Source organism: Callithrix jacchus, chromosome 4, assembly GCF_049354715.1.
Source record: "Callithrix jacchus isolate 240 chromosome 4, calJac240_pri, whole genome shotgun sequence".
In the NCBI taxonomy this organism is placed as follows: Eukaryota; Metazoa; Chordata; class Mammalia; order Primates; family Cebidae; genus Callithrix; species Callithrix jacchus.
The window spans coordinates 152,639,054-152,753,374 of record NC_133505.1 but is presented as its reverse complement, the minus strand read 5'-3'; the positions used below and the strand labels follow the sequence as shown (position 1 = coordinate 152,753,374).

Here is a 114,321-nt window from a genome sequence, read left to right as displayed (position 1 = left end):
ATTGGTATTTTGATACTTGCTACAAATGACTTAATATGCCAGGTTTTAAAAGAAAACCGAAATAGAAAAATAACACATAAAATAGAGGTAACAGCAATGAAAGTTTTCCTTGATTTTATGTAGTTATACTTATCTCTAATTAGAAAATAAAGCATATGGTGCAAGAATCTAAAAGCAATGTTTATTTACATCTACAAATATGGAGTTTTTCCCATCACTCATTTCAATATCTTACATTTTCTAATGACTCTATATAGCCAGCAGTCACTTTAGAAATATCCTATTAGATCTCCTCAAAGTGTGTACCATCAAAAGGTTGAGGATAATGAGACACTTAATAACTAAAACTAGTCCTTTAAGGCAGAGAAATTTTAACCAATCTGAAATGTTTTATAAATGCATATCTGTATTCAAAATACCTGAAAGCACACTTTCATAAATATTCTGTACTACATAAGATGATATTTCTTTTGTAATCAGTGTAATAATCACTGATGATTTGGGTTTATTTTAAATAGTTGATTAAATATTTCATTTCTGCCAATATATAAATATTTCATTTCTGCCAATATATCCATTATGAATTATCCCCCTTAAGGAAACAAATCTATGCTTTTTGAGTTGATTTTAATGTATCACATCCAACTGGAAAGAAATTGAACAAATATTCTGCATGGGAGAAAATGCGCATTAAAGCAACAGGAACTTCTTCACTGGTCACTGGTAAGACAGGGAAAGTGTTATCTCCCACCCCCTTGTAAATCAAAATTCAAAACCTCTCTATTAAAAATGTTTTGGGCAAGTAAAAAATTTTGGTCATTCTCATATCATTTGGGTAAAAAGCTCTCCTACATAAATAAATTACTTTGAAAGGATTGAAATGTAATGAAATATTGATTTTATTACAATTAAATCATTTTGATAAGGGTCATTCAAACTGTTAAAATTCCTCAATTATTACTTTAAAGTTATGAACTTCTTGTTTTTTTCTAGCTGTTAGGAACCCAAAGAAATAAGTTTACTTGAGCTTTGGAAGAGGATAATGTCAAAAAACTGGGTAATTCTCTGTTCTAAATTCTAATTCTCTGGAATCTAAATTCTGAAGGTCCCAGGCCTGATGCCATGTCCTTTTTGTTTCCTTACCCACATTCTCTTTTTAGGTAATCTCATCCACTTACATTAATGTAGTTGTTCTCAAAGTGTGGCCCCAGGACCAGCAGCATCAGCATCACCTGGGAACTTGTTAGAAAAGCACGTTTTTCCAGAGCTCCCACCTCAGAGCTTCTGAATTGGAAACTCTAAGGGTGGCACCCAGCAACTGATGTTTTAACAAACCCTCCAGGTGATTAGACCCACTGGGGTAATGATTCCTTCTACCTACATACAATTATCTACTCCCTGAGATACCCTTGTGGATATATTAATAGTCATTTTATACTTAATATATCCAACAAGAAGCTAAAGCTTTCTCTTCCAAATCTTCTCCATTTCAGCAAATGGCACTACCATTAACTCAACTTGCTCAAGTTCAAAACTATGTCATCCTTGACTCCTCTTTTTCTCATCACCCTCCATCCATTCTATTACAAAATTCTGTCAATTTTGTCTCCAAAATATATTTTAAATCCACCTACTTCTCTCTACCTGCTCCTTCTACACTCTTCCAATCTGCTTTCTAACTGGTCCCTCTCTTCCTCTTTTATGCCCCTCTGACCCATTATCTATATGACAGACAAAATGATTTTTAAATTCAAATCACATCACTTCCCAGCTTAAAAATTTTAGATTGCCTATAGAATAAAATTCAAATGCCTTACTATGACCTGCAAAGTCTCATAGGATCTGGCTTATGCCTTACTTATTCCTTATCACATGATATTACCTCAAGTATCCACTGTGCCAAAAACAGATTCTTTCTGTTCTTTGTATATGCCAAGAACTTCTTCCACCTGGAACCCTTACTTTTACAACTGCCTTTGCCTAAAAATGCCTATAGTAACTGGCTCATTTTCATTCTTTAGTACTCAGCTAAAACGATAATTCCTCAGAAAAACCTTTTCTAACCATCCCTTTTAACATAGTCCCACTCCAGCCTATTATATGGCTTCTTTATAAAATTCTTCAGAGTAAATATCACTTAATCATTTTCCTTCTGTGTTGATTTGATTGTTGTTATCTGCCTATACCAACTCAAATCTAAGTTTCTCAAGGAGAAAAAATTTGTCTGTTTGCCATTTTATTCCCAGTTCCTAGCATGGTGCCTCATATTCAATATATGCTCCAAAGTAATTTTTAAATAAATAAGGCAGCACTGCTTCTTGCTGAGTTCCTCAAAGGTAGCATAATTAGTCATTTACCTTGAAACTACAGTATAAAGAAGGCATATCTTCTTGATCACAAATTTTGCCCAAAGACTTCATGTAAAAAGTAGTAATTTTTAAACATAAAGTTGTAATTTAGAAAACAAATAAATTATTGATTTGAACATAATATGTATATGCTTTTCATTATTTTTTAATAGAGATGGGGATTCACCATGTTGCCCAGGCTGGTCTCAAACTCCTGGGATCAAGCAATCTGCCTGCCTCAGCCTCCCAAAGCACTAGGATTATAGGCATGAGCCGCTGTGCCCGGCCTACTTATATGATTTTTAAAAGGTAAAACCCATTTCACAAGTGTGTTAGATGGCTTCACAGGCCACATCTTCAGGCTCCTATGGCATAGCAGACCTTTCTCTGACCATAGGGAAATTTTGGTAGAAAAGTTTAAGAATCAAAAAAGAGAGGGTGGGGAGTTGGGGAGAGATAGCATGGGGAGAAATGCCAGACATAGGTGATGGGGAGGAAGGCAGCAAACCACACTCTCATGTGTGTACCTATGCAACAGTCTTGCATGTTCTTCACATGTGCCCCAAAACCTAAAATGCAATAAAAAAATCAAAAAAGAGATTTCTCCTTAGAAACCTAGTAAAAACATGGCCTCTTCCTCCAATCCCTATTTTTAGGTACCACTTTCTGTTTCCACCATGGGCCAGATACTGTCCTAAGTACATTTAATCTTGTCAAGAACTCTGCAAAGTAGAGATTATTAATTTCTGGAAACTGAAGTTCAGCGAAGCTAAGGAACTTGAGCAAAGCCACACAGCTATTAAGTCGATGGTCCCAAAGACTATTCTATATAGTAGATGGACGTTTCTCAATATATATTTTGTCAACAAGATGTTACAAGTATTTTAGAAAAAAAAAGAGTTCTGAGGTCAAATAGCTTAGAAAAGCTCTAGAATCTTTGATCTCAAGTATTGGCAACTCTATGGGGACACAGGTATTCTCACACACTGATGGCTGGAGAATAATTGGTATAGCAACTTTGAAAGACAACAATGACAGTTGTCTAGGTTGGGAGCAGTGGCTCTTGCCTGTAATCCCAGCACTTTGAGAGGCTGAGGAGGGTGGATTTCTTGAGGTCAGGAGTTCGAGACCAGCCTGGTCAACATGGTGAAACCCCATGTCTACTAAAAATACAAAAATTAGCCATGCATGGTGGCTTGTGCCTGTAATACCAGCTACTCGTGAGGCTGACGCAGGGGAATCACTTCAACCCAGGAGGCAGAAGTTGCAGTGAGCTGACATCATAACACTGTACTCCAATTTTGGTGACAGAGCAAGACTTCATCTAAAAACAGAAAGCCTATAATAATATTGATAGTTGGTTAGTCTCCATTTCTTCTCAATCTCAAGAGACATTTTTTGTCTTTCTCTGCCCTAAACAGTTCCCTGAGAGACTGATTCCTATAAGCTCATCACCTGAGCTGCATCACAGCTGGCTTTCCATTATATTCAGCCATCAGGAGATACCATCAGAAGACAGGAAGACAGGTCAGACCATTTCTCACCTTTTCCCTCCCTGCTTGATATGCCATTTCTGATCACAGCTGAATCTGATCCCGTTCCCTTTGGACAGCCAGCTCTCACTGTAAGTAATTCTAAGTGCATATGTGTATTTGTAAATCTTTTCCAATACAGCAACAAAATTTGGGGTGTTACACATTTTGGGTAGAAAATGGGATTAGGCATCTAGGAGAGATTTCATAATATTTTAGTTTTTTAAGTGAATACATTCATGGACTACTTGCATAATTTTAAATATACATATATTTTTAAAATTATCACAAATCAAATAGGAAAAAACACCTGCTCCACCTCCACCTATTTAACCTATTATTAGTCAGATATATTTAGTCACTTAGCTTTTTTCCTTGGGACTCTTTTTGGCATCTCATACAGTCTAGAAAGTGCTACATCAGGCCATCCGGCCCTTAGTGAAACATGATTAAGAGAACTTTCTCTGTTTGGATTTTGCCTCTCAAGAAATATCAGATTTGTGATGCCATTACTATTTCCTCACTCTTCTTATTATTCAACTCTGTGACCCCCTGTTCATTAGTTATCTCCTTCATTAAGGGGCCGACATCTTAGTTCAGCATCAAGGATTCTGAAGGAAAACCCTGGAAATGTTTGCAGTCTTATTCTAAGTTAACACGTTCTACTTAAGCTTCTAAAGCTACACTGTCCAAGATAGTAACTACTGGCCATATGTGGCTTTTAAGTGCTGGAAAATGGATAGTCCAAATTGAGATGTGCTATAGGAATAAAATATAAATCATATTTCAAAGATCAAGTACAAAAACCAAGAATATAAAATATCCCATTAAGAACTTTTATTTTGATTGCATGTTGCAATAAAAATGGAATTATAAAAATTATATTATATTTTGAGTATAATGGGTGAAATAAAATTTATTATTTAAATTAATTATTAATAAAACTAATTTCACCTCTTCCTTTTTACTTTTTAAATCTGGCTACTAGAAAATTTAAAATACATATACAGCTTACGTTATATTTTTATTGAAAAGTACTATCTTAGAGATGCCCACATTTTTTTATTTTAAGATAAATAATTTCCTTCCACAGAGCAGTCAGCTAGACTGACAATATAATTTTGACAGATGCAAACAGGTTAGTCCCTCCAACAGGCAGTTCTCTCACACATAGGATATAAGGTCACTCAATATAATCAGAATCATTTTTACCATCCTTGACATTAACCTCCAGAATCCAGAAAATCAAGGTGAACATATCATGTTCACAATAAATATGTCCTCTGATGCTAACCTGGAACTGAAGAAAAAGAAGAGTTTAAATTTATTGACTGAGTTGGTTCTCTGTTAATGAGGATTCAGTGATAAATAGAACATATCACTTGCCCTCAAGGAGCCTACAATCTACTAAAAATGAGACAAATGAGTAAATAGCCAATTATAGTACAGTGCCTAAAATGTCATGAGAGGCACCTCCACAGTGTACTCCAGGAAAACGAAAAAGGAGATGATTTTATTTTACTTTATTTTATTTATTTGAGACAGAGTCTCACTTGGTCACCTAGGCTAGAGTGCAGTGGCACAATCTCAGCTCACTGCAACCTCCACCTCCCAAGTTCAAGTGATTCTCCTGCCTCAGTCTCCAGAGTAACTGGGACTACAGGCATGTGCCACCACATTCTGCTAACTTTTTGTATTTTTCGTAGAGACGGGGTTTCACCATGTTAGCCAGGATGGTCTCAATCTCCTGACCTCATGATCCACCTCGGCCTCCCAAAGTGCTGGGATTACAGGCATGAGCCACCATGCCTGACAATGGATGGGATTATTATAAACAAAAATAGAAGTATGTATACATACCTGGAGAGGAGATAGTGTTAGAGGAGTTTCAAGTAACCCAGTATGATTTTAGTACAAATTCAAGAACATAATGAGGGATAAATAAGGGCAGATAGGTAAAAGCCAGGTCAGAAAATGCATTATTCATCATGCGAATTTAGACTTTGTCTTGAAGAAAATGTGGAGCCATTGAATAGTAGTACGTAGAAGAAATAATTCAGTCAGATATAGATATGTTTTAAAAAATAATGCTGACATGTGGAAAGAAGTGGAGTAGAGAGGCACATGACTTGAGGCGGGGTGACCATTTAAGCTGTTGCAGTACTCCAGTGGGAATATGGACTAAGTCAATATGAACTAGGATAATGGGAGTAATGATGGAAGTTCACAGTCAGAACTTGGTCATCAAGCAGACATCGGGCTGGGAAGAGTCAAGAACAGGGAGGGAGTAAAACAATGAAATTTACTCTGTGCCTCCTACTTGCCAGGAGCTCTACTCTTCCCTTAGTTAAACCCCCCAAAATAAACTATTAGCAACCTTCCAAGATAGAATCAAGCAAAAATAAAAATCTTAAGAGAGTTACTTCTAAAGAGAGTAGCTTTAGACACTTTTCCATATTCCACCAAATTTACTGCTTACAGAAGAAGTTAGGTTAATATTATCTATTGATAGATAATACTAATCAGTATTAATTATCTTTATAGATATTAATTACTTATAAATATTAAATATCTATTGATACATTCACAATATTCCAGCTTTAGTAATTTATAACACAATTTTTTCAATGTGTTCTTTTAGAATTCAGGATAACACAATATATTTACGGTTCCCAATGTAAATGTAAATTTTCCATATTGTTCCAAAGATTTTTCAATCCTGAGTAAATCATCATACCTTTTTCTCTGTCCACATGAAAATTAGTTTAATCAAAAATACCAATTAATTTAGTAATCTAAGATTTTTTTAAAAGATACCAGCTTTAAAAAACTTTATATTGATACAATAATTATAGTAACTTACGAAAATAAAATATTTAAATGAGGTCATGTCATACATGCGAAATTGCATCAAAGTCAGATGCACTGTGTGGATTATTACTGACATTGGCTGAGGTCTAGAAAATGAATCATCACAGTATCTATCATATAACTTAGTGAGTAAATATGAAAGATTAAGAAATATACAAGAAAGGGCCGGGTGCAGTGGCTCACGCCTGTAATCCCAGCACTTTGGGAGGCCGAGGCAGGTGGATCACAAGATCAAGAGATCGAGACCATCCTGGTCAACATGGTGAAACCCAGTCTCTATTAAAAATACAAAAAAATTAGCTGGGCGTGGTGGCGCGTGCCTGTAATCCCAGCTACTCAGGAGGCTGAGGCAGGAGAATTGCCTGAACCCAGGAGGCGGAGGTTGCGATGAGACGAGATCGCGCCATTGCACTCCAGCCTGGGTAACAAGAGCGAAACTCCGTCTCAAAAAAAAAAAAAAAAAAAGAAATATACAAGAAAAGCATATGAAAAGAGTAAATAGCTCAGTTCACTTATCAAGATCTGTTTAGAAAAGGTAAGTATAACTTAGGTAAATTTTACTTAAAAAAAAAAGGGTGCACATGATGCCGAAGTGTCTGAATATTCCAACTATGAAAATTTCAAAGTCTGTGTCACTGGTGTTTACCTGCCAACAAAACCCAGTTGTGAACACTTACATTAACACAAACATTTATTAAACACCTATTGTCTGCAAGGTAATCTGATAGGTACTGAGGATTCTAAGTGACAAGTATCTAGCTCAGTGATTCTCAACCAGAGGCTATTTTATACCCCAGAGGATGCTTGGCAATGTTTGGGGACATTTTTTGATGGTCACATCTGTGGTGGGGGTTTGCTACTGGCATTTAGTGGGTTGAGACTAGGTATGCTCCTAAATATCCTAGGATGCACAGAAGATCCTATCATAACAAATTATCTGAACCGAAATGTCAGTAACACTGAGGTTGAAAAACCCTGACCATGAGACTTTTTTTTTTCCTGAGCTTCAGCTCTGAAAATTGCGAAAAAAAATTTCCACCTGATGTCACAAGCAAATGTGTGTACGTACATAACACACTTAAAGTAGGTGTTTATATTCCCATTATACTTTTAAAATTGTGAATCAAAAAGAGAAATGAGTTGCCCAAAGACATGCAGCTAGTAAGTGTTGGGTCAAAGATTTTAACCTGTCTGCGAAGTCTGATTCATTCTTTGGGAAATGAATGAGAAATCTGAGAAATGTGCCCTTGGCTAAGAAATACTCAACCGATATTGCAGGTCTCTGTCTCTGTCTCTGATATGGTTTCACTGGAATTACCTCGGATGGTTGAATGGTATGGTTAATTTTTAAAAAATGAACTCCCAGGAGCTCATAGTCAACATGGGGATGTTATAGCATAAGAACGTAATTAGGCTGGATGTGGAGGCTCACGCCTATAAACCCAGCACTTTGGACTCTGGGAGGCTGAGGCAGGCAGATCACTGGAGGTTGGGAGTTTGAGACCAGCTTGACCAACACGGTGAAAATCCGTCTCTGCTAAAAAATATAAAAATTAGCTGGGCGTGGTAGCACACACCTGTAAGGCCAGCTAGCTATTTCATGAGGCTGAAGCAGGAGAATCGCTTGAACCAGGGAGGTGAGGTGGAGGGAGAGATTGCAGTGAGCCAAGATTGAGCCACTGCTCTCCAGCCTGGGAGACAGAGGGAGACTCTGTCCCAAAAAACAAACAAACAAACATAATTAGTCATTACATACTACTATTGTGTGGTATTTAAGAGTTTATTTAAAGGCATAATGAGGAGTTATGAAATTCAACAGGGCTTAAAGGAAATGGAATCCAGATCTAATTTTGTCATTGCCCCAAGGTGACCTAAACACACAAATGCTGAAGTCTGAGCATGGTGCTGCCCTCCCAGTGGACGGAAGCTTTGGAAAGGCTCTTCATTTCCTGGCAAGCTTCATTTTATGTTAACACTATTATGAATAAGATTTCTTGAGGTCTTAGATTCATTTTGAAAGTGCTATCCACTATTTTTGTACTTCAAAATGGCACAAGATAGTGATCCTTGAAATACTCAAAGAATATTTTACTTGTAAATTTTAAAACTGCATAAATATTACTCAGAGTCATAAGCATTAACAGTCATCTACAATATTCCTATTCCTTAATGCCCAAGACCATACTGACAAGATTAATAGAAAAAAAAAAAACAAACATGACTTAGGGGAAAAAGTAACAGTTGGCTATGGAGGGGGGGAAGGAATTAGGATGGTAGGAAAGAGGGCCTATGATACAGATCATATTATCTTCATTGATAAACATTGAATATAATCTCCCATCTTTCCTTACCAGCAGATTCTCCTTCAACCTTCTTGCTTTTACCTAATTTAAATCGTTGCTTTATTCACACCTAAAACAGACACAGTCATAGGTTCATGTTCAATGCAGCCTTTTGTGTACAGACTACAAATTTTGCTTTACAAATTATGGGAGGCAGAAGAAACACAGCTTTAACTTTTAGTTTGCAAGTTGAGCTTACAGCAAGGGAGACAGAACAAACTTTGGACTTTGAAACCAAACCAACTTGTAAATCATCAAGGAAAAATGAAATTGAAAATTAAAAATTAAATCTATCCAGGTCTAGCCTAGGGAAAAGCTGTAAAGTTCTAAAAATGAGGATTTGTGTTCAGTTTGCATACCTCCTATCCCCAATATTCTCCTGTCCTGCTCATTCTCCTGGAAAGCACGTCCAACCCTTAGTAACATTTTTTTGTTTAGTTGATTCGATATCACTCCCCTCAGCATAGCTGATCACCCCTGGTAACACGAATTTTCCAAGACCATGTTTCTTCTTCCCACTCTTGTTTTTTTTTACTACTACACACATTTTAACAGTGGTTTTGGACATAATTCATTCCAGAATAGTGATTTTGATCCTAATATTTTCATTTTGTCAGAAGAAGGGAAAGCAATCCCAAGACAGGTTGGTAGTAGAAACTGGCAACAAGGAAGTCATCTTTGGGAATCCCCAATCATACTGGGTGGCCACCTACTTTGTTTCCAGAGAGCAGGCAAAGTTAAGCAGAATATGGAATACATAAATACATTTCTCTAGCTATTTTGTTAATGATTTATTTGGAGAACACAGTGTTGATACTGAATGATCCTTATTGTTGATATACAAGCCTTGTGTCAATAAGTAATGACACACCTCTTGACTTCAGTTTGCCCATAGTTACTTAGTAAGGTTGATGACTAAGCTGTTCATTTTTATTTGACAGACAACACAATTTAGTAATAAGAGGCAATAGCCTAGATAGAAGAGTCAAGAGTGTTAGGTATTCTTGTTCTCTTACAGCTAAATTGTGACAAATTACCAAACTTCTGAGTCTCAGATTGCTCTCCTGTAAAATGGAAATTTAAAAAGCCTATTACTAGTCTAGGACTCAAATGGAAAAATAAACATAAAAGGGCTTTAGCAAAATATAAAGTTCTTCACTGATAAATCATCATTTATCCTGTTTCTGTCCCCAAAGGGAGTTAAATTTGCATTAACTCCTCTACTCCCTCTTAACTAGTTCTCCTCCATGAGAACAACTTAGAATATTCATTTGTAAAATAGATGCCCCAGTTAGGGGGTATGGCTAGAATAAAGCCACTGTCCCCAAAAGAAAATGAATCTATAGTGAGATCACATAAGGAAGAAAGTGGTCTGACTGCTCTCATATCGTAGTTTCAAGAAGGAGCAGATAAACTGAGTTGCATGAACACTGAGTTGTTCACTGGCAAGATGCACAATGTCCAATCAGTCCATTCTGATTTGCAGAATGTCATTAGATCACTAGCATCTAATAGGTGGATGAACTCAGTGTACTCAGGAGTGAACAGGTGTCTCACAGCTGGGAGCTGCCAGAAGGCCAAGGAGCAATCATGAACCATGTTTTCTGAAATTAGCTCTGATGATTCTAATATTGAAAATATTATTCCATAGAGAAATTTTTCAAAGAATATGCAGAGCATTTGGTAAATACAAAATTGAACATTGGAAAATTTAAAAGAATTTTGTTTCATTATAATCACTGAATGGTAGTGTACAGAATTCCAACTCTATGGTTGGAAGTTGCATCTCTATACGACAGACAACTGGATCTGAAGTTTAATTTCTTGCATGGACATTACCATGATTATGTATAGAAATTACTCCAATCAAGGTGAACAAACGTGAAATGATGCTGTGCTTTTTTTGTTTGTTTGTTTGTTTTTGAGACAGAGTCTTGCTCTGTTGCCCAGGTTGGAGTGCAGTGGTGCAATCTTGGCTCACCGCAACCTCTGCCTCCCAGGTTCAAGCAATTCTCTTGCCTCAGCCTCCCAAGTAGCTGGGACTACAGGTGCATGCTGCCAGGCTTGGCTAATTTTTTTGAATTTTTTTAGTAGAGGCAGGGTTTCACAATGTTGCCCAGGCTGGTTGGTTTCAAACTCCTGAGCTCAGGCAATTTGCCCACCTTGGCCTCCCAGAGTGCTGGGATTACAGGGGTGAGTCACTGTGCCCGGCCTGCTGTGCTTATTTTTAAAAATTTCTGTCTAGCATTAGTTGGATAGACTCGGCCAAACTTTGAGCCCAATTTTCTTCTCCAATGATGAGAGGTGACATAAAACTATCAACGATAACCTTAAGAAGCACAATATATGACTAAAAACAAGTTGAAAATTACACTTCCAGAAGCAACATTACATCATCCTGTATTTGATAAAATGATCGGTTTGCCAAGGAAGGAGGACCCTACTCACCAATGTTCCAGCATTAGCACTACTTTTCTTAGCTTGCCTCATAAATCCTGTAGTAAAGTAACTGATTTCCATCTATAGGGATACCTTGGAAATATCACAGGTTTTGTTCCAGACTACCACAGTAAAACAAATATTGCAATAAAGCAAGTCACAGGATATTTTTTGGTTTCCCAGTGTATATAAAACCCACACTGACACTACACTATAGTGTATTAAGTGTGCAATAACATTGTCCAAAAAAGTATATACCTTAAGTATTTTATTGCTAAAAAATTCTAACATTTTTGTTTGAGTCTGAATCTACTGAGTTATCTAAGTCTGAGTCTTAATCTTCTTCCTGGTGAAGGCCTCCACAGCAGAAATGCTGCTATTAGGTACTAATCTGAGTGCCCAATGTTTCCTTGGGGGTATTTTACAGGCTCCTGACCCTGAAGCCTCTCAGAGTTATTCCAATGTTAAGCTCACTTCTGTGAGAAAGAGGTGAGGGGAAAAGACCAATAGTGGAAGGCCAGCTCCAACGCAACAAATATATTTAATAGTTTCTCTCATCTTAGAATATTTATTCACATTTTCCTTTAAAGACTTTTTAAGGGAGAGCAGCTTTATTCGTACCTACTTAGTGGCTGCTTTCTAGCAGTAAAATAGATGCTTTTGCAGAATTCTTTTCTTTTTTTTTATTTTTTATTTTGTTTATTTACTTATTTATTTTTTTTTTTTTTGAGGCGGAGTTTCGCTCTTGTTACCCAGGCTGGAGTGCAATGGCGCGATCTCGGCTCACCGCAACCTCCGCCTCCTGGGTTCAGGCAATTCTCCTGCCTCAGCCTCCTGAGTAGCTGGGTCTACAGACGCGCACCACCAGGCCCGGCTAACTTTTATATTTTTACTAGAGATGGGGTTTCACTCTCTTGGCCAGGCTGGTCTGGAACTCCTGATCTCAGGCTATCAGGGCGCCTCGGCCTCCCAAAGTGCTGGGATTACAGGCGTCAGCCACCACGCAGGTCCCCTGCCTTTTTATTAAAGCTACAAAGCACACACAGCCTTCGCTTCAGGGGGAGTCCCTCCCCCCAGCCGGAATCCCCGCCCCCTACTTCGGGCATTCAGCCAATCCTGTATTTTCTAATGGCGTCGGGCAGAGCTATCGCGAGACTCCGCTGTATTCTTAGCAGGTTTTTAAACAGTGTGGACTTGCGCAGAAGAGACTCACGAAGCCAGTGCAGGAGAAAGAGGGCGGGGCTCTCCGACGCGCGCATTCGCCTGACCCCACGCTACTGCGCGCGCCCGGCAGCTAGGCGCTGTGGTTTCTGGGTCTCCCCGGAAATCGCTACACGATCTCACAGAAAGCTCTCCTGCCGATCTCAAGCGGATCTTCGGTGGGTGGCGAATGCGTGCCTGTGATCTGCGGAGTCTGTAGAGGAGCGCAGGCCTGGTGCAAAGAGACTCAAGAGGCTTAAAGAACCCGCTTGGGTAGGCGCTTGGGTGATGGAGGGTCAGGGGTCAGAGGTCGGGAGGGAGGCCGTCTCTGGCCTTCCGGACCGGGGAGAGAGGACTCAGGTTGTTCTGGAGCCCGGGAAGCTCAAGGACTGAGAGGGAGTCGCAGCGCGAGTCTTCCCTACCCCCTTCTCGATCCCGGACGAGCGAGCCCCGGACCACCACGGCCCTCCCGGGATAAAGTGGGGCAGTGGGAAACGAGTCTGTGCTTCTCCCCCTGTATCGGGGCCTGAGGTGTGTCTCGAGCGTCCACACTCTAGGATCCGGGGTCCGTTGTCGCGCTCTCCGGCCTCGCGGTCGCTTGTTTGCTCGGCCTGCTGGGAGGGATCCGGCGCTGACAGCCCCGCTCAGCCTCCGGGAGCCGCCTGTGGGTCTTTAGGAAGATAACTGAATGGGTATCACTGTGCGCAGCAGGTCTGCCCCCCAAGCTGGAACTGGGCCGCCGTCTCCCTTCTTTATGCGCTGCATTGTGTTAGTAAAAGCGGAGACGGAGGCTTCTCAGTCCGACTCGGAGTTCTCCGTTACCTTTGGAGCCAGGTTAATTACATTCGAATGGTTCAAATTCACAATCACATTGTACAATGTGACTGGCAGTTGCTAGGTTTAGGAACGAAAGTAGGATGTTACTTGATGATTGATTGTCACTGTATAATAAATACAGTATTATTAAATAATGACCAGGAAGCTTGTACCCTTTTCCCAAGTAGTTTGACATTAGCACGAGATAGAAATCAGAGATGTTGGATGCCTTCCAACTTTTACTTAAGGAACTTGGGGCTTTATCTGAACAAAATAAGATACTATTAAAGTCATTACTGTTATTTTAAATTATTCCAGTGGGCATTAGTAGGAATGATGAAACTCTCTTGAATAGAAACGATCCATAATATCTGTATTATCACCAAAAAAACTATTGGTTTATGATTAGTAAACATGCTAGAGACAGAGGTCCTGAGCAGTATTGTAATAATAATATCTGTGCTCGTTAACTTGCACGTTCTGGAGCTTTGAAGGACCAGTTAACCAGTAAGCTGGTAGTTGAGGATAAAGTAATTTACTTTTGAGAGATGCTCTTATATATCCTCTTTATACACCCAAAAGGAGCTGGACTTGTAGAATTATTAAAACAAAGCTTTTATTATTAAGAGTTTAGGCTAGTAAGATTTAGGGGAAACAGAATTTGCTGGTGAAAAAGCTTCTTATAAGGGTATTTTTCAAGTTTATGTAACTAACATATTTTAGCATTCAGTAGATGAAAATACTCTCACCTTGCTAGAATTTCTGCAGAAAAGGGAAAGATTGTGTTCATCCTGGGTCATTAAGAGCTTCCTAGTGCTTAGTAAGGAGTGGGCTTCGCTTCCATAAAACAACCCTTTGGACAGGAATATGGCAAGTATATAATCCCTTTTGCCCTTGATATCCTGAACCGAGGTCTACCATGGATTTGTTGTAATTCAGGATTCGTATATATCTTTTAAAGAGGAAATATTTTGGAGGGGAAAATGTGAATTTAAGGTTTGTTTTCATTTGTTGGATTGTCTTAGCAGTTTAACATTTTACATTTATTTTTCTAGGATTCCATCCTTGTTTTCTGTTAAAAGATACAGTTGAGTTAGGTTTCCCTGCCTCATTCTAGTATTTCATTAGATTTCATTTTTCTCAGAAGTAAGACTTTCATATTACCTATAGTCTTCTAGAATGTGGGTAAGAGATAATTCTCCAAAAATAAATATGAGTAAAGTACCATTAGGTTCTCAAAAGGAGGGAATATATCCATGGAGTTAGAGATCTTTGTTTCACCCTTTTAGTATGTCTTTATTTCCTAGCACTGACCTGCTAGGAAGGTCATTGGGAGTACAACACTAAATGTGAAACCACTCTTGCCCATCTTTCAGAGTGAACACCGTAGCAGTTGGATGGAGAAGAGAGAGGCCCTTAACTCAGCTTCTCTAGTCATGGAATGCTTTCCAGGGAAGACTGGGATTGAGACAGGCATAAAAGCAATTCAAGCAAAAGGCTTTTACATTTAAATAGAAGACAACAAAAATGTGGTCCATGTATAAAACTTCACAAAATCATGTTCTACCCAAACACTGCTAATTAAGGAGGAAGCAGTAGTTGTGATGGCGAAGGTATGAAGAAAGCTAGACGAATACGGGAATTTCTTCTAGTAGAGAGTTTCACCAGTACTTGACTTACTAGTAGCCAAATAGCATTTTAGTCTTAAGTATTTTGGACCAAATACTATTTTCTTTCATTCAAGAAGTTAACTCTGAATAGAGATTTTCTTAAGACCAAAACCAGGAGCTTTTTGTTTGTTTGGTGATTTTTTGATCATGAATGTTTACTCAGTTAAGAACTGGACAAAGGGAGAGCATTGCTAGAAAATCTGGTATTTACTTGTCTGCAATTTATCAGTATTATTGATAAGTACCTTGAGGCGCTAATGCTGGAATAATCAGGTTGAAAGAAAACATCTGAAGGAATGTGCAAATTAGAATGGTGTACATAATTTAAAAGATACTAGATAAATTTTACCAGAAAACAGAATAAATAGTTGAAGTAATGTTTTCTGGTTTGGTAATATGCCTGTTACAAAAATTATTCTAAGAAACATGGCACATATTACTTCTCACATTCCATTGGCTAGGACTGGTCACGGGACCACACTAAGCTGGGCAGCCATTTCTCAACTACTCTATACTTTGAAAGAAGTGGATTTTAGTAGGCAGCTGGTTATCCATAACAAGGTTTTTCAAACTTGTCTGCACAATGGAATTTTTTAGGGATTATAAAAAATAAAGGGGTAGTGCCTGAGTCCTTTCCCAGGGCATTCTGATTTAGTCAACTAGGCATCAGGATTTTTTTTAAGTTCCCCTGGTGATTCTAATGTGCAGTCAAGTTTGAGAAGCACTGATCTGTGGTCCCCCATTTTGCCACATTAAAGTTTGGTTATTGTAAAATGTAGTTTGAAGCAAGAGTCCCCAAACCCTGGGTGACTGGTGCCAGTCCATGGCCTGTTAGAACCAGGCTGCACTACAGGAGGTGAGCTGTGGGTGAGCGAGCATTACCACCTGAGCTCTGCCTCCTGCCAGATTAACAGTCAGTAGATTATCATAAGAGCATGAACACTCCTGTGAACTGCATATGCACAGGATGTAGGTTGCCCGCTTCTTACTAAAATCTATTGCCTGATGATCTAAGGTGGAACGATTTCATTCCTAAAACACCCCCTCCACATCCTACTTTTCTCCTCCAGTCCATGGAAAAATTATCTTCCATGAAACCCGTTTATGGTACCAAAAAGATTGGGAACTGCTGGTTTAGAGTATTCTCAGGATGATGGTATTTAGCAACTACCATTTGAATGGTACTGCAAAATGTCTGGTACTGCACAATCATACTTAAATTACTTCTAATTACAATCCTGCTATCATCCCCATTTTAGAGATGAGAAAACTGGCACAGAAGACTGGATAACTATTCCAGTGCCACACAGTTAGCAAATGCCAAAGCTGGAATTAGAATGAATTTAAGACTTCAGAGTGTTGCATTCTCATCTGTAAGCCACATTGCTTTGCAAATGTGAGACTGCTGGACAGTTGTTTTTGGGTTTTCAGAGTTCATGATTCCACAGTAACTAATATTATTACTATTCCACAATAATTAATATTATTATGGTTAGTGTGGTACGTTAAGGGCTTAACTCCCTTCCTCTACCACCTTTATGCCTCCATCCCCGATATCCATGTTCTTTGCTATGTGCAGTTTCACCCAGTAAAGAAGTGTAGTATCTCCACTACTTGACATTGGGTCCAATGGATTTGACTTGTTTTGGTCACTGTGGCACCTTTGTGGTTTTTAAGCACTTTGAAACTACTTGCATGATTGGATCTGTACTAATACACCTCAACCATTGCCATAAAGAACATTCCTAGGTTACTTTGCTGATCCAAGGAGTGGGGATAAGAACTACATTAAGCAGAGCCAAACTGCTCTTCCAGAAACCTAGCCTAGATCAGCCTCTTTCAGCTAATATGCAGATGTGTGAGAATAAATGATTATGATTGCATCTCAAGGCATTGAGCTTTGGAGTAGTGTGTTATACAGCATGTTGGTGGCAGTAGTTAACTGATAAGCTGGTACAGCCTAACTTTTTAAAGTTCTAGCAGAGTGACCCACTTTCAGTATTCCAGCTTGTGCTTTCAGGAGAACTGGACAAACATAAACACTTAGGAAATTAAGAACTTTCTATAATATTCCTCCAAGATAAGATAGGATAAAACACTTTAAAAGTAGGTAACCATAGTCAAGGATCGATTGTAATCCATTACCTGCACATTTATAAGTAAAGTACTGGCTAAGGGAATAGAATTCTCATGATGGACTTAAGCACTGTTTGATATATAGACTTTTTGGAATTATGTGCATGTTCTATATTTATACTGTCCAGTACAATAGCCACTAGTCGCATAAGGCTGTTGAGCATTTGAAGTGGGGCAAGTGAGACCAAAGAGCTGAGTTTATAATAACATTTAATTTTATTTATAGTCACATCACTTAATGATAAGGATATGTTATGTGGCAAGTTTGTTGTACGAACATCTTAGAGTATACTTACACAAACCCAGCTGGTACTGCCAGCCTACTACACACCTAGATTCTATGGTACAGCTTACTGCTACTAAGCTACAAACCTGTACAGTTTATTACTGTACTAGTTATTGTAGGCAGTTGTCACACAGTAGTATTCATATATTTAAACATATTGAAATATAGAAAAGGTACAGTAAAGGTATGGTATAAAAGACTTGTCATGAGTGCTGCTTATAACACTGAAAGTTGCTCTCAGTGAGACAGTGAGTGTGGAGGCCTAGGGCATTACTGTACACTTTTGTAGACTTTGTAAATACCACACAGTTAGGCTATGGCTAAATTTACTAAAAAGTAAAGTAATGAACTATGTTGTTTCAATGGCTGTGATGTTACTAGTCCATAGGAATTTTTCAGCTCCCTTATGAACCACTGTAATATTTGGTCCCTTATCAATCAAAATACTGTTATGCAATGCATAACTGTATTTAAAATTAAGTAGCCACATGCAGCTAATAACTACCTTATTGGACTTCCTTTGGCCAATAGTAGATAGAAACTACTTCCTCGGATCTGCCAAGGAAACCTTCCTTCGAATCACAGGGCTACCTTGTTCCTAAATAAAGGTTCAGTCATCAAGGAAGGAGGATAGATCTTAGGCAGGTAAATAATATTATTTTAGTTTCTTTTATGGTTGTTAGTCTATTCATGTTTTCTTTCTAGGGCCAGTTTTGTCCATTTGTATTTTGTTAACAAATTACTCATTTTAATCTAGATTTTTCAGGTTTATTAGAATAAAGTTATACTTAATATTAAAATTTATAAATCATGCATCTACTTTTTGTTTTTGCGCTTTAAATCAACTTTAAGATGTAATTCATATCTAAAAAAATTCAACAATTTAAAGTATGTAATTTGATGAGTTTTGACAGGTATATACTATACAAATTTCTGTTACCCCAAAGCCTTCCTTCCAGCTTCTTTGCTGTCAGTCACCTCTTTCTACTTCCTTGCCCCTGGTAACCACTAATCACTTTCTGCAATTAGTTTTTTGCCATTTCTAGAATTTCATGTAAATGAAATCATATAGTATATAGTCTTTCACATCTGGATTCCTTCAGTTTAGCGTAATGCTCTAACAGTTATGTCATTTTATAGAAGTCTGTTTCTTTTTTATCACAGAATAGTATTCCATTTGTGTGATGATGCTGCAATTTGTCCATTCACCAGTTGATGAACATTTGGATTTTCTTCCAGTTTGGGACTTTTAATAGTAAAGTTGTTAACATTTAAGTTTTAAGTTTTTGTGGATTTATGTTTTGATTTCTCTTGGATAAATACCTAAGAGAGGGATTACTAGGCTGCATAGTATGTTATATTTAATTTTATTAGAAACTCACAAGCTTTTCCAAAGTGACTATACTGTGTTCAAATGGTTCAGTTCTGCTTGAGCCATACTCTCTGTGTTTTAAATTTGTGACTATTCTAATATAGTGGGCATCTCATTGTGATTTTTTGTTTGAATTTGCATTGCCTTAATGACTGATGGTGGTGAAAATATTTTCATGTGCTTATTTTACACTTGTAGGTCATCTTTGGTGAAATGTCTGTTCAAAATTTTTGACCGTTTTTTAATTAAGTGTCTCTTAATGTTGATTCGTGACAGTTCTTTATATGTTCTGCAAACATATCCTTCATCAGATACTTGATTTGCTAATATTTTCTCCCGTCTATGACTTGTCTTATTTTGATGACAATATCTTTTGAAGAACCAAAATATTTAATTCTGATGAAACTTAATGTATCATTTTCTTACACAGTCTGTGGTTTTTGTTTCCTGTTTAAAATTTTTTGTGACTTTTTCTGGTCTAATCTAATGTCATTTAGATTTTCTCCTCTGTTTTCTCTGAGAAGTTTGGTAGTTTTAGCTTTTATAGTTTATTACCTATTTTTAGTTAATTCTTATATTTTATGAGGTAAAGCTTCATTTTATTGCATATTGATGTCCTTTTACTAAAAGAATGTCTTTCTCATTGACTGCCTCTGAACTTCTTTCAAAAATCAATTGACCATATGTGTGTGGGTCCACTATAGGACACTTTATTGTGTTCCATTAATCTGTATGTCTGTCTTTACACCATTACTATGCTGTTTTTATTTTGTTTGACATATGTCTTGGAATCAGTGTAAATCATTCAACTTTATTTTTCTTTTATAAAATTATATCGACTTTTCTGTATTGTAGGTGTTTTTGTATAAATTTTAACATCAGGTTGTCAGTTTCTACAAAAGAAACCTGTTGGAATTTTGAATGGGATTACTTTTCTATAGGTCAATACCAAGAAATTGACATCTGAACATTTTGAGTCTTCCAGTTCATAAACATAGAACATTGTATAGATCTGTGATTATACTATTTTCTATATTTTTGTATATACTTGAAAATTTTCACAATAAAAATATAGTCAGTTATCTTTTAGAGAAATTTAAAAGTCAAGGAAAGGTTTATTATATTTATACACATATTTTTCATTTTTGCTTTTTATTTCCTCGTGTGGATCCAGATTTCCATCTGATATCATATTTCTTCTACCCAAGAACTTCTTGTAACATTTCTTAGATTATAGGTATACAGGTGGTAAGTGCTTTTGGCCTTTGTCTTTTTTTCACCTTCATTTTTGAAAGATGTTTTGCTGAGTTTAGAACTGTAGGGTGGGAGAAGTGTCTAAACCAGAGAAAGATGGTAGATCTGAAAAGAAGCCTTCACTTTTCATTAATTTAATTACGGCATACCTTAGATTGTGATTGTCCTTGAGTTTGCCCTCATTGGGTTTCATTGAGCTTCTTGTTTTTCTGGGCTGATGGTTTTTATAGAATTTGGAAAATTTTCATGTATGATTTTTTCAAAAAGTATTTAGCATCCTTTCCCTTCTTTCCTGCTAAGATTCCAGTTTTATGCATGTTTGACTCCTTGACATTGTCCAGTAGGTTTCTGATGTTCTGTTTATTGTTTTTTCAGTCTTTGTTGCTCTCAACTTCCATTTTTGACAGTTTCTTTTGTTTCTGTTGTTTCCACCATTTAAGCTTATTCTGCTCCTTTTTTTGTGTGTGTGTGCCATTTCTAATCTGCTGGTAATCTTATACAGTGTGTTTTTTGTTTCAGTTGTTGCTTTTCCATCTGCATAAATTCTATCGGGGTCACTTGTATATTTATATCATTTATCTTTGTCCTGTTCATGTTTTCCTCTACCTTCTTGAACATTGAGAATATTTATGGTAGCTGTTTGATTGTTTGTTTCTGCTTATTGTATCATCTGTGTCATTTCTGGGGCTTTTTGATTTTTTCCTCTTTGTCATGGGTCTTATTTTTCTGTTTTCTTTTTGCATGCCTCCTAATTTTACATTTGATGCTGGACATTTGTGTTAGATTTTGTTTAACTCTTTTAAGTATTGTTAGGCTTTGTTCTGAGGGGCAGTTAAATTACTTGGGATTGAGAGATTTATGTTCCTTTTATATTGCTTATTAAATGTATTTCTACAGTTTATGCAACAAATTGCCTACTATATTTATCCATTAAAGACTAGTAAAACCATTAGAATTTATTCGATACATGAGATTATGGTTAATATGTTCATTCCTTAGTTATATTGACCTGGAAAAAAATTACTATTGCTTTTTCTTTATTTCACTGAAGATTTTATATTATGTGTATGGGCTATGAATTTAAGCTGAGTTTCTCATTGGGTTACCCTTAAATACTAAATAATCTCTTGGTATACCTCCTGTTGTTTCAGTTGTCTTCTAGAGTTCACAGTTACCAACGAAGAAAACTTGAAAATGAGCAGCCGACGGAAACGTGCTCCTCCAGTGAGGGTAGATGAGAAAAAGCAACAGCAGCTTCATTGGAATATGCATGAGGACAGAGGGAATGAAATTATCACCTTAAGTGATGATGATGAACAGCCCTACCCAGGTTCAGATACCTCTTCTGCTCATTGCATCATTCTGAGTGATAGTCTAAAGGAAGAAGTGGCTCACAGAGATAAGAAGAGGTGTTCAGAAGTGGTGAGCTTCTCAAAACCAATTGAAAAAGAGACTGTTGGTATTGTCTCACCTTTATCTGTAAAGTTGAATATTGTGATTTCTCCCTATCACTTCGATAATTCCTGGAAAGCATTTCTAGGAGAATTAACTCTTCAGCTTCTTCCTGAACAGAGTTTAATTGAAAATTTTTCTGAAAGGAGCTTTACATTGATGAGTTCAGAGTCAAGCAATCAGTTCCTGATCTGTGTTCATTCAAAAGGTGAAGATGTAGAGAAACAAAAAAAAGAACCAATGAGTATTTGTGACAAGGGTATTCTAGTGGAGTCATCCTTCAGTGGTGAAATGTTAGAAGATTTGGCATGGCTACAAAAGAAGAGAAGAATAAAACTTTATCAGAAACAAGAAGGAAATCACATTATCAAGGTACTCAATTTTTGTGGTGTCTTTTATGGCTCTTCTACATTGGCAATCCACTTTGAAATTGACTTATGGAGAGAAGTCTAAAAAAGCCAGCAATAAGCCCTTCATTGTTAAGTTTCAAAGTACACTTTATTTTAAGCTTTTAATAACTATAAAAAATATATGTTACAACTAACCATTTTTAGTCTACACTTTTTCAAGATCTTTCATCTCTACTTTCAGTGACTTGTTTTGGTTCTCATCATCTCTTCCTCTTAGTTCAGCAGTCATTTAACCATTTCTCTGTTTGCTATTTTGCCCATTCATAATCCTGGAAGGTAATGAATGCAAACGAAATTCTACTCTTTATTGCTTACAGAATTAAGTATAATCTTCCTAATCTGTTGCACAAGTTCCTCCCCTGACAAACCCTTGAGCCGTATTCTTTATTATTCTTCTTTTTATTTTGCCCCAGAAACTCCAAATTGATTTATTTCTTCCACACTGTCTTTCTGTGTCTTTGCTTTTGTTCTCACAGTTCCCTCTGCTTGAATTGTTCTCTTCCCCTTCCCTGGTAATTCCTGGTCATTCTTTAATATGTAGTTTAGCATTTAATACATTCAGGGAGATAGTTTTTTAAATCTATTAGTAGTATTACATGCTCTCGCCTCGGAATCTCTGAGACTTTTTTTTTGGCCTTGGCAGCTTGTCACGTACTTATATTTTAGATCTTTCCCCTTTGCTAGACTGTGAAGCCTTTCATGTTTACAATCTAGTGAAGTACCTGGTACCTACATTTTCAGTAGGTGAATTAATGAATTTGTAATTTATTTCAGTCTCTGCCAATTCACTGGCCAAGTAACTTTATGTGAATCATTTAAATGCTCTAATTTCAGTTTCTTAATGAAATGTAAATAATATCCATTCTTCTTACAGCATAGAATTGTGTTTAAAATCAGGTCAGATAAAGTAAGGAAGTACACGTTGTAAACTATGAAGCAAGTTAATATACTTTTATGCTAAATCTTGAAAAGAAATTTTAAAATGTTGATTTCATGTTGTTTAACTGAAAACTCTCATACATTTCTTACATTAATAAGAAACAACAATTTCATAATTGTCAGAAGGAAAGGAGAAAATTTAGAATTATTAGATTGAATTAATTTTTCCTTGTACAGTGAAAATATATGATGAAGCATTCACTGTGTTGTTACTAATTTTGCCAAAATTGTGCCTCAGTGGTAACCAGTATGTTAACAATTTATGACTTACATAGATATCTGTGTTCTATCTACATTCCTGCAAACCGAGTCTTTATCTATTCTGTTTTTCCTGATCCTGAACTTTACAAATATTTAAAGATTTATTGCTGCTGTAGTAAGACATCTTCAAGTGAGCCAAGACAAAATGAAAACAGTAATGAAATACATTCTTTTTCATTCATTCCTGTGTAAGCCTGGTGGATTCTGTTCTTTAGTGAAAAAATATGACATTCTCAGCAATTAGGGACTCAGGTCCAACAGAGTCACTGTGACGTAAAGGGGAGCTAGACTTCTCTCTGTTTTGTAAATGAGAACATTTGGGTCAAAATAAGTAGGTTATTTTTCTCAAATTTACTTAGCTTCTAAATATCAATGCCAGTGTTCAGAATCAAGTCTTTAAACTGTAAAACTTCATACTACATTGCTTCGCCTGGGTCAAAATATTAACATTAATCAAGGTTGATTTAGTGTTTGATTCAGTAATAAGGATGCCCAAACCTAACAGTGCAGAAGAGTCCTCACTTGTATATCATAATCTTCTAGTGAAATCTGTGTTTTTGGCAAACTTGACTGATTAATTCATCAGTTTTGGGAATCATTGCATTGGTAGATAGAACTAGGTGTTCTTATCACATTCTTCCAGGTTCAATTTCAGTTAGGGAAACACTTTCCAGCAACTCAAATTGTACATTGTAGGTACTTACGTTTGTAGAATGAATTTCTTATTGAAAATGAAATGTGCGGGAAATTTGGTTGGTATGTATTTATTATTTGTGGCACAAATGCTGTGAATACCTTTAAAAGTAGTATGCTATTTTTTTCTTTCTTATGTCCTCATAAAGAATGCTATATTTGAATTGAAACTACTTTTATTTTGATTAATTCTTTGTAGGTTGGAATTTATCTTTTGGAAGCTGGCCTAGCAAAACTAGACTTTCTGAGTGATGCAAATTCAAGAATGAAAAAGTTCAATCAGCTCATGAAGAAAGTAATGGAGAAGTTACACAATTATGTTATTCCAGGTAGTATTTGCAGTAAACGTAAAAATTGCTATTACTTAGGAGTGGTGAGTTTTTTTCTCTAACTCCTAGACATAACAACCAGAAAAACAGCTAATAAAGCCATAATAAAAATTAAATGATTTTATGGCAAATTATACTTATTTGAAATGTCCCCACTAATATAATTTGTTTCTTTGTTTAACTCTGTGCTTAGCTTATAGTAATATTAAAAAATATTTTCAGAGTCAGTATGCAAGTCAAAAGGCAGAGTCTAAAGGGATCTGACCTGGTTGGGATTTTTGCATTATTCCTGTGCTTTTATTTTGTCATGGCTGGAGACTCTTGGCTGGCATTTATTCCACCTCTCTTTTGCAGTCTGGCAAATAATTTCAAAAGCCTGGTTCCCATAAAGACCAGATAACTTTGCTCTATTTCTTGGCAAGATGTTGCATCTTTGGTCAGGACTGCAGATTCAGAGTTGCCTGCCATTGATCACCAAGGGAGAGTGTAGATGGCTTGGTGCAGCTCATCAACACTATCGGAAAAACAGCCCGAATTCTCCAAGTTCTGCTCATGTTGGGTCAGCGTTATTTCAGGTGCAAATTATAGAACATTGTCATACTGGAGTATTTGGAAAATCAGTTTTGAATTTCAATTGTTCTCTGGTACATTCTTTGCAATGCTTTATGATACCAGTAATAGTAAATTATTTTGCAAGTTAAATACTTTAAATGAGGAAATCTTTGGTTTTGAGATTAAAAGGAATGGATTTAAGTACATCTAGAATTTTTTAAGTTACAGCCTTTTACAAATATCACAATTTGTACATTTTAAAGCCTGATATCTAAGGAAAACTTCAAATTTAGCTATTAATCTTAGATTTTATAATTATAGTAAAATTCTAAAACAGCCAAGCATATAGCTATGCCTTAAGTATGAAGCTTTGGAAATTTTATGTTGCATATTTTTTACTGGAAAAAAGTCGTGCATTTTTTTTGGTGCGATTTTTAGTTTTAGAAGTTATGAGGTATGTCCTATAAAAGTGTATAGGCCTCTTTGAAAGCAATTCAGAAATAAATGGTATAGTTTTTCACCTTGAAAGAATTAGGTTTTAAATAAAGAACTGTTAGCTGAAAGGAGTTTGTAAATATGTTCTAAGTTTTTATTTTTTTATGTTATAGTAAACATAAATCTTCTACAGAACAGTTGTGTTCACCAAATGAAATTATTATTTTTACAAATTTGCATCAATAGCATAATCACTTGTCTTCCAGATGGTTGCTACTGCCAACAAATGCCTATCCTTTTTTAGCATAAGAAATAAAATGAGAACCCTTTACTTATTCGACATAGAACAGTTATGTCTGCATATGGACTTTGTATGTTAAAATTGTAAAAGTAAAATAAATTGTTCCTGTGTACACTTCAAACAGTATTCACATTGAGGTCCTCGTATATTTATAAAATGTCCACAATAGGCAAGACATGTGTCAGCTGCATATCAGATTCTCTAAGGAGCTACAAAAATTAATAACTTTGCCTTTGTCTCACTGGGAAGGGGACCAATGCACATAAATGATTGCAATACCAGATAGATTACAATGTAATCATATCATATCCAGAATATAAAAGTATTGCACAGCAAAAGAGGAGAACGTAATTCCAGCCTGGGGGAAAAAAAAGTAAAATGCCATGGAAAAAGTAGGCAGTTAAACTTTCTTGAAGAATGGATGAGTAGATTTTTGATTAATGAAGAATTAAAAGATAGGGCCTTAACAGTGACAGAACACACTAAGTAAGGCCCCAGAGTTGGGCAAGTTCATCATATGCTCTTAAAATAAGAATTGCTTATAATTAGAAAAGGCATAGCAGTTTTTGAGAACATTTGTTGCGTGATGTACAGATGTGTTGGAAGAGGATGAAGATGATCCAGAGAGTGAGCCAGAGGGACAGGACATTGACGAGCTATATCACTTTGTGAAACAAACACATCAGCAAGAAGCACAGTCCATCCAAGTGGATGTCCAGCATCCTGCATTGATCCCTGTATTGAGACCCTACCAAAGAGAGGCTGTCAATTGGATGCTACAACAAGAGTGTTTCAGAAGCACTCCTGCTACTGGTAAGAACAAGATGCTTAAAGAAAGGCAAATTGATTAGAGAGATTATATGAGAGACACTTAGGGTAGGGAGAAATTTATCATTAAAATAAATGTGCTGAAAATATAAGATAGAATGGGTGTTAATATAAACAAAATTATTTCCTAAGAAATTCTTCAAAATTGAAATCTAAAAAAAATAATTTGTGGGTTTCTTCATTCATAAAAGTTTGAACTGCTTTTTCCTGACAAAAGGAAATCAAAGGCTTCCTCAATTGGAATTTTTTAAAACCAAGAAATTTTTTTTTTACACTCCTTTCAAACAGAGTTGCTGTTTAAAATCTGGTCAAGTGGGAATCTTACTGATCATCTGCAAGAAACTTCTTACAATTTAATGGTGAATGTTAGTGACAGAAGGCAAATTTACCAAAGTGGGAGACTTAGGTGATTAATTTTCCTAGATTTTACATTTTTTCTTTATAATAAGTAATAAAATGTTATCTATTGAATATTTTATGAAAGTAGTCATTTTATAGGAGGGATTTATGCCACTTCTTTATTCTTGTCTTTTTTCAATAACTTTGTTGGGGTAAAAGTGGTGTTAGGTTACATGGATGAATTAGACAGTGATGAAGTCTGGGCTTTTAATGTACCCATCATCTAAATAGTGTGTATTGTACCCACTCGGTAATTTTTCATCATTCACGTCCCTTCTGAGTCTCCAGTATTCATTATACTATTCTGTATGCCCCTGTGTACTCATAGCTTAGCTAACACTTGTAAGTAAGAACATGTGGTATTTGTTTTCCTGTTCCAGTTTCTTCACTTTGGATTTAATGGTCTGCATTTTCATCTAAGTTGCTGCAAAAAACATTATTTTATTCTTTTTTATGGCTATGTAGTATTCCATGGTTTCCATGGTGTGTATACACACCTGCCCCCCTCATCACACATTTTCTTTATCCACTCATTGATTTATAGGCACTTAAATTGATTCCATATCTTTGCAATTGTGAATTTGTATTCCAATAAACATGCGAGCACAGGTGTCTTTTTGATATAATGACTTGTTTCCCTTTGGGTAGATACCCAGTAGTGTTACTGGAGAAAATGATAGATTTCCTTTTAGTTCTTGGAGAAATCAGCATACTATTTTCCATAGAGATTGTACTAATTTTCATTTCCATCAATAATGTAAAAGCATTCCCTTTTTATTGCATTCGTGCCAACATCTGTAGTTTTTTGAATTTTTAATGGTCATTTTATTCTATCAGATAAAAATATAAAATATCTGTTAATCTCTAAAGAAGGCGACTGAAAATTACTTGGTGTTTCATTGGTGGGAGAAACATGCTACTTATTTGGCAGTTGGTTTAAATAAATATTAAGGGGAAGGTTAGTGGAAGATTCTGATAGAAGCAAACTCAGCACTTCCGAGTTAACGGTTTTTACATATTTTTTTCTCAGTTAAACTTTCTTCCCACTCTCAGACCTGTAGAAGTGGTCAGGTCTGATTCAAGTAAATGCATTAGCCCACTAGCATATGTCTATTGAATTATTCATATAATTTATTGCAAGATTTATTAAAAATAGACTTATCAGGTAGTAACTGGTTATCTGTATTAGTTTTCCTGTTAATTCTCTGTAATTTGCTACACTTTGCTTTTCTGTCTTATTATTTGCTGATAGGGATTTGTGCCCCAAACAAAGGGAGCTAAAGAGTAATATCAGAAGAAAGAAAATTGAGTGACCTTTAGCTTTTTACTCCTGTGTTAAGTATGTGGCTTTTTCAAAATGAGACTACACAAGAATATGGGTATTACTATGTCAGAGTATTCTCACTGTTAACTTATTCTTGTTTTAATGTGATTATCTGACAGAGGGAAAACAACAATTTGTTATTACATTTTTCTCTAGAAAGTGTCCTGCACTACTTATGGCGAGAGATTGTCACATCTGAGGGTTTGAAACTCTACTATAATCCTTATACAGGCTGGTAAGGCAAAATTTTACTTATATGCTTTATTTAAAAAATAAATGTAATGAAAAACTGTCCGAGATTGTTAGCATAGCTGTAACTTTGGCTCTATCTCATGAAGGAGTCAAAGGTAAAGTCTTATTGATTAGACATCTTTATGGATAGGATAGATTTATAATTAATAGTACTTGTCATTTTTCAGTAAATATTGGAATAATAGACGTAAGGTGCTTAGTTATCAAGATTTCAAGAGATTATTATTCTAAGTAAAAATATTATCTTGTTTATTATGGTGCCAGTTTTTTCTTTTTTAGTAATCTTTAAACATCATGAATGAATCAGTAGTTACTGCCGTTAGTCATTTTTATTCATAGATTCATAAAGATCATAGAAAGAAGGCAGGCGTGTTCTCTTTCAACTACTACTCATTTCTGCAGACTGACTTGTCAGCTCAGGCAGTTTTTTGGGTTATCACAGTTCTTGTGTTCCTAATCTAGGGTTTGAATTGTTTCACCCTGAAATACAGTTTCAGTAAACTTAGACTTCATGCATTGCTTTTAGTTCTCTTTAGGAAAAGTAATTAGGAACAGTGTAATTTGTATTCAGATTCCTATGATGTGGTTTCTCTTGTTTTTTACTTAGCATCATTCGTGAGTACCCAAATTCTGGGCCTCAGTTACTTGGTGGAATCTTAGCAGATGAGATGGGTCTTGGAAAGACAGTGGAGGTTTTGGCTCTGATTCTGACACATACTCGACAAGATGTCAAACACGATGCTCTCACTCTTCCTGAGGTAGGAGGAGTACAGTAGTACTTGGAAAAGCGAGGGACATATGTTCTCAAAAAGCATCATATGTTGAACATTTGCTTGGCACTTAAGTCAACACTTTCTGTTCACTCTGTGGGTAATGATTTATATTAGTGGTAAGTTAACTTCAACTGGGCAGAGAGAATGGGGTGTTTGTGACCCAGAAGGTTTATTTATTAAATGATGTTGGCATACTAGGAAGAGAATTTGCAGTCACTTACTAAACTTCCTTCTAGTTGGCAGAGAAACTCCTTTACAGAAGTACTATTGATTCCTCAAATGTTTTGTCACTAATAGAAGTCTCCATATTTTTACTAAATATTTTTAAGATCTATTGAAAAATATTCTACAAATCTCAGACATAGACAGCTTAGAGCCAAATTATTAGAACTTCGTTAAAGAACAGGTAGCTTATTCAATAGATTGCTAAATGAAACAGACTTCAAGTCCCTGTCCCAAAATACATAATTGTGTTTAAAAATACAAATTTTAGAGTTTACAAAAATAGCATCCACTTAAGGCAAATATAGTGTGTAGTTCAGTTTTCCAGTGATGAAATCTGAAATCAGCTCATTAAAACTTTCTGAAATGAAGTCAGTAGTTAAAGGTATAACCAAAATTAATTATGTCTAGGACCCACCAGGCTCACAGCTTTAGCATTATGTTACCTTTCAGTAAGGTCAAGTTTGCAGAATTAGCCTTTCAGATTTGGGTAGGAAATAGAAAAAAAAATATATGGGTTTTTTTTGTAGAAAAAATGACTTGGAATATATTGACTTAACTACCAGTAACTTCTTTCTCAGATTTCCTGCTCATTACTATTTTAATTCCAAGTTACTTTCATATTACTGTAAATTTAGTGGGTTAAATTTTTATATTTAAATATACCTTTAAAAATTAATTTCAGAGGTTCCACACATAACATTTTGGTAATTTAAGATAAGTGATTTCTAGCTATAAGCTCAGAAATAAAAAAAGGTATGTATATATCTACAGCATATTTGGCCCTTTCTCTTGCAGTTTTTTTTATAACAACTGTTTTGCATTTCGATAAAGAAGGAAAGTTAATTTCAGTAAGCAATTAAGAACACTGAAAGCAAAACACTTTGTAACTACTGAATGTTGTTTATATCAGGGAAAAGTGGTGAATTATTTTATTCCATCACATTATTTTGGAGGAAAAGCGAAAGAGACAGAAACCCATAATATCGAATTTGAACCAAAAGAAAAAGTTCAGTGCCCTCGTAAGTATGAAATATCTTAAAGGAAATACCTTCTTAGAGTGATCTTTGCTAAAGTTCTTGCAATCCTTAGAGATATCTTGTAATTGTTATGAATAATTGTTTTTACAGTTATATATGCTTTCATAAATGAATTCAATTACATGTCATAATATCTTAACAAAAGTGAAGATACATTCTTTCATTTGACTTGGTCCAGGTAGTTCTTGCTCAGTCTGTTACATTTAAATTTCTTTAGGTTACAATTTAAACCAAGCTTTGTTTATCTTTTAGCAAATGAATGTTTCTCATACTAATAATTATGAGAGGATTCTTAAATAATGGTGAGGTTTTCTTTTATAATTTTGAATGATTGTTGTTTTGTAGTATTAACAATTGAATATGAGTAATTCTTCCTTCAATTATTTCTGGTACAGTAATTTGTTTCTTAATGTGCCAAGATACATTTTTATTATATATTTTTCAAAATGGCACTACACTGTAATAAATCTTTTATTTTTTTTCTTAACCCAGTTTTCATGCAGATTAAGATTAACCAAGTTTTACTTTCTTTTCATTTTAATTATTTTGACTGAGTTAGCATATCCTTTTATATTTAGCTACACGTGTGATGATCCTGACAGCTGTGAAAGAACTGAATGGAAAAAAAGGAGTGTCCATCCTTTCCATCTATAAGTATGTCAGTTCTATATACAGATACGATGTTCAGCGGAACAGGAGTCTTTTGAAACGGATGCTGAAATGTTTAATTTTCGAAGGTCTTGTGAAACAGATCAAAGGCCATGGTTTCTCTGGGACTTTTACATTGGGAAAGAATTACAAGGAAGAGGATATATGTGATAAAACAAAAAAGCAGGTAACAGAGTTTGAGTTAAGCTCAATATTAACTGCATGTATATGATAGCAAGTGTGTTGACAGATCCCACCTTGATACTGAAACTCTTACAATCTGAAGATAAAAAACAAAATTTTTAGGAAAAGTACTTGTATCTGTAACTCATATTTTCTTCTTTGTGGTTATAAACTTTATGAGAGTAACTTTATTTTGGTTATCATTAAACCTAGAGAATAGTGCTTGGCACATAAAAAATACTCAGATACTTTTGATTGAATTATAAAATTTGTTGGCTAAGCGTATCATAAGAGTCTAAAGCATCTTCTGTATTGTTTATTTTTATTATTTTTTTTTTTAGAGACAGGGCATCTGTCTATTGCCCTGGCTAGAATGCAGTGGTCATAGTGTAGCCAGGGGAGGGAGCCAGGGATTCCCAAATGCTTCCAGTTCCCTGATGTGCCCAGGTTCTTGGCCTCTCTTACCCCAAGAGCAGGGAAAGGGGCCCCGGAGGCGCGGTGAGCTTATTGTTCTAATAAATATCGTGGAGCCAAAGAGTTTTGCAGAGAGCAATTTACTAGGTAGAGAGAGAAAAAAAGAGAGGCCGTTCCCATGCTGCCATGGGTGGGGATACAAGGGAGGTATTTATACAGGTAAGGAGCATCGGGCTTGGTTAACCCTGAGTTATTCCCTCCCCGTTAATGTTCTTGTCCATTGAGAGGAGTTTTTTCAGACTTCCTCTGGAGTGATTCGTCTTTGACTCTGATACCAGATTGGCTACTTGGTCTACAACAGAACCGCCTCTTCCCAGAGTTTTCAGCAGGCTTTTTGAGCAAAGAAGGTCACCTGGATCTTCCACCCAGCCCTCGTGGGGGAAAGTTAGACAAAGAACTTTACCTTCCAGATTGGGGTGTGGATGGAGGCGTGGTGCTGGGAAGCTCCTGCCTTTGAAACCATGCCCCTCGTGGACTCGGGAAGAGAAGTTTTTTTCCTTAACACAGTCCCTCAATAGCTAACTGCAGCATTGAACTCCTGTGCTCAAGCTGTCATCTTGCCTTAGCCTCCCAAGTAGTTAGGACTACAGGCCACCATGCCTGGTGACTTTATCTTGTTTTTTGTAGAGATGGGGGTCTCACTGTTTTGCCCAGGCTGTTCTTCAACTGATGGCCTCGGTGTTCATCTTTCCTCAGCCTCCCAAAGCATCGATTAGAATTACAGGCATGAGCCACCACAAGCCTGGCCTTATGTATTCTTATGCTGCTGTCAGCAGTTAAAAAGTTTGTTCCACATTTCAAAAATAATACCTTAAATTTGCATTGCATGTTACATAATTTCAAATTTTTTATATAAATTAACATTTTCCTTATATTATTAACTTTAAAAAATTCCTGCATTTTGATAGAAAACTGCTTCTGTTGGGCCAGTAATTTCAATTTGCTTTTAGGAAATAGTTATAATATTTGCAGACATAAATAAAGACTTAACAACAAGTTAAAATGTGGAGCTACCAACTTGGCCATCATGAAAAGGACAAAAAATTCATTTCCTGGAGTAGGGAGTCTATGGTATTATCCTCAGGTAGCATAGAAGACAGCAATGAACTGTGCTTTTGGTAACCCTGCTGCCACCAAAACTAGAAAATTGCCCTCAGTTAATGCCATTGATTACATGTTGTATCTTAACTCCTCTATTCGACGTCAGTTCTGATATCTCTTGGAGGAAGCTGTCCCTATTACCTACCTGCCTATTATATTCCCTCTATGTTATATAACTGTTTATAATTGCAAGAGTGGACACAGGTAGAAAGGGGAAGGAAAAAAGGAATCTATTTGCTAATTGCAGTAACCATTGCATTATCTTTTACTTTCTTTGGATGCTATATTTTAGTACTTGGTATTTTTGTAATTGCCCTAATTTGTATATGTATGTACTCAAAAGTACTAGTCTTGTATTGATTGAGGCAGACTATAAATCATAGTAGATTAATAACAAAACATCAGTAGCTTCCTTTATCTTTCTAATCTTTCATCTCTCCAGATCTTGTGCACTTGTAGAGCCTTCCTTTTGTTTTGAGATCTGCAGACTAAAGTGAGGGTCCTTACAGAGGGCAGATTGAAAGCCACTTATCAGGAATGATTCTCCTCAGGGAAAAGGGTAGCAAAGAATGGCTGCCAGATTTTTATATAAAATGCTTACATAAATTCGGGAGTTTAATTTCAGAAATGCAACTATGTTGAAATTAATTCATTAATTATTTTTCTCATAGGCATTAGGGAGTCCAAGGAAAACTCAGAAAGAATCTAGAAAATCAGGGAACAAGGACACAGATTCTGAATACTTGCCGTCAAACACCTCTGATGATGATGATGATGATGATCCTTACTATTATTATTATAAGTCCCGGAGAAATCGTAGTAAATTGAGGAAAAAGCCTGTTCCATCCACAAAAAAAGGAAAAAGTCAATCTTTTACCAATCCCAATACACGAGGCCACTGTCCAGCTACTAGTGACTCTGGAATAACTGATGTTGCTATGTCTAAAAGTACATGTATATCTGAATTCAACCAAGAACTTGAAACAGAGGACTGTGCCCAATCTCTAAATCCTGCTGATAGCGATGTGCCACTTTCTAATATCATGAGTCCCTTTAACACCTCTGATTATCGCTTTGAGTGCATATGTGGTGAACTTGATCAGATAGATCGTAAACCTCGTGTTCAGTGCCTGAAGTGTCACCTATGGCAGCACGCAAAGTGTGTGAATTATGATGAGAAAAATCTGAAGATCAAGCCTTTTTACTGCCCCCACTGCCTTGTTGCAATGGAGCTGGTATCAACAAGAGCAACTCTGATCATATCCCCAAGTTCTATCTGTCACCAGTGGGTAGATGAGATCAACAGGCATGTGAGGTCATCGTCTCTTCGAGTCTTGGTAAGGCCACTGTGGACTAAAGAGGGAGAGGAAATATAAAGTGTTGTTTCTTCATGATAGTTTTCTCATCTTTGTTTCTTTGTTGTTTATCCTTAAAACTAACTGAATGATTTAATAGTAATGTCAAATCAAAGCTTAAAGAAAAAAATTGAGGCTAAGAAATAGTATGGTGTTATTTTCTAACATCAGAATTTCAGCCTTAAAGCATTTTGAACATAAAAATGTGAAAACTTTAAAAATTCTTGATTATGTAAATGAAAAAATCTTGGTATAAGCATTTATAATCTTCAGAGAGAAATGTAATCCAAAACAGCACTGTGTAACAGGAGCTACTTACTTGATCTGCCATCTCTTAGCTCCAGAATCATCCTCTGAAGCTTCAGTTACCTCAGCTGTAAAATAAGAATTTACTTATACAGCAAATCTTTATTGACTATCTGTTATGTGCCAGGAACTGTGTTGAGTTTTAAAAGTAGTATCCAGCAAGTATGACTTCCTAAATTACTGGGCACATAGTAATGTTACCGTTTCCTAATATTAATACTCTTCACTTTCATTCTTTCTTCTTTCCATGCAAATGTTACTGAAGGTTGTTATATTTCATCCACTCTACATAGGCATGGAGAATACAGTAATAAGTAAAACAATTTCTACTGTTAAGAAGCTCTGTTCTGTGTGGATAGGCAGACCTTTGAGTCTTAGTTCTGTCAGTTTTGAGCAAGTCACTTTATTTTTCTTATGTGTGGGATGGAAATATTAACACTAGCAACAGAATTATTCTTGAAGTTTGGAGATAGTGCTTAGCTCAGTATCTGAAACATAAAAGACATTTCATAAATAATAGCTCTTATTCTAGTTTTTCATACCATTGTGCTTTCACATATGCGATTGATTCCATCCTCCTACCTACATACAGCCCTTTTCTCTTTTTGCCACCTATGAGAACCTTTTTGAAACACCCCAAGTTTTAAGTCCTCTGTGATTTCACCTTCTCTGCTACGGAGTTGGTCTTTTCACAGTGATGCTGTCATGTTTATGTTTATTACAGTTTCTTGCACGTTGGTTATGTAATTCATCTTCCACACTAAAACGTATCTTTCTCTAAACAGGTATGGGACCTGTCTCATAGCATGAATGCTCCTCAGAAAATAGCGAGGACTGAGTAAGAGTATAAATGAGTGAATATTTTATTGTTTTTAGTGAGCCTTTTTGCAATAACTGCCTATATTGATTATTTCCTAGGTATATCAAGGAGTGAAGAAAGATGGCTTTTTACAACCTCATTTTTTGGCAGAACAGGATATAGTTATCATCACCTATGATGTACTTCGTTCAGAATTAAATTATGTCGATATTCCACATAGCAATAGTGAGGATGGACGTCGCCTACGGAACCAGAAGCGCTATATGGCCATCCCAAGCCCCCTAGTAGCTGTGGAGTGGTGGAGGATTTGCCTTGATGAAGCTCAGATGGTTGAATGTCCTGCAGTAAAAGTGAGAGTTTCTGCAAAATCTTTTGAGGGCTGGGGAAGAAGGGGGAAAAAGAATTAGGGGAACTTGAATAGTTTAATAGTTTAAGTATAGTTAACCTGTAGGACTGATATTGGTCAAAACTTTGTTGTTAAACACTACTCGTGCTTTTCTCTTGTGCTATGAACTACATAACCCTTTGAAATTAGTTTTGTACTCTGTGAATCATTGCTCTATATGAAATACATATTTTTCAGTAAGATGTCTCTTTATGTATGATGCAGATCAAGTAAACTGCATTTAGGAACTTTTATAAGTATTTCTGCTAACTGGGAGCTCATCATGTAACCTCTGATAGCTTTGCGCCAAAGTTGACTTTAACAGTTTTTTAAATCAGAGGCCAAATGGTAATAGAAAATCCTTCTTTAGAGGACAGAATTTTGATTGAGCCTTTGAGTGTCATATGACTTTATTCTGCAGTCTTGGGCCAGTCTAGAACCTGAACTGAATGTATGAATCATATCTATTAGCATATCTGGAGGATAGAGTGATGCAGGTCATGGATCAGTTTTTTTCAGGGGCTTTTTCATTCTATAGGTATTTGAACTACCCCTCTATTTTAGGGGACTGTGTGGCAGCCTCCCACTAATGAGAACCACTGTGATAGAAGATGGTCCATTGAATATGACATAATATTATTCAATATAATGTCATATTCAATGGACCATTGAATATATTGATTCATTGAATAATTGATATTATTCAATATCAATTATATTGAATAATAACATTGAATGTGATAACTCTTAAATAAAAGCAGGTACATCTCAGCAGAAGTAAAGCTTTCAGTGGGCTGTTATTTTCATGAGTATACCTGACTTCTGTGCTCTTTCTGTGGTTTTCTGGGTTTTGTTTTATTTCATTTTTCTCTCATCAGGCTGCAGAAATGGCCCAGCGTTTGAGTGGGATTAATCGGTGGTGTATCAGTGGCACTCCAGTACAGAGAGGATTAGAGGGTAATGTATGGTTTCCTCACATATTGCATGCTTTTGAAAAGCTTCATTTTTTGAGAAAAAGGTATTGTTATGCTTAATCTTTGCTGCAATCCTTACTGAAGTGATGAATCATGTCTTTATAGTTGACCTAATAGTTTCAAGCATATCATTTAAATGGATCTCAGGTGATTTTTCTGTTTTTGTATATCGGGACAGATACATAGTAAGAGGTCTCATTGCTTTAAGTTGAGCAATTATTGTACCTGCCTAAACAGCATAGATATAGTTTGAATTAGAGTTCCAAAGTCATAGGTTGAAAACAGAAAGAATCTAACCAGAAAGAAACAAAGGCTGGAGCGGGGAAGGAGGAGAGGCAGAATAAGGGAGAAAGGGAATTAATTTCAATTGACTGTGTCTATAAAAATGGAGACTGTAGTTTTTATTGCGTGAACCCATGAATACTAGGACCATAATTTTAGTAATTATAAAAGTTACTAGTGGCCTCATAATGTCACACTACATGTGTATACCATTATTCCTTGAACCATTCTCCTTCTTGGACATTTAGATTGTGTCTAGTTTTTCCCTCCTCTCCACACATACATTGAAATGATCCCTCTGTGTTAATGTTATTGTCGCTTTTTCCATAGAACAGACACTACGTTTCTAAAACCTGTATTCAAGTTGTGAATATCTAAAATGAAAAGTTTAACTAAATCTTGTTTTATATATTTCTCTAAAAGCTGTTATAAAAATGTAGTTAAATTACAAAATTTAAATATACTTGGAAGTTCCATAGTAAAGATTCATCTTTAAAACGTATCTTTCTGAAAATCCAAGTTTTTGTATGTTTGTTTTCAGCAGGATAACTTATTCCACTAAAAGCAAAAATATCAGCATCCATTACTTAGACCTCTAAAAGCAGTGTTTTCCAATGATTATTTTTAGGAGGGAAAGGTTTTCTAGTAATATTTTCTAGTATATATTTAAATATCTGCATAACTTAAATGCTACATTTAGGTACATATTTATAGAATAATATTAGGTTTAGTAAAGTACCACATTTACTGGTCTCCTTTCATGTTTTTTTAAACATGAAATATTTTAAAATATTTAGAATTTTGAAACTGTCAAAATTATAGATATTTAGGCCTTAATAAGATATAAGATCTTACCCAGCTCAAAAGTTAGCTGAGAGAGTATAGAAAAGAGTACATGACTATCAGAGTTACTTTTTCTAATTTTAATGTTGAAAGAATATGAGCAATAATTTCTTAGTTCCCTAGATAGATTTTTTGGAGATGTAAGATGTTGACAAGTGTTTTGAGCCCCTGTCACCATTCAGCAAATTCTTGAGTAATTTTTTGAAAACCAGCTTTATTAAGCTATTTAAACTTTATTGAGGTATAAATGACATATAATGTAACCATTTAAAATATCACCTTTGAAAATTTTTATATGCATGCATAGCCATGAATATATTTGCACTAGGTAAGTTTTCCTCATATTCCAAGTCAGCTCCAAAAGAGCTTTTCTAGACTTTCTAGAATTTTGTCTTTTCCCCTTGCTTCCATATCTCTGGTATCTTTATGATTCTTGCAATTAAATGGTTTATTTCTAGTTGTCACACTGGAAATGTTAGTCTGCTCATGACTTACTGTGTTTTATTTGGACATGGAAGTCTCATATGTTTACTTTTTATGTTAAACTAGGGTTTCTCAACATTGGCCCTATTGACATTTGGGGCCAGATAATTCTTTTTCTTTTTTTTTTTGAGACGGAGTTTCGCTCTTGTTACCCAGGCTGGATTGCAATGGCGAGTTCTCAGCTCACTGCAACCTCCGCCTCCTGGGTTCAGGCAGTTCTCCTGCCTCAGCCTCCCAAGTAGCTGGGATTACAGGCATGCGCCACCATGCCCAGCTAACTGATAATTCTTTTTCTTTGGGAACTGTCCCATATGTTTTAGGGTGTTAGCTTCTACCCACTAGATGGCTGGTAGCACTCCTACAATTCTGACACCCAGAAATGTCTCTAGAAATTGCCAGACTGAAATAATGTCCTCTACTTGGAATGTCAAATATGGAAGAACACCTCTACTCCTTCTACCCCCCCAACCCTTTGTCTATATAACGTATTTATTTGTATAATACAGAAAGCATTGGCTTTGGGGAATATATAAACCTGGGTTATATTATATCCTGACTTATTAGTTGTGTGTCCATAAATAAATTCCTTAAACATGTAAGTCCTTATTTTTCTTATCTATAAAATAAGGTGTTTTAAAGAGTAATTATAATAAAGTTTACAAAGGATTTAGCACAGTACTTAGCAAATATTAAATATTCAATGAATGATAGCTGCTTCTACTTCTGCTTTTGTTTTTATTTTTCGTTTATGTAGTCATTTACCTATTTTAGTGTCTTTGAAAGTGTCAGAGTTAAATAAGTACTTTGTGATGCATTTATTATTTCATGTATTATTATTTATGTATTTCATTTATTTCTTTGTGAGATAGGATAGAGTCTTAACAGATTTTTGCTTTTAGGATACCACAGACTAGATAACTACAAAAAAGGGAAGCCTATTTAACTCACGATTCTAGAGGCTGGGACATCTAAGAGCATGACACTGGCAGCTGGCAAGGATCATCCCATGATGGAAGGTGGAAGATGGAAGGAGTACATGAGATACAGAGAAGCACCAGGGGCTGGACTCGGTTTATAACAAACCACCCTTGAGATAGCTAACCGGCTCCCACAATAATGACATTAATCCACTCCTGAGGGTTCCATGCTCATGACCAAGTCACATCTTACTAGGCCCCACCTCCTAATACTGTTCATTGGAAATTAAGTTTCTAACACATGAACTTTGGAGGATACATTAAAACCATAGCGGATCATGAGCAAAAGTAGATACGATCCCTGATCTGTTAAGCTTACAGCTTAGAGCGAAACTAACTTAAAATATTTCTTAAATACATACATAAATATTAAATGGCAATTGAGATAACTTTCACAAAAGAAAAAAAGGAAAATTCTGACTCTAATAGGTTTCATTAAAAAAAAATCTGGTTCTATAGCATGACACAATCGGGATGCGGAAGGAACTGACGACTGGGCTGTGATCTGAAACACGAACATATGCTAGGTAAAGAGGGAAGGAAAAAATGCTCTATTGTAGAGGAAACAAAATATAATTTGAATGTATCGTGGCAGACATAGTATCATTGTGGCTAGAAGCATAAAGAGCTAGGGAGACAATGGTGCATCGAGAGACTAGGTGGGTAGAGATGGGACTATGGAGGATGCTGTTTGCCATGTTAAAGAATTTTTTTTTTTCCTTAGGAACAGAAGGAGCTATTGAAACAATGTAAAAACAGTGGTTGGGGGTCATCTTATGGTTAGATTTGTATTTTTAAAGATCACTCTTCTTGCAGTGTGGAGAGTGGTTTAGAAGAGGAAAGAGTGGATGTTAGGATGTCAGTTGTCTGTAAGAAGTAATCTAGGCAAGTGGTGCTGGCACTTTTGATTTGGCCTAGGTATATCCTAAAGATACAGAAAAAAAGTAGATAGAGCAAAATTAACAAGCCTCATTGACAGATTAGGAGATACCAAGATTTCTGACTCGCATAAATCCATGAATGGTGACTGGTTTCCCTAGTGAATACTACCAGAAAAGTAGCATGTTTGTACAAAAAATTATGAATTTGACATTTTGGCAAGTTCCGTTTGAGATGGCTCTGGGACCTCAAAGAAGAGGTAGCATATAGCAGTTCAGTTGATCTGAGCTAAATATAAATCTGTGGACCTTTGCATAGCAGTGATGCATTGGTTCTTTCAGATGTTACTAACTCCCAGCAAACATCATGGTAACTTAATTCATTCTAAATATTTGTTGATCATCTTCAGAATAGGTGTTATAGGTGTGGTAAGGATATTTTTATTATTGTTTCATGGCTTCTAAAGAGAATATATGCCCATTTTGAAAAAATCTAAACTGTACAGAAAAGTATAAAGAAAATTACAAGCCAGGCATAGTGGCTCACACCTGTAATCCCAGCACTTTGAGAGGCTGAGGCAGGAGAATCACTTGAGCCCAGGAGTTGGAGATCAGCCTGGGCAACATAGGGAAACCCTGTCTCTACAGAAAATTTAAAAAAACTATCAAGGCATGGTGTATGTGCACACCTGTGATCTCAGCTACTCGGGAGGTTGAGGTAGGAGGATCACTTGAGCCCAGGATGTTGAGACTGCAGTGAGTTGAGATGGTGCAACTGCACTCCACCCTGGGCAACAGGAACACCTTGTCTAAGGCATCACAAATAAATATATGAAAAACTGTTTAGGGTATGTTAAGTGGGGTGGGTGGGGCAGGGCGAATAAAATATAAAATTGAGTGTGCCCAGTAAAGAGATACACAAGAAGTCCCATGCTCTGAAGCTAACAAATACAAGGCATGATGAATCAGAAAAGAAAAATAGTTCTATTTTATGGGATTACCATAATTTATTTCTTTGAGTCATTCTTATGCTACATACTGTTGCTATGAATATCACCATGTAAGTAAATCTTATTTACATTTTTACTATTATCTTAGGCTTTTCTAGGAGAAGAATTGTTAGATAAAGATATGAGGAATATTGCATCAGAGAATATTCTTCATGTTATCTGTGTGATTAGAAATTTTTTTTTCCTGATCCAGCAAGTCTTGCATCCCTTGGTTTCAGAGGATGGTATTTCTTATGTATGTCTTTTCCATACACATTCACTTGAGTGGCTTTTGGTTTAATTTCTGATGGAGATTTCAGATTTTTGAATTAAGTATAAGTTTTGTGTAATGCTTTCATAAACCTAACAGTATTTTAGCATCTAGCAAACAACCTAGGGCAGAATAGATGCTCAATAAATATAAATGGAATTGGAATTGAATTTCAGATTTAAGAGCCTATACAATCTGCATTTTAATTCATGGAAGGTTTATGTGCTGTGTAATGTCTGTAGAAATGCTTCTGCAAAATAGTAATGAAGTAATAGAGTTATTCTCAGTTTACTTTCTTTTTCTCTTTTCAGATCTTTTTGGGTTAGTGGTCTTTCTTGGTATTGAACCTTACTGTGTCAAACACTGGTGGGTTCGACTTCTCTATCGGCCTTACTGCAAGAAGAATCCTCAGCATCTCTACAGCTTTATTGCCAAGATACTGTGGAGGTCGGCAAAGAAAGATGTGATTGACCAAGTCAGTACAATAAGTTTTTATTGATAAAGGTACTATGAGAGAAAAGAAACAATTGGGATGAAAGTTAAATTTTTAGGTGAAATCTTTTTTCTGTTCCTTTTTACAGATCCAAATACCACCACAAACTGAAGAAATACACTGGCTTCACTTTTCTCCAGTAGAAAGGCATTTCTATCACCGTCAGCATGAGGTGTGCTGCCAGGATGCAGTGGTAAAACTCAGGAAGATTTCTGACTGGGCTCTGAAGCTCAGCAGCCTGGACAGAAGAACCGTCACCTCTATTCTGTATCCATTGCTGAGACTCAGACAGGCCTGCTGCCACCCACAGGCTGTTCGTGGGGAGTTCTTGCCACTTCAGAAAAGGTTTTATTATCAACTTTTTTATATTGCAGTTGATATAATAGAAAATATTTCTGGCCCACAGTTTCATTCAGAGTCATGTAACTGAGTTGTCAGTTATTTTTAATATTGTGAGGGTTTGCTTTTTTATGGAACCTCATTTGCAATGGAAAATTATATCATCAAAATAATTATTTTCATGGTTTTGAGCATTTCTCTTTTACAGTGGGTTTTTTTGTTTTTTGATACTTTTTCAAGACAGAATCTCACTCTCTTTCCAACTGGAGTGCAGTGGTGTGATCATAGCTCACAGTGGCAGCCTCAAATTCCTGGGCTCAAATGATCCTTCCGCTTTAGCCTCTCAAGTACCTAAGACTATAAGTACAACCACTACAGCCAGCTAATTTTTTATGTTTGTGTGGGGGTTTTTTTGTTTTTTGTTTGTTTGTTTTGAGACAGAATTGCTCTTGTCACCTAGGCTGGAGTGCAGTGGCACAATCTTGGTTCACTGCAATCTCCACCTCCCAGGTGCCAGTGGTTCTTCTGCCCAGCCTTCCAAGTAGCTGGGATTATAGACATGTGCCACCACGCCTGGCTGATTTTATATATACATAAAAATATATTAAAAAATATATAAAATATATAAAAATATAAAAAATATATAAAAAAATATGTATATATATACATATATATATACTTTTTTTTTTTTTGGTAGGAAAGGAGGAAGGGAGGGAGGGAGGAAGAAAGGGAGGGAGGGAGGGAGGGAGAGAAGGAAAGGAAGGAAATCAGGCAATGAGAGAGACATTGCCAACCTAGATCTAGAGGTCTACAAGTTGATTCCTTTATTTTTTTATTTTATTTTTTTTTTGAGAGAAGGAAAGAAAAAAGAAGTGAAGGAGAGGAAGAAAAAGAGGGAGAGAGAACGGAAATGTTGCTTTATTCTTAAAAAAATGGGTATTAATAATGGCCAATCAATATTTCATTTAAACCTATGAGTAGGTATGATGTGGTATTGACAAGAATATATATTTTGTGTATTTAAAGTGGAGAGCTCTATAAATATTTATTAAGTTTACTTGTTCCTGATCTGAGTTCGAGTTCTGGATATCCTTATTAATTTTCTGTCTCATTGAGTCTAAGGCTCTATGTATCTGGGTGTTAGGATCGTTAGCTCTTATTGTTGCATTGATCCTTTTACCACTGTATCTTTGTTGCTTTAAAATCTATTTTATCAGATACGAGAACTGCAACTCCTGCTTTTTATTTATTTTTGCTCTCCATTTGGTTGGTAAATCTTTCTCCATCCCTTTGTTTTGAGTCTTTGTGTATCCTTGCATGTGAAATGGGTCTGGATGTAGCATACTGTTGAGTTTTGGCTGTATCTTTTGATTGGGGGATTTAGTCGATTTAAATATAGGATTACTGCCATTTGATGTTAACTGGCTGTTTTATCCATTCGTTGATGTAAATTCTTCTTTATGTTGATGCTCTTTACTTTTTGGTATATTTTTAGAAAGGCTAATAGTGGTTGTTTCTTTTTATATGTAATGCTTCTTTCAGAAGCTCTTGTAAAGCAGGCCTGGTGGTAATAAAATCTCTGAGTACTTTCTTGTTCATAAAAGATTTTATTTTTCCTTCAGTTGTGAAGCTTAGTTTGGCTGGATATGAAATTCTGGGCTGAAAGTTCTGTTCTTTAAGGATGTTGACTATTGGTCCCCACTCTCTTCTGGCTTGTAGATTTTCTGCTGAGAGATCTGCTGTAAGGCTTCCCTTACAAAGGGAAGGAAGGCTTCCCTTTGTGGGTAACCTGACCTTTCTCTCTGGCTGCCCTTAGTATTTTCTTCTTTGTTTCAACCCTGGTGAATCTAACGATTATGTGCCTTGAGGTTGCTCTTCTTGAGGAATATCTTTGTGGTGTTCTCTGTATTACCTGGGGTTGGATATTGTCCTGCTTTGCTAGGTTAGGAAAATTTTCCTGAAGAATATTTTCCAGCTTGGATTCATTCTCTCCGTCGCATTCAGGTACACCTATCAAACGTACATTTGATCTTTTCACATAGTCCCACATTTCTTGGAGACTTGGTTCATTCCTTTTTATCCTTTTTTCTCTAATCTTGTCTTCTCGTTTTATTTCATTAAGTTGGTCTTCGACCTCTGATATCCTTTCTTCTGCTTGATCAATTCGAGTGTTTAAACCTGTGCATACTTCTCGGAGTTCCTGTATTGTATTCTTCAGTTCCATTAATTCACTTATATTCCTCTCTAAATTGTCTATTCTCATTAGGATTTTGTCAAACCTTTTTCAAAGTTCTTAGTTTCTTTACATTGGGCTACAACATGTTCTTTTAACTCACAGAAGTTTCTTATTATCCATCTTCTGAAGCCTGATTCTGTTAATGGGATGCACTCGTTCTCCATCAAGCCTTGTTCCCTTGTTGATGAGGAATTGTGATCCTCTTTAGAGGGAGAGGCATTCTGATTTTGAGTATTCTCAGCCTTTTTTCTTCCCATCATTGTAAATTTATTCACCTGTCCTCTTTGCAATTACCAACTTTCAAATTAGGTCTCCGAGTGGATGTCCAAGTTGTTAATTCCCAGGGCTGAAATATGAGCAACCCACTCCGCTGGCCAAAACAGCAGCATTAAGACTGATGGTGCTTTTCTGCCCAGGAATCTCCAGTCTGGCTTCCTTCTTGAGTCCATAATAGGCGACTCTGCCTTCCCAGAGCTCCAAATGTCGGTCAGCAGGGGAACCAGTCCCGTTTACTCTGCACCAAGGGCTTCCACGCCGAGGTGCCGGCAAAACTGCTGCGCTGGCCAGAAGAGTCATGCTGGCGATCCATGGGGCTCCTCCACTGGGAATCTTCTGCTCCATGAGCGATAAAAATTTGTCTGAAAGTGTGGCGTCTTCTAGTTCTCTTCGCTTTCACTGGGAGCTGCAGTCCCGAGATGTTAGCGATCAGCCATCTTGGATTTGATTTTATATTTTTAGTAGAGGTGGGATTTCATTCTGTTGATCAGGCTAGTTCAAATTCCTGACCTCAGGCAATCTACCTCCCTCAACCTCCCAAAGTGCTGGGATTACAGGTATGAGACACTGCCCAGCCTGTTACATGTCTTTTAGAGATGGGGCCTCGCTATGTTGCCTGAGCTAATGCTGAACACCTGGCCCCAAGCAGTCCTCCTGTTGCAGCCTCCCAAATTTTTGAGTTGACAGGCATTAACCACCACACTTGGTCTTAAATACTTCTGTTAAAATTAGGATGATTGTTGAGGTTTTTTAAATTATTATTTTATTAGCGTTTTGGCATACTCCAGATATGAAAGGCTTTTATTCTTATTTCATAGTTCCCACATCAGGGAATTAGATTACCATGAAATATTTTCTGTCTCTCTGATTATTCATTCTGAGAACATTAAGAAGTTTGTGTTCATAATACTCTATTGTCCCAGAACCTTTTTGTGAGTCAGACTGCAACTCAGGAACTGCCCTTTGGTTATATAGATAAGAGGATTCAATTTTATCTTTGCTTTTAAGCAGGTTATAGACAAATAAAGGGAATGGCAGAAATTACACATTTCTAAAATATGAAGTGAAAATGTAAATTTGCTGTGTACATTTAGAGTTTGGAAACTATATTTGAAAGGTTAAGGTTAGACAGCCTTTTGGTGCAAAGGGCATTTAACCTGATCCTTAGAGGATCTTCATTTTTTACTGATTAAAAAAATATTCAGGCTCAGGCCAGGCATGGTGGATCCCCTGAGGTCAGGAGTTCAAGACCAGCCTGACCAACATGGTGAAACCCCGTCTTTAAAAAAAAGTAAAATTAAAAAAATTTAAAAAAAAAAAAAGAAAAATATTCAGACTCAAAGAGGTTTTTCAATTACATTGCAGTGCTGGGTTTCAGAATCAGTCTTACATTTTAATGTTTCAGATATATCATGTTGTACTTTGTACTTGAGTAAGATTTTTATAGTTCCATTCTCCCTTTACTGAAATGGTAAAAACTCAAAGAATGATGTGATCAAATAGAGGTGCTTATGTGGGAAAAAATAATGGTAAAAATGGAGGCAAAAAAAATGCTAGAGATCTCATAAAGATTATAAGACTCTCATACTCTTGATGATGTGTGATGTAACACTTCCACTGAAGTAACACTTGGGATTTTCTTTCTAGTTTTGAACAGTTTGCTTTTTCTTTTAGCACCATGACAATGGAAGAGCTGCTGACATCTTTGCAGAAGAAATGTGGGACTGAATGTGAAGAAGCCCATCGACAGCTAGTTTGTGCCCTCAATGGCTTAGCAGGCATTCATATTATTAAAGGTAGAAGGTGATTACTTTGTTATTTCTGATTCTTCCAAACACTTCCTGAGGAAGGTTAATTATAGAAAAAGTCAAAATCCTCCCCAAAAAGATACTCTCACACTCTACTGATTATAGTTTAAATAGGTTCAACTTAATACAGAGCAGTTTCATAGAACATTTCAAAAACCTTCAAAGTTTACATATGATTTATTTCCATTTTTAGAAAAGTTTTTTTTTTTTTTTTTAGATTAGAGTCTTGCTCTGTCACCAGACTGGAGTGTAGTGGTACAGTCTTGGCTCACTGCAACCTCTTAGGTCTAATATTCTGGGTTCAAGCAATCCTCCTACCTCAGCCCCCACCGAGTAGCTAGGACTACAGGCACCTACCACCATGCTCAGCTATTTTTTTGTGTTTTCATAGAGACAGAGTTTCACTGTGTTGGCCAGGATTGTCTAGATCTCCTGACCTCAGGATCTGCCTGCCTAGGCATTCCAGAGTGCTGAGATTACAGGCGTGAACCACTGCACCTGGCCTCTAGAAGATCTTTTTTAAGGAAATGAGGATACAAAGATGTGTTTTTAAGTTTTTCATCTTAGTCTTTAACAGTAAACAAATGTAAACAACCAGCATGGTTAGAAATGGAAGAATGTTTAAATTTTGACACATTTAAGGAATTATTGTTCATTGATTTAAAAATCATAAGTGTTTCTAGGATCATTTTTTCAGCAAATATTGGTGTGCCACACCTGATCTACATAACCGTGATACAGTAAATAAAGTAACTCTCTGATCTTGCAGAACTTACATTCTTATAGAGGGTGACAAGTACACACTGACCCTCCCACACACACACAAAATGTATGTGTGTAAAGTTATAGTGTTATATGTTATGCACAAAAATAAAACAGGTTATTTACTTGGTGGCTTCCCCATCTCTCAGGGATCACTTTTTTGTGTGTTATATCTAATATCTTACAAACTGTCATTTCATGTATTTTGTCTGTTATTGTAGTTTTATTAGGAAGGACAGTAAATCCATTCTGTGTTAGTCTATCTTGGCTGGAAGCAGAAGTTATATAACTGGCACTTTTAATAAATACCATATAGACACCTTTCCATATAAATATGAGAAACATTAAAAATGTATTCCATGGGTTCAAGAGTATAGATTAAGCATGTTAAGTAGAAACTTTGAAACATGCAATCAAACTTCTAGAAATTTCAATGTCAAATATAAAAAATTCACTTAATAAATAGGTTAGATATTGCCTAAGGAAAAAAATAATAAAATCAAAGTATAGAATAGTAAAGAAACTTGCCAACATGAAAAACAAAGGTGAAGACTGAAAATTTTGAAAAGAGCATCAGTGAGGTTGTGGACAACTTCAGATGGCCTAATATAAATGTGTTGGAGTTCCGAAAGAGGAAAAACAGGAAGAAATATATTGTGGGTTTTATATCATGTAGATGATATAAATATGCAAAAACAAAAGGTCTGGGGAAACATGGATGTATACTGTTGCAAGATTATGATGATATATAATAAGAGGTAAAATATTACCTGAAGTTTAGACTGTTACAAAGCAAAGAGTTTGCATCCTACACAGTCACCACTTCAGAATACTACAGGGAGTTAGAGGTAATAATCCAAGAGTAGATGAGAAGGTAATAATAAAAAATCGACTGGGCACCGTGGCTTATGCCTGTATTCCCAGCACTTTGCGAGGCCATGGTGGACGTATCACAAGGTCAGGAGATCAAGACCATCCTGGCCAACATGGTGATACACCATCTCTACTAAAAATAAAAAAATTAGCTGGGTATTTTGGTGCACGCTGTAGTCCCACCTACTCGGGAGGCTGAGGCAAGAGAATCGCTTGAACCCAGTAGGCAGAGGTTGTAGTGAGCCAAGGTCATGCTGCTGCACCCCAGCCTGGTGACCGAAGTGAGACTCTGTTTCAAAAAAAAAAATTAAAAATCTTCAATCTTAAAAAAAAAAAGCAAAAAGGAAAAAAAGGGGGCAAAAAACAGATGAGATGATGCAAGATGGTAGATCAGCTTATCAGTGGTCATATAAGATGTAACGGTCTAATATCCCAATTAAGAGGCCTGGATTGTCAGACTGGATTAAAAAACAATAATCCTCAATATGTTCTCTATAAGAAGCCCGCTTTATATTTAAAGATGTAAATATAAGAGGATAAAAAAGATATGTTAACACTAATCAAAAGAAAGGTAAAGCCACTATATTCTTATTAAGTAAAATAGATTTCTCATTAATACTGCCTGCTAACCGATTAACCACTGGAGCTTCTTAAGTAGATTTCAGAGCAAAGAATATTATCAACGATAAAGGATGTTACTTTATCACTAGAGAAAAAAATTCTAAATATTAATGTACCTAAAACAAGAGTTTCAAAATAAATATTGAAAACTGATAGAATTATAATGAGAAATAAACAATAATTATTGTCAGATATTTCTACATCCCTTTCTCAGTTGTGTAGAATAAGTAGAAAATAAATGAGGACATACATAGCTCAAACAACACTGTCACCAATATATCTAATCAGTGTTTATTGAATACTTTACCCAACCAAAGAAGAATACACATTGTTTTCAAGTACATGTCAAATGTATATCAAGATAGGGCATATTCTGGGCTATAAAACAAGTCAGTAAATTTCAAAGGATTCATGCCTACAGAATATGTTCTATGCCCACAGTGGTAGATACCAATAATAGAAGGATAACTGGAAAGTCCCCAAATATTTTGAAATTCAGTAACACACTTTTAAACCTTTGGGTTAAAAAGTAATAGGGAAGGTAGGAGGTATTTTGAGTTGAATAAAAATGAAATATCAAAATTTGTGGAGGCAGCATATCAGTAATTAAGAAATTTATAGCACTAGATATGTACTAGGAAAGAAAGCTTCAAATTGGAGACTTCAGCTGCTACCTTAAGAAATTTCAAAAAGAGCAGATAAAGTACAAAGAAATCAGTTGCACAAAGAAATGTGTGCTTTTTTAGAATATAAGGAAATATTCTTACATTAAGCCTCGTTGAGTAGCCTGTCTTTAGTTGTTAGCTCTTTAGCCTAAGAGAACCAGAAATGGAAAGTGACTCTTACTGTGCTAGATACTTGAAGAGAGTTATAAGGATTCTCAGAAGCTGAGTAGAAATAGCTCTAGACAAGAACTAAAAAAGATGGGCCTTCTTACATGCTGCAGTTGGAACCCTGTGAAATGGAGTATATTGGTCAAGATTTCCAAACCTCTGTGTCTTTGTCAATAAAATATACTGGTGCTTTACTTCCTTCAACTACTGTTCTTAATACAAAATGTGGAAGCACATTGAAAACTGTATAAAAAATACAGATGAATAATTATGCTATTGTTATGGTAGTATGAAGGTTACCTTAGATTCTTACCACTTTCAACCTGCTCACAATGTAAATTCTGTTATCAATAACTAGTAATAGAAAAGGGCATATTATTATATATTCCTGTTAAATTATTCACATATAATACATGTTACTTTCTGAGCAAATCTTCCCTCCAGGATACTCCCTAGAAAGTCCTCAAGTTAGCTAGCAGCGTTCGCAAGTTTGCATTTTCTCTAACAGTTAATCACCATTATCATCATGGTCATCACAGTTGCTAATCATGTCCTGTTATTATGTGATAGTCTAGGTATCAATCTAAAGTCTAAAAAAATTTTTTGCTCTACAATCCATAGGGAAAAACTTAACAAGGCAACTATTTTAATAGAGCTTTTTTTAAAAATTGTTTTCTATTTATCAGTGTGGAAATAATTAGGCAAAAATTGGGAAAATAGGTGTCATATCTAATATCAGTTTCTCCCAGTGCCAAATTAATTGAATAGTCATGATTAAACTCAGTAGACTTCTTGACTGTTGCAGATGAGAAATGTGTTCTTGTCCTTGAAAATACATAAATAATGAATATATTTAAAATATTTTCAGATCATTAAAATGTAGCTTTATACCTGAGAAATACTCTTTTATAAGATTTTTACATTATACATAACACTTTCATGTATATATGCTATTTTATCCTTATAACTGCCCAGTGATTGAGGTATTATCCACATTTTACTTAGGAAATTGAGTTCCAGAAAAGCTTAGTTGCTTTCTTGAGATTTTAGTTAATTGACAGAATGTGCCCTGGATCTTTTTATTTCAAATCAAATAATACGTTTTTATCATGAAGCTCGATATTGTGCTGTCTATAGTAGGTTAAAACTCAGTCAAAAATTTTTGAAATGGGATAATACAGTAGCTGTAGATTGTCACAATAATAAAAATAAATTTCAACTTTCCCATCTCGATTTTAAAATTGCATTCCTCATTTTATTCTGTTATGGTTCAGAAGCTTAGACAGTGAGTGAATTTCCTCCCTTGGCTTTTTCTTCTTGTCCCCTTTTCATGTTTACTTTCCTCTGATCTGCAGTTATGTATAATATGAGGACCAGGAAAAAGGGTTCCTCCTCTGATTATTTCCCATCACAGTTGCACCCTGTCAGGGTAAAACTATAATAAGCTTCTATGTCAAAATATTACACTGTTGCATAACAGAAGCTACATCATTGCACTTTTCTTTCTGTGTGTGAAATTATAGTAAACAATTGCTGATTACCGGGAGAAATATGCTGCCAAAAGTCCATTAATAGAGATATGTTTCTGCTGAATTTAATTGTAATTTTCAACCTAAGAGTAATAGATTTGCTTTTAGTTTTCATTAACTTCATAGTGATGTGTTAATATTCATTTTTTAAAGTAACATTACATATGTAACTTATATAAATTAGATTCTTCTAATATGAAAATCAGACAGTGAAGGTCTGCCTTTTAAAAGAAATCTAAAAATTTCAAACTATAAAAATTTGCTCATACTATATATGAATAAATACATATGATACATTAATACATATTCTGAGATTCTCCTTGACTGGTATTAAATGCATTGTATTATTCTAATTTTGAACAACGTGTTTTCTCCAGATGGTTTTTATAGAAAATTAGTTTGGCAGTATTAAATCCACTACAGTTGACTTAGAAATGTTAGCACCACCAAGTGGCCAAGAATGGGTATTTCCAAATTTGACTTAAACCTTTGTAATATTGAATATGAGTATTTTTGTTTCCTCCTCAGAAAACATGCCTTTTTAAAAATAAACATGGGAAACCAAGTATTATAGTGAATAGATCAAATTCACCTGCTTTACATTAGAGTCTAATCACTATACCTTCTTTAAAAGGTATCGTAGTTATGAAGAGAAAATTGTTTAATGAATTATTCTCTATAAATGATAGTATAAATACTGACAGATTTCATAATGTCTTTTGAAAAGCTTTAATAAGACTCAACTAAAAAAGAGAACTCACTGTGAAGATAATTTAGTATTAATGCCTATATTATGATGTAACTATTGTAAAATAATCTCCCTTATTAAAGGAAATAGAAATTGGCTGACTCTACAGTTGTTTGAAAATGTGTGTTTTAGAAAGCTTTGTATTAGATGACTAATAGAATTAGATATAAAGCAATATTGGCCAGGCGCGGTGGCTCAAGCCTGTAATCCCAGCACTTTGGGAGGCCGAGGCGGGTGGATTACAAGGTCGAGATTGAGACCATCAACATGGTAAAACCCCGTCTCTACTAAAAATACAAAAAATTTGCTGGGCATGGTGGCACGTGCCTGTAATCCCAGCTACTCAGGAGGCTGAGGCAGGAGAATTGCCTGAACCCAGGAGGCAGAGGTTGCGGTGAGCCGAGATCACGCCATTGCACTCCAGCCTGGGTAATAAGCAAAACTCCGTCTCAAAAAATAAAATAAAATAAAAATAAAGCAATGGTATAAGAGCTATTGTTTCAAAAACAATTTTTAAATCAGGTGTTTTGTACAACACTGAATATACATAATGCCAGTGAACTGCACACTTGAAAAAGGCTGAGGTGGTAAATCTTATGTATATTTTACCAAAGTTAAGATATGTATGTATACTTACATATGAACTAAAAAAAGAAGCAACTTCGAAATTTATAAAGGTTTGCATACGTATATATAAAATGAGGTTTATATCTATATACACATATATAGGAGCTTTATCTATATATAATTTTAATTATGAACATGGGCCTAATTATGTGATATTCATAAGACAAGCTTGAAGTTTTTTTAAAAGCAAGTATGTGTGATACTTAGGAAAAATTTTCTCAGCAAATAAGTAGAACATTTCTACACCTTTTTTTGGTATTGATTGCATGGTTTTGCCACTGTTAGATTTTTACTTTAATAGTATTTATAATTTACCTGGTTTGAATTTTCCAAGCAGCAGTGAAGATCAATTAAAAATGTCCATCTCTCCTTCTGTTGAGGTATCATCAAGGTTTCTCTGTAAAGAAGCAGATAGTAGTTTAGGCATTGCAAGTCATAAGATCTCTGTGCAACTATCAGCTCAGCTGTTGTAGTACAGCAGCAGCACAGGCAGTACAAAACAAATGAGCAGGGCTGGGTTCTAATAAAACTACTTATGGACCCTGAAGTTTAATTTTCACATCACAAAATATTTTTTTGAAATTTTTTCAGCTATTTAAATATGTGAAATTCATTTTAAGCTGATGGGCCCAATAGAAATGCAGAGAGAGGGTAGAAATAATCCATGGGTCATACTTTGCCAGCCTGTGCTTTAATTGACACTTTTTGAATTGCTATATTTGAATGAGCTGGTAATTATGAACAGCAGAAAACAGCATACATCTCAGACTCACTATGATTTGTGTGACCAAAAGTAGAGAGGCGATCCCTAAATTTTTGACATGAAACTTTTAATCACAAACTATTTGGCCTAATACCAAGAACAATAATAGCAATCAAGAATAGTATATTATTTTTCTGATGATTATGTGTAGGTTGGTTGGAGTGTCTTAAATATTTGTTTATAAATAATCTGTAATTACCTTAAATTTATCCTTATTTTCAAACATCATAGTTACTACTGATTGGCACCCATTAATTTTATCAAGAGGTAATTTTTTTTTGTCTAAATTAAAAGTTTATCCAGTAGCATAATCTTAAAACATTACAAATAGGTTTAATTATAAACATATTTTAGTATAATTTTAAAACATTACAAATGTAATGTAAGAACATTATATTCCATGGAATTAAAAAAGGAACTGTATTCAGCTTTTTTTTAAAGTAGGACAATCATATTAATACCAAGTCAAATTGCTTTACTTAAAAAAATAGTTCTATTCATTATGTTATATGTTTACCGTATTCTTAAATAATAGACAACTAGATGACATTGGGAGCTAAATATGTGACTCTCTTACACTTTAAATACATTTTAATTCTTTAGGTGAGTATGCCTTGGCAGCAGAGCTGTACAGAGAAGTGTTGCGCTCCTCAGAGGAACACAAAGGAAAGCTGAAAACTGATTCACTTCAAGTAAGTAAACACTAAACAGTTTCATATGCATTCTGTTTTATTTTTTAAACAAAATAATTTTTCTGAATATTTAAGAGGATAAATGGTAACAAATAGTCATAATCACTGAGGATGAAATTTGGGATTCAGTCTTCTCAATAAGCATTTTAAGTGATTTGTATCTTCTCAATAAGCATTTTAAGTGATTTGTATATACGCTAACATTTGAGAATCACTACTGTTCCATTCAGGGAAGTTTTGGGCACAAGCCTGACAAAAATTTTTAAATGTAAGCTACATTTAAAAATAGCTCCAAATACAGGTACTTGAAAGAGTAGGTCAGTTTTATCACTTTTGCTTATGAATATCAACATATTTATTCACATGGTTTTCATTAATAAGAAAAGGAACTAAGTAATAAAATTTACCTAATGATAATTTTTAGAGCTCTTTAGGGAGATTTGGACATTTTAATTATACCACTTATTTCTCTTTCCCTTATTGAATCTGTCATTGACTCATATAGACAAGGCTCTCTAGCTAAATAGGAAGTAAAGATAGTTTTATTAATTTTGGCAAGTTTAGGCTTGAGTCCCAGGTAAGATGTCATTAACATTCAGACTTGGGAGTAGCATGTCCAGTGTACCACAGTGGGTTTTTAGAGAAACATATGGAAAATTGGAGGGTGAGGAAAAATTGAATATTTTTTTTTTTTTTTTTGAGATGGAGTCTCCCTCTGTCACCCAGGCTGTAGTGCAGTGGTGTGATCTCGGCTCACTGCAACCTCCACCTCTTTGGTTCAAACAATTCTCCTGCCTCAGCCACCCGAGTAGCTGGGACTACAGGCATCCATCACCACATCTGGCTAATTTTATTTTGCATTTTTAGTAGAGACGGGGTTTCACCATGTTAGCCTGAATGGTCTCGATCTTCTGATCTCGTGATCTGCCCATCTTGGCCTCCCAAAGTGCTGGGATTACAGGTGTGAGCCACCACTCCTGGCCATAAATCTTATATTCTACATGGATAAGGGTTACAAAAGGCAGGTCCTAGACGTTTAATACCCTGCTCTTGAGTAAAGAAAACAAAGCAGTAGTACTCAGATTGTTTTATAAGAAAAGTATTTAGTGGTATGTTCTTAATGTGCTGTTAGTGTTCTGTGTGCCTTATTCATATTAGGTTCTCTTCAGAGTCTTCTGCATTTGACTGTCATAATTATTGCCTTTGATGCGTTTGTAGAGACTTCATGCCACCCATAACTTGATGGAATTGTTGATAGCCAAGCACCCAGGGATACCTCCTACCTTGCGTGATGGTCGACTTGAGGAAGAGGTCATTATTATTTTTTTCATTCTGTCTATAAAAGTATATTATCTTCAAACTTTATGATCCATGTATATCCTAGGACATACAACATTTAAATAAGTGTAATCGTGTTTTTCTGTTGCTTTGATGTTTCAAATTTTGTTGTGGTTTTAGGTGGCAGAGAATGGCAGTAGTATGTATTATTTGGCTTCTCTGCTGATCTACCTGCAGTTATGTGATAAATGCTTGTTACAGGTAATGGCTGTTGATAGCCAACAGAACAGAATGTAATTAAGTTTTAAAAAGGAAACTTTGATCTCATGGCAGATCTACAGAAGATATAGCTTAGTAAATATATAAACTTATGCTCTTTCTCCACCTTTCTGTGTATTTTTAAAGGGGGTAAAGTCAAATATTTGGTGGAATTTCTCTCGAAGAGTTTCCTCTACAAAAAGTGTTAACTCTTACTGAAAATAATGATATTGAAAAGAGTGATATAATAAATTATTTAACTGTACATTGTTAATAGCTTTTTATGCAGATTCTTCTAGGGATTTTTGCTGTTTTTAAACATTAAAGAGCTAAAATCAAAAGAGTATGTGTGCTTGAAATGTATCGAACCTGAAGTGGAGCCTTTATATGAGTCAACAAGATAAGAAATGAGATGTATAAGTTTGCACAACCCATTTGTACTGGTTGTTTTGGGGGCTAAGGCGGACTGGCAAACTATTTTAATTGACAAAAATGTTACATATTTATGTTTTAGAAAGTGATGTTTCCATATATATAGACACTGGAATAGCTGAATCAAACTAACATATCCATTACCTCATACTTATTTTTTTGTAGTGAGAACATTTAAAATCTATTTTCATAGAGCATCAGTGTATGAATTTTGGGGAAACAAAATTCAGTCCCTAACACCTGTATTACTGTATATTCTAAAGGATTCTTTTTAAACTGCAGTAACTCTAATAAATTGCAATAACTAAATTAGCCAAATTTTAGAAAGGTGTCTGCTTTACTGATTCTAACTAAAAAATATAATTTAAATAAAAATTTGGCAAACAAATCTTTGGAATTTCTTAAATTTTGTTACTTAGACAGGTAAAGTTTGGTAACTTCCATATATTAGGAATTTTTAGCATGACTTCCATGTTCTCTACAGTATACTTGGAGTTTTATGTTTAAATGAAGTAGCTTTAAATATATTAAATGATCCATTCTTCTTGAAATATCATACTACATTATATTCTAGATCAGGGGTGAAAGTTTATATTTTCTGTTTCAACACAGGCCAAACAGCTGCGAGAGCACTATATGAGCAAGTGTAACACAGAAGTTGCTGAAGCCCATCAAGCTTTATATCCTGTGCAGCAGACCATCCATGAGCTTCAAAGAAAGGTTCCCCACAATGCAGTGTTTCTTACTTGTGTTTGTCTCCAGATAACAGTTTTGGTTTTGTTTTTTTTTTTGTGGGGAGAAACTTGAATTTCTTATTCATCTTGGAATTCTTAGCACCTAGTACATTGCCTGACTCACAATACAAGTTTATTTACTGTTAGCAATGATTATTGGTTGAATGAACAGATGCATAGATAAGTCAGCTATTTTGAGGTTCTCTTTATTTTGAACTCTTATGGGTTTTCTCTTACCTTGAGTATATAACAGTTGTCTTTTGAAGAAAGTAAAGACTTCTATAACCTCCTTTTGATTTTGTTTCTGAGTTGTTTTAAGATGTTAAAACATTAGAACTGTAGGTGTTTTTACTGCAGAATATATACCATTTGTCATTTCTAAAATTTCTCTTTATGAAATCAGTAGCAAAATCTAAAGAGATTACACAAATACAATTTTATTTTCAATTTTTAAATCGGGTATTGTAAATTTTTGTCTTCCTAATTCATTAATTATTTACTATCCTGGGGTATAATTTTGTTAGTTATTGTAAATTATTCATTAAGTAGAATCCAGTTCAGTTAGTTAAAGATGAGAATGAAGGCTTTCCTTCTTATGCTGATAAAGAGACCTGTGACCTTTTCACATATAAAGAATTTTTTTAGTTACAGCTTTGTTATATAAGTCCATACAATAAATTCTCATTTATCCAGAGAAGTTAGAATATAGGTGTTCTCTTTAATTATGTTTTCAAAAGAGGAAGTGAGCATTGTACATGGAATATGTATACTCATCTCCCCTCTGTGATAGTCTTTGAGAATAGCGTTTATTATTTTATTTGAATTTTGACATCATTCTTCCCAGAGATGGAAGCCTAGTGAGTATTAAAAAAAATCTATTAATTGATTAACTGCTACCTTTTTTGCAGATTCATTCTAATTCTCCTTGGTGGCTAAATGTGATCCACAGAGCAATAGAATTTACTATTGATGAGGAGCTTGTTCAGCGAGTGCGAAATGAAATAACCAGCAACTACAAGCAGCAAACTAGCAAGCTTTCTATGTCAGAGAAGTAAGAAAATATGAAGAAAAAGTATCTACTCATAACTTTTATAGCAAAGAAATCCTCCTTGTATTTTCTAGTTTCTAATTTCTTATTATTCTTGGCTTTTCTTCTCCTTTCATAAACGTACACACACATTCATACTTCTTTTTTTGCAGTCCTCTTTATTCACAGTTTATAAAAATGGTTACGGGTCTATAATTGGGTTTAACTCCTAACTGCCACATACCTTTGTTACTTTAGTTACTTTAATATTTTACACTTCATATTGTGAGCACATTAGTAACTATTGAACTTACACAGGAAAAGTGTTTAGCAGAGGTCATAATTACAGATTTAATTAAGTATATCTACATATACACATATATATATATATTTTTTTTTTCAACTAAGGAATATAATTTTTAACCATTTTTCTTGTTTCCAATTTTCTGCTTTATGTTATGTTTTGTCCTGTAGGCACCTCCTCATGTAGAACAAGGATGTTAAGAGGGCCATCTGTAGTCAGATTTAAAACAGAAGAATATGGTAATCCTGCTCTTTCAAGGATGTCTGAGACAGAGACATACATTTTTTGTGCTCTTTTACAGTTCCTGAACACAGGACTCTCAAATTTTTTTGGTATCTTTTATAGTAGACACCCCAGTATTATCCTTTGAATGCACTCTGAAGGAAAACTCACTCAAATGTGGCTGGTTAAAAAAAAACAAAAACAGCTAACAGTTTATTTAACACTTTGCTTGGCAACCATCTTCTGAATTTGAGGAAATTAACCTATTACTCTTTTCTTTGTGTTGTGTGTGATGCTGATGGGAATCAGATTCCATGATTGCAGAGGTCTTCAGTTCCTACTTACAACACAAATGGAAGAGCTAAATAAATGCCAGAAGCTAGTAAGAGATGCTGTAAAAAACCTGGAGGGACCTCCATCTCGTAATGTTATTGAGTCTGCAACAATCTGCCACCTCCGACCAGCCAGGCTTCCTCTCAATTGGTAGGTAATAGAAGGAATCATACAATGAAATGGTATCATTTCTTTAAGCTAGATTTCTTAGAGAAGAAACAGTTGACTCGTATAATAAAGGTTTTTTCATTTTAATTGAGACAGAAATAGAAAGAGATATATTATTAATCTTATTTCAAGAAAAATAAAATCATAAGGACAATGTTTAAAAAAACCATGTGATTTTTTTTTTTCTAAAATGGCATATATAGTATAATGAAAAATGAAATCAAAATACTAAGCTTCTTCTTAAAATTACCAGGTTGCTGATTATGTTTGTGAATATTTCTCTGTTAATCTCTTTTTTCCAGCTGTGTCTTTTGTAAAGCTGATGAATTGTTCACAGAGTATGAATCAAAGCTATTTTCCAACACGTAAGTTTTCTATTTGATTATATTACCCATCATGAAAGTGAAACATTTTGTAAGACTCAGTATTAAAGACTATAATTTCTCCACAGTAACTTTTATTATGTTGTTTCTTTAATTAAATTGATTAGTACACCTTTGGCATTTGATTGTTTAATATTCCCAGTTTTACAGAGCCAGAAGTTACCCACTAAATGTTCATGGTGTAGTAATATATAATTAATTGAGGTGCAGTTTTGGGGAGTGGTAAAATCCCAGACTCTAGAGTCAAGTGGATTTGAACTATACAGGTTTTGCTAGCATTTTACCACTATTCAAGGAAGAACTCATAATGTCCAGTATAACTTCTTCAAGAATAAAGAATGACTCAATCAACTCTGTTATTACTTTAATAAAACAATAAGCAAACCTTGTCACAAACACCTGGATTCTCAGAGTGAAGCTTGTTAGAATAATAAATGTGTCTACTTTCATCCTGGTATATCACCATTCTTTCTATTTTAGGTCAAATCCGTTTTTGTTATTACTGAAGTAAATAATACATTTCTCCATATTTCCATACAAATTATTCATCTCCAACAGATACAATTTCTCTAAAATAGAAATTCTCCCCATGTATTTCCTTGCCATGTGTTCACTTCTGTATGTCAAGGAAGAAAACAAGATTTTTGTGTTATGTTACAGTGAATGAATCAATAGTCTTTCTATTTATGACAGTTGACATAATAGAATTAAAAAAAAAAACTGGCCAAATATATGTTTTCAGCTTTTTCAGGGTTGTTTTGGTTTTTCCAAAGACTTGCAAACATGTTCTTTTAGACCTCACATTGAAAGTTGTTGAAAAGTTACTGACCTTGCTTCTGTATTTGTTTTGCTAATATCATCATTTACAGTGCTTCTTACTCACTGAAAGCAGTTAATGTTGTTTTGTTCTGGTATGTTTTCAGAGTCAAAGGACAGACTGCAATATTTGAGGAGATGATAGAAGATGAAGAAGGACTGGTGGATGATCGAGTACCTACCACGACCCGGGGGCTCTGGGCAATAAGTGAGACAGAGCGATCTATGAAAGCAATACTATCATTTGCAAAGTCACATAGATTTGATGTTGAATTTGTTGATGAAGGCAGCACTTCAATGGATCTCTTTGAAGCATGGAAGAAAGAATATAAGGTATAGTACTTTAAAATTTCCTTCCAAAATTAAAAATTCTCCTTTTTTACATGAATTTTAATTGCTACCTTTCTTTTTCTCTCTCTAGTTTTGTACACTCTTCTTTAGAGATTGAGGTGGCATAAGTTCTCTTTGCTTAAAATTTAATTGTTGTAATGAAGGATAGAAAATACCATAATACTCAAAGACATTCTGTTTATTAAATTACTAAAAGAAAATCATTATTAAACTGAAACTTATATGAAACTTTTTGATTAGTTGTGAAAGTGTTTCATACTATTAATAGCTTTATCTTTCACTGCTATTGTATGAAATTAATGTTTTGTTTTGTTTTTGTTCTACGAATAACAGGCAAGCATCAACTACCTTAAAGATTGAGGAACATAGTAAATACTTCTCATTCTATAAGTCTGGAAACCGTTCCAATGAATAAAGCACAATGTACCCTTTCATATTTGTACTTTAATAATTCCATCATATTATAACTCTGTACTTGAGATTCCCAATTCATTAATTTTGAATTATTGTTTTATTTGGATTGGTTATCTATTGTCCTGCTTTACAAGTGAGATAGGCAGAGGAAGGAAAGAAATGTTTCACTTATAATGTCATAGTCTTATTCAATATTTTAAAAAATTTCTTTTAAAGAGGATAAAAATTTTTTGCAGAAAGATAGTTATTTGTACTATCAGTTGATATGTCATAAATTGGGGAATACTTTTATAATACTGAAATCATTGCTTCGTAATAATTTTTTTCTCACATATTACTCTTGTGAATAGAAAGCACATTAACACAGTTAATTACAGTAAGCCGTGGAAGAAGACAGTGTTATGTATAATGTGCAGTTGCCCCTATATTCTTTCTTTGGACTCAGTTTGACCACATGCCCTTTGTCCAGAGGAGAGCTTATTGTGCAGTTCTCCCAGATCTTTATACATTTTGTTCTGCATAACTTTACAGACCTTTTCACAGAAAAGCAATTGAATGAGCTCTTACTATACATATCCACCAGATGCACCTCAAAATGTAAAGTTAGTGAAGTGAGGCTGTCAAAAAATGTATGTTGATTGATACTATTTCTGTGAATTTCAGAAACATGTATAATAACTGAATTATTAAGAATATGTTTCACATAGTGTAAGTTCAATGAAGATGTAGAAGGATAAGTACAATTCAGAATAGTGGTTTGGCCCATGGTTGGGTACTGAAAGAGGAATATATGAGGAAAGAGAGTGATATAATTGAGAAATAACACACAGAGCCTTTCCAAGGAATTCATATTATTCTTTCTCAAATTGGATGGTGGGTACCTGATTGTGTATTTTAGTATTCTTATTGCCATTTTATAAATAGATATGTGAAATATGTTATAATAAAAATATTTTTTAAAAAATAAAACAGAGAAGAGATTCTGTCAGTCTAGCATTAGACTTTATAAAGATTTTTGGTCCTACCAAAATCTTTGTATTCTGTTCCTGAGAATCTAAAGAGGTAGCGTCCTATAGAGATTTTTTTCATTCACATTTCTTCCTAAAAGTGACCCCAGGAACTACTTGTACTTTAGACACATAGAGAAAAAAATATAAGATCTCATTGAAGACTTTTGCTCAAGGCACATCTTGGTGATTTTTAACCAGTTTTAATTATATGCTTTACCACTGGTTTGTCTTTTCTGTTCCTTCAGTTGCTTCATGAATATTGGATGGCTCTGAGGAATCGTGTGTCTGCTGTTGATGAACTTGCAATGGCTACAGAACGACTAAGAGTGCGTGATCCTAGGGAGCCAAAGCCTAATCCGCCAGTTCTTCATATCATTGAACCACATGAGGTAATTGGAACAGCAAGCGGATGTTACAGATATCCAAGACCCAAAGGAGAGGCAGAATCAGGGCACTCACTGATCTATAAGTGTGTATTTAGTCTTCATTTTTAATTCAACCCATAAAAAATTGTCTTTGTAGAAGAAAAACAAAGATGAGGGATTTCATGTCTGTTACTTGCTTAGCATTCACTATTTTGATGCATTTTGTTTCTGTCCACATTGCACATTCATCTATTTTTGAGTTTAAAACATTATAGGTGCTTAAAACCAATAGATATTCTCACTTTTTAGATTTTTTTCTATTAACCTCAGTTTTATCAGAACTAGAAAAATATTCCTTAAGAACAACTGAAACCTTTTCTTTTGCAATGTTCCTTTTACTAATGACGAACTCGTATTAACAACTTACCTTCTAATAAATTTGTCTTTGTAACCCAGGTTTGAAAACATAACTCCAGCAATATTTTTTATTCTCCATTAAAAGATATTATTTTCTTTATTATTTATTTTTATTCTTTATTCGTTTAGTGCTTTATGTCTGTTTCTGTACAGCTTGGAGAATATAACTTGGGAAAATTTAGATAATAGTTATTATATGTGAATTGTGAGTAAGTTTTTCTGAGAAAATAAATTCCTCTTGTTAGAGTGTTCCTTCTCTGTCTGCTATATTCTACTGGGGAAGCAGACGAAGAAAGGGCAGAGAGATTCATTCTTTCCTGGATTTCATGAAATCACTGAGGCCAGAGCAGCAAATCATTTGACATTTCTTTATCCCATGGATGTATTACTGAAAAACAATGGTACATAATAGAATTTGAGCTGATTTTTGTCTGACTTCAGGTACACAGGGACACTTCCTGTTTGAAAGAGCTCTACATTGAGTTGTGCCTTTCATAGGGGAAAAATAAAAAGTCATTTGAAATATGTTATCTAGTGTCCACTTTGAAAACTTGTGTTTTAGAATATAAATAGATTTTTTTTTAAACTGAAAACATTTATATTATTGGAAAATTGTGTATATTTAATATAATTTAACTGTCTTTCTGAGAGAGAATAAAGAAATTTTTATTTTTATTTTCTTTAGGTAGAACAAAATCGAATAAAACTACTAAATGATAAAGCCGTTGCTACATCACAGCTTCAGAAAAAACTTGGGCAGCTTCTTTACCTAACTAATTTGGAGAAGGTATTGTTTTTAAGACATGCTACTTTTTCCTATGCTATATTATCATAAACCACTTTAGTGACTCTTTTAATAATTAATGGTGCAAATTTTTAAAAATTAATATTTGTGTTATCTGAGTCAGAACACCACCTATGTCTCTACAATAGCTACACAGATCACAAAAGAATATTGTATCTATAGAAATTATGTTATGCATTTGATATAGAAAGCCTGCACTCCATAGTAGAGAACAATGTAAATGGACTGTAGTTCAAAGCCTTGAATAGTAGAAGTATTACAGCATATCTTGGTGAAAATGGCATAATGCAATTTATACATATGCATTCATTCATAAATAAAACAATGTTTTAATTTGTTATTTGAAACTGAAATGTGTTTGGAGAGCTACTAAATCAGAGTACGTGGTAATAAAGGTAGAACCGTCAAATATAAAGTGTAATTCAAAACACATGTTCTGAGTTGTGATCTAAGTATTATTTGAACATTGATGAATTGATGAGTCATTGATTAAATATAATTCCATTTTATTGCAGGAATTTGTATTTTAAGAGTTGGCAGAGCACCTTCTTTGGGCAAGATACCGTAGTAAATATTTGGATAGGGCAAGTGAAAACAAGCTACAAATTTGAATTCTTCCGAAAACTGGTACAACATATAAGTGAATCAGTAAATCTCAAAATCAAAAGTTAGACATTCATTATAGATAAAATAGCATGGCGACTAAGAAGACAGACTTTGAATCTAGACAGCCCAATTTTGAATCGTGACTTCACTATTTTCTAGATATGTGAGATTATTTAAGTTATTCACCTTCCCTTGCATTATCTGTAAAATGATACCGACACTAATTTATAGTATAGGGTTCTCTTGAGGATTATGTGAACATATGTAAAATGCTAGAGTAGTTTCTGCTCCTTTAAGCACTTTCTAGGTTTTTGCTGCTATTAATATTAAGATTCTACTGTTATGATTACCAACACTGTTATTCTGAAAAATAGAAAGAAAATTTTAAAGTTTCATACAAAATGCTAAGATTAAGAATATAACACTTAGGAGAAATGTCTCAACATCGCTGGGCATAAGTTTTTTAAATGTAAGATTTCTATACGTTAAATATGATAGTCAAAATGAAAAGACAGTTATCTGTTAATTGTACCTCATTGCTTATATGTTAAAATATTTTAAAACCTAAAATTTTAAGGACATGAATAATCTACATAGGAAAATTCTATTTGGCTATTAATAAAAGAAAAAGTATGTAATCCTTAATGATGGAAAATCAAATTACACAGGTGCCATTTTCTGCCAACAAGTAGACACAAATTTTTTAAATGATTATACACCCCAGTGGTGAAAAAGGGCAATGAATGGATACGTTTTATGCATTACCAATGAAAATACAAATTCATATAAGCTTTTCCTAAAAGCAATTCAACAATTTGATGCAGGTTTAACATCTCAAATCCAAAATTTGAAATGTTCCAGTGAGCATTAACTTTGAGCATCACATCAGCACTAAAAGTTTATGATTTTAGAACATTCTAGATTATGGATTTTTGGATTTGGAATTCTCAACTTTTATGTGAAAAAAAGGAAAAGGAAAACTGGACAACATAGATGAAATGAATTGGAATCTTATCAAATGGACATTATAGAACTGCAAAACTACATTATCTGAAATCAAAAACTCATCGAATGGAGACCAGACACAGAAAAAGACAGTGTTTATGAACTCAAGTACAGTAGAGTAGAAAATACCCAATTTGAAGTGGCATAGATAGAAAAAAAAGAGCTAAACAGGGCAAAAGATATTGAGACACAGTTGTTTAATATAGCATACTTATAATTTCATAGAGCTAGTATACTTGTAATTGAAGTTCAAAAGGAAAAGAGAATAGGACAGGAGCTTCAAGAGATAATGGCTGAGATCTAAAACTGATAAAAGACAATATGATAAATGTCTTACAGATTCAAGAAGTTCAGAAACCCTAAGCCTAATATGTAAACAAAAGCAAAAATACTGCCTAGGTATATTATAGTCAAACTCCTGGAGACCAAAAATAATGAAAGATAAAAATTTAGGCTGGGCGCGGTGGCTCAAGCCTGTAATCCCAGCACTTTGGGAGGCCGAGGCGGGTGGATCACGAGGTCAAGAGATCGAGACCATCCTGGTCAAAATGGTGAAACTCCGTCTCTACTAAAGATACAAAAAATTAGCTGAGCATGGTGGCGCATGCCTGTAATCCCAGCTACTCAGGAGGCTGAGGCAGGAGAATTGCCTGAACCCAAGGGCGGAGGTTGCGACGAGCCGAGTTCGCGCCATTGCACTCCAGCCTGGGTAACAAGAGCGAGACTCCATCTCAAAAAAAAAAAATTTAAAAAGTTGAGAGATAAAACACTTAATATTTAGAAAAGAGCACTAATAAAACTGGTGGCTACGTAGAGACTTTTCACCTTTAAAAATGTTTCACTGTTTTGCATAGTTTCTCTCTGTAAGCAGTTGACATTGGAACATCTTCAGAACGCTAAAAAAAAAAAAGTCAACCTAGAATTCTATACTTAAAGAAAATTTCCTTTTTTAAAAAAAGTGAAATAAAGATATTTTCTGACAAACACAAACTGGAATAATTCATTTCCAGTAAACCCACATCACAATAAATTCTAAAGGAACTTCTTTGGACTGAAGGAAAATTTTTTCAGATTGAAGGATGGAACTACAGTAAGGAATGAAGAGCAGAAGCTTAAATATGTACATAAATATGCAAGGATATTGACTTATTTAAAAGTAGCAATGCTGTCTGATGGGTTATATGACAATGTAGAACTAAAATAGATGTTAGTAGCACAAAGGAAGGAGGTAAGCAGAGGTAAACTATTATAAGATTCTTCCAGATAAATGGACAAAAAGTCCATAAGGATATTGAACAATTGAACACTAATGAACAAATATGACCTAATTGACACCACTCAACAACTGCAGAATACATATTTTTTAGGTTTATATGGAACATTTATCAACATAGGCCTTATGCTAATTCAAAAAGCAGCTCTTAAAATTTTTAGAGGATTAAAAGTATGCAAGAGTATGATTTCTGACTGAGGAAGAATTTAAACCAGAAATCCATAACTAGATAAATCCCTAAAAGTTTAGAAATTGACAACATATTTCTGAATAACCCATGAGTCAAAGAAGAAGTCAAAATGGAGATTCAAAAATACTCTGAACTGAGTGAAAGTAAAAATATGTGACAGTGCTTAGAGGAAAATTTATAAATTGTTTAAGTTAAAGATCTACAAATTACCGTGTGTTGGAAAAATTCAGCCCACTACTTTTTTTGTAAGTAAAGTTTTATTGGAACATGGTCACACTCATTCATTTACCTATTGTCTGTGGCTACATTCATGCTACATAGTGGAGTTGACTAGTTACAACACAGACCGTATGTCCCACAAGGCCTAAAATATTTATAATCTCACCATTTATATAAATGTCAGTTGTTTATTGACATATTAGAAAAGAAGAGCTATTGTGAATTATGGTAGATTGTTTACCAAGTGCTACAGCAATGATCTTTCATGTATACATGCCTATAAGCAGTCCCCTTCTATACTGACTCTGGCCTTAGTCAGATAACTTTTGTTTGACCTTCTGACATGCAGAGACCTAAAAAGTCCATGCACTTAGGGGTACTCCCATTCTTGCTGCCCTTTGGAACTCCATGAGACTGTCTGAAAAAAACCTAGTTTACCTTCTTGAGTAGAAGAGCCCCAACTCAGCTCAGCCCTCCATGTAGACCAGATAGCCTACCAACTGCCAGACATTAGCACGAGGCCATTATAGACCATCCGACCCTAGCCAACTCAGCCCATCCCCAAATCACCTATAATATCATGGGAAATGTGTGTTTGTTTTAAGCCACTAAAATTTTGGGTGATTTATTATACGTGAAAAGGGAAACTGGACAACAGATAAAATGAATTGGAATCTATATGGTAGCATCAAATGGACATTATAGAACTGTCCATTATTTATTTATTTTTATAACTAAATCAGTAATTAACAGAGGAAAGAATAATTAAGTTGTTCAGTTGCTTTAAATGTCTGCATAACTTTGTTTCAGTTAGCAGAATAGTTTTTAACCTTTAGAGTTGCTGAATCCATGCACAATTTAGATATTTTTTTATTTACTATTTATAAGCCAAATGATAGAATTTTTTTTTTTTTGAGCCAGAGTCTCACTCCATTGCCAGGCTCCAGGCTGGAGTGCAGTGACGGGATCTTGGCTCACTGCAACCTCCGCCTCCCAGATTCAAGCAATTCTTCTGCCTCAGCCTCCTGAGGAGCTGGGACTACAGGCGTGCACCACCATGCCCAGCTAATTTTTGTATTTTTAGTAGAGACCAGGGTTTCACCATGTTGGCCAGGATGGTCTCAATCTCTTGACCTCATGATCCACCTGCCTTGGCTTCCCAAAGTGCTGGGATTACAGGCGTGAGCCAACGTGCCCAGCCTAAATCATAGAATTTTTAATTGCTTATTTGGTTAGTCAAACCTCAGACAAAAAAATTCAGTGATCTTTTATTCTAATTTATTTTTCTTTGTGTTTTCTTCGATTTTAAAACCTGTCCACTTGGTTGGTGACTTTTTTGAAACTCTTTCAGTTTTTATAATACTAAGGAGATTTCGAAAAGCTATTGTTTTTGATATAATTTCTGGTTATAAAGAGGTCTGAAATCAGTAATATTTCTGTTTCACATTTATTTGCTTTATACGAGTTTAGGAAAAGGATGCTGAGAAGAAGCCTGTATTAATAAGGAGTTACATTATATAAATAAATGCTGACTCTTTCTATATCTATGCTTTTATGCCAAGTAGATATGCAGATTAAGTACAGGTTTTTTCAAAAACAATGAGGAGCTTTTATTTCAAAATTCTAAATTGTATAGTTTTAAGTAATCTGTATGTTTTAATAACAAAATGTAGCCTAAAAATAAAACTTTAAAAATCTAGCTGTCGTAATTTGCTTTTAATTTTGCCTTCTACTGTAATCAAGATATGCTGTTACTATAGTTGAAGCTACAGGTTGAGTGTGCCTTATCTGAAATAGTTAGAACCAGAAGTGTTTCAGATTTCAGACTTCTTCAAATTCTTCTAATTCAAGAATACTTGCATTATAGCCGTTAATCATCCCAAATCTGAAAATCTGTTATCTGAAATTTCAGATTTCAGGTTTTGGATTAGGGATATTCAACCTGTATGATTAAAACTGTTTTTATTTTTTTTGTTCACTCCTTGAATAAATGGTATTTGTATGTCCCAGGAATAGTAATGTTAGGTAATATAGAGATTAATGGATCATCTAAATTGATAAATTATGAAAATTGTAATTGCCAGTATTCACTTCCATGAGTTACAAAACATGTATCAGGTTTTATATGTAAAAATGTAACTAATATATTTTTTAATTCTTTTTTGGATAGTCTCAAGACAAAACATCAGAAGGTATTAATCCAGAACCTTGTCCAATCTGTGCTCGACAGCTGGGAAAACAGGTGAAATTATAATAAACATCACATGCATTTATAAAATAACCTTACAGTTTTCAAAGGCTTCTACATAAAATATTTTTTTCTTTCTCTCATTTTTCTCATCACTAGTTTCTATGAAAGGCAAGTATCACCGTCACTTAAAGGTTAACACCTGAGGTTAGGTGACATTCTTAGGGATAGAGGTCTGAGCAACGTTTTTCTTAAATGGAAAGTGAAAAAATATTTCTAAAATGACCCCATCTCTTTAATTAAAGATAGATAGTTTCAGACATTGTTTCCAGTCACAAGATTGTGTCCAGTTATTTGACTTTGTCAGGTAACATAGTTATTCAATAATTACGTGGCATAACACACATACATTTATTTAAGGTATTACATTAATGTAGAATCATACTTCTTACTTGGCAGTATTCATATCTCATAATACTTTATACTTTAGAGTGCAAATTAATCTCTCCTAGGGAAATTTCCATGTGATTTTGGTAAACCACTGTATTAAGTATATTTCTTATATTCTCACTCATAGGCGGGTGATGAAAAATGAGAACACATGGACACAGGGAGGGGAGTACTAAACACTGGGGTCTATTGGGGGGAAAAGGGGAGGGCCAGCGGCGGGCAGGGGGCTGGGGAGGGATAGCCTGGGGAGAAATGCCAAATGTGGGTGAAGGGGAAAAAGGAAGCAAAACACACTGCCATGTGAGTGTACCTATGCAACTGTCTTGCATGTTCTGCACATGTACTCCCAAATCTAAAATGGAATAAAAAATTTTTTGAAAAAAGTGTATTTCTTTGTGAATATTAGTATACATAATGTCTGTAAACATGGTAGAACCATATTCTCCTCTGGGAGAACTGCAATTTACGAAAATACAAGTTTCTGCTTTCTAAGATAAATATATATATATATATATATATATATATATATCAGAATATTCATTGCTTTTGAAAATTTGAAAGATAAGCCTATTACTTGTGAAGTAGAAATATTCTTGGCTGTTTTATCTATGGAACTGAGAGTTGAAAGGTAAATATATGCATTCTATATTCTGACCAGTAATAATCAAGAAGAAAGTACCTTTTGGTTTCCAAGATTGGTAGAGAAGGTGAGATCATAACACTTCATTTGGTAATGTATCTTAAAGGGGGAGATATTTACATTGGAAACTGAGCAGAATAGTAGTGTACATATGCTGGTGACTTCTGACAAAAGTCAGTGATGAAACTGTGATAAAAGTTGTGATAAAAATGGAAGAAATTATGACATAAACTAGACTCTTGCTTTTAGTTTTGATAAGATTCATGCAACTGGACTGTCTCAGACATTTTATTTCATCTTCAACATTTTCAGTTTTTAAAGTTCTTCCATATACATTTGTTCATTTAAGTCTAGCATAACCTAGGTTTCCTATACTTAACAGACCATATCGGATTTTAATAATAGTAGCAAAACTACTTTTCAAGCTCTGTTCATACCTCACAGTTTATAGTAGCTGTATATTTTTTTCCTTTTTCCCTCCTCAGTTCTCTTCTTCTAATTTATAGCTATTAAATTAGAATCTGTCAGAGATAACATCTATGTACCAGCTGATGCCCCTTGAGGCATCGCCATTTATTTCTTCTGTTTGGGTCAGTCAGCTTCCTATCACTCCTAATGCTCAGGTGCCAGGTATCTCATTGGTTCTTCACCGTTGTACATGTAGGTAGACCTGTCTGGCTGTTTAGTTGGTCCTTTTTGAGCACCTTTTTGAGTCACAAAACTGCTTTCCAATAGAGTAGCCCAGTGGCGCAAGAGGTTCATAAAGTGCAATAGAGTGCCGCTCTGTGTCATACAAAATGCTGATAAAATAGCTCTTCAGTTTCATTAGTCTCAACTCTTGTGGACTCTGGCAGAGGTGCAGCTGGAAAACAGTAGGAATAGTATTAGCTGATAACAGGCAACATAGTGGTTTTAAAACCAAGCTTATATTACTCAATTTTCTCTTTCCTTCATTGTGTCTTGTCCAAAGAGCATCTTAGTTGGTCCTGCAAAGAACCTTGAGTGGGCCAGCCATATACTTTCTTTCCATACATGTCCAAATCCTGAAAACAAACATAGCTTAAGGATTTAGGAGCTTTCACTCAAAACGACACTCAGTTTTTCTTACTGTTTTTACCAGGTGAAAAAGGTTAAATAAACATTTATAAGATGCCATAGCTTTTAGAACTTTCACCTAGACTAAATCTGTTGCTCTTTTACGTCTCTCATTGCCAAAGAGGGCAAAAGTCTCCCTGGTGTGTTTGCAGAGATTCAGAGTGTATTATTTTATTTTTCTCGAAATATGACAAGGGGTTTCTTAAAAATTTCTTTTTGTTTGTATTTTTTTAAAAAAATACCCAAATAAATTTGAAATACTAACTAGCCCATATTATTTTCTATATAAGTGCTTTAATGTGTGAAAATATAAATGTTTTTTAAATTAAGTGGAACATATTGAGTATGATATTACCTCCAAAATAATGTTATTCTGAGTCCCTCTGTTGTATATATTGTTAGAGTGCTGAAGGACTAATTTGCACTTTTCCCAGATACAGAAATGAGAACACCAACTTCCTACAAAGTAATGATGGCTGACTATCATACTCACTTAGGATAAACAGAACTGAAGTCTATGAAAGCTTACTTTGGAATAAAAAACAATTAATTTAAAAGCACAACTTAGCTTTATAACAGAGAATATTAATGTCATGAAATCTTTAGGAAGAAAAATTGTGACTCCCTTCTCCTTTTAATATACTTACAAATTGAAAGGCATCTTTGATAGAATTGAAAGGCATCTTTGATAGCACTAAGGCTTTTTTTTGATAGAATTGAAAGGCATCTTTGATAGCACTAAGGCTTTTTTTTGATAGAATTGAAAGGCATCTTTAATAGTGGTAAAGCTTGTTCTGTGTGTTTTCTTTTTAGTGGGCAGTACTGACCTGTGGTCACTGTTTCTGTAATGAATGCATTTCTATAATTGTTGAACAATACAGCGTGGGATCTCACAGAAGCTCCATTAAGTGTGCAATCTGCCGCCAGACCACATCTCACAAAGAAATATCATATGTCTTCACCTCAGAGAAAGCAAGCCAGGAAGAGGACATCCCTGTGAAGGTAAAGTAGGTCAGGAACACACAGAAGCATAGGTAAGGCAATGTAATAGAAAGCAGTATCTGATTAAGAAACCGTGAATATCACAACAAGCTTGGCACAGTGAATAGGTGGATACCACTGTTGTCCGTAGATATACTGCCTGAAAGCCTCAGCTTAACCATCTAAGTTTTAATTGTGGAAGGAACACAGAACACTTATTCAAACATGGTTAGCAATAGTCATGCACTTTGTGGCTAAAATGTAACATCTTAAAATTCCAGTTTCCTATCATCCTCTATAGTATTTCTATCCACCACAAGTAGATAGAGGTCTGGTTAAATTAGAGACTTATTTAAAGAAAGAGTTTTCCTCATTCTTTTGTTCAACCCTGCATATAAGGGGAAAGATGTGTCTAAGTAAACAGAAGGAAAAAGTAAATTGGTTAATGAAGACAGTTACAAGAATTTAAATAGCATGGATTGATATTTCAGGGTGCAGCCAAATTTTGGTGTTATTTTCCTAATTTTTTTCCATGCTTCATTCAGAATTTTTAAAAAATTACTATAATTTGTTATCCAGACCAGATCTGTAATTGGATTCACTGCTTAAGGGGTATTTAGTACAAAGTGGAGGCTATTTTGTTCTTTCTTTTCCTTAAATAGGCTTTTTAAATATTTTTTTCTAACCAAACTTGAACAAAGGACACATCAGTATCTAAATGTAGTAGCAAATATGGGCTTTAAGGAAGGAGTTAGAGGATGAGAATGGAGAATGATGGGGTTGACTCTTAAGCAATATAAAGTGTTCTTTATTCCTTCTTCTTCTGAGTTTTTGATACTCTCTTTTCACTTTTAAGTAATGCGTTTTATAAGTAGAATCAGCTACAAGTTGAAATTCACTACCAGTAGTTAGGTGTTAGGGTGCCCTCCTCCCAAGAAAACTGTAGTTGAATTAAAGAACTTTTAATTGCTTTTTTTTTCACTGTTATTTGAGTAAAACCTAAAAATGTCAGTCCTATTGCTCTCTAGTCTGTCGAGATAAACAGAATCCCACAGTTAGAATAAGCATTCATCCATCCATTCATTCCATGCAAGTATGTGCTAGCACACAGGCAAGGCCTCGTAGTTGCAGCATACACTCATAAATAAAATAGATATGGTTATTCCTCTTGTGGGAATTGGTGAAGGAGTTTGAGTTGGGGAAAGATGCACAGATGCTAACAAGTAATTAATGTGTTATAATTGTGATAAGCACTACAAAAGAAGACAGCTAGAGGCATCACGCTACCTGATTTCAAACTATACTAGAAGGCTACAGTAACCAAAATAGCATGGTACTGGTAGATTGAATTAAAGATTGAATCAAGTGGGGAGGGCTGGAAAATGAGAAGGAGCAACTAGGGCCAGGCAATCCAGGGGAGTATGCTGGCAACAGAGGCCACAGGGAAGCTCTGCTTTGGTAAGGAGGTAGTAGTGCTAATTGTGGATCAACTACAGTGTGAACTAATTGTCTAATGAAGTCACTGATGACTTCAGAAGGAGTTCTTTTAATACAAATATAGAGGCAGAAAGCAGGTTGGGAGGGATTGAGGGATGAGCAGGAAGTCAACAAATAGAAAAAAATGCCCAATTGTTTCTTAAATTCACTTCATTTAGAAAGGCTGCTGAGAGACCACTATGCGTAGAAGATAGCTAGATTCTAATTAAAGCAGGGAAGTGAAGAGCAGTATTTCCACAAGAGTAGAAAATATTAAATAGAAACAGAATTATAACCAGAAGATATGAGTACAGAAAGACATCACTTTGTTATTTTCTTTTGTTTAAGACAAAAGATTCTTGCACTTGTTTAATCTCTAGTGAAAAAGGATAGACTGAAGATATAGGAGAAAGGATAATTCTCAATGCAAGTTTCTTGAAAAGAAGGAAAATGCTGATGTATAGAGAAAAAGTAGAGAGGTCTCATTGAAGTCAAATAACAGGTATAAATTGGGCTGTTGAGCACAAAAGATAAGCATAGGTGTTCCCTGAGTATGGGAGATCATAGTCATTCTGGGGAGGTCAGGTATGCCAGATATGACTGTAGAAGTAAGTGACTCAAGTGAGGCAGAGAAGAAAAGAGGTTAGAAGATGAAACAGTGAGACCTGCATTTTGGATGGTTGTCCATGCAGACAGTGTGTAATATCTAGAGTTGAGTTATAGAGTAATTTAGGCACCAAAGTTCTTTAGTGAATGTAAGGTGGGGTTCAGTAAATGATAGGAAAGGGTAGAGTTGGGATAACTGGGCCTCAAAAGAATAGAAGTTGTTACACAAATGAGAAATAATGATCTGAAACTTGTATTTGTGTCAAATGCAAGGAGTGAGAGAATAAACATCATTCAGAAGGGCTGCTGAGAGACCAGTGTGCTTAGAGGATAGTCAGATTCTAATTAAAGCAGGGAAGTGAAGAGTAGTATTTCCACAAAAGGTAGAAAATATGAAACAATTGTTGATCGTAATAAAGTATGAGTTCCCGGGGACACCAGTGAAAGGTCCAGGAGTGAAAGGAAAAGAATCAGAGGGTGAACAAGTAGGAAGGAAGTCCAGGACAGTATGGGAGTAACAGAATGGGCAAGGATAGGTAATGAGAACATCATGACCTAAGGATCATCTAGTCCTATTCCCTATCAGTGAATCCCTGGATACGTTTTACAGTCAGCACTGTGTATCTGGATTCAGCCAACCACGGATCACAAACATTTGGAAAAAGAAAAATTCCGTGAAGTTCTAAAGAGTAGAACTTGAATTTGCAGCATGCCAAGTCTATGTTGAATCCACACAAATGAAATGATGTGTAGGGATTATATGAGGTAATCTAGAGATGATTTAAAGTATACAGGAGGCTATGTATATGTTACATGCAAATACGACATTTTATATAAGGGCCTTGAGCATCCTGGGATCTTGGTGTCCACAGGGATTTTTGAACAGTCAGTCCCTCGCAGATACTAGGGGAGGACTGTATTTTTAAAGCAAATGCTAAAGAGTTACTGAATGAAGAGGTAGGTGACCTATGGTACAGCCTTGAGGCATTTCATTTGACAGTTATTCTTTGTCCTGCCTGCAACACAAAAAACTACTCTCCTTCCCAGTCCCTCTCTCCCCATTTCTTTCCCACTCCTATAGTTTCCCCTTTCCTTCCCATAAAAATAGGCTTTCTTAGCCTTCCTCTGGCCACAGGCATCTCAAGGGCCACAGATGGCTTTTGTGTCTAAGAAGAGGTGGCTTACCCTTAGGTGAAAGCATGCATCGCAGTACAAGGAACTGTCAGAAGGAAGAAGTGCTGTGTCAGGTTTTGTGCAGAGATTGAGGAAGCGATTGCTCTAGCTACCAGTCAACAGCACAGTCTATGAAACAGTCATTGAGCCAATCACACCCAAACACCTGTTCATTTTATGGCAGCTTTCCTAGACACCCAGGATAGAGATTGGCACAGTTACATGTGCTGTGCTGTTGGAGCAAAGATATCAGTGTATAAATACTGTTTATGATGCTCTCACTTCTCCCTGTGGTTCATGGGTATTGATTAACACATGAATTAACTGAAACATCTTTTTAAAAATTAAGATTATAGAATTTAGTAAAGATAATTTCCCTTTTGTCAAAGATGCATATGTAATTACATTTCCTTTTCTTGAACATAAGACTGAATATTGTACCATTGTGCAAGCAAGTTTTAATCCCTCTTTGACTTCCTCACATTGCTTCATGCCACGTTTAGGTTGGCTCTTCACTACTTTTTCTGTTACCATTTGTGTCTGTCACATTTGCCTTGTGCTTCCTGTCCCCTCTTCTTACTTCTGTCACATTTCTGCCCTGCTGTCTATCACTTCCTCCTTGAAACATCTGCTTATTGTATGCTGAGACTTCATACCTCTCTTGTGCCTCTTTGAAACTTCCATGTAAATGATCATATTGCCTATTTTGGATTTGTATGTAAATAAACATGGCTCAGTGTAAATAGTTAAGGCATTATTTTCAAATTTTAGACCTATTAGTTCCAATTATTCCTAAACTTAGTTTTTTTCTTTTTATTATTGTTGATATCAAATCCCTGATCTTTAATAAATAATACTGAGAAGTAATTTTTTATTTAATTGAAATGTTTATATTTTCTGAAATATAAAATTTATTTCTGAAATGGTTATTTCACTGTATTTATGTCAAGATTCTCAGTCATAGCAAACAATATATCATATATAATGCTTAATCATATAGCTGTTCTGTGGATAAAAGATATTTGGAAAACATACAACTACTATTTAACAGTAGTAGACATTTTTTAAGTGGTATTTCTTGGAAATAAGAGATTTTACAATGTAAGGAATGCTGTTGATTGACCATAGATATAAAATGAATATTGGGATTACAAACGTCCTGTTCAGTGGATGTACCTAAGTTGAAGACCATGTCTTCCCTAGCAACAGTGTGACAGTATTCCTAAATGACCTTTGGAACCTACTGGGCAGCTCACAAAGTAAACAAAATTCCCCTTGCAAGTTCTGACAACTGCCAGGCATTTTGGATAGTAAAATTGGCCTCCTGGCAGAACATATGGCCCACGTGTCTTGTTCACTGTGTCTTAGGTTTGGCTAGGTTTCATACAAAGCACTTTTGCCAGTGGAGACCCTGACCCTATAATGAACTAGAGTCTTAGATAATAAGAAATTTCTTTCCAGAAGAAAATAGATATAGCCACTACATAGATAAAGTGACAGCAATATAGTACCCTTCCCACACACCACATGCTACACAATTGCTTCTCTTGTCAAACTTGTAAGTATGTGACCATCAACTGGCCTGCTTTTTAATATAAATATTTTTGCTAAGGCTCTACCCCCATAAATTTTGACTCATTAGACCTGGGATGTGGTCCAGAAATCGGCATTTTTATCAAGCAAATACATAGCCTTTTTGTAGACAAAAAAAACTGTACATCTCTACATTCCAATTCCCAGAGAAGCCTAACCATACTATGTATAGAATTCTACTATGTGTAGAATCCTGTTCTGTTTTTTTTTAAATTTGAGTTTTTGTTCAGTTAATTTAATTTGTGACATCTGTCTCACACTTTAAAATATAATTAAACATCTGAGTGGAAAAAAGCTAGGAAATTCTGAGTTTAAAATAGTAATAAAATAATTTGGTAAATATAATCCAGAAATGATTATATTTAAATATATTTAAATATTCTCATATAAGATATAAGTTTATATAACATGAACATTAACTGGTAAATTTGGAATGCAGTTGTATATTTTTATTAAAATATGTCCTGACTAAATATAATTGCAAAAAAAAAAAAAAAACAAAAAACCTCTGTTTCTGTTCACTGGCCAAGTTAATAGTTGTAATTCTGAACTGTTAGCCTCATGTTAAAGTTAGCCATAGCCTGCAATAAATTGAAAACACAGTAGAGACTTCTAAGATATAAAATAAAAGTTATCTTTATGAAAAGCTTGATCAATTGTGGAGTGTAAACTCCATTAAAAGTTAGAGGACTTGTTTATGAGATAGGCACTTTGTTTTTTATTCACTATTTCATATGAGGCATTTGGAGCAATACCTAGCATTTAATAGGCACCCAGTAAGTATTTGACTGCTGAATGCATGGATGGATAACAAATGAGTAGTCTGTATACCTAGTAACCCTAAGAACCGTTAGATCCAAATAAAAATTTTAACTTTCTTTTCACTGTTAACTTACATCTTTGAAATAATTATGCAAAGTGTTTAAAAGAACAGGATAATTTTTTTTGTGGCTTAGTACACTTGTAAGATTTTCCACAACCTAGCCATAATTTCCTTTGAGCTTTATTCACATATCATGTGAATGCTTGAAGAACTCAGTACTTGCCCTAGACATATGCTTGAAAAGTATTTCCCCCTGGTAGCTCCAATGATACAAGCTTCATAACTGCCCTGAATTGTATCTGTCGCTACCAGTGTGGGTTTTTAGCATGGTCAACAGGTGCAGACAGAAATAAAACAATGTTAACTGATCTTACTCAGCTGAGCCTACTATGGACAACACAGACACATTGAAGGAGTTAGCTGTATTTCCAAAAAGAAGAGTCCAGAGTAAAAATAACATAAGTCAGAAAATTCCAAAATAGGAAATAACTTGTGACTAACAGTCCTCTCAATGTAAAACTTTTTTGGAAGTGTTTCATATATATTTGTGTGTGTGTTTCATTTGCATGAATATATATATTAATATATAACATATAAAATCCCTAAAGATATAGCCTGCCTGTTGATATAGTCTCCAAAGATGAATGTTCTCTCTTTTGTGTGATTAAAAAAACAAGACTGAGTGTATTCATCATCTCCATTGTATTGACTTTTCTCTGATGTTCTTGAGGAGTCAGTAGCCACTTTAGCTCTTAATTTTACAAATGGAGCTAAGCATGACCATGGGAATCCACAGGTCCTGCACAGAAAAGGGTAGTAGAAAGATGTGGACAGATTAGATAAACAGAAAAAGTAGAAAACGGCTAAGGAAAAGGAACTAGATTGGTGACAAAGGGATATATTGAGTAACAAGCTCTTAATTCAAGGTGATAAATTGCCAAGTCCTGTTTCAAATTGTGCTCCGGTATTCACTTTATATAGAGTCATTGAAAAGAAATACAATGCAACAATATCTTCCGAGTCACAGAGCATTGTTTTTCTTTTGTATGTGTAAATCAAGTGCAAGTGGCCCTCTGCTGCTGCAGCAGAGAGCTCATATATGTTTTCCTTTCTTTCCTTTCTCCCCTAAGTAAGGAATCTCAGTAGATAGGAGGTGGACATGAATCAAAATAGAGTAAAGCCAAGCTACGGTGTATCTTTCTACACTAATACTCAGATTTTTACTATTAATATTGCTCCCTCTTTTATCCCCAATAATAAGTCTTCAGTGCATGAAAAGCCCTTTCCCACTCCGAAATTACATTGGTAAAGTAGTTCATCTCATTCTGGAGGGGAGAGGATTAAAATCTAGATCAGATGCTACTTGGTTGCTTTATTAGAATAATTTTTTTCAGTCTGCTGAATATATGTCAAAGATATAAAACTGAGTTTTCTGTCATTTTAACACATTTAACAACCTGTAATTCAAAGTTTAGGTTCTCCACATTTTACAGCAGGAGACTGCCACTATAGAACACCTTATTTCAATCAGATTTAACTCTGATAAAAATAAGTTAGTGGCACCTATTAGAGTAGATAAGTAGCTACATGACATTTCTGATCTTGAGTCGTATTACAAAGTGACTTCCAGGCCAAACTTCACTAGAAATATTCTTTAGTGGCCTTTGGTGCTAGTGGGTCTCTACTGTTTTTTCAGTGTGTTGACATCCTACCCCAAATTCTGGAGCTTTCAATTTTGTACTTTATTTTTCAGAAAATGAAAGACTTCACTTTACTTCACTTCTTTATTTTTAAATATTTTAATTCTTCTGGCTTCTGACTTTGTGCCTTGAGTAGAAAAACAGGAGCGATAATAGCCTTGAACTGACTGTGATGAGACTTTGTATGTGTCTCATCTCAGTTCTCAAGTTGACCTTAGAGAGAATTTGTGCCTTGGAGAGAAGAATGGCAAATACAGAGGTAGTGAAGGTAAAGGACAGAAGCTGTGTCATTACTCCAAAACTGGGCCTTGGTCATTAATGTTTCAGACATGAAGAAAAACCTAGCATTAAGCACAAAGTTAGGATTAGGGTGTGTGTTGAAGAGTCTAAGGAGAAAGGATGGGAGTAAGAAAAGGGACAGTAATGTCAGAAGAGGACGGAGGTGCTTATAATTAAGTACAACTTTATCAATCTAATATATTAAGAGATTGTCTAGCAGTTTTGTGGGATTTCTATTCCCATGCACACTCTTTCCTAATGCATATTATTCCAGCTTAACTTTGCCATCTGTTCACCACTGTAACTAAATAATGAGTTTGGCTGAGGCTACCAGCTTACCTGTCTTGAGAATGTTCATACTGTGTTAAGAGCTTACACAAGAATAGGTTGGTATCCGCGGTTGCTTTTCTTATTTTTTGCTTTTTCCCAAGCAGCCTTGCCTATATGTAACCCATCCCCTTTTTCCTGTTTTAATCTTATGTTTTATTTAACAAAGTTAAAAAAAAGTTGCTTTCTGTAGCAACCACATTGAATAGTCTTCTCAGAAGCTGACAGATTTGAAGCCAAGTTTATTTACATATATGAGATAGAAGAAACATGAAAAAGAGCAGTAGAATGTATATAGTGCTCATTAAGGCAGTATAAAGCATTCATTTTAGTTGCTTTTAGGCCAAACCAGCAGATAAACCATTCTTATATATTTTTCTTCATATTCTGTAACATGTGTTAGAGTGTATGTTTTTGGGGAAAAGGGAATGTATTTTTTCACCTTTGTTTATCCAGTTCCTAATATAGTTCTTCGTTAACTGTCAAATGAAAAATTTGTATATACTTATGGTCGTGTGCAACATGATGTTTTAATATATGTGGATATTGTGGCAGGATTTAATCAAGCTAATGAACATATTCATTACTTCATATACTTAACAGTTTTTGTGATTAGAACATTTAAAATCTGCCTTCTTAGCAGTTTTCAAGTATAGTTGGCCCCACATATGTGCAGATTCTGCATCAACAGGTTCAGTGAACCACAGATAAATAATACTCAAGAAAAATTCAGCAACAATAAAAAATCACAATACAACATATGTAAAAAACACAAGTTCTTAAAAGGCACTATAGTAATTATTTACATAAAATTCATATATTAAGTATAATAAGTAATATAGAGGTGATTTAAAGTATACAGAAGGATGTATGTACGCTATATGTAAAAACTGCCATTTTTTGTAAGGCACTTAGCATCTGAGATTTTGATATCCATTGGGGGTCCTAGATCTAATCCCCCATGGATACCAAGGGACAACTGTATATAATACATTATTATATAGTATAGTCACCATGCTGTACAATAGATCTTTAGATCTATTCCTTCTGTCTAACGAAAACTTTGTACCATTTAACCCATCCCCTTCCCTCCACAAACTTCAGCCTCTGGTAACCACCATTCTACTCTCTGCTTCTAAGAGTTCAGTGTTTTTAGATACCACATATAAGTGAGATGATGCTGTTTCTGTCTTTTCTGTGCCTGCTTTATTTCAGTTAGTATAGTGTCTTTCTGGTACATTGATGTTGTCTCACCTGACAGGATTTACTATCAGGAAAAACATATTCCATTGTGTATATATACTGTGTTTTAAAATGTATTCATCAGTTGATGGACACTTCCATGTCTTGGCTACTGTGAATAATGCTGAAATTAACTTGAGAATGAAGATATCTCTTCCACATGCTGATTTAATTTCCTGTGGATATATACCCAGAAATGGAATTACTGGATCACGTGGTAGTTCTATTTTTAATGTGTTGAGGAACCTCTTTACTATTTTGCAAAATGGCTCTGCTAATTTGGATTCCCACCAATAGTGTTCAAGGGTTTCCTTTTCTCCACCTTCTCACCAACACTTACATCTTGCCATTTTTATGATAGTCATTCTAATGGGAATGAGGTGGTATCTCAGTGTGGTTTTAATTTGTATTTTCCTGATGATTAGTGTTTTTGAGCACCTTTTCCTATACCTGTTAACTATTTGAGTAATATCTTTTCAGGTCCTTTGCCCATTTTTTTCCTCAGGTTTTTTTATTGCTGTTGAGTTGTTTGAGTTTCTTGTATATTTTGGATAATAACTCCTTATCACATGTGTGGATTGCAGATAGTTTCTTTTTTGTTGTAGATTGTCTATGTTGATTATTAACTTTGCTTTGCAAAAGCTTGTTACTTTAATGCAAGCCTATTTATCTTTTTGCTTTTGTTGCCAGTGTTTTTTTAGGTCATATCCAAAAAGTCTTTACCAAGACCATTGTCAAGTAGTAGTTTTGTAATTTCAGGTCTTATATTTAAATCTTTAATCCATTTTGAGTTAAGTTTTATATGGTGTGAGGTAAAGGTCCAGTTTTATTCTTCTCTATGTGGATAATCAGGATTTTTTAGCACAGTTTATTGAAGAGAGTGTTTTTCCCTTATTGTGTGATCTTCTTATCTTTGTTAAAGGTTGGTTGACTACGTATGTCTGGGTTTACTTCTGGGCTCTCTCTCCTGTTTCATTGGTCTATGTGTCTGTTTTTATGTCAGTAGCATAAAAACAGTTTTGATTACTGTAGTTTTATAATGTGTTTTAGAATCAGGGAGTGTGATATGTTTAGCTTTGTGCTCAAGTTTGCTTTGGTTATCCAAGGTCTTTTGTGGTTCCATGTGAATTTTAGGATTGTTTTTTCTGTTTTTCTTTGTCTGTTTTATGTTGCCATAACAGAATACTTGAGACTGGGTAATTTATAAAGAAATGGAGTTATGGCCAGATGCAGTGACTCCTGCCTACAATCTCAGTGACTTGGGAGGCCAAAGTGGGAGTATCACTTGAGGCTATGAGTTCAAGACCAGCCTGGGCAACATAGTGAAACTGTGTCTCTACCAAAAAAAAAAAAATTAAAAATTAGCCAGACATGGTGGTGCACACTTGTAGTCCCGGTGGTGCACACTTGTAGTCCCAGCTACTTGAGAGACTAAGGAGGGAGGATCACTTGAGCCCAGCAATTAAGGGTTGCTGTGAGCTGTGATTACACTACTGCATTCCAAGCAGGGCAACAGCAGAGCCTATCTCAAAAAGAGAAAGAAAAGAGGATTACATAACTCCTTGTTCTGTAGGCAGGGAAGTTCAAGAGGATGGCCCTTTAGGTGACGACTTCCTTGCTGCATAATAATGTAGCAGAGGTCATAGGGGTAGCAGACAGATACAAAAAGAGTGGAACAAACAGGAGGAGGAAATTTACATTATAACAACCTGCCCTCACAGGAGCTCATCCATTCTTGGACGAGAGAATTTACTCACTACCAAGAGAGTAGCACCATTCATGAAGGATCCACCTCCATGACTCAAAACACCTGCCACTAGGCCCTACCGCCCAACACCACCATACTGAGTATCAAATTTCAGCATGAATATCACTGAGGACAAACTCAAATCATAGTACTATTTATATAAAAAATGTCATTGGAATTTCAATAGGGATTGCATTGAACCTGTAGATCATGTTGGTTAATAGTTAACAATATTAATTTTTTCAGTCCATGAATATGTGATGTCTTTCCATTTATTTGTGTTCTAATTTTTTTATTAATGTTTCATAATTTTTAGTGTACAGATCTCTTGCCTTGATTAAATTTCTTCATAAGCATTTTTTTAATGGTATTATAAATGGGAATTTTTTTCTTGATGTCCTTTTTGGATGATTCATTGTTAGTATAGAAATGCTACTGGTTTTTGTGTTTCTTTTGTATCCTGAAACTGCTAAATTTGTTTATATTAACAGGTTTTTAGTGGAATCTTTAGAATTTTCTCTATATAAGATCATGTCATCTGCAAACATTTTAACTTCCTCCTTTACAATTTGAATGCCTTTTATTTCTTTTTCTTTCCTAATTGCTCTAGCTAAGACTTCCAATACTATGTTTAATAGCAGTGGCAAGAGTAGGCATTCGTGTTTTGCTGATCTTAGAGGAAAAGCTTTCAACTTTTCACCATTGAGTATGATGCTAGCTGGTAGGCTTGTAATTTAATGGCTTTATTGTGTTGAGGTACATTCCTTCTATGCCTAAGTTGTTGAGAATTTTTAATATTGAAGTATGAATTTTATCAGATATTTTTCTGTGTATACTGAAAAGATCATTTTTTTCCTTCATTCTGTTAATGTGCTGTATCACATTTATTGGTTTGCATATGTTAGACCATCCTTGTGTGCCAGAGATAAACCCCTGTTGATCATGGTGAGTGGTCCCTTTTAATGTGTTGTGGAATTTAGCTTTCTAATATTTTGTTGAGGATTTCTCCATGTTTTCATCTGAGATACTGGCCTGTAATTTTCTGTTTTTATAGTGTTCTTGTCTGACTTTGATATCAGAGTAATCCTGGTCTTGTAAAGGGAATTAAGAATATTCTCTCTCCAGTTTATGTTTGAGAAGGATTGGTATTAGTTCTTCTTTAAATAATTGTTAGACTTTACCAGTGAACCCACCAGGACCTATGCTTTTCTTTGATGGGAGACTTTATTACTGACTCAGTCTCCTTAATACATACTGGTCTGTTCAGATTTTCTATTTCTTTGTGATTCAGTCTTGGTAGATTGTCTGTTTCTGGGAATTAGCCATTTCTTTTAGATTGTGTGATTTGTTGACATATAGCTGTTCACAAGTTTCTTATGATTCTCTGTATTTCTGTGGTATCAGTTGTAATGTGTCCTCTTTCATTTATAATTTTTAAAATTTCACTCTTATTTTTGCTTAGTCTACTTAAAGGACTGTCCATTGCGTTTATGTTTTCAGATAACCAACTAAGAATTTCATTGCTCTTTTCTGTATTTTTTATTTCTGATCTCTATTTCATTTATTTCTGCTCTGATTTTTTATTCTAGCCATTCTTCTGCTGACTTTCAGCATACTTTGCTCTTCTTTTTCTAGTTCCTTGTGGTGCAATATTAGGTTATTTGGAACATTTCTTCTTCTTTTATATAGGTGTTTATTTCTATAAGCTTTATTATTAGAAGTGCTTTTGCTGAATTTCCATAAGTTTTGTTATGTTGTATTATTATTTTCATTTGTCTCAAGATATTTTTAATTTTTCCTTTTAATTTCTTTATTGACCCTTAGAATGTTCAAGAGTATATTATTTAATTTGTACATTTTTGTTATTTTTCCAAAATTCGTCCTATTATGGATTTCTAGTTTCATTCCATTGTCAGAAAAGATACTTGATGTAATTTCAGTCTTGACTTTGTTTTTAAGACTTGTTTTGTAGCCTAACTTGTTCTGCTAGGAAGTAGGAAGTGACTAGACTGAAACGAAGTGGTTCAGAACTGTAGCATTTGGAAGGCATCATTGAGCACTACCACTGAACTGGCCAGTCTTTGATAAAAATGAATGCTCTGCTCTTTTCCTACATAGAGTTACCACTACATTGCTAGGAATGTTGATTACAAAAGATTTATTCTATTTTCTTTTGAACTTTTAGTAAGAAGCAGATTAATCGTTGGAAGGATTCATAGTTATCCTGGTATTTCACTTGAAATGTTTTTAAAAGAAAGACTTTGCAAGGAACATGGATGTTTTTGTCTAAATTCTGAAATGATCACCTGTACACTAATTTTCTATTTTCTCTTGGCTCCTGAGATTATTGTTAGACTGATATAGGTCCTTTGTAGTACATTTTTAACTTTGTAATACATTTTTAACCTTGTGAGTATAATTGAAAGTCGGCCGGGCACGGTGGCTCACGCCTGTAATCCCAGCATTTTGGGAGGCCGAGGCGGGTGGATCGCGAGGTCAAGTGATCGAGACCATCCTGGTCAACATGGTGAAACCCCGTCTCTACTAAAAAATACAAAAATTAGCTGGGCATGGTGGCGCGTGCCTGTAATCCCAGCTACTCAGGAGGCTGAGGCAGGAGAATTGCCTGAACCCAGGAGGCGGAGGTTGTGGTGAGCCGAGATGGCGCCATTGCACTCCAGCCTGGGTAACAAGAGCAAAACTCCGTCTGAAAAAAAAAAATAAATAAAGTCTACATATCCAGAGAAAATAACTGTAGAATCAGGATTTTAACATGAGGATTTTAAAACTTTTTCTATTCCATTCTGCTGACTTAAAATTAGTATAGCTTTCTTGTTTTGTTTCTATTTTTACCTTTGAATGTTTCTTCATGTAAAAGTGTGTGTTGAGAGGATTGAGGGACAGGGTTTATCCTGCTGTAGAAATATTTTTCCTTCTTTTTGGTTAAATCTGCCTTCCCTTGTGGTATAATCTAGGTCATTTTAATGCTCATATTTAATATCTCAGAAAGATAATAAGTTATTGAGTGTTTACTCCTTGCCAGATGTTGGGCTAAATACTCGTATACATTTTCTCGTTTAATCATCATAGCCACCTTGGGAAAAAGATATAATTATCATTCAGCCCTGTTTGACAGATTAGGAGACAAAGGGTTAGAAACTATAACTAGTGAGTTGCAGAAATATGAGTTGAACTTAGATTTGTCTTATTCAAAATCCCACAACCTTAATCTGTCTGTCATACCATCTCTGAGAGCACTCCAGGAGGAAATCTTTCTCATTGAGGGCTACAAAAATACTTGCTCTGTTTTCCTCATTTTCTTATTTCTCCATTTTAAAAATCATTTTCTCACTTTTATTCTCATCTGATAGAAAAGGTTATGGAAGATACAAAAAACATAGTTTTAAGTGTTTAGCCTTGTATGAATCTGCCTCATTCTAACTGGGCATCATTTGTACCTCTGTCATTGTTTTTGATTAATACGCTTTCAAGAAAGTGTTCCCCATTGGTTGGATCCTTCACTGTTTTCTTCCATTGGGAGTTTTGATTCATTGTATTTCTAATATTTCTAATGACATAATATCTGAAGAAAGAATAAAATGAAGAATGTTTTAAAATATCATGTCTGCTAATGTAACGAAATTTTGTAACTATAAAACCTGACTATTTAGCTAAAAATATCTTCAGGGTCATAGCACTTTATGACTTTCTGGCATGCTTTTACATTCAAATGTCTGTGTGTAAATTTCATGACTTCTACATTTCTAGGCTAAAGACAATTTCCAGCAAACACAAAATGAAAAAGAGACATATATACCTGATAATTTGTTCTGATGCATTTTTAGCTTTGATAATAAAATACTTTATATTGCTTTTCCTTTCCATCCTTAACTAGATTCTATTTAGTAGTAATGTGTTTTTTTGTGTGTGTATTCAAAGGGCAGCCATTCTACAAAAGTGGAAGCTGTGGTCAGAACTCTGATGAAAATACAGCTTAGAGATCCAGGGGCTAAAGCACTCGTTTTCTCAACGGTATAGTCAACATTTTCATCCTCAATATTAACTTGAACTGATTTTCCTTCTCTAATCAGTTAACAGCTGAGAACTAATTTGTAATGTTGACCCTTAGATTTTTTTTCCAAATCTGTAAGATAGAATTATTTTTAGAGAAATTTGATAATGCTTCACAAGGCAATTTGTGTAGCTATGTTTCATGATTTTATATTACTGTCACTTAAAGATTTTCATAGTTTAATATTTTTTTAATTGGAATTTCTGACCTTGAAAGTCTCATTTCACAAGAGTTTGGATTAAAAAAAAGAAAATCTGCTGAATATTAAGTGTTGAATAAAACCTCGAGTTTTCACTTTGGAAAACTAAGTAATTATATTCCAGTATGTACTTCATTATTTATTTTCTACTGTTTGTTTATCTTATTTCCATTTCTAAAACCAGCATTTGATGTAAAAAATGAAAACAAAACTACTGTTTCAGATAGAGCTAAATAATATTGATGGTACTACATTTGAGGGTTTTGTATAAAAATCATTTTATTTCCTTTTCAGATACCCTTAGATAAAAGCTACATTTAAATATTGGTTTTCTCATTGTTTTATGTGTTCTAGTGGCAAGATGTATTAGACATTATTTCAAAAGCTCTCACTGACAACAACATGGAATTTGCACAGATCAGTCGTGTTAAGACATTTCAGGTAGGTTAAGATTTTACTCCTGATTTTTGTAGTAGACACAGTTGCAGATTGAAACTGCTATTAACTAGCTTACTTACATTTATTGTCTTGTGTCATGTAAGCCACAAAACAGGGTCTGAGTTCTTGATTAATTATAAAGTGAATATTAAAAGCAAAGTAGAGAAACTTTAGGTGTTTTCAGAGTATTTAATTATAACTATAACAAGACCATTGGTGTTTTTAAAGATCTCCTAACTCGAGGTCCTTTTTTTTTGGTCACTACAGGAAGATTGCCTATGATATACCTTTTGAATACAGATGGGCCTCACACCCCAGGGATTAGCTTCTAAAGTCACTGTCAGGCAAAACTGCATGTGGTCACAATTATCTTTACATCATGCTTAGCACAGTGACAAGTGTATGACCTCAGGCACACAAAGAGACCAAATGAAAATTTAGCAGATTCGTGTGTCTTATCTCACATTCACTCTAGCACATTATTTCTCTTTCTCTTTCCTCTAACCTCATATAGTTTAATTTGCATGTATCACATGCATCTGTCTTGTGATTCCTCTAGATATTACAAAGAACAAGAGAGCTTATATGGTACTTTTCTTCATAATTAAAATCAAGCAACAAATTTGCATTTTCTAAAGTTGATAATTTTACACTTAATTTTCTTAGCTATTACCTTTCACAATAGTAATAGATAGCATTAGACATCTTTAAAGTGAGCTATAACGTACTGCTCTTATTTTAACTGATCCAGCTAAAATTAAAATGTACCTTTCTTTTTTAGGAGAACCTTTCAGCATTTAAACGTGATCCCCAAATCAATATTTTGCTGCTGCCCCTGCACACAGGTTCTAATGGATTAACTATCATTGAAGCAACTCATGTTCTCTTGGTGGAGCCCATATTGAACCCTGCCCATGAGCTTCAGGCCATAGGGAGGGTGCACCGAATTGGACAGACAAAGTAAGGACTAAAATTAGAATCAGTCACATTCGCTTCAGTTTTCTGAGAAACCAAGTCAGTATTTAAACTCTTCATTATGTTCATCATAGCCTACTTGTTTTTAATTATTTCCTTAGAGATTATATTTTTTAATTATTTATTTTATAACTTATAACTTTTTAATTATTTAATTAAAAAGCATGAGATTTCTAATCCTCCCTTCTCCAAGAAGCAAACCCCCAAATGTTCCCAAATTTTTGTCTTCCCACAAAAACCTTATTACTTAATCCAAAAAAAAAAAACCTTGTCAGAAATACTTAAGACAGCTGCAAAGTTGAAGGCATCCATCATGCCTTTGAGGAGAATGGAGTTTTGATTGTTTAAAGTAGCCCTGTGTTTAAAAGATGACATACCTCGTACATGACCGAAAATAAATGGCTCCTCTTTAAATTCTTAACCTTAGGAAAGGACATCCCCTAAGTCAGCTCCAGGAGATCATTAGATTCAGTTTAGGACCCAAAGCAAACCAAAGTGAATATTATTATATGATACGTATTACCTTTATTCATATATCAGAATAGATAGTTATCTTTGATAAGGCCTCCTAAATGTGTTACCTCCTGGATGTTACAAGTCTTCAATGTTTAAAAAAGAAAACACACACACACACACACACATTATAAGCACTTGTTAAATCAATATTTATTCAGCATCTACTGTATGTCAGGCATTATTCTAAATACTGAAGATTCATATTGAATGATACATAATTTACTTCCCTAAGGAGGTCACTCTGTAGTACAAGAAATATGATTTAAAGTGTTGTGGCAGACTGTGCAAAAGTATAATAAAAGTACTGTGTTAACAAAAGAAGATAATGATCAGTCGGGCCCTACAGAGTCAGGAAAGACTTTATGATATTGAGTCTTGAAGGAGCAGTTACTTCAAAGTAGGATGGAAAGGAGTATTCACACAGCCAAAGAGAGTTATATATGCAAAAATACAATGGTGGGAAATGAAATGATATTTCTAGGGACTGTAAGGAGTTTGGGATTGTTGTAATATAAACTATGAGAAAGGGATGATTGGCGGGAGATGAGGTCTTCTCTGTCATACCCAGAAATATAGACTGCTCTGTAAGTAGTAGCTGGAAGAGAAAATAAAGGGTTTAATTATAAGCAGGGAAGAGACAGATTTATTAAGCCTCTTAACAAACAGGGCAAGGTAACATAACTGTAATAAATGCGGACTTGTTCTAACATACCACCACGTCTCATTTAAAATGCAGTCATGTCTTACTTGTTTTTTGTTGGTTTTCTTCTGTGTTTTTAAATATTGATTTTTTGTCCTGCCAATGCTCTTTTAAAGCATAGACTGGACTAGTCTCAGTTTTAAAACTACAAGTCTAAAAGACCATTCAGTATTACCCAACAATCTTATTATGCTTCCCAAGTAAATCAATTTTGCTACTTTCTAAGGAGTCTGTCTTAAGTTTGTCTTCTTCCTCCCTATGGCAGTCTTGCCTCATAGAGGGGAAAATACACAGTCAGATTAGAACTACCTCATCTTTCCATCATCAATTTCAACAGTCTGCCTGCATCAGTATTCACATACTTTTTGGTAGATTTTTATTGAGGATCTTCTGTGTGCCACGCACTGTTTTAGGAACATGAGATGCCCTCATGGAGCTTAATTCTAGCTGTAATGGAGTTGGTAGACAGAGGGTAAACAATAAACATAATAAGTACAATATAGACTATGTTAGGAGCCGGAAAAGTAGAGCAGGATGAGGAAGTAAGAGTGTCTGGGCAGGAAGGCATGCAAGGCCTTATTGAGAAGGTAATATTTGAGCAAGGACTTAAATGGGAAAATGGGAAAGTTATTCTTGCAGGTATCTTGGGAAAGAATGTTCAAGTAAACAGCGCATTTGGTGCAAAGGCTCTAAGTCGGGAGTATGGTGTGTTAGAAGAATAGCAAGGAGCCACAGTTGCTAAAGGAAAGAGAAGCAGGAGTTGAAGTCAGAGGGCTCAGTAGGGAGAGGGATTACATTGGGCCCAGGAAACCACTGTGAAGGTGGTGCTTTTACCCTGTGTGAAATAGGGAGCCATTGGAAGGCTTTGAGCAGAAGTGTGTCATATCTCACTTGTTTTAAAAGAATCATTCTGAGTGCTGTGATGGGGTGGGAGTGAAGGGGAGCAAGGGAGAGTAGAAGCAGGGAGAGTTTTGGAGGCTATTGCTGTCATCCTGGTGAGAGCTGAAGGTAACCTGACCATGGCGGTAGCAGTGCACATGGTGAGGAGTGGTCAGGTTCTGGATATATTTTGAAGACAGAACTGATAGTACTTTTGGACAGACTGGACATGGGGTGTGAGAGGGTCAACGATAATACCATAGATTTTGGCTTGGACAACTAAAAGGATGAAGTAAACTTCAGCTGAGCTGGAGAAGGAACATGTCCTACAGGGTAGAGCAGATTTGGTAAGAGAAGAACAGACATCCAAATGGAGATTTCTACTATGTAACTGAATGTACAAGTCCATTAAGTCACGAGACTGAATGAGATTACCCAGGGTGAGTTTAGATAGAGAAGACGACCATGGACTCAACTCCAGGGTACCAAAGTTAAGCTGTTCTAGGAGAATAGAGTAGGAGGAATCAGCAAAGGTAACAGATGAAGATCAAGAAATGAGTTAGGAAGAAAACCAGAAGACAGGGGTGTCCTAGAAGCCAAGTAAAGAATGTACCTCAAGGAAGAGGATATGGTCAGCTGTTTCAAGTGCTGTGAAAAATGTCAAGGAAGACAAGAATTGAGAATTGATCATAGATTTAGCAACATCGAGATACAAAACCAGGTTAAGTGATAGAGGCGACAGCCTGACTTGAGTTTTAGAGAGAATGGGATTTTGTGTATTTCTTATTTAACAAATACTTAAGTAACAAAGAGAGGGCAACTTGCCCATGGTCAGACAACTAGTAAAAGTGGTGGCAGATTTCAGACACAGCCATTCTACCTTCACAGTACAAGCTTTAACCACAGTGCACCGCTGCTTCTGTGTGGCTGGTAAGGCTAGTATTTTGAGGAGTTTTGCTGCAGTGAAAAGGAAGATAATGAAATCAAGAGAAGTTTTTTTATTTCCTTTCAAATGGGAGACTAAGAGAATGATTCATTAGAGACAAAACACTAGTGAAGGAATATAGCAGGGAGAATGTTTGACAGTGCCCTTGAGTGAACAAGAGGATATGGGATGGAACACTGAAGTGGTGGGAGGATTGGTGTTAGGTAGGAACATGGATGTGTCATCCAGTGATAAGCAGGAAAGTACCTTCTATGCCTTCCCTTTTATTACAACAGAAGTGTCCCTTTTCTTTCAAAAGCCACCCATTTCATTGTTCCTGGATCCCATTCCTTCTCATATTTTCAAAGACGTGTATATTTCCCTTGTACAGGTTGAGTATCCATTAACTGAAATGCTTCAAGTGTTTTGCCTTTGGATTTTTTGAGATTCTAGAATATTTGCATATGCACAGTGAGGTATCTTAGGAATGAAACCCCAGTCTAAATATGAAATTTATTTATGTTTCATATGCAACTTCTACACATAGCCTGAAGGTGATTTTATATAATATTTTAAATAACTTTGTGCACAAAACCAAGTTTTTACTGTGTTTTGACTATGACTCATTACATGAAGTCAGATGTTGAATTCTCCACTTGTCACATTGACATTCAAAAAGTTTTGGATTTTGAAGCATTTTAGATTTGGGGATTTTGGGATTAGGGATACTCATCCTGTCATATTACCCTGTAAATATGTCTTAATATTATCCATTTTAAAAAAAAAAGGTAGGATCTCTTACATCCTACCTCCATCTCTACTTTTTCGTCCTCTATTCTCTCTCAATCTATCCGGTTGAATTTTCTCTATCACTGAAGCGAGGCTTATAATGTTTTTAGTTGACCTACTTCGTGGCAGTGGTCTGAGGGTTGTCTAAACCCCTTAGATGAATTTTTCCAGTCTTAGGGATTTAGGTAGCTTTTATATGTTGAGGACTCTAAGGTATATACCCCTAGTCCAGACATGCCCATATAGCTCGCATCCCAGGTGCATATATCCATTTCTATCTCTGCACACATATCTCTGGACTCAGTCAACTTGGATACATGTTTAATAGGTATCAGGTTTCACATGGACGAAACAAAATTGTGTTGCTTCTGCACTCTTACCCCCACCCTAAGTTTTTCCCATCTTATAATGTGGCACTGTCATCTGTTCCTGCCCAGATCAGAAATCTAGGACTCTTCTATATTTCTCTTTTCACATTTCACATCCCAATCATCTTTTAAGTTTTGTCAACTCTGCCTCCAAAAGATATTTCAAATCCACTTGACTACTATCTCCACTGATGCAACCATAGTACACTCACTCTTACTTACCCAGAGGACTACAGAACTTCTTAAATGGCTTCTCTGGCACTCTTCTTGCTGAACAAGAAGTGCATCCTCCACACAGTTGCCAAAGGCAAACAAACCCACCAAGGGCTTCCCATTATAACCCCGATAAAATTCAAATGCTTGGTCACATCCTGCAAGGCCCTATGTGACCTGGCCCCTGCACACCTCTCCACCTTTATTTTCACCTCTCTCTCTCTCGTTTACAGGATGCTTCTGCCATGCTAGCCTTCTTTTGGTCTCTTGAACATGTTAGGCTTGTTCCAGGCATGTTCCCTTCCCACAGATTGTGCATGTATGTGCTGCTCTTCCCTTTGGTTGTGCTTCTTACTCCTCCTTTGCCTACTGGCCTTGTTCCCATCACTGTTGTTTCAGTTCACATGTCAGTATCCTCTTGGCATTATATTTACCTGAAACTGCCTTACTCTTTTCTGTGTTTATTTTCTGTCCTCATTAGAATGTCAGCTCATGGAGAGTAAATAGTTCATTTTATTTGATGCTAACCCCTCCCAGCACCTGCCGCAAGTGGGCACCAACTGACTGATGAATGTAGCATATAAAATGTGAAGTTGGTTTGTACAAATTTGTTTACTGTGGTTTTAAGATTAAAATTCTTTGTGCCTTTTAGACCTACTATTGTACACAGATTCTTAATTAAAGCAACAATAGAAGAAAGAATGCAGGCAATGCTGAAAACTGCTGAGAGGAGGTAGGTAATAATTTACAACAAGCAGAAGGGGGAAGGTTTTCCTAGTAAAAGTTTGTGTGTACCTTTGGAACTTCTTCACGTAGATGATGACAAAAAATATAACACAAATACTTTTTAAAAGCAAGATCTGACGTTTTGTCTTCACAGTGTTTCCCAGTCGGTGTTCCAGACATTCTGTATTTGAATTAATTTGTTAATTGTAACATGTAAACATAAGCTATCCTACATTTCTTTGCCACATTGGATCACTTCTTAAGTGAAATATATCTTTATGCCTGACATAAGCCTTAGTCTGATATGCGTAAACCAAAATTGTGTTGCTACTTTCTACATCACACTTGTTAGTCATGTGTTGATAGAAATATCTGGACTTTAAAATTTGGTAGGCCACATGTAGTGGCTTATGCCTGTAACCCCAGCACTTCGGGCCTCCGAGGCAGGTGGATAACCTCAGGTTGGGAGTTTCAGACCAGCCTGGCCAACATGGCAAAACCCCGTCTCTACTAAAAACATGAAAATTAGCCAGTCATGGTGGCATGTGCTCATAGTCCCAGCTTCTCGGGAGGCAGAGGCAGGAGAATCACTTGAACCCAGGGGGAATAGGGCAGAGGTTGCAGTGAGCCAAGACATGCCACTGCACTCCAGCCTGGGCAACAGAGCAAGACTGTCTCAAAGAAAAAAAAAAAACTTGTTAATTGTGGTGTCAATCCAAAGACAGAACAAAAGCAGAGAGACCAAACCAGTCTTAATTTTTAAAGTTTGTCTTTAGAATCATAGAACTTTCTAATATTTATGCTATAATTTGTTAGTCTTTTTGAAAACATAAATCTTTCTACATCTTAGGAGGTAAGTAGGATTGGAATGTACCCAAGGAAGAGATTATTGCCTTAGAAGGGATTGTCACATAGCAAAGAAGCAATTTGACACCAGAAATTTTCTTCCAGTGATGGTTTATGGGAAGGAAAGAGGCTTTTTATTTAAAACGTGAAGGCTTTTTAAAGTTCTTATATCCTTGTGTATCAGACTTCAGTGATTTTTATTTAGGCTGTTTTAATAAAATAGCAGTTAGAAGAGTTGTTTGAAATTCCCTTGAAGCAAATTAACTTTAGGTGGTAAGAAGGTAGTTTGTAAGGTGAGAGCGTAGTAGCAGTTGTCAGGGGTTTTATTCTTTGTTGTATTAATTGAGCAGAGAAGAAACATTTTGACAAACCCTAAAAGTAATATATAGAAGTCTTTACTGGTTTTGAGAAGGTATAATACTGATTTTATCACTTGCTTTCCTCTGGGAGTTTCTTATAGCCCAATTACAAAAACTTAAGAAAAAATATGGGTCTAGTTGTTATTATTGCAAATATAATCACTGATTCCTTGGGGTTTCTTTCTAACTGCTCGTTTGGAAAACCTTGCAGTCACACAAATTCATCAGTGAAGCATTCAGAGGCCTCCGTCTTGACCGTGGCTGACCTGGCAGACCTATTTACCAAAGAAACTGAAGAGCTTGAATGAACTACACTTTATTCATTCCATCGACTGTAATGTATTAATAAACTTTCATAGCTGTAGCGCAAAGTTACGAGGTGAAAAAACCCAGTAGTTATCAGCTAACATTGTTCCTAGTTGAGTGCGTTCGTTTCTTGTTCTGGTTATACAGTGGCCTGGTACTTATTGAGCCCTTTTCAATATCTGTTTTCAAAAGCTCTATAAAGATTTTTAATTTTACACTCCTAATAAAACATTTATTTTTTGGTCCCAAATAATATCTGTATCTGATGATACAAGGGAATTAAGAGAGGTAATGTGTACTTTTCTTATGGTAAGATCAGTCATAAAAAGAGTTAGAATAAGAAAGTAAACTAGTCTAGTTTTATATGACCTGGTATTTCAGCCAACATAGATCTCAGTTTGGGAAGGGCCTTCGGTATCTTTAGCACATGATTCACAAGTATCTTATTAGTAATGTTTTAAGTAGATGGTGAATTAAATTAACTTGTCATTTTGAGTAGGTTTATACCATAACTTCATACTTAGTAATTCTGCAGTAATACAACTCCTTACAATAAGTTATGTTAGACAGTTATTTCTTTCCTCTGCATCTTGCTACTAAAAATTAAAACACTGAAAGTATTCATATTTCTATTATGTGTAAAGTGGTGTCAGTGTAAACAGTTAACTCCAAATAGATTTTTTAAATGTATTAATGGTTACCTTAAAATTATCTGCTTTCTCTACTCTTAATTTTTGTACTATTAAAAATTTTTTTATGTTGTAAGATTGATGTATCTGTATATATTGCAGTTTTTATGACTGTCTTATCATAACATGGAAATGTGACACACTTTTTTTTAAAATCATTATTATGCTGATGTCTTGAATTCTTTTCTTTCCCATGTTCTTCTGTAACTAGACTTTTTAGCCACTGATATCTGAATTCATGGTATAGTTGTCATTTTATTTCAGTTGTTCCTCCCTTAAGCATGAGTCTTTGACTTTTTGAACAACAGAATGCCATGTTCACATAGCGAATTGTTGCAGGTGATAATAACCAAGTGTTTCTTCTTCTGTGAAGAATTAATGGACTTTGAAATTGCTGAATAAGGAGTAGCTTGTTTAATCCTAGCCATTTGATGTAATATAAATGTTCTTGTTTGGCTTCCTTTTCTTTGAGCCTTCAGAGTTTTAAAGGGCCCTCTTTGACCCTCAGGACTTACTAAATCCTAGTTAGCTGCCTGGAGAACTCATAGAACCATCCCCTGTATCCCATGTGTCTGAGAGGCTTTGGTGCTCAGTTAAGGTGCATTTTCTTACTCTAGGTTTATAGAGTGACATAATTCAGCTGAAGAAAACACACACATGCTTTTGGTGCTTATTCTTCAGTTAAAGGGAGGTATGCATTGATTCTTTTATATGAAATTAAACTGTTATTTTTATAGCTCTTCACATATTAAAAAGAGCTTTCCTATACATTTACATGTTTAGTTTGCCCAACAATCGTGTGAAGTTGTTATAATGAATATCATTCCTGTCTTCAAGGTATAGAGAACTGAAGTTCAGAAACTTTCTTAGGACATGTAGCAAGTAAACAGTGGAGCCTAGGTCCCCTGACTCCATATCTTACATTCTTTTACTAATAACATGTCATGCTGAGATTCAGAAGGCCCATGCTTATAATTTCATAATGAGACTATTCCAGTATTTGTGTTTGTTTTCTAGTATTCCTTTCTGAGCTATGTTTTAGAGAAAACAATTTGATATGCTTCGATTTTGTAAAAAAAAAAAAAAAATTATATATATAAAATTATCTATTAGACAAAAACTGTTCTTATTTATTTCTGTAAGATATCAATTAAATAAATATTTTAGTGGAAAGTAAAATTGTGGAATTCTTTGATTTCTGAGCCATAGAACATACGGGGTTTTTTGGTGTTTTTCTTTCTACAAAAGATGTCGAAATGGCTGATACTATAGAATCTCTTAATGTATATATATTTGTTATGTCTTCAAAACAATTGTGACAGTTTCCAGTTGTCCAAAACAAATACAAATCTGATTTTCACATTTTCTTGCTGCAAACAAAGGATTTTTAAAGTTTTCTTCCTCTATTATTTTAAAGCCTCTGAAATATTACTATGCTTATAAGTAGTTGTTCTTAAATGGATGGTATGCTAATGAACCAGTGAGAAAAAATGAAATAGCCGCAACTGTTAGAATAGCCCCAATCACTAAACTTAAATGTGTTTGGACCTGGAGAATCATTTTCTGTTACATGATGAGTTTACTAGAACTAAAAGATACATACAAGGTAAAGTGCATATACTTCATAGTCTTTTGCTTCAAACCCAGATAGCTCAGTGTTTATTGCAGCTTCAGCTTTTCTCTTTGTATGTGACCTGAGCTGAATAAGCCATACATTCAGTTTTAGGAATTGGCATCTTTCCTAAGATGCCACATGAACAACAAACTAAAAATCTTAACATAATTCAGCATGTAACTACTAATACTTTACAAATAACGATCAAACCAACTACTTATCTAAATATTTAGGAACTGATTTTAACAACGCAAGATTCGTCACCAACTCAAGCTCTCCTTTCAGGTGGTCAAAGTAAGAATTCATGTCTTTTCAGTCTCTCATTTAGTAGCTCTTCCAGTGTGCTTAAGTTATTTATGTTCATTAAACAACAAGATAACCTTTCAGAAATGCAAAGATCACCTGTGCTGAATAACCTCAGGCTTGCGTAAGTCGAATAAAAGCTATCTTTCCATTTTTATAGAATTTAGCTAAACAAAATCCCGAAATTTGCCTTTTCATAATTTTTAACTGGCATACAAATACAAAAATGGAATGTAAAATGAATTAAACCAATTAAATGAAATCAAAACCAACGCAAAAACAACAACAAAAATTAATTACAGCAGTATAGTGGAAACAGCGCATTTTAAGCCTGTCTACTCTGATAAAGGAACTCAAGGCAGTAAGATTTCTTCATAGTGAGATCAGATAGCTGTTTTCTAAAATTTTCTGTTTACAAGAATCTCTGCGTACCTCTTCCATTGTGAAGCCCAAATGAATGCTCATCACATGTGAGAGTCGAATATGAACCCCTTGCAATCCTTCCCTTAGAAGAAGGCTATGTAAGTAATTGATAACCCCAAAGGGAATTCAAGCCTTATGCTAGGTATGCGGTGTTGCCTCTGAGTTATAAAACAGATAGTATCACACACAGAAAATAGCACGAGTGCTTGGCAGAGGCCAAAGTTACCATCTCCAGCCTTCCCCTGCCTTCAGACAGCCTTTCAAAGGCATGTACAACTCATCTATGAAGAGTAAAGATCCCACACCATCCTTGGATCTTCATCATTTAATGTTAGTGACTCTCAATACCGATTTTTGGGAAACTGACTTTGTTATGTTGAAACCAAATTTTTATTGCAGCTTATGGTTCTTTTCCTGCAAAACAGAAATAAAAAACAGCCTCCATTATCTGTATAATGATCTTTGTATAGGTGACTACTGTTATTCGAACCAGTAACTTTTCTCTGCCTATCAAAAAAACAGCCTTTGTAAAAAATGGTCTGCCCTTCCCAACCCTATTGTTATCTTTGTCTCTTCAGTAAACTTGCTCTTAATGCTCCACACTGCCCTAGTGAGCCTATTAGAGGAGCGATGTGTCCTCGACCTATGGGATCTTTCCAGACCTGTGATTTGTATGTGAGCACAGTTCTGATCACGGACCCTTCCAGTGTTCTAAGGAGTAAACATTTGTGCTCAAATTTCCTTAGAGATGGCTTCTGCACATTTTGCTATTTATTTAGGATATACTTACTGAAATTACCTGTGGTTATTTTCTGCCAAGGCTATTTAATGAACATTTATCACATCATGTCTCCAGTTCTCTACCCAGAACAGTAAGGCCCCTCATGCCTCTTTTGTTCTCCCGGCTTCCCATAATCAAACAACTGCTATCCCCAGTTATTTTTCTAGAGTCTTTGTAAAAATGTCCATTGACTGAGAGCGTCATTGCCTGTTGATAATATTGAGTGTATTTTTCCTTTGTCACAGATCCATGTCTTCTTTGGTAAATGCAAATCTGTGTTCTAAACAGGAATGCATTTTGGTTTCTGATCTTTATCAGGATGTTTATAAGTGATTATACTATTAAACTGTGAAAGCATTAGTGTGGAATGTTATATTTACCTAAAACTTCCCCAGTGCTGTTCACTTCTCAAGCCGTAATTATAATCATGTAAATGTTTATATTCTGCAACTGACCATTTTCTACCGTGCACTCAGATTTGCCTTCCCAGTTTTCTACCAGCATGGTAGGGTGCAATAAATACACTTCTCTAAGAGGCACTTCTGTCTTTTTAATAAGTTGTGAATGATGACTCAAGCAGTCACCTAGTTTATGCAGTGATATTTATTTAGATGAAGTCTTGCTCTGTCACCAGGCTGGAGTGCAGTGGCCTGATCTCTGCTCACTGCAACCTCGGCCTCCCAAGTTCAAACGATTCCCCTGTCTTAGCCTCCCTAGTAGTTGGGATTACAGGCTCGTGCCACCATGCCCAGCTAACTTTTTGTATTTTAGTAGAGATGGGGTTTCACCATGTTGGCCAGGATGGTCTCAATCTCCTTTTTAAGAAAAGGAAAGGATTTTTTTTTAATGCAGATAAACTTCAAGAGTTTCATTTAAGTCCTACATTTAAATAACTATGGCATTTTCCATTTTAGGTATGTTTTTCTTTCTCCCAAAATAGATGGTGTTCAGTTCCAGAATATCTTCACCCAACTAAGAAATACAAGGAGAGGTGGGGGGGAGGGGTACTTTTTTTAAATTACTAAACAGAAAAAGCAACTATTTCTTTCTTAAAATGTATCAAAGAATTTAATGACTTCGGTAGAAGAAGCAGTGCCTTCCATTTACTGGGTGTTCTGTAAATAGTTGAATTTAGCTGGTTAGAATAAATTAAAATGTGACAAATATGATAAATATGGCTCACAATGGAGCAGAGTCATGTAGTTACTAAGACATTTGCACAAATCCTGACCACTGAAGGGACCCAGCTCATAAGCACTGAGAAGTGACTCAGTATTTCTCACGTGATTGTTATTTCCATGTGTTTCATACTTAACTTTCAAGGAAGTTTTAATAGTACCAAATTGATATAAGTCTTTTGAAGCCCATGAACAATAACAAGTGCTATTTGATTCTAATTCCTTGATTTTTATATCAGTAAGTCATTGTTGTTCAAACTGATTAGCTTTTATCTAAATTTTATTTAATATTGCCTAATGCTGGTTGTTTCTTTTGGAGTCATATAAATCTGGCTGCCAAGAAAAATGATGGCTCTGCTCTGAAACCACAAAGTGGCTTTATTAACATTTAGTGAATCCTAAGTAGAAAGGAACAGTGAATTTGCTGAGGAAGCCGTTCTCCACAATAATAAAGTATTCGTGTTTTTCTCATAGTAGACAAAAGTCATCGGTTTTCCTCTTTGATAGGGAGCAAATTCAACCTTAAAAAGCAGTAATATCCAACAACAGAAAACCCAATTTTAGGAGAAATACCTAATGTAGATGATGGCAGATGGATGCAGAAAACTACCATGACATGTTTATACCTATGTCACAATCCTGCACAAGCTGCACATGTACCCCAGAACTTAAAGTATAATTTTTTTTTAAATGGGCAAAGAATTTGAATAGACATTTCTCCAAGGAAGATAATATGTAAGTGACCAATAAGCACATGAAAAGATGATCAACAGCTGCTGGGAAAGTAGATATCAAAACTGAAATATGAAGGTTTGGAGAGGAGGAAGGAATGAATAAACAAAATGGGATTTTTAGGAGAGTGAGCCTTCTGTATGCTACTACAGGGGTGGACGTATGTCATTACACATTTGCCAAAACCCATAGAATGCACAACACCAAAAATGAACCCTAATATAAACTATGGACTTTGGATAATGATATGTCATCGTTTGAAACAAATGTACGACTGTGGTGTGGGATATTGATGGTAGGGGAGATTGTGCATGGGGTTGTGAGGAGTATATGGGAACTATATATACTTTCTGCTCAATTTTGCTGTGAACCTAAAACTGCTCTAGAAAATAAAGTCTATTAAGAAACAATGAGCCATCACTTTACACCATATGACTTATGGATGAAAAGAGTCAAACTCTGTAAAATATTTAAAGAGACTTATTCTAAGCCAAATATGAGTGACCATGGTCTGTGACACAGCCCTCGGGAGTTCCTGAGAACATGTGCCCAAGATGGTAGGGGTACAGCTTGGTTTTACATATTTTAGAGAACCATGAGACATCAATCAAATACATTTAAGAAATACATTGGTTTGGTTCAGAAAGATGGGACAACTCCCCTCCAGGCTATAGGTCAATTTAAACATTTTCTGGTTGACAATTAGTTGAGTTTGTCTAAAGACTTGGGATTTCAGGTTAAAGATAAAGGATTGTGGAGAACTAGTTCTATTTTAAGAGAAATCATTCAGATAGCAGACTTTAAAGAAAGGGCAGGTTGTAAAATGTTTCTTATCAGACTTAAACGGCCTGGCTCTTAGTTGATTATCCACTGGATCTGCAAAGAAAGGGAAACAAAAGGGGAAAGGGATTCTCTATAGAATGTAGATTCCCACTGCCCCACAAGAGACTTTGCAGAGCAATTTCAAGGCATGGCAAGAAAATATATTTTGGGGTTAAATATTTTTTCCTTGTCTCATAATGTTATGCCAGGGTAAGATTGCAAAGCAAGTCACAATATATAGGGTCAAATAAAACCCATCTGATAAGAATCCATGGTTTGTAGGACACAACTCCCCAGACTCCTTAGGTAGGAATTGGAGCAAGATAAAAAAATCAGAACTTAGTCCTTGGACTATCATCAAAAGATAGACAATAACACATTTTGGTAAGGATATGGAAAATTGGAACCCTCAAACATTGCTGGTGGGAATGTAAAATGGTGCAGCTGCTTTGGAAAACCATGTATCCATGTCAAATAGTTATAGCAGCTATGTTACTCCTATGTACTTGAAATAAAATAAAACATATGTTCATACAAAAACTCATATTGTAGCAGGAACAGCCGTGGGAAATGGATCTCTCAAAAACCAAATGCCGGAGGAAGAGGGGTTTATTAATACGGCCAGGAGACTGGGCGATAATTTGTCCAAAACCCAGCTCATCTAACAAAGGGAGGTTCAGCCTTTATATAGGCTTATACTTTAGATATTACAGGTGAAAGAATCTTAGGTTCATAGTTTTAGGACTCACATGTGAAAAGGTTTTGGTTTACAGTTTCGGGAATCACATATGAAAGGGTTCCGGTTTACAGTTTTAGGACTCACATGTGAAAAGGTTTCTGGTTTGATCTTGTTTTAAGTAAAAATAGTGCCTTTTGGAGAGTTTCCCCAAGGCCTAGCCTGTCACTTATAAGAAGGTAAAACAGGGGGCACCAGTCGTCAACCTTTTCTTCTATTGAAATGCAGCATGATAGTCAAAGGGGAAGTGGATCTGAGAAGCCTGGGTCTCCCTCTTCACCCCGCCCCCTGCTTTGAGACCCTCACCACTTTATAATTAGTAATAGGTCTCACTTTGGTTCTCACTTTCTGGACTTTCTGAAGAAACCAACTGATAATGTTTCAAATAATAAACTTGTGATGTCATTTTTTGGCAACTACAGTAGTAATGAAGCCCCTAGTCATCTGAAGGAATGGGGAGTAGACAAGAGAGCAACAAACAAACACCTATTATTATTATAACACTTATGATGAGGGTTTTGAATCCTCCCAAGGATGAGAACCAACCTCTAACTAGGGACTCAGGGTTAAATCCATGCCATGGCTGTACAGGCACGTTTGGTCATGTCTCACACAATAGCCTCCACTGCTTGCCCTTAGTCATCAGTGTGCAGACAGCAGTTGGTTAGATTGAATTTTCCACAGACTTCCTCCGCCAGCTGCTAGCAAATAATCTAGGGCCAGCCGGTTCTGATAAATTGCGTTTCTCATTTGAGTTTCTTGTCGAGCCAAGAGGGACAGAGCTTTGCCCGTTTCGTTAGCGAGTATTTCCAAAACAGCCTGCAACCGGATGATCTGGTTGAGCATGTAAATAGGGGTCCGGTATTCCCATGATCCATCTTCGGCCCATGTGGCCGGCCCATAGTACTCAATAATTCTCTCTGGTGGCCACTCATCATCTGTCCAATCCCCTGTATTTAGGTCTCTTTTCTCCCTAGCGGAGTAGACTGGATACCCAAATAGCTCACCTGTCTTAACACATAATAGGAAGAAAGAGGGCTTAATGATGCCTATGACACAGCTACCTGTCCACCTGTTAGGCAGCTGTATGTATGCCTTATGTCGGCATATCCAGTATAACCCAGGCAGGGCTGTCCAATCTCTCCAGTACTCAGAATGATCCCAAGCATCCTGTAATTTTGGAAATTTTAGGAGGGGGTTCTTCTGTGTATAATTTGAGCTCCACCAGGTTACTGTGCCCATGGTTTCATTATACAATTGCTGTCCTAAGCAGCTAAGCTTCCCTACTGGAATAGTGAAGCCTGCTCCCTCTCTGGCCAAACAGTATCGTCCAATAATTGAGATCTTTAAAACTCAGAAACTGTTGGTTTGAACCCTTTGAACTGAGGTCATGTCCAGGACAGGGTCAGAAGGTAATAACTCACGAGCTTCCCATGGCCACCTGTCACCCATGGACATTCCTCCACATACATAGCAAAAAATGACATTGAGGGAATGGGCCACATTTTCAACCAGTTGGAGGAAAAAGTTCTTCGTCTTTTTTGGAAGCTCTGGTATCGGTTCATCTAATATATCATAAGTGTTGGTACACTGCCAGGCTGAGAGTTTCTGGGCTTTTTCCCAAATTTGGATACTAACTTCAGGTCATGTCCTTTTCCATCAATTCCTAGCACTGCACTCTCCCCTTTTTCCCATTTGGGGTCTTGGGAGTTCGTGATTATTAATTCTACTGGGTTACAATGTCCTGAGATACGGGGGACATTACATCCTGGAGTGGTGTCTCTCCCTTTCACAAGGTGAACAGGATCATTTTTATCATTTTCCCAAGTGGCCCAGGTGACACAGGACCAATAGGTGCAGTCATAGCACCAGTAGGTTTTCTGGCAGAGATACTTATGCTCTGTTGCATAACTCTGCTCCCACCCGAGGGAACCACAGCCCCCGCCACCGGAAGGATAGGCATTGATGGCTGCACAGGCATCAAACCTTAGAGTGACCTGTTTTGGGCTTCCTCTCTCTTCTGTCCTGGCTATTAATTTAGTAGGGACATTCTATCGCCCTGTCAGGAGTCTACTTTCAAAAGTCGTATGTATAGGGGGCTCTGATGGGTTGTAACATACATCAGGCTATCCATCCTCCAGTCTTCATATCTTATACTGAGTACCATTGTATAAACAGGTTCCCTTTTGTGTCACTGTGCACTCATAATAACTGTAAAACAAAAGAGTGGCAGTGACATTTCATCCTACCTTTGTAACCTGGTGGACACATTGAGAGCATTCTTCAAAATTAGTTAATGTCCCTACTGTACAAGTTCAAATATTAAGAACAGCAAGTCCCACGATGAATTTCCTCATGCTTCGGCTGTCCATGCACCAGCCAGCTTCCAGGATGTAGCCGAAGCAGAGCTCGTTGTCCTCTTTAAGGTGATTCTGAGTTGTTATCCGTGTTTGGTATGGCTCTCCGAGGCTGGGATTCCGTCTACCTTCACAGCCATGGGGGTGGTCAAGATCACGGTCTGGGGTCCTCTCCACCATGGTTTCAGAGGGACTGCGCTCCAATCCTTTATCCACATGCAATCACCTGTTGAGAAAGGGTGAACTGGGGAGAATAAGCTTACAGAACATCTATCATTTACCCAAATTGAAATAACCCAGGCGATTTTCCCTAGAGCTCGTAACTGGCATCCTAACTCAATCTCCCCACATTCCCAGGGAGTTCCCGGGAGTGCCCGGAGTATGGGAGGGGGCCTATGATATAAGATTTCATAAGGGGAATATTCTGTCTTCCTAGAGGGGGGTGCATCTAATTTTGAATAACACCAAGGGAAGTGCCTGCACCCACTTTAATCTTGTTTCCTGACACACTCTCCCTAAGCTGTTTTTGATGGTCCGGTTCATTCTTTCCACTTTTCTGGAACTCTGAGGTCGGTAGGCAGCGTGCAGTTTCCAGGTGATACCCAAGGCGGTTTTCTGGACTAAATCCGCCACAAATGCTGGTCCGTTGTCTGATCCGATGCACAGTGGCAGTCCAAACCTAGGGATAAGATCTCTAAGCAGCACACAGGTTATTTCATGGGCTTTTTTCAGTCCTAGTTGGGAAGCCCTCTACCCACCCAGAGTATGTGCACACCAGGACCAACAAATACTTATGTCCCCCACACTTGGGCATTTCAGTAAAGTCTACCTGGAGATCTTCAAACAGAGCTGCTCCATAAGCTTGAATTCCAAGGGGAATAGTTGGACCCTGCCTTGCGTTGTGTTGCCGACATGTAATGCATTGCTGTGCCACAGTTTTGGTCAAGGCTGATAAGTGTGAGATGTAAAAGTACCCGCCCAGCATCTTTTCAAGTGACTCTTGACCTAAATGAGCGGCCTCATGTACAGCTTGTACAACTGCGGCCCCAAGCAGCTGTGGTACTGCTATTCTTCCATCTGGCAGTTGGATCCATGCCGCTTTAATCAGTTGCCCCTCTTCTGTCTGTCTGGAGAAAGTCTCTTTCCTCCTTAGAGTAAGTAGGTATTAGATCAGGGATCTGGGGAATTAGCGGGGCAGTAACTGCCCTCTGACATTGGGAGCAAAGTGGTGGGGTTTAAGGTGTTGCAGACTTCAATGGCGATGCGGGGATTTTCACATAGCAGGCCCTGGTGTCTGGTCAGCCTAACATTTGATAACCAGTGATGCCCTCTGGTATTCATTAGAGTCACTACTGCATGGGGTGCCTTGATATTTAAGTTCTGTCGCAGAGTTAGCTTATCTGCTACTTGTGCTAGCAGAGCAGTTGCTGCCAGGGCCCTTAAGCATGGGGGCCATCCCTTGGAAACTCCATCCAGCTGTTTGGAGAGGTAAGCTACAGGCCTGGACCAAGGTCCTACTGTTTGGACTAGGACCCCAACTGCCACTTTTTCTCTTTCTGCCACATATGTGAAGGGCTTTGTTAAATCAGGCAGCCCCAAAGCTGGAGCTGACATTAGTTTCGTTTTCAGTTCCTGATAGGCCTGACGCTGCTGGGATCCCCATTCAAAGGGCTCCTTGTCTCCTCCCTTTGTCACATCATAGAGGGGTTTGGCTAGTACTGCAAAGCTTGGAATCCACAATTTACAGAAGCCCACAGCTCCCAGGAACTCCCGCACCTGCCTTCTAGTCTTGGGTTCTGGCAGGTTGCAAATTACTTGCTTCCTTCTTTTCCTAGGCTGCATTCCCCCTTCTGGATGTTAAACCCCAGACACTTCACTTGCTGTCGGCAAATCTGGGCTTTCTTTTTTAGACACTTTATACCCACAGTCCTCCAGGTGCCGAAGTAAGACATTGTTTCCTTTTGCGCACCTGACTGCCATGGGGTGTCCCAATAAAAGATGATCAGCATATTGAAGCAGGACACAGCCTAAGTCTTTAGCTGGAAACCTTTGGAGGTCACGGGCCAGTGCCTCCCCAAAGATGGTAGGAGAGTTCTTGAACCCTTGGGGGAGCCAGGTCCAGGTGTACTGGGTGGTCCCACCTGTTTCTGGATTCTCCCATTGAAAGGCAAATAGCTTCTGACTTTCAAAAGCCAGCCTGATGCTAAAGAAAGCATCCTTTAAGTCCAGGCAGGTGAACCAACCATCCTCTGCTGGCAATAATCCCAGCAGTGTATATGGATTAGGCACAGTTGGGTGCAAAGTCACTGTGGCCTGATTGACAGGCGCAAGTCTTGTACTGGCCTGTAGTCTTTGGTCCCTGGTTTAAGGACAGGCAAGAGGGGGTGTTCCATGGAGACCGGCAAGGAACTATAATTCCATAGTCCTCTAAGCATTTTAGATGGACCCGAATGCCTTCTAGCGCCTCTTGGGGAACTGGATATTGCTTTTGTCTAACTGGTTGAGCCCCAGGCTTGACTTCAATGAGCACAGGGGCCTAGTTAATTGCCAGTCCAGGTGGATTGTCCTCTGCCCAGACCTTAGGCCATCGTTTTGCTAACTCAGGCTCTATTTCCTGGTCTGGTTTGGATAAGAGTCTCCACTCTTCCTCACAAGGCACCCTGAGGGCCATTATGACCCCAGTTTTAGGCAATGCCAACTGTAAGTTGCCATTCTTTGTGACGGTTAGGGTCGCCCATAGTTTACTGAGTAGATCTCTTCCTAGCAGGGGCAAAGGGCAATTATAAGGCATGTATAAGAACTGGTGAATCACCTCGTGCCTCCCCAGCTCACAAGTCCGAGGCAAACAGAAAGACTGTTTTCCTGACACCCCAGTAGCTCCAACAATATTGGTTGTCTTCTTTGATAGGGGGCCACAGGGGTAGTTACCACTGAATATTCAGTGCCTGTGTCAATGAGGAAGTCAATGGCCTTGCCCCCTACTGTCATCCTGACCATGGGCTCCTTGGGGGCAATGGAGCCCAGTCCCCTTCAGTCCAGTGGTCCTTCCATTAGGTTGAACAGAGCCCCTTCACTTTTGTCTGAAGCCTCGTGCTCAGGGTCTCCCTGTTTTCCCGTTAACCGTGCACATTTTTCCTTCCAGTGTCCTATTTCCCAACAAAAAGCACACTGGTCACATTGCAGGCGCGGGTGCTCAGACTGGGAGGCCTTCCGGGAACCCCTCTTTTCCCGCCCTCTTGGGGGCGCTGCTTTAATAGTGGCAGCTATCACGATGGCATTCCGCTGAGCCTGGCACTTCCTTTCTTTACGACTTTCCCTCTGGCTCACTGTTTCTCAGTTTACAAACACCCGGTTAGCTATTTCCAATAACTGCGAGGTATTCATGCATGCAAATCCTGCCCATTTCTGCAATTGTCATCTAATGTCTTCTACACACTGACTGACTAATGCCATATTTATCATACGCTGATTTTCCAGGCTCTCAGGATCAAAAGGAGTGAACATGCTTCACACGGTCTTTCGTAGAATTGGGTAGGGCTTTCCTCTTTTCTTTGAAGAACCTCAGAGACTTTATTAATGTTTATAACTCTCTGGGCCCCTTTTTTTAATCCTTCCAGCAAGGCTTCTCTGTACCGGATTAGCCTTTGCATGCCCTCTGCGGTGTTTGGATCCCACTGGGGGTCAGTTCCCAGTAACTGGGCCCTGACATATTCTTGGGGGTTCTGGTAATCTGCAGGAACATGCTCCTCCAGCCAATTAGAAGCAGCTTGGAGTATTATTTGCCTTTCGTCCATGTTAAAAGATGCATAAGCAGCTGATGGCAATCAGCCCAAATGGGGTTATGAGTCTGAATAATAGTTTGCAGTAGATCAATGAGAGCTTGGGGTTTCTCGGTATAAGATGGGTTGTTATTTTTCCAATTGATAAGATCAGCCGAGGTGAACGGCAGAAAACAGGCTTTTCTACCATGTGGCCATCCTCATCCACTCCCGTGTACCTTGGCTTTCTTAAAGGGATCTGCACCCTGGCCTTGGGTCACAGATAAGCTGCCAGAGGGGGAGTTCCCTCTGGGCAGTGGGCAGTAATGGGCGGAGTTTTTCCACATTCTCTTTTGTCTACTCTGGGAGATTTAGGGGTGTGCAGCTTTGGTGAGGATGTCGAGGCCTCTGGCCCATGGGCAGGGAGTCCTTGAGGAGGAGGAGGAGGCATTATTGGCAAAAACTCTTCTGCCACTTGGTTGGCTAAAACTGTGGGAGTTGTTGTCTCTGCCACTGAATCTGCCTGGACCTTGGGATTCCGCGTTTGTTGGCGGTGAGGGGGATGGTGGTTTCCAGCAGTCTGTCCCTTGGCCACTAAAACAGTTGCTGCCTGCTCTCTTAGCCACTGTGGAGGGTTCAAAACTAGCTGCAACCACTAGTCTATGTATGGAAATTGATCGAGGTGTTCTAGCTCGCCCGTATATAACCTCATGCCTTACTCTGGAGACAAGGGACCTGTCTAGGGTCCCCTCTGGGGGCCAACCTACCCCAATTGCTGGCCAATCTTCCCTACATAAAGCCCTTAATTTTTCTGATGTATTAGTTACTTTATAATTCCCACTAATTCCCTTCTTGAAAATTTTCAGCATGGTTTCTAAAGGGGTGGGCTTGCTATAGGAGTGACCCATATTAACACTTCAAAGAACAAAATTCCTACAGCTAGGAGAGTGTTAGTTCACTCACAGCAGTTCCCGCCCAGCGAAACATGGAGCGCTCTCCGATTTACATTCACTTCAGTCCTTTCACAATGCCCAGATGGCAGAGGCTTCTCCACTCAGCCTTATGTGGCTGTCTCTAATTCTTACAAATTGCTTAACGCAATAGACCCCTCCCAATGGGCCTGATAACTTTTATGACTGATGCGTACAGTTGGACACATCTACACACACAGACACACATCCAATTGCTCTCTTTCCAATTCAAAACCATAAGCAAAAAGCTTCCAAGATTAGTTACAGAGAGAGCCACCTTCAAAAGTGCCGATCTGGCACCCGTAGGTGATCAGGCCACGCTTCCACCCAAAATGGGGTGGGCTACTTTCCCAGGTTCAATCTTACCAAATTCAGTGTCCAGACTTCTCAAATACCGGTTCCTCCTCCGTGTTCAGCCACTGGGTGGATCCACACTGCAGGACCTCCCTGCTCCGCTCCCGCAAGGCTCTTCCACCAGGTAAATACAGGCCTGGGAGCGCCCCCAGTGAGCAGAAGTCCCCCTGCAGGGATGCTCCACAGGGCTAGGCAAACCACCTAAGAGACTCCCCCCCCCCGCCCCCACCCGCCATCCACTATCTAAGACTCACTTCCCGGCCAACGCACCAAAAATGTAGCAGGAGCAGCCGCAGGAAACGGATCTCTCAAACACTGAATGCAGGAGGAAGAGGGGTTTATTATTACGGCTGGGAGACTGGGCAATAATTTGTCCAAAACCCAGCTCGTCTAACAAAGGGAGGTTCAGCCTTTATATGGGCTTATACTTTAGATATTACAGGTGAAAGAATCTTAGGTTCATAGTTTTAGGACTCACATGTGAAAAGGTTTCTGTTTACAGTTTCAGGAATCACATATGAAAGGGTTCCGGTTTACAGTTTTAGGACTCACATGTGAAAAGGTTTCTGGTTTGATCTTAAGTAAAAATAGTGCCTTCTGGAGAGTTTCCCCAAGGCCTAGCCTGTCACCTATAGGAAGGTAAAACAGGGGGCACCAGTCGGTCAACCTTTTCTTCTATTGAAATGCAGCATGATAGTCAAAGGGGAAGTTGATCTGAGATGCCTGGGTCTCCCTCTTCAATATGAACAATCTGGCAGGTCCTTGGAGTGTTAAATGGACTTGACACATGACCCAACATGTCCACTCCTAGGTATGCACCTTATTCTGCTAGAGCTGCCATAACAAAATACCATAGACTGAGTAAATTAAATAATAGAAAGTTATTTCTTATAGTTTTGGAGGCTGGGAGTTGAAGATTACAGTGCTGACAGGTCTGTTTTCTTCTAAGATCTCTCTCCTTTCTTCCAGATGGCTGTTTTCTGTGTCCTCACATGGTCTTTCCCTGTGCACACAGGCCCCTGATGGCTTTTTCTAAGGACACTATTCATATAGGATTAGAGCCCCCATCCTAGGAGCTTTCCTTTAACATAACCGCCACCGTACAGATCTTATCTTTAAATACAATTACATCCTGGGATACTAGGGGTTGGGACTTCAAACTGTGAATTTGGTGGAGCCACAATTCAGCCCATAATAATGATAGAGAGAAATGTAAAACATATTCATACAAAAACTTGTACGTGAATATTTATAGCCATATTATTTATAGTAGGCAAATGTGGAAACAACCCAAATGCCCATCAAACAGTAAATGGATAAACCAAATTGGTATATACTTCCAGAGGAATATGATTTGGACAAAAAAGAAATGAAGTACTCATACATCATACAAAATGGGTGAACCTTAAAAATATGCTAAGTGAAAGAAACCAGCCCAAAAATAATGTACACCTCTATTTATACAAAATGTCTAGAATAGGCAAATCTTTATTTTTTTTAGAGATGGGTTCTCACTCTGTCACCCAGAAGAGAGTGCAGTAGCACTATCATAGTTTACTGCAGGCTCAAACTACTGGAATTAAGCGACCCTCTCACTTTGGCGTCCTCAAGTAGCTGGGACTACAGACGTACACCAATGTAGCAGGACCAGCCATGAGAAACAGAGCTTTCGAACAACGTATGGGGAAAGGAGGGGTTTATTATGGCCGGGAGCCAGGCGATGAGTTGTCCAAACCCAGCTCATCTAACAAAGGAAGGTTCTGACTTTATATAGGCTTATACTCTAGTTACACATGGAAGAAACTTAGTTTTACAGCCTTAGAAATCACCAGTGAAAGGGTTTTGGATTTACAGTTTTAGGAATCACATGTAAAAAGGTTTCTGGGTTTATAGAGTTAGAAATCACATATGAAAGCATTTTGGGTTTAGTTTTAGAAATCACATATGAAAGGGTTTCGAGTTTACAGTTAGAAATCACATATGAAAGGGCTCTGGTCTCCGGATGGAGGAGTAGGGTGGGGGTCTGATCTTGTTTCAAGTAAAAACTGTCTTCTGGATAGTTTCCCCAATACCAAGCATGTTATTTACAGGAAGGTGATTCAGGAGGCACCAGGTGGCCTGCTTTTTCTTCTATTGAAATGCATTGTGGAAGTTGAGGGGAAGGTGATCCCGGATGCCTGGGTCTCCTTCCTCACCGCCACTCCTGGTAAGTACAGACAAATCTTTGGAGACAGAAATTACATTAGTGGTTGCCTAGGATAGGAGAGGAACTGGAGTGACTGCTAATGGGCATGGGGTTTCTTTCTGGGGTCATGAAAATGTTCTAAATTTAGACTGTAGTGATAGTTGCACAACTTTGTGAATCTACTAAAAACCATTGACTTGTACACTTTAAATGGGTGCATCTTACGGTGTGTGAATTATATCTCAAAGACATTTTTGAAGCATTTTTAAAGTAGCACAAAAGCTTATTTTAAAAAATATCACTTGGAATCAAAACTTTGGCAGAGCCAATTGTAGATGAAAACGAGACAGATGGTCTTCAAAATATGAGGCACACATTGTAAAGAATGTTGTACTCCAGGCTTGAGAATCTTACTGATATCTGGCAGCCACAGTTAAAATGTTGTAGCATCTGGAATCTCTGGCTATAACTGAAACCCAACTGAAGAGCTTGCCATGGAACTGGAATAACCAGGCAATGCATAAAGTTATTAAACACAAAACAAAGATAACTGGTATCTTAAAAACCTCTCATTAACCCTCATGACATTCTTGGGTGAAGGCCTAATCTGGCACACTTGTTAACTTCTCATAAGGAATCAAATGGTCTTCCAACACACATAATGACATTTTAAAGTATGCAACCTCAAAGTAGTACATTCTTCCTGTTCTAAAATACAACCCGAGAGGGCTAATCTTCCTTCAGCATTCAAATATTGAGTAGAACAACTGAACTGTAAGGTTCAGCTAAAGGAATGCAACTGTGATTTGAGCTGTGGAATAGCTATGGCCTAAGTCAAGGATTCTCAACCGCAGCACTACTGACTGACATTTTGGGCCAGGCAATTCTTCTTCAGGGGCCTGTCCTATGCATTATAAGATTCAGCAGCATCCCTGGTCTCTACCCATTGGATGCCAGAAAGAGACTCCACCCCTAAGTTTTGACGACCAAAAAATGTTTCCAGACATTTCCAATATCTTCTGGGACTTAAATCAAGAACCACTGGCATAAGCCAAGGAAGAACTAACTGTTGACAATGGTGCAGGTTGAATATTCCATATTCAAAATGATTGGGACCAGAAATGTTTTGGATTTCAGATTTTTGAATACTTGCATTATATGCTTACTGGTTGAGCAACTGAAATCCAAAATGCATTTCCTTTGGGCCTTCTATCAGTGCTCAAAAGGTTTCAGATTTTGGAGCATTTCAAATTTGGGATTTTTGGATTTGGGATACTCGATCGGCAATAACACAGACAATGTACCAAAAGAAAAAATCTACATGTTTAATTTCTACTTTATTTATTCTAACTCTGTGGAGTTTAAATATTCAGAATATTATATAAAAAGCAGTTTCCTTGATCATGCTAAGTTTTGGTGGCCATAATCTTTGACAAGTTTATTCAGGAGATTTTCATATATTTCTCTAAAGTTTAAACCCAGCGCTGAAGGGCCAGCTTGGAGCCACAGAAGGGATGAGCGATTTGTATTATATTAAAAGACTGCCCTTGAACATTTACAGATGAAAAAATTTCAAGGAAATAAAAATGTAATTTAAAAATCAATTTTGCCACCTAGTAAATGATTAGCTAAAAGGATAACTATGAGGTGATAGATGTGTTCATTGTCTTGATTTTGGTAATCATTTCAGAATGTATGTCAAAAAATTACATTATACACCTTAAATATGTACAATTTTTGTCTGTCAGTTATACCTCAGTAAAGCTCAGAATAAAAAAAAAATGTGCTGTATTAACAGAGAGTTTGCAAATACACTTAGTCTTTATCATTAAGGACACCAGGCAGCATGATAGAACTCACTTTCATTGTCCTTCCAGCCTATCAACGAAATTACATGAATGAAAGGTGGAGTAAAATTTTGATACAGTGTACTTCAAGGTTTTTAAATGTGAATTTATTGCATTCTGAAATTACGGTGTAAATGACATCTGCTCACACTTTTTTTGTTGTTGAGACAGGGTTTCACTCTTTCTGCCCATAGTGGAGTGCAATGGCACAATCTCGACTCACTGCAACCTCCTCCTCCTGGATTAAGTGATTCTCCTGCCTCAGCTTCCCAAATTGCTGGTAT

At 36.3% G+C, this 114,321-nt stretch overlaps 1 protein-coding gene across 6 annotated transcripts; it reads left to right on the top strand.

The window, feature by feature from the left end:
• Positions 1 to 12,835: 12,835 nt before the first annotated feature.
• Positions 12,836 to 97,154, top strand: SHPRH (SNF2 histone linker PHD RING helicase). 6 transcript variants are annotated; one of them, XM_035296919.3, is made up of 30 exons: positions 12,836 to 13,005; positions 21,418 to 22,090; positions 24,221 to 24,350; positions 26,233 to 26,451; positions 28,346 to 28,424; positions 29,049 to 29,199; positions 30,350 to 30,458; positions 31,055 to 31,311; positions 33,554 to 34,219; positions 35,462 to 35,713; positions 36,627 to 36,705; positions 41,757 to 41,920; positions 42,027 to 42,283; positions 46,464 to 46,585; positions 53,957 to 54,045; positions 55,264 to 55,356; positions 56,626 to 56,733; positions 57,656 to 57,798; positions 58,610 to 58,783; positions 59,104 to 59,166; positions 60,108 to 60,333; positions 62,021 to 62,164; positions 63,243 to 63,344; positions 68,826 to 68,897; positions 71,842 to 72,030; positions 86,915 to 87,007; positions 87,601 to 87,687; positions 88,466 to 88,644; positions 93,702 to 93,782; positions 95,192 to 97,154. In XM_035296919.3, exons 2-30 carry the CDS (start codon positions 21,461 to 21,463, stop codon positions 95,286 to 95,288), a joined length of 5,055 nt encoding a protein of 1,684 aa, XP_035152810.1. In that variant the 5' UTR covers positions 12,836 to 13,005; positions 21,418 to 21,460; the 3' UTR covers positions 95,289 to 97,154. The 6 variants fall into 6 exon arrangements, 4 of the variants coding, with proteins under 4 accessions (XP_035152810.1, XP_035152813.1, XP_035152811.1 ...); XM_035296920.3 differs by lacking the exon at positions 12,836 to 13,005 and adding an exon at positions 13,229 to 13,263; XR_004742130.3 differs by lacking the exon at positions 88,466 to 88,644.
• The last annotated feature ends 17,167 nt before the right edge of the window (positions 97,155 to 114,321 follow it).

Excerpts from the sequence above, each read along its gene's own strand:
- SHPRH (XM_035296919.3), top strand. The coding sequence starts at position 21,461 with ATGAGCAGCCGACGGAAACGTGCTCCTCCAGTGAGGGTAGATGAGAAA. Across the intron at positions 24,351-26,232 it reads ACACAATTATGTTATTCCAG|ATGTGTTGGAAGAGGATGAA; the intron begins GTAGTATTTGCA and ends CGTGATGTACAG. Across the intron at positions 35,714-36,626 it reads TTGAATGTCCTGCAGTAAAA|GCTGCAGAAATGGCCCAGCG; the intron begins GTGAGAGTTTCT and ends TTCTCTCATCAG.